Raw genomic sequence first — 144,179 nt, forward strand, 5'->3', positions numbered from 1 at the left:
AAATACTATACATCAAAAAGAAACTGGAATATTCCCTGTTTCAAGGGACCCTATGTCACTGAAAGAGACAGGGATGAGGACAGGTGCTCCTGGAGATACAATATGCTGCACCATGAATGTTCCATCTGCTTTGAGGATAGCACTGTCGAGACTTCACCATGGCCTGAGGCCCAGAGTGTTGAATTGGGAGGAGCTCATTGTAGAAGATAAGGGGTAGCCTAGTGAGAAGGGTGTTCTGGGGTCTGGAATTTCCGTATGCGTGTAATTTATGCTTGACCATGACTGGTTTATGAAAGCCCCATGGCTAAACTAACGTGAAATGTCAGCACGGTGCCTGTCATTAGTTCATGTATTACATGGCCACACAGGGTTTAACATGATCAGAGTAAATGAGCAATATTCTATTAGCCTGGTGATGCAAGTTTTATGGCATACCCATATCTTGCATTATTGCTCATTCAATTTGCTTCCTGTTCTTTGAATATGCATGTAAATACATGTTGTTTTGATTAATGACAAACTGACTAATCAGATGATAGGTACCATTAGGTGTGCAGCAACAAAGTAAATCTCAACCACTGCCTGAGTAATCCAGCGGCACCATTAGACCGCTGAGCGTCGAGGGTCATTACTAATAATTTGATCATTCAATCAAATGATTCCTAGCCCTTACTTGTAACATTTGTGTTTCAGTCAAAACAGGATAGGAATTAAAGGAAATATATTTCTAAATCCAATGGTAACCTGGGCAACCTGGGTGGTCCAGATGGTGAAGGGTTTCAGCAGTAAGCGATCCTTCATTGCAAATGAATTAAGATGAATGGGGAGACAAATCACTTTGGCTTTTTTGGCTCAGGTGCATGTGAATTGAATTGGGAAGCACTGTGCTTTGGTGTGCACTGTATTATGGTCATTTGTTTTAAAGTCATGGATCAACCAATCCCTGAGTTTGTCTCCCAGTTGTCTCCAAATAGCTGGCCATTTTACACTTAACCAGTTTCCTTAAATTTTCAGTCATCACCCTTACATTGTTTCTGCTTTTAAACCAGTCCTTATACTCACAAAATTTCCTACATGTCTCCATGTCCTACATGCCTCCCTGTGGACTGTGCTCTCCCAGATGAATATACTGTTCTTACCTAGATAACCATACTCTCCCAGATAACCATTCTATCCTGGTGGATCATACTCTTCTTGTGCACTGTGTGTATTAACCATTCTATCCAAGTTGACTATACTCCTCTTGTGGACCACACTGTACCTGTGGATCATGCTGTTGCTGTGGACCCTGATGTGAATTTTATTGTCACTGTTGAGCATACTTCCAGCGTAGACTGTGCTCGCCCTTTGAACCATCCCCTCACTGTAGTCCATACTGTCTCTGTCAGCTCCCCTCTCCCTGTGGGCAGTAAACTGACATAATGAACTGTCACTCTGGAACCCGCACCACCACCCGCTTTGGACTGTATTGTCTCTTTTTCACTGTGATGTGTTGGATTGTATAATTATTCAGATTGAATGAATTCTAATGTGTGATGATGAATGTTGTGTATTCGGATCATAATGTCGGATAAGCCTTTAGATTTAGCAGATCAGTGGATCCCAGTGTTGGGGAAACAATGTTATGTAAAAATGTGAAATAATCCTTGGAGCAAAATATTCAGTATTAATAAAGCTCTCTTCTTTAAAGACCTTATGGAATAAGTCATAAATCTGAAGCTGATGTAGAGTCCCTGCGAATATTGAAGAACTGAGTCTTTTTTCTGGAACTACTGTATATGTATTTGCATGTGTAATAATAATAATAATAATAACATCTAACATATCATAACATGATATCATCTAAATACATAAATGAGTTTGTTGTCATGAATTTCTGGATTTGAAGCAATAATATAAAATAATGTTTAACAGACCCTTGTTTTAATCCCTCCCTCAGTGTGTTGTAAAACCTGGATATTCAGTGAGATTGGTCGGTATCATTTACTGCATGTCGATTGGGTCATTCAATCCAGTATGGCCCTGTCTGCCATGTGAGTGCTGAACAGATGGTCTCTGGACTGTGTCTATGAATTATGAAAACACGGTCATCTTCAACAACAGTAAAATATTCACAAATGCAGGGCAGTGAACAATATTCCTCACTACATATACAATAGGCATCTTTGTATTCACAGTTCAGACTAAAATCCATCAATAATTGATAACAATGAGCCATTCCTAGCAGCCTGGCAGTAGGCTAAAATGAGGGAAAAAAACCCCACAAATTCAGTATTCCCCTGGAATACCAGTCCTTCATTACTTGTACTATTTAAATCAGCGCTGCTAGGAGCAGAGGGAATCTTGTACATTGTATTTGTACTCTGTTTGCCTGCAGCCTTAAATGCTGGATGTAGATTCATTCCCATTGGTTTTGAGCTGCTAAAGCTGTCAGGAACACCCTAAAACAGTCATATAACAAAAAAGAACAAAATGCAAAATTCAGCTGCTGCATTAATACTGTGGATTTTTAGTATTTCATATGGCAATGAAGTCATCAAGCGCTGTCTTTGATCGCACTCAGTGCGCTTATGAGGACAGAAAATATTCTTTTTATGTTTTTTATTGTCTTGCTGAAATGTCAGACTCTTTTACCCATCAATTTAAATGTGGACCCTAATGTGGATATTTGCGGGACCCAAATAAATGAAGAATTGAAAACTGCGCTACATTTTGCCCTCAGTAGAATGGTTCTGCTAAGAAATGTGCGGGTTAGCTTCTAATAAGTGTATGTATGTTATATTTATATTCTAATTATTTTTATTTTTTTTCAATTATATAACCATTGATAAATAAATGTCTAAGTGTGAGTATTGAAAATCAATAACTCTCGTTCCTTTCCTGCCTCCCTCCCTTTCTACAGTACCTCGTTCTACCTCCCACCCTCTCTCCCTCCCTGCTTCTCTCCCTCCTTCTCACTCTCCCTCCTTATCCTTTTCTCTGCTTTGAAACTTAAGCGCAGTCAGACAAAATAAACAGAAACAGTGGGAAAAATGACAGGCAGTGATCAGTCCATAGTAATCATGCACAATGGCTGCAATAAGTTCCAGCCATCTTTAGTGGACCTGCACAGAGAAACTGGCCACACAGACACCGGTCCAGACTACCAGCACCCACCCACACCAGCCAAAAGTGCAGTAACACAGTAACTCACAATTACAACATAGTTACTGTGTAATGGTATATAAATACATATGTAGTTTTGTAACAAGAGTGTAGCTAACTTGTTGAACCCTACTAATATCAATTGCAGTGTAATAAATATGTAATGGCATGCAGGTTCACTCTTGTTACCAACTCAGTTGCAGGGTTACCTAATATCTTAATGTAGTTATTGTGCTCATTTGTTTTATACTCTTAAACCCTATGCACGCATTCATATAAGAACTGTACAGACATTTCAGAATGTCTGTTTTTCTTGCATACAGTCTGTTTTTCCCAACGAGTAGATCGGGGGTAGTATCATCTCTCTGCTGTCTTGTTTAGATCTCTGTAGGGATTCAGAGGGAGAAATATTTTCTCATGTTTTCTCAAGAGAGCAGGGAATGAAGATTACATTTTTTAGCCAAAGCAATTAAGCTTTGACTCAAATTTGTATGATCAAAGACCATATACCAAACTGAAGGGAATGAATTTTTTACAATATGCAAACATTTATGTATTTATTTATTATAATACTTAAACTCATAATTCGCCTTAAAAGGAAATAATAATTATTCTGGGAGATTAAAAAAAGAATAGTTTATTTTTAATATATTTATACTTGTTCACAAATAAAATAAAAGGCATATCTATAATATACAGCGATTTGAGTGAATCGATAAATGGCATTCTTCAGTGAACGCTACCTGTAACCACATAGTGATGACAAAATGTAAGAATAAACACCTCTACTGTAACAGTTAAAAAAACATCATTAACAAAAAGTTGCATGAAACAAATTCATCACTTTCTGATAAAAAAGAAAACCCAAAAGTAATTCAACAGGGAAAAATACCATCACATCTTTGGGTTTGTCCACAAATAAACCCAAAACATTCTTGGTTCGATCAGCAAAAGAGGATTCTGCCCTGTTGTCATGGTTACTCTCTATTCAGCACAGGCTTAGAAATAGGTAGAGATGGTCTACCTCCAGTTCTGTTGCAGTAGCATATAAAAACCATTGATTTGGGCACAAATCCATCATATATACATTGTATTTGATGTATTCAGTAAAGGCATCCAGATTTGTTAAATTTTTAACATTTTTATTTGTTTTTCTCTTTTTTTTAATTTCTCTCTGAAATGTCGTGGAGGTTCCAGCAGGTGGCAGTAGCCACAGCAGCATTAACCTGACAGCACCCTCACCTCTCTCAGTCTCATGTCCCTAACAGAAGCCTAAAGCCAACAAGACCACGGGGATAAAGTGCAAGTCCAGCGCTCGAGTCACAGATCCGTGGCCTTTGAGACAGGGTCCTTCTGAGCATGCCTTCCTGTTCCCTGAGGGGTTGCTGGAAGGCTCCAGCTCTCCCGAGAGGCCAGGTGGCTCCATGCTGTTGGAAAGGGTGGAGAGTGCTCCAGAGGGGCTGTCGTTCAGTCTGTGCTTCCTGTGGGTGCCATTCTGCGCCCGCTCTGTCTCCACAGCCTTGGTTTTGGAGATGTTCTCCTTAGCCTTGGGCGGGTGCTGGGTGATCTGCCGGCTGTTCGGCAGGCCCTTGCTGGAGACGATGGAGGATTTGTCCATGTCCTGCAGGCAGCATCTCGGGACAGGCGCCCTCAGGGGGGGCTCTCCGGGCCGCGCCCTGCCGTAGCCCTCATCCTCAGGGAGGCGCCAGCTGTCGTAACAGCCCTCCAGCTCCTCAAGCTTTAATCTCTTTAGGTCCTTCACTCCCAGGGAGGCAGGAACGTGGCACTCCAGCGCGGAGCTGGACCCTTTGAAGTGGCGAAACCATTCCCAGAGAGTCCGAGCTCGGCAGTCGCAGACCCACTGGTTCCCATTGAGGCGCAGGTACTGCAAGGACACCAGCGGAGCCATGGTCTCCCCACTCAGCTCGGTCAGGTTGTTGTGGAACAGGAAGAGGGTGGTCAGCTTCCCTAGGTCATGGAAAGCCCTCCTCTGGACGAAGGTGACCAGGTTCTGGTGCAGCAGCAGCCGGTCGAGGCCAGTCAGACCCCGCAGCATGTGGTCAGTCACGATCTTGATCCGGTTGTTGTGGAGGAATAGGTGTGTAAGGTTGGCCTGGTCCAGGAAGGTGTCGTCATGCAGGGTCAGCAGGTGATTGTCCTGGAGGTAGAGATACTGCAGGGAGTGCAGGCCTCGGAACACGCCCACGGGTAGCTCCGAGAGCCCACATCTGTGCAGGTGCAGTGTGTGTAGGCGAGACAGCCCGCGGAAAGCTGTGGGGCTGATGACGCGAAGGTCACTGTTTTCCCCGATGTCCAGTTCCTCTAGTTTGTCCAGGCCAAAGAAGGCACCGGCCTCGATGTGGCTGATGTTGTTGGAGTACAGCCAGAGCACGGTGAGGTTGCGGCAGGAGCTGAAGCTGGTGGACCTCACTGCTGTCAGTCTGTTGCTCTGCAGGAAGATCCGCTGGCTGTGGACCGGGATCTCTGCAGGGATGGAGAGCAGGCCTTGCTGCTGACATGCTACCGAGGGGCGGGGCTCACTGTAGCACACGCACATCGCCGGGCAACCGTCCCCCCTGGGCACTGACTGCAACCACAGCACCAGGAGGAGGAGCCTGCCCCCTGTAACAGAGAGGGAGAGGGTCAGTGAAGTAACACAGAGACACAGAGAGAGAGAGAGGTAGACAGAAACAGAAGAGAAAGGAGAGTTACTGCAAGAACAGAAAGAGGTTAAATGTATCTGTAATCTTATCCACCCATGACTGACTGGAAACAAAATGCAAAATTGAGCAGCACCTCTGAGTATGTTTGGTCTGCAAACATAATTACATTTGTTGTAAAAGCCTTATTGTGTTATATGAATTTACTCCTCCTTTTAGTTTCAAAGGTTTGACCTGGGTACTGGCTAAGGAAGTTATTTTATTCTTGCAGAGATTTTCTCCTGTGGAAACTGGAGTTGAAAAAAGCCTGTGCTTTGTCTAATTCGTTCAGAGAAAGATGGGGTTTGTGAGCCAAAAAGGACTGGTTATGTGGCTGGGCATTTTACTTTGCAAGTATAATGAAACTGCAAAATCGGGGTGTAGTTTCTGCTGAGTGGGGAGAAAGTGCAATGGCACAGGATTAACTAATTCCACTTTCTCTGATCTTTTAAGAAAGACCTTAACTTCTGCTTTCTGTGAAAATATGCAGATATGGCAACCCAACAGAGAGCATTAAAAGCGTCTCCCACATCCTGACACAGACAGAGGGGTTATTGCTCAAAAGCATCTCTTAGGCATTAAATTATCATGCTGCACTGACTAATTCACTTACAGATTAAGGAGGCTTTTCACACAAAAATGTTTCTTTCTACAGTGCAGTATGGGGATTATGCACAAGTGGAGGCAGAGGTAGCAGGCCTGCCCTATTTATTAAAGACTGATGTTTGTCCACCTAATTTGGGCATTCAGGCTTTTGGAGGAACGGAGAGGGCTGGTACTAATTCTCTGGGGAGCAAGGCTGGCAAGGCAGCATGCTGAGCATTCAGAGAACAGGGGCACCCCCAAGGGTTGATGGGAACATATGTGCCAGTTAATGTGTAACCACAGCACCAATAACACTCCTGAAATAACCCCTCAAGTCCACAAAGAAAGCACTGTTCCTGTATCTAACCTGCATCCTTGTAACTCTACAGGAGTGTTATTGTATCTAACCTGGATCCTTGTAATGCTACAGGACTGTACCTGTAGCTCTATAACTCTGCAGGTCCATACCTGTAGCTTTGCAATTCTAAAGGACTGTTCCTATAACTCATCATCCTCATCCTCCTCCTCCAACTCTATACACCATCTTTAAGTTTGAAAGTAAAAACCCTGCCTCCCTTTGGATAATCCAGGGGATTAAACCACATTTTAGCCTTTCTCTCTTTTGTACAAAATGTGAGTTTTAACAAAAATAGAACATGTGAGCTCTATGAATGAGCTTGAAAAGAATCATGTAAAGGAACAGTTTATGAAGGAGCTTTGGTGCCTCCGCACAAGAAGCTATGAAGGAGGGACTGGTTCATGACATATCATCAATCACTTTAGAGAGAGCTTGTTCTGGAGCAGTGATTCATGATGCGTCTTCCACAGTCAGTGTACCATCCGTGCAAACAAACTGTCACTAAAATCTCCTTTCTGGTGTGGGAATGAGATGTGAGGAGCCATACATATACATTGCATTTGCCTATTTCAGTGTATTTTATTGAATATATTCTATATATATAGCCTGTCTTTCATCTTGTCATTGTGGCCTCAGTGAACAAAAACTTCAGACCACATTATAGTCTGTTGTCTAATTTGCATATATACTTGCCAATTTCCATGCATCACATCTAAATTTTATCATAACACTTTCTAATATTTTTATTAAATTACTAGTCAAAACAAATTTATGCTCTTTCTCTAAAATATTCGCTGGAATTGGAATTGGAGCACCAATCGTGTGGTTTGGTCCTCACTGATTTGAGTTGGAATTCGTGAAACTCATGTAATTGTATTTGCCACCGCTAATAAATAGTTTCATAACTATTTATTACTGTATGCACATGGAAACCAGCAATTTTACTACTGTGCCAAAAGGCTGCAGTGGTTTCACCTTTTTAGGAGTTACTGATACAAAAGACGAAGGAATTTTATATCTACATTGTCTAGGGAAAGTGCAATGATCATGGCAACAGAAATTCTCTACCCCACTTGTATTATTGTCCATAAGCAGACTCTTATCCAGAGTGACTTACAATTTTATTCATTTATAAATGAGCTATTGTGAGTTAAGCACTGTGCTCAAGGGTGCATCAGCAGTGCCCCAGTGACGAATAAACCCAGTGACCTTTTGCTTCTGAGCCCTATGTCCTATCACTACCCCACACTCCTGTCCACTGTGGTAACAACAGTGCCCTCCAGAAGCAATGGTCTTTCTTGTTCACTGTATCTTAACTGAGACCATCCCAGCTGAAATAAACAGATTTAAATAATATATAACAGGTTTACTTTTCAGAAGAGGATTGCTTTTATGCCTAAAACAGGTCCATCAATGCCACCTAAACTAATATACTGACAAAAAAATTCTCATGGGGCGAATTCTGTTTATTGCTTTTATAGCAATGTTTGATCTCAAAATTATTACCAGAGTAACTGTGGCAAAGTAGTTAATGCTAATCGTGACAAAACTGGAAATTAGTGATAGCACAATGGTACCAATTGTCAATGAGCAGAGTTGTGTGCTGAGAATGAATGTCTGGCACTCAGGGGGCTGCTTCATCGTGCGATGATTCATCATGTTTGAGATGCATTATAAAACAAATCCCGAAGGTTTCCACTGTTGTTCTCCCCCAAAAAATTAATTCTAAACTGTGCGAAACATACATTAATACTGATTTGTTTTTAGCCTAAATCTAATGATGCGCAATTCTGTTCACTTAGAAATGAGCCAGTTTAAAATGTGTGCGTATTATACACGGGAGTGTTTGCAGGGAGTTGAGAGGGTCTATCTGGCATCTGTCCCTACTGTGACACTGTGATCCTCAGAACCAGGACAGCAACAGAAGGTGCATGGTGTCACACCCTATAATACTGGTGTACAAACAGACAGTAACAGGACTAACTCCTGAAATTCTAGTTCAGGAAAAATTGCTGCATTTGTACCAGACACAGCGAAGAATTTTTATTTATCCTCTGGTAGTACTGGTAGGCACACAATCCTTAATTATTCTTGGCTCATCCTCTAAACTGCATTTACACCTCCAATCCATGGGGTGTTGCTCAAGTAAATTTTCCCCATCCATAATTAATTTACAAAGAATTACCCCATTTCATTCCATTGCATCATTTGTGTGTACAATTATCACCTCATTTAAAATATTTGTTGAAGTCTCTACAGAAAAGGAATTAGGAATGAAGTTTTTGTTTATCTTACCTATTAGTGCTTGTGAGAGAAAACCTGGACACATTGTGTGCAAGATGTAACTCTGGTGTACTACCTAGCTGGTCCACTCTACACACACTGCCCCCCTGTGTGTAAATACTGTGAGTTTGTGATTTTACTCAATCTCTACTCATAGTGTTCCCCTGCCTATTAGCACTGTGAGTTTCCCCTGCCTATTAGCACTGTGAGTTTGAACATGTTACCTCAAGCCCTTGCTGATCATATACATAAGGACAATGTCGGTTAAGAGGTCTGTTGTTTGCTCAAATATGCTCAGAATGTCAGTGCTTGTACTCTTTTATAGATGTTGTTCATTCATTGCAACCCTGATGAAGTCATCATAGCTCAGCAATGACATGTGACAATTTGGGCTGTACTACTGGACCAATGAAACAGAAAAGCTGTGTGCTTGCCAACACTCAGCTTAAAGATGGAATTGTGCTGGAACAGAAGTGGAGCTGCATGTATTATTAGGTTGAATTAAGCATTATTTCATTATTATTTTCACACACACATATACACACAAATATACATATTTCATGGCAAGAGCATTAAGAAGATTACCCATACTATAATCCAATACACGTGAATGAAACACAAATTATTTGTGTCTTGATAAAATACACTACACAAATATGAAACACAATACACATGAAGCAAATTGTTTTCTGCACCTGGTCAATTGTTTCTCGACTACGGTGACTGCATTTTGCTGGCAGGTATTTAGACTGGTATTTAGCTCTGAGAAGACTGTCCCCATGAGTCTGTCTCTGTTAATCACACGTCTAAGGTGGACTTGGAGGGGCCTGGTCAAATTCAGACCACATTCAGAATCAAGCTTGCAATCAAGCTAAGAATCAATCTTAGAAACAAGCTCAGAATCATGCCAGGAAACCAGTTGGAATCACACTCATAAACATGCTTGGAAACACTGATTCACATTACGAATCACACTTGGCAAGAGGATGAGAAACACACTCACTCAGAATGATAGAGACCTGAATCCTGGAACTGAGCAAGAGTCTGCTCAATCCTCTCACAGATGAAAACCCCAAATAACATTGTCGCCTAGCCGAGGAGTTCTTCACTTACCGCGTGGCTTTTGAGGGGATTAATGTGTGGCTAAGTACAGGATGCAAATGGGGATTAATGCATAGCTCTACAGGGGATCAATGTGCGGCTAAATACACAATGCAAACGGAGATTTACGCAGGACCCCAGATGGGATTAATGCATGGCTCCTCAGGGGATTAATGTGTGGCTCCTATTGGGATTAATGCGTGGCTAAGAACACAATGCAAACAGGGATTATTGCATGACTCCTATTGGGATTAATGTGTGGCTCCTATTGGGATTAATGCGTGGCTAAGAACACAATGCAAACAGGGATTATTGCATGACTCCTATTGGGATTAATGCATGACTCCTATTGGGATTAATGCAGGGCTAAACGCACAATGCAAACAGACATTAATGCGGGGCTCCTGTGTTGATTAATGTGGGGCACCTGTGGGGATTAGTGTGTGCGGTTTCTGTGGGGACTAACGTGTGGCTGGGCACACATCATAAATGAAGCATAGATTTGCACCACCGGTCACACCTGTGCTGTACCTCCAGAATACTTTAGTCTCCCATACCTGTGCAATATCTTCTTCAGTCTCATTTACTCACACAGTATCTGCTTCAGTCTCTTGTACCCATGCTGATAAGCCTCTTATTGATCTGTTCTCTTTTCATTTAATGGGCATGTCCTGGACTTCAGCCTGCTCCAACTCCTCTTAATCTGTTTCTTATCTGAGTGTGTATAATGCCAGGAGCATCCGGTGTGACATCAGTGTGTGTATCTCTGGCTCTGCAGAAAGAAGTGTTTAACAAGTGTAATCCAGGGTGTGGATCAGATAAGAGTGGAGCTGGAGGAGCAAGCAGCAGTGCGGGGCTCTCTCTCACAGCCACAGCTCATCTCAATGGCAGAACCACAGGATGATGAGAACAGGGTGATAATCAGTCAACAGTGATCGAGAACCAGATCTCTTAGCCTCTCACTCTTGTCTCTCTTTCTCCTTCTTTCTTTCATTATGTAACTGTGATGAGGCACAGAGAACACAAATGTTGTGCCAAGAAGCTGACAGATGACAGGATGTAGTACAATACCCCATCCTGCCTGACGGGCTGAAGCTAAGTGTACTTGTAAGGTAGACCTACTCAGAAAACTAGGTTGCTTCAGGAAGTGGTGCTGGTGGGCCAGTAAGGGGCAGTCTTCCCTCTAGACCAAGTAAATCCAATGCCCCAGTGCAGTGCATTTTCCTGTTCTGGCCTTAAATGACTGGTTCACTATGGTCATTAAAGATCCCATAGCGCTTATAACAAAGAGTAGGCGTTTTAACCTCAGTGTCCTTGTCAAAGAGTAGAGGCATTAACCCTGACTGTCCTTGTCAAATTCCCACTTTGGCCACCTCACCATCCCCTCTGCAGCTGGCAACACAATCCCCTGCATTTGTACCTGCCTTGTTTTCTTACAGTATTTCAGTAAAAGAGAACAGTTTCAGATGACCTCCCCCTTAAATATAGGCTAATAAATAAAGTGGTAATATAAACACACATTCTTCATTTTTTTCCTCTGAAGATTTCAGTGATCACAGGCTGGTGTTTGCAATCCACAGCCTCTGAGTCCTGACTTATCAGGACCACGTTTTGTGAACGTTTTTTCCCCTCACAGGTTTCATCATTCATTGTACAATCCCCTCTCTCTGTTTTCATGCTAGACCCGTTGAAGGTATTGATCTTGCTTTCATAAATCAATACTTCCCTGCAGTATTTTCAGCGCCTGAAGTTGTTCAGATGTTCTTGTTATTATTGGTGTCTTTGTTGTTGTTTCACATGCTAAATCAGTCACATTGAAGAGAAGATACAGGCACCAGCTGTGTCACCTAAACCAGAGGTAAGCGGACTGAGGCTCTAGTGTAATTTGATTTTAGTGCTACTGACCACAAATCCTTGGATTTCTGTTCAAACCACCAAGTCATCTTAAGGGGAGGTCCTGTTAAAAAATATATATTTTGTGCTGTGCTGCAACAAAGTGTCCTTTGCTCACAAGTAGGGCTGGGCGATTAATCGAAATTTTATTTTCAATTATTATTTTGGCTTCCCACGATTATGAAAACAAGATCATCGAGATAAAATGATTATTGTGCGGCATTAGTTATTTCAAATGTATACATATTAAATATTATTTATTTTATTTATCTATTTTTTTTACTTTTTATTTTTAAATTTGTTTTTCAGTTGAATTATATTTAACCCTTTTGCGCATATGGTCACACCGGTGTGATTAGCCGTTTAGCACGTATGCTAAAACTGGTGCGATTTGGACACTAGATTGGAAAAATTCTAGCTAATTTTAGCTTTGAGGGAACAGCGATTTAATGTTAAAAAATATAGCAAATGCTAACTGAAAACTATGGAAGCTTAATAACGCTAATGAAAACATAACAAACCATGTAATGTAACATACACACTACAGAGCATAAAAATAAGTTACATGTGAAAGGGTTAAAAAATCCACTGTTAAAAAGACAAGTTTTTTTTTAAAGTTCAATAAATGCATGATGTTTGCAAAGTCAATGAGTAATCGTGTTAAATAATCGTGATTTCAATATTGACCAAAATAATCGTGACTATGATTTTTGCCATAATCGAGCAGCCCTGCTCACAAGTCCAGGTGACAGTCTGGCACCAAGTCATCTAACAGGAAACAAGAAACTGTCAGTTTCACACCCTTGCTGCATTTCAGGCCACAACGCTGTCTTTGATATGCACATGATGTTCGCAGCATTAACAGCTGGAAACTTAACTTCCACTCCCCAATATCATCTGTGAGGCACTTTCTTGATTACTACAGAATGAATGCAGACTGTTACAGCTTTCTTACCCTGTGTACCGAATCGTCTCCATCATTTTGTACTTCAAAGATATTCTTACAGCGTGCTGCAGGGTGGGGTATGAGCTGATTTCCAGGACAGCTCCCCTGGTGGAGCACCCCATAGGGGTGTGCCACACATATTCCCCTCCTTAGACATGCACTGTTATGGGAGGAACAGGCCAAGTGTCTGCAGCTCTGGCAATCTGGGCCCATGCGGACAGTCTGAGACCCTGTTCCTGGGCAGACCCCAAGGAATGTGGCCTGCAGGGCTTGGATAAGGTGCCCCCAATGTTGTCCCATTGACCGTGACTTTATTACATATAATTCATATAGCTATAGTGTTTATGATTTGGGTCTTAGCACATAAACACCCCATCAGTGTTTATCAGAAAGATACTTATGCAGAGAGAGTGGAGACATAGATACTTTACTTTGAAATGTTGACTTCTCTCCTCCTGGTCCCCTGGTCCCCTGGAACTCTGTACTCCTGGTAGTACACTGCTAGAATTCTGCAGTCATGGTGCTCTATACCCCTGGAGGTCTGTCAGTCAGTACGTTGTTTTGCATGGTCATTCCTCCACTTCAGGTTTGACCAATCAGCATTCAGTGCAGTCTACCAATCCTCCACATCACATCTGACCTCCAATCAGGATTCAGTACAGTCCACCAATCATCCACTTTACCTTTGACCTATAATCAGCATTCAGTACAGTTCGTCATTCCTCCACTTAACCTTTGGATCAGTTCACGTAATAGGAAACCAAATTCATGTCTATTTGATAGGACTGCAAGGCATCAGATGTCACTGAGGCCTAAAGCTGTCAAGAGGTACAATTATTGTTCTCAATTTATGCTGATCATGTGACTATTTATACAGTGACCAGAGATCAGCAGTTCACACTCACACACTGGAGACAAACACTAGTATGCTTTCACACACAAGAGACAATATCCACCAGAATGTGCTGGCACACCAAAACAGAGGTCTTGGTCTATATTCATCAAGCATTTCAGAATAGGAAATAGGTCATAATTGCTCCAAAATTCCAAGAGTGATGTTAATGTGGTTCTAATCACTGATTACCACTCTAATTGAAATAATTCAACTTTTGTTTCTTTGCAACGGGGAAAGTTTTTAATCTGTAAACAATTTTGTACTGACAAGATGTTACCTACTATACTCGATGATCAGGGTTAAACCATACATGAAAAATTTATGTTGCATTTCAGTGTTTATAGCCATGTGTTGCAGTGTATGAAACCCATAAATGACTTAGACATTGTTTCACATATTAAATTATGTCATCTATATGGTTTATAGGATTATGTGTACTGTTGTGGTGATGAGAATGGGGCATATGGAAAAGGCAAATCTCCCTGAAAAAATCCAGCAACAGTCCCAAAAGAGCCAGCCACATTATAATAGTTTTCACAATTCTGAAAAATATCTGCAAGCGCCGGACTTGTGTTGGCATATGTGGAATTTCTAGCCTATCCTCAGGAGAAATTGGGAATTAAGTCTTAACTGTAATGAAAAAAAACACAAAACAAAAATGATATAGCGTTGATGTTAGTATTGTGATTATGAACAAAAACTATTTCAAATAATTATATTTGTTGCTTTGAAGTTGATTTAAAATGAAACCATCCATGCTAATTTGTTGGCATTAATTAACATTTATAAGTGCTTGATCATGTCCACCACAGTGTTATGACAACACTGCTGCTTTTTAACAATTGCATTCATTTGGATTTTTTTTAACATATGGGATGAACTGTGAAAAATATCATTGCCACCATTCATTTGTGGCATGTATCATAAAAATCAACTGAAAGCTCCTCACAGGAAATAGTCTTAGTCCCAGCTGGGAGTTCATTGCATTAAGGTCATTTAGCAGATGCTTGTATCCAGAGCAACTTATATAGATGAAAATTATATCCATTTATATAGTTGGATCTTTACTGAGGTAATAGTGGTTTGACTATCTTGCCCAAGGTACCAGCCCCTGCTCTTTAGCACTATGTCACACCACTGCCATAGTAGGAGTCGGAGTACGAAGCTTAATAAATAACTCCCATTGCCTGCTCTGAGGTAGGACTTTCTGTATTCCTAAAAGTGCTTTTAGCAGGACTTAGGAATAATTCTCAGACACTTGATAAATACAGGCCCTGGGCCTCCGTGATTTCAAGGGGACCTAAATCAAGCACAAACATTATCGGAACAGACAGGTGCAGTTAAGGCATAGCAGGGGTCTACAAATAATGTCAGTGTGCAAATATTATTTCTAGATCTGGCACATGTAGTACCTTCTCTTTGTTAACAGGATAAAACTCTTTCTCTCACACATGGTAATGTTTTCCCATCAGTGTGAACCTTATCTTCTCTTTTCATATGAAAACCTGATTTTTCAGTATTACAAAAATAACAAGTTCTGCTTTCAGATTGCAATTTGCAGAAATGGTGAATGTGTGAAAAAGCAAAGGAATTATTAATAAGAACTCATACTGGATGTGTGATAACCTTTACATGTCACAAATAACTCATTACAAAGCTTGTGGTGGAGGGCTGGCAGATAAACCTTGAGGCGACCTCTTGTTGTCAGCGAGGCACAGCTGAAGAAAACAGGCCTTTAAAACAAACCTTGTAAGTGCAATCCCAACTGTAGGTGGGGCACTGCTGTTGCATTGCATCAATATCCAGCTGTGTAAAATGTGTAGCACATAACAGAAGTTAAACATAGTGATAATTATTTCAGTGATTAAAGCATGCATCTAAACTCTCAAACTCACAAGTAAACTGTAGACAACCTCTCAAGTAACTTTAGGAAGCTGGTAACATTTCATTTTGCATTTGTCCTTTATATCAATCACATGCATTTTTGGCAAAAACAAAACATGCACACTTTACTAAGATATGGCATGTTTTCTGTTGTCCCTAAATCCGAGAGTTGACATGTGCTTGTATATGTGTGTTTTTGTTCTGTGTTGCGTGCTTGTGTGAGTTTTTGTGTGCGTCTGCTTGTGTGTGTGTGTATATGTGAATTATTATGCTAATTAATCTCTGATCCAGACGGGGCAAAGACCGGCATCTTCTGCTAAACTGAGATGATCCTCTCTCTTCGGAGCATTGCTTTAGTGTTCTAGTCTATGGCAGGCTCTGCACTGAGCCCTACCAGCTTCAATCCCACACCTCTCATTCAGCTCAACAGCAGATTTGTATTCTTATGTGTGTCCCTTGTCCTGGGTGTTATATTAAAACCAGAAGCCCCTGGAGGCTGAGGTATCTCTAGCTACTAGCAAACAAATTCAAGTGCCCCCTACAGACTCCACAGTGTCATGCCTTCTAAAAAGCAATTGCACAATGCATCTGGTAAAACATGTGATAAACAGCTGCTAGCTGTAGAATCAGGGACTGGGGCTTTGTGAGCCCTCCTTGTCACCCTGTGTCTAAATATGCTGGTCTGGACCTTGTGACCCACAGAATTCTAAAGTGTTGCAAAGTTTGAGGTAATCCTTCAGGACATTAAATGCCCAGGGGGAACAGTGGTCGGTAGCAGAAAATTGGATTGAAACAGCTGTGAAATGCTTTTGACCATCGCCGTCTCCCGTTTCCTGTCCCGCAAAGCTCCCTGCCTTTCTCAACTGGAGATTTCAGTTTAAGAAGGCGCTGAAAACAACGCTGACAAAATCTCCTGATACTTTAAACCCATTATCTGAGCAATTGTCCTTCGCTTGGCAGAACAGCTTGGTTGCCTGACTGCAGCTCAAATTGAGAATGCAGGAGAGAGAGGGGGAGAAAAGGCTTTGGACGTATCAGTTACTAAACCTGATATTTGAACCAGACACAATGTGTTCCATTAGCTGGAGAGTTTCTGAGCTTTGCTGATTTTGCTGACTCCCTGGGCTTGTCTGATGCCAGTGACCAGTCTGTTGAAGGGCTGCTGAAGCTGTGACCAACATGCAGGTCATCTCCAGCTTTCTCTAATGTGGTCACTGGGCACAGATCGGCTCATGCAGAAACATAAAGGATGCGTTTTTGCCCTTTCCAGTTTAAATAGTCTGTTATGTAATACCACTATGGAGCAATTTCAGACCACTCTCCTGTTGCCAAGACATAGTTTAGGGCAGTAAAAATCCACTGCGACATGAGGAGTTCCAATTAGATGTGTCCCTGCATCAACTCTCCAAAAAGGGACACATCTAATGAACATCCACCTGAAATCTCCTTATACTTCCCTGATACTGTTTGCTGTACTAAGTGTGGTCTATGTACTTTCAGCCAAGAAATAGGCTGAAAGTACACAGACCACATTAAAGAAATTTAAGTGTGTCTAACACAGCTTGTGTGGACAGGGTGAGGCTAGACACACATGTGCTAGCAGAGTGGGGTTAGATGCATGCATGGACACAAGGATGGGGTCCCTCTGAGCCTGGGTAACATGGGTGCTTGACAATGTGGAGCAGGAGGGTTTGAGAAGAAGAGAGGATATTAGGCATGTTCAGCCCCCCTCCATGTCTTACACTGACTGTCAGCGCTATCCTTGACTCAGCAGTGCTTATTTTACAGCATGAATTATTACATTAATCACAGCATGTATTAATACATAAAGCACAGTATGCATTTGCACACAGAATCCCAATGCAGCACCCTGCACTGCCATCAGAGGGAGCTGCATCAGCAATGACCAGTCACCCATTGACTTCCCCATACCCCCTTCAGCATTCAAAATCCATCATTCAGAAACATTTGTCATTTTGGCTAATGACAGAGTGGCTGGGGATTTCTCTTCTGCACTGAGCCCACACTCCAAGCCTTCAGCTTTATGGTACTCTTACTTTTTGTCTTTTGAATCAATCTCCAATCAGCCTCAATTCCCACCCCTGACAGCTGCTACTTGTATTATTTGCTGTTAATTTTACGTGTAGTATCATGATGTGTTTAGGATCCTGTGATCTAGCGACTAATGTATGGTACTATACCTGGCTTCCCTCATCTAGTCAGGTTGCACAAGTTAACTTGTGGCAGGACTTGAATAGTGTTATGCTCATACTCACTGGTCTGAGAGTGTTGTTACCCTGGTCTGACACTGTTGCTCATTCAACTTGAATGGATACACTTCTGTTCTTTTGTGCTGGAAGTCGCTCTGGATAAGAGTGTGCTAAATGAATGTAATGTAATATAATGTAATGGGGCAACATCCTGTGCTGCTTTAGACCTCTCTTTCTCTCTCTCTCTCTCTCTCTCTTTCTCTCTCTCTCTCTCTCTCCCCATTTCCTTCTCTTCCTGTCTTCTAGTCTCCACCTGGATATTTCCTGATAATGGGTTAAGTACTTTGCCGAAGAGAGCAACAGCAGTTCCTAACCAAGGAATCACACCAGCAGTCCTTGGGTTGCAAGCCTTGCTCCCAACCACTATGCCACACACAAATCCATCTCCTTCATCCCATGAATTTGGAACAGAGTGTTTGTAGTCATGTCTGACCAGGAGCTGAGCAAACAATCAACATTTGTCTGGCTGCATGAATTGATGGGCAGCATGAAATAAGACTACAGTAGTAAAGTGGTAGAATCAGACAGGAGCTTGTAGCCAGATGCAGATTTAACAGGGGATATGCAGCACAACGCAGTCCAGGAGGAAAACCTTTACGGAACTACAGAGACTTCTGAAGAGGGAAGGAGAAAGGATGCTGAAGGAGAAATGAATATTAATATAAATATTCTATAAAGTCTCTCCTGCTGAATTTCTCCTTCAGAGAGAGTTTTACACAACTGCCTCTGAAGTGCTTCCACCCCACCCTCCTGAGCGAGCTCTCTCTACCAGAGAAATGAAATCTCACATTCCTTTTGAGTCTCTCAGCAATGCTGCAGTATTTTTAGGAGGATTTCATAACTAGAGAAAACAAAGTATAAGGCTTTATTTATTAATATTTTGTCATAGCTGTCTGGTTGTGTTTGTCTCAGAGTTATGGTCAAAAAAAAAGACCAGAAAAAAACAGAGCTGCAAATTCTGCTTTAATGAAAAAGGCAAAACACTACAGCTATGAAATATGGATAGAGGTGCCGTGAGAGAAAGTTGGCATGGAAGCCATAGATGAGAGATGGTTGGCACCGAAGCCACAGATTTCCTGTTTTGAAGAAGGGAAGGGAAAGGGCTAATGCTTTTATTCTGTTTTCCTCTTTTTTTTCTCAGATACCAAAGCTCTTCTCCAAAGTGTAACTCTACAGCCATCTGTCTGACCTGTAGGGGGCACTAGTCCAGTGCTTCTATAGTTTTTTTCCATTTCCCCTCCCTTTACCTGACAGCTTAATCGGATGTCACCTTCTGTGCCAACCCTCTAACAATACTGAGCATTCCAAAAATATTCAGCCCAACAGTACTCAGCTCTAAAGTAGTCAGACCTATAGTACTTGGGCCTGTGGTGTCAGGGTGGACTCTCTGAGCATGAGGCCACAGAACCGTCCCTCCATCTTACAGTCAGTATGTACAGTAGAATTCTCAGCACCAATGTCAGTAAGGTAGCACTTATAACACAGGTCAAATCCTGCATGGGGCAATGCCAGGGTACCCTTTAGAGATGTCATCCAAGGTCAACACAGCTATGCCTGACCTATGTGAATGTTTATCAATGTTAGTCAATGCTTCAAATGTAGGAGGTTTATTCTAATATAATATAGGACAGTATCCCATATCCCACAGTATCCACTGTCTCAGCCATTTTCTCTTTGGTTCTGTTTTTAAACTGGATTTCTCTCACTTTTTTCTCTAAAAATCATTTATAACTCTGTTATAGGTATAGAAAGATATAAGCTGAAAGCGATTTTTCCACTTAGTTGGGGATTCTTTGTCAAATAAAGCGGAACAAAACCCATTTTCCACCAGGCTTGAAATATTTTAATATTTATAAAAGCCATTACTGATCTGATGTCATGTGATATTTCTTTAAGTATCAGAATATCCTCTTTTGGGCATGTTTTGCATGAGTCACCAGTTTTTTTTTTCCAGAAAGAGGACTGCAATGCAGCCTCTCGCTACATTTATAACATGTAATGCAGGCCAGGTAATTGGGCCTGAACCACAAAAGAAGTGCCCACTGAGCGATCGATCCTGAAACGTGGACTCACTCACCGTCTGCCACTCTTTCTCATGCTCAATGCCAAAAGAACTGAAATTTTAATGGAACCACTGATGTAACATGCTAGCAACTCTTAATGCTTACCAGGTCCTGTCTCCTCAGAAGTACAAGAGAAACAGACAATCAGTATCAATTGTGGCATAGGGCCACATACCAGGCTTCTGTTATACCCCTATTGGACAAAGCATTAAATTAATCAGGTGATCCAGAGGTCTAGTCCAGTAGTTTTAGTTGGCTAAAACAGATGGCACCCACCCATTATGGCTGCTCCATTATAATCCTGACTATTCAACATTCAGATAACTGTTCTTTTGTTGCTATATCCTATCATTGGAGACCTGGTTTAAAATGGCTTTGGCTTCTCTGGATTTCACGCAGAGTGTAGGGTGTGGTCGTTTGTGTGGTAACAGAAAGCATAGAATTGGAAATGTTGTGTTGTGAAAGGTTGCTGGATTCCCAGGTCGATGAGTTAGCGTGACCATTTTTATGGGCATACTGCATCGTTCAGTGGTCTGTTCTGTGTTCTGTACACAGCTGAGCCCATGAAGATGTCCTACAGAGCGATAAAACAGAAACACAGCAGTGAGAAACCCATTCTGGCCATGGTAAACCTCAGGGGGACCCTTCCTGGGCTACATCATTCATAGTGTTTTCTGAAGAGGGCTTTGCGATTTTGTGACATCCATCTTGTGCTCATTACAAAACATTTTTTCCCCTGCAATGACCCACTGGTGAGAATGAGTTCCCTTCTTGATAGTCTAGTGTAGCCTTTCTCACTGGAATACTATAACCAGTCTTCCTAACAAGGTGCTCAGATCAGCAGTTGTGATGAGTAGATTCAGGCCCCTACAGTTCAGCACTAAGAGAGAAAGAGCCCCAGTCTTTTGTGTAACACTAAAAGCCTATATTACTGTCACATTCTCCTCACTGCCAAGTGTGCAATATCTGCTGTGCTCTAATGCTAAACAATCCCTGTGTGCGGTGCTGTAATTACAGGCTCTTAGCTAAAGCTTTGTGCTCTTATTAAGAGTTCATGGCCCCCTTGCGATGCGCAGGTCAACACGACACCACTGTCTGACTAACCTGCAGGAAGCTTATTAGCTCGCTCTCCCTGGTGTATTTCCTTAGTCATAAACGAGGTTTATTCTCTGCAAATGCTGGCTGGACTAATTGGCCTGTGAGGTGCCATTCATTATAGCAGTTTTATTTTTTAAAATAAACTCTGTATTTGAGGATCCTTTCAACCGTGATGGTTCCAGCTATCTCCTCTGTTTTAGTGGCATTTTACATCTTCAATATCTGGGGCTATTCCGCTTCTCAGCACAGCAGACGGGTGCGTTTAGCACTGGCAGATGCTGCTAACAGGTTTAGGAAAAGTTATAATTGCTTTAGCTGTTTTTTTTTTCAAACTTACATTAAACGGATGATGTGGATTAATTGAGCTAAACATGGGATTTATTTAACAGTGTAGAATGTGTCGGTGATATTAGTAATTTAATTGTCACTAACAGTGGAAAATTCTACTGATTGAATTTATTCCCATTTGCATTTCTATGTCCGTTAAGCCTTTTGCAACACGGGCAGTATCCGCGGTGCAGTCATTCTAAAGGCAACCGCAGAACTGTGTTAATGAGAATAATGAGCCCGCAGCAGAGAGCCCAGCAGGGATTACACAGAACACACAACACGGACACGACATTAAAGAACAGACATGATATGGACGTGACATGGCCACAACATGACAAGGACACAATGTGGAAAGGAGCTCAGACATGGACATGGCAAAGGACACGATAAGGAGGCGTCACAGACACAGCTATAATGCAGTATGAGGAGAACGCTGGGAAGATGAGATATAGAGTGGATGTGTGAGTAGCCACGCACCGCCTCTCTGCTGGTGGCTCTGTGTAATATCCATGACAGAGCATGACATTGTGCACTGTGAAGCAGGGACTTTTTTATGGTTTACTTTCCATCACAGCTATCAGGCTGAGAAATAACGAACACATTAGACAATAAGGACAATAAGGGTTTCAATAAGGACAAATCAGACTTGCCTTCACTTTCACATTCTGACACAAGGCTACACAATGAAACAGAAGCACATATTCCCAAGGCTATGAATAGAATGAGCCGTAATTGTCTCTATGAAAGCTTGCAAATAAATGGAGAGACAGAAAAGAATGAAAAATGTACTCAGATCAGAATGTAGCTGAACTGTTCTTTTTCAGCCAAACAGAACCAGTCTTTCATTAATTAACTAATTAATTAATTTAACAAGGCAAGTAAGTTAAAAACATATTATTATCATATTATGTTATTATATCTTTTGTATTTATTAGAACATAAACACCAAATGGACACCCAAGTATAAACAAATTCCATTTTTCAAATCAGTGCCTTTGTCCTTCTGGCCCATGACTGTCATGACAAAAAAATAAGTGTCTCATATCTAGTCATTAGTGATAGTCTAGTAATAATTGAAACATTTTACTTGAAAGTCAATAATGGTACTGTAAACATACTTAAGTAACAGATGAGCAAATTTCACACAAATTATGAATACAATATGCACGTATTAGGTGAAAAAATAAAAGTTTGAACTGTTCATATGAAAGAATATGTAATATCATAGAAAAGTGTGACTTTTTGTTTGCATATTCTGCTACCATATAGATTCTTCCCTACAGAGTGCATAAATTTTCAACATTATTCACAGCCTCACTGCAGCCCTTTTGCATAGGGTGGCATCCCTTTGAGCTGTAATTGCAAACTGTCACTTCTTGAGATCCACCACAGCACTTTCCACATCAGTGCAGTTTCACACAAAATTCACTCACACACTCCGTCCCCATCTCGGTGCTGGTTCACTTCATAAGCCATTGGAAATGGTTCTCATGCTTTATGCAATTTGGGTGAATTTGTGCTTGTGCTACAGTGACTTCATGAAGTTTCGTAAAATTAAATATGTCAGCCGTGGACACTTCATGCAGGAAAATCCATGAGGCAGCACTGTCCCTGCAAACTGCTCTAATGGAGGCATTTTCTGTACTGAGGCTGGTGATGCCCCAGCCACAGAGGAGCAAAAGACAGCAGATGAGAGATGCACAAAATGCACATAAGTAAGACATACAACCATGGAGACATACAACTTGCTATGACATTTAAAAGGTGAATCAAACCAGTGAGCATATTTATTTATACATTCAAGGATCTAGTAGGCCTGTAGTTAATATATCAATTTTAAGATCATCTGCGCCTGATATATCCATCTGACTCTTTCTATAAATGCCCCTTAAGTATGCTTTCTAAAAATGCTGTCATTACCCCATTAGAATCCTTCATAGTGAGCAATCACATAACCTAAGTTCTACAACTGTAATCCATTGATTCATGTTACAGCATGGATATTGATGTAATCCACTGATTCATGTTTCAGCATTGATATTGGTATAATATATTCATTTGTTACTGATGTTCATCTGAACCGTTCATTCATATTACAACATTGATGCTGGTGTAAACCATTGATTCATGTTACAAAAGTGATACAGGTGTTCTGCATCGGTAACATTGCTACAGTCCCTGTGCTGTGTTGCCAGTTTATTGCCTACATATTTCTCTTTGCACCGTCTAAACAGGATCAGTTTACAGAAACGATAAAAAGGCTAACAGGATTCTGGCTTTCATAAGAGATCATATGTACACACAAACTGTTTTTTTTCTCTCATTCTTTTCAGGAAACCGTTGACTGGCCTTGCAGCAAAATTCTCTGTTTGAAACTTCAATAAGCAGCATGGTGAATGGTCTCTGTATCTCTGTTCCTTCCACAGGAAAAGCAAAACACCTCATTCATAACTGAGCCTCCATGGACACATTTATTTGATCTTTGTATCAAAGCAACTTCTGTGCTCAGAACAAAGATGAATAACTTAAAGACCAGGTGCAGGAAACAAGATCCCCTCTCCAACACACACACACACACACACTCACATACATGAATACATACACAAATACACACACACACACACATACACAAATACACACATGTCAATACACACATACACATGCTCTAGTAAAAGACAGAATGAGCCCATTTTGTGCCAATTGCCAGTACTAAAGGAATTCATATGTCCAACCGTGATCCTAGAGCCACAAAATTATCGGCCAATGAAGACATAATCCATACAAGTAAAAAACAGCTTTTCCCATCACATACAAGGACATTAGTATTGCTGTGTTCATGACCAGAGTGTATAGCAACATACAAGCCCAGAGCCACAAAATGTTCAAGCTTCCTCTGGGAGTGGGGCTTCCTTTGGAGTCCTGTACCTCCACTATGGGGTCATACAATATACTTCACCTATGTATGAGTCATGCACCTCCACTATGTAGCCCTGCACCTTCCCTACGGAGTCATACACCTTCCTGCACCCGTGGAATCAAACACTGTGGCATTAAACACATTCTATAGAGTCATTCACATCCCAGTACCAATGGAGTCATACAACTTTCTGTGCCTATGGAGCCTTGAGACAAGGTTGCCCCAGGTGATCCCCAGGTGATCCTTTAACTGTAGCCAATCCCCTCTCTCCAAAAGATTTGAGCCAGATCCACAAAGACCACAGTCGGAGGTCACCACCTCAATATCCAAAACAAAGCATTACAGGTTAAAATGCTAACAAACCTGATTTAGATGTATTTAACAACACCTAAAAAATCCTGACTTTTACTGGCTGCCTGACCTCATACAAGACTGGGTTAGTCCTCATGTGCCTCACTCTCACTTCATCATACAGTCAAATAAAAGTCCTTAAGTCAATGGCTGGGTGAGCACATGTCCTGGACAGCAACAAGAAGAACCAATGGACTTTCATCCCAACAAGGACTTCAGTCGCTTTCTTAATTATACTGACTGATTCTGAACAGTACATGGATAACAAATGACGTTCAGTGCAGGATAGATCTATAGGGGACAGTGTTCAGAGCAGGATAAATATATAGGGGACGGTATTCAGAGCAGGGTCAATCTATAGAGGACAGTGTTCAGAGCAGGCTTGGTCTATAGACGAAAGTGTTCATAGTTTTATAGGGCAGTTGCATCCATCATCTGTGAATGAGACGTACATGTGATGGATGCGATGGTGAATAAGAGATGATAGATATGATGGTGAACAAGACACACACACACATACACACAAATGATAGATATGTTCTTAATCTTTCTTCTGTTTGCTTGAGGGAGCCAGAGCAAAAGCACCAGCTTGATGGTAATCCCTCCTTCTCTAAACCAGCCATCATATCAGGGAAGCTTCAATTAGACTCTCACTCTGAGGAAAGCACGCAACACCTCTGTCAGCAGGATTTTTATCCCACTGGGAGAGTGGGTGTGTGTTGAAGTCTCTCTTTCTCTCTCACGCTCCTTCTATCTCACTCCCTTTCTTTCTTTCTCTTTTCCTTTGCACATTAGAGATCATCAGATGTATTTTTAGAGCCGCCATTTGACTTAGCGTTAATTATTCAAGGCTGTGGGAACCACCTGCTGGAACAGGAAGGGTCTCGCCTGCCTCCCTGGGGCCCTGATGAATGATGCCTGTTTCACAGGGATGTGGACCTGCGTCAAATGCAAGTAGCATGAGCCCTGCGTGACATTTCCATGAGAACATGCATGGCGCTCTGAAAAATAGAGCATTTTGCCAGATGAAGTTTTAGGGGTGGGACAGGGACTGTACTCAGGGAGGTGAATTTGGGGTGTGGTGGGTGTGTTAGGCATGGGGATTATATTAGAGGTTGGGGTGGAGGTGGGGGTGGGGGTATATTAAGGGTGTGTCGTGGGGTACATTAAGCGGGGGAAAGGGGTTTAGGCATGTTTTGGGGGGTTGTATTAGGAGGGTGTGGATGTATCGGAGGGGTATATTAAGGGTATGGGTGAAGTATGGGGAGGGGAGTGTATGGGGGAGTGTATTATGGTGGCACTCTGAGCCAATGAAGTCCTGGGCCTGTTGGAATACATATGGATGGGTTTTCCCAGCATGACATTCTGCTGTTCTCATTTGAAAGAAAAACCTGACTCCAGCAGTACAGATTTCACACGGTGATCTGGCTTTGTGCTTGTGGCCCACAACATTATCTTTACAATGTGTTTACAATTTACCCCCATTAGTCTGTTACTGGAAGGTCCTCTATATGTGTTCATGTCACGTTAAGAGAAGAATAATCACAGACAATGTAGTCTGAATAATAAAAAATGTAATATTTTCGAGTTTATGTACTTAAAATGTATTTTACATATATGAATATTTTTATGTTTTTACATATATGAATACCATATCATCAATGCTGACCAGAAATAACTATCCTGATATAAACAACATCAAAAGCTTTGGAAAAAAGCAAATACTTTTAAATTAAAATACATTTTTTTTATTATTATTATCGCATCAGTAACAGTAGTAGCACTGGTACTGGTATAAGGATAGGATATGTTACTGTTGTAGTACTCAGCCCATACTTGCTATAGTGACAGTGGAAAACCTGGTACAGTATCCTTGACATAATGTTTTCAACCTCATTATCACGTCAACATATAAATCTCAGATGAAGAGTGCCTGTACACAAAACTGGTCTAAAACTGACATGAATGTGGGTACAAGGTTTTGACTGCTCAACCATATTTTAATGTCAAGCACTGCGCTTTGTTGCAATTGAATGGGCAGGTGTCCATGATTCCGCAACACTATCGATATCTCGGGGACCTCGCTATAACTGAATTGCAGGAGGAACCTATAGCTCGACATATTCAAGGTGCTTATATATTTAGCCTACTCGTGCAGGCAAAAGTTGTACAGTGAGGTTTATTTGACGTTATGTGAATTTTTGTTTAACGTTGGTGGAATAATTATATAACAGCCTCATGCCATCCGCGTACCTGCAACCGCACCTTGAGTTTCTACCCCTGAGCCCAGCCCTCTCAGAGTCCCCAAGGACAGTGCGCGGAATTCCGGTTCAACTTTATCATAAATGGGTCGCGATTCAGGTGCTACTCGAGGCACAAGAAGCAGATACTAAATACATTTTGACGCACCTGACAAGTCCAGAAGCCAAGGGAGTCCTGAGGAGCAAGTTACAGTATACAGCAAAAACAAAGCACACAAACAAAAACAAGCTCCTGCGAGAACAAGCTAATCTTATAGGTTATAACCCCCGAAACAAACAGACACCATCGTGCACCCACCATCCACACCAATAAGGAAGAACTTTCAGCATGATCACATATGATATTTCGATGATTATGAAATTACGCCCTGCACCAGAGTATTTATGTGTTATAAATAAAAATGTCTCGACTTGCGTTTACTGGCTATGACATAAACTCGACTCGGAGTCTATATCAAGTCAGCGTCTGCCTTCCGTGAATTCATTAAGACAAGTTTAGCAGCGTGCTTGTGAAATATTTAATCGTTATGGAGATATGTGTTGTGGAAACTCTGCCTACTTAATCAGCATGAATACACCAACAGAATAACTTACCGGATCGTCTATATTAAGTTCACACATTACGCGCCAGTCAGTGGGAAACCCTTTTGAAATAACTTACAAGGCTCGACCAAAATAAAAAAAACATTTGAATGTCCTTGGAATTTCAAAAGGCTTGCTTATTCATTCTAAACACATCAGGCTTGTACACAATGTATAAGGCTTGTACACCAGGTGATCTACAATGATCGCTCACACTGCATTTTAAATGAAACATTTAGCCTTACCTACCTTCGGCTGAAATTGTCTTCATTTTATTTAAATGAATTCCAACAGACGGGTGTCTGTTCACCACTCGTTCTCAGCTCGAGCAGCAAAGACGATTTTCAAAGAAAATTTCAAATCCAGGGTACCAATGATCACCGACACCTGGCCGGAGAGAACTTTACCCCGAGGTATTCGGAGAGGATGAGGCTGATTAACCCGCGCGTAGACATTTGGGAAGTGCGGAAAGTGAAAAAAACTGCGATCAACATCCACCAAGAGGATCCTTTCAGATAGCGAGAACTGTCCCCAACAGAGGAAAACACAAAAATACAAACTTAAAGAACATCAAGAACAATCCGAGGGCAAACGCAGTCTTGCAGAAAAACTGAGTGAGGACAAAACACCAAAGCGATCCACGGCTGCTGACGATCCAGCTGTGTCGTTGAAGAGCAGAGATGAATGCAACCTATAGAAGAGAAACGGGACTGACTGGCGCTCTGCACCTCAGCATCTGGATCCCGAGTCTCTGTGTGCGTGCGCGTGCACGAACGCGCGTGCGTGTTTGTTGAGGTGTGCTTATGAATAGGAAAAAAATATTTTATGGGCCTGGGGAAGTGGCTAGTAGTTTCTTAACAAAATGGTGTTTTTTAAGGTTCGATATGATCAACTTGGATCAGATCTGCATGCAGCGAGATGGATGTGTTCACGTGTTTCGGGTGGGTGCTCAGGTGAAGCTGGTGAGGCGTTGCCTCTGCATGCTTCGTACACTCGCAGAGTGAGAGAGAGAGAGGAAACGTGACAGCGACCAGTCACACGGTACGCCTCATCAAACACCTATTTCTATGAGTTTTAATGGCCTGGAGGCTGGCACAATAACGGGATGTTGTTTTGAGTAGCCAATGCTGTTTAATACGCTCATTTGTATTTTATTAGTACATTTAGTTGTGTGAGCAGGTGTACATTAGAGTAAAGCCAAAAGACACAACCGAGGACTGAAAACAACATATTTTACAGTAATATTGTGACCGCATAAAAAAGTTTATAAAATGTAAGTGAAATATGGATTAATGATGCTGGATTACGAATTGGTCAAAGGAACAGCCCAGAAGCGTGGTAAAAACGTGGCCTCGCGCCAGCACCGATACTGCGGAGATACTTTCCATTTGTATTTATCTGTAAATTTATTTCAGAAAGCCTGGTGTGTCAACGCGCAACGCCATAAATTGGAGAGACACGCCACCTAACGGTGGAGCGGTACTATCACATTGGACTCTCTACTACCTTGGCGTTCACAAGCGGTGTTCACGAGTAAACACAAACGCAGGTACAAAAACATAGACCATGCAGCTGGTTTTCACTATGCTGGCATGGAAGGGCTGTCAAACTACATGATATTATCCAACTGACGTTGATACCCACCAGGCTATGTGCTGATTATTTTGTCATCGGATATTCAATTTTAAATATATCGTTTTTTATATACAATTTACTTATAATATTTTGTATAATGTAACACAGAAAAGGCAATTCAAGAACACTTCCTATCTCTTCACACACATTACTAACTGTCATGCTGTTGGCAACGTGGGGGTTATCAAGAAATAATGGCAAGGGATGCAGTGTCCTATTAGCTGGTCTACTGACCAACCTGTGCTGTTGAAGCTTCCATGAGTTTGGTACCATGATGAAGAGAGGGAGTGAAATTTATATTCTGGGTGACCTTCATCCACCAGTGTGATTCAGAAGAATAAAGAATGCAATCTTCTGATCAGGAATCTTTGCACCAGTACAACCAGTAACTGCATCTCACTTGCCTGTGTGGCCCTGTAAGATAATACAAGCCCTGCAACTGTATTCAAATGCTCAGATATTAACTGATTAGGCTCACGCCTGCGCGAGCTTGTTCATACTGAGCTGTAATTATACTGCTTTATTCTCTTTCATCTCATTCCCATTTGCTGTTTTAATTATAATTTCAAACTTCAATGTGAGCTGGAGTAGTGATGACTGGAGCCTATCCAGGAGCAGGGCTGGTGGGTCTAAGAGGTGGGTGTTTTCTGAAGCTATGCTCCATGATTGAATGATTGAGACACTTAGGCTCATTCTCCTTGGAAAGAGGACTATATTTCAGCTCTTATGGCAGCCTTTAAGAAACACTCTCCATCACTGCCCGGCTCTTCAATCACCAGAGGTTCCTTCAGATATCAGTCATTACAGTTAAAACATGACTCAAGAAAAAATTTGTTTCCACCCATTCGACTACAGATCTTTACATTCAGTCTTTAGAATCAACTATGACTCCTACATACAGTGACTCCTTCATCCTAACACAGTCAGGGGTGATTACATTCAAGCATAATCCTTACATTCAACCAAGACTCCTCAAATACAATCAAGAGTAGCTGTGTCAAATATAAGCCTACACATTTAACTGTGACTCATCTCCTCCTATTCTACACCAGTCATTCCCTTGGCTATTTTCTCCTTTCCACTGTTAGCTCCTCATCCTTCTGCATCAGTTCCACTTTGTGTAAAGCATTAGTAAACAACATGTTGAGGCACGTCCATTTTCCCTGGTATGAATTAATGATGTGTTCATAAATAACTCATGCTCAGTGATCTGGCAGGGGACTTGTTTCATAGATCCCCATGTGGATGAACTAGCTTTGGGAGGCATCTTTTTCTTTGTTATATTCACACATGGAAATAAACTTGCAGAATGAGTAAAATTAACATGTTTGTGTCTAATGATATACTCTACCAAAATATTCAGTATGCTGGTGACCCTCCATAAAATGACACTTCAGATAATTGTAGTGTGTCAAATGTTCCCCACAATTCTACAGCTGCACATCACCATATGCATGCCTTTGCACAGACTGTAATGAGGTACATTGCCTGCCTGAGAGAAATTAGCAGTTGGTACCAGAAACTAAATGGGTTTGATCAAGTTTTGATAGAAGTTATTTTTTACATTCATCTTTTTGCTTTAAATGTAAACTTATGTGTGGCAATATCCCCCCATGCCTAGGTTTCATTTACAAGTCACGGTGTGCAACACATACAAAAGTGGTCCTCTTAAAAACAAAACTATGAAGGTCTGCTTTCTTCTTGTATCATACACATACACACACATGCACACACACACATGTACACTGTCCCAAACACACATGCACACACATGCACATGACCGCACATAAACACACACTCACTCACACACACACACGCACACACACACACACACACACACACACACACACACACACGCACACACGCACACACACACACACGCACACACACATGCATACACGCACACACACACTTATACACATGCACATGGATTAGTGGGTGTTTTTTTCTTAAATATGAGGTCCCTTATTCAATATATCAATGCAATAAATCATTTGCTTGAACTCGTTTGGAATCATGTATTTGCATTATCTCTGCATTTGGTCACTGCTGTGTTCATTAAATTTCCATGCACAGCGCCTTCATGGTATTGAAATTAGGGTCAGCTTTATGAATGAAATGCAACTTCTCCTCTGAGCTGCAGATCTGATGGTGTCAGGTTTCATGCTGCTGGGATGGACCCTGTCACACTGAAACCCCAGGCATGACCCAGAGGGAACAGAGGTGCTGTCCTGTCCTCTCCGGCAGGTGCTGTCGTGTCTCGTTTCACACTGCGGTGAGAGCAGCTCTGGGCACGAGAGCCGCAGCCACTGCAGTTATTAATATTCCTGAGACGCACCGCTCAGTGAAAGAAGCCCAGCGCTGCTCAGCAGGGGATGAAGAGCTTGCATGAATGTGAATTCATGGATTCAGGAGCTTGGCTCAGACTCAGCTCGGGACGAATTGCCTGCATGAATGTGAATTCAGAGATTCAGGATCTTGGCCCAGAGTCAACTTGGGACAAATTGCCGGCATGAATGTGAATTCAGAGATTCAGGGGCTCAGCTCAAGCTCGGATTGGGATGAACTGTCAGCATGAATGCGAATTTAGAGATTTGGGAGCTTGCCTCAGACCCGGCTTGGGACAAACTGCCTGCATGAATGTGAATTTTGGGATTCAGGAGCTTGGCTTAAACTCATTTTGGGATGAACTCCACCATCTGCTAATGAAGAGGAAGAAGATGAAAACAAGTCGGAAGAAGATCGAACACAGGTTTCAGTTGTACATGTTTCTGTGTCAAAATTCTTCATGCTGGAACATGTTGGCTGCCACGCTGCATTATAGTTTGCCCCAGGCTGTCCCCACTAGGGTGTGTGGGTGGATGGGGGGGCGGGTTTGATTCTGTCTGCCTCCTCCTCCCTTCATGGTCGAGCCTCTTTGACTCTATGGCTGCAGGGCAGAAAGGTCAGCTGCAGCCTGCCGGACGCCTGCTGGACTCATCAGGACAGGGTAATTACTCTGAGCAATTAGAGTGTGTGGTCTCTGCATTATTAATGTGCAGGAGAAGGAGGTGGGGGATTAATGGAGATGTGATGGGGATCTTAATTACTAAGCTCTCCGCGGGCCCTCCTTCATCTGTATAGCACAACATGGGCAGACACTCCTGTCTCGCTCTGGGTCTCTCTCGCAGGCTTGGCATGACACGTGGAGTTTATGACGCAAATCCACAGATCGAGCTGCTCAGCTGGTCTTTCCAAAGAAAATAAACCGACAGATGCCATTTGATTTGAAAATTCAAAAATAAATTAATTAATTAGTAAAGACAACAAAGGCGCATATCTCTGCAACTCTAGTTTGTCCAGAAAATGCATCGCATCGTTTGATTTGTCTGCAGATAAAAGTCCACCAGATCAACAAGTCCATGAGCCACTGCTGCACTCCCTGCTCACATCCTAGTATACCTCTGATCCATCCCAGCACCACTCTAATGACACCTCAATACCACTGTACTCTGATCAGGGTTGTAGATCATTGGTTGTGTCCTCCTTGAGTAATTCTGTAAAATATTTGGGAAGGGATTACATTATTATTTATGTTGATAATTTTGATAATTTCATTGAAATAGGGCTATTATCTCTAATTACCAGCCCTCCACTGAAACTTAACACTGGTCAGCACACTGGGTCAGCATCAGTACAGCAGAGTACAGAGCTCTTCTGAAATCATCTGGACTGATCCCACTCTGTCAAGTCCACATATATATCCCTGGATAAAGCCATAAGAGTTGTGAGAGTTAAACTACAATATTCTCATTTACATTTCACTTTCTTTTATTCATCTGGCAGACTTTTTAAACCCCTTTTCTGAAGAGTGACTTACAAGAAGTGCATTCAATAAGGCTGGGTCAGTAGCTGTATGGATACTGAATCATTAATGCCATCCTTGAAATGTAGTGTCTTTGTGGGAAACACAGCCATGAAAGGAGTAAGTGCTGTCATAAGCCACACAGCCATATATTACCACTGCAAATTTCCGGCTACCAATCTTGTACTGCCAGAAAGTGTTTTTCACTGAGCTCATACCACCACCAGGCTTTTGCGTTCAATACTGAAACCACCCTTAGCTTTCAAAATTAAGCTCCAATTTACCATAGTTTTACATTCAGAAATTTGAGAAATTGTTTTCTTTGTCCAGATTTTCAGAATAAGCAATGCATGTTGGGGTGAGTGAGTTTTGGTGATGAGAGGATTCCCTGTATGTGTGTTCAGACAGGCTGCAGTCACCTTGTCAACATCTCATCACATTTCCACTGTTATCTCTCCTCGTCTGTCTCTCAGTAGTTCTCAGTTCAGTTTGCTGTAATGTCATAACCATTTATAACATAGCATTGCAAAAAAAAAAAAAAAAACATTTGACAATGATGAACATAAAGGCAAAACACGCAAATCAACCGTTTGTAACACGATTGTATATACGTTAACATGGACATCAAGATATTAATGCTTCAGTCCCTGTTTAAGGCTAATCAGTGTGTACAACATGCAGAAAAAAATTGTGCACTGCACAACTGGTCAATGCTACCATTTTTCCCTTTTTTTCCCTTTTCTGGATGAGGGTTTTTCCTGATCTGTCATTTGTAACAAATTGATGAGGATGAGTGATGAGGAATTTTCAGGTGGATATTTTATCTTATTTTCAAGTTTTTTTTTTTTCACAACATATGAGGAAATGCAGCTCTCTCTCACACATACCTGTTGTAAGGGACATCTGCACACACACACACACACACACACACACACACACACACACACCACACACATGTCTACATGTTATATAGCACTGGAATTGTATTTAATTAATTGTAATTAATTGAACTGTGTAAAACTGTTCTAAAAGTCAATACTCCTGCAGCACAGGGTACTCATGTTTGTAACTCTTACTGTGACATGTGGCCTCATACTGAGCTGCCAGCGGGTGTGTCGACCTCTCCTCGCTTGACTGACATTTTCCCTATGTCAGTCAGATTTTTGAAAACAAGGAGGACAGCTGTGGTATTTTTAACAAATCTGTACTTTGCTTGGGAGTATTTATTACATTTTAAAAGAAATTTAATCCCTCTCTTGCTCTGTGGCTGCAGTTTGTCTGAGTGTCAAGAGGAACAGAAATGTGGCTGCTATTCACACAAGATAAAGCTCTGAAAAGACCCTCCAGACGAGCCTCAAGCACAGACAGGACATCAGAGAGCAGAGGACTTGCTTTGAAATGAAGCTACAGGCATATCACATTAACCCTGCAGAGAATGGCATATCACATGAACCTGCGGAGAATGGCCTTTCGCATTAACCCTGCAGAGAATGACAATGCTCAGAGCTCATCCCCTATTGGTGGGGACCAGCACGAGGGTCAGACAAAAAGTCTGAGCCACAGTCAGAAGGTCAGACACACTTTCCTTTAGGCCCCCCTCACATGTGATCTATGGCCTTGGCATTTTCCACATTTGAGTGAAATGAACGCTGTCAGCTTTGCAGGTAGAGCTCTGGTTCAGCAGGCCTGGGGCATCCCTGGCGCACGTGCTGAGTGTTAATGTCACTCTGTCCTTTTCTGCAGGTGAATGAGAGGCAGTTGATTGCCTTCACCGTCCTATGTTATGTAAAGAGAGATTGTAATACATTGCAGAGTGGAATGAGCAGAGGCATGCAGGATGCCCACTGTAGGCCCATGTCCACGAATGCAGGAGAGGGACCTTTCACAGATGGGGGACAGACGTGCCTTGCAGGGATCAAAGGTCAAGGTTTTACCTTAGCATGAATGTTTGCTGGCGTGGGCTGTCTAATGCAGCTGAGATGCAGCTGCTGCTCAGTCACCTTCTCCTCAAGACAATGACACATGTAAGGTCATCCCATGGAAACACTGTTCCACCTAAACTTTGAGTCATAGAAAGTCTGACACTTTTTCAACATATCATCAGTGACCACCTCAATGGAACACTGTGGCAACCAAAATGAATCTAACTTTTTATTTATGATTTCTCAAAGTGGAGGACAAAGCACCATAGTGGGTATAGTGAGCCATGCTGGCCATGTGGGTGAGACTGGAATACTCTATCCTCTCATGCAGCAGCTGTGATTGTAATGCCTGTAATCCCCTGCCAGTATCAGTTTGTTAGAGATGGTAAACGCAGTGCTGTCCCTAATAAAGGGAATTATTGTCTCCACCATGCCTACACATTGTTGTGTGTCTCTGTTTAGATCTGTGTGATCTGTTCATCCAAATCCACTTCCTGCCCTTTCCCCAATCAGAGTGAGTATGCCACTATCTGTGGTTTGTGTTGATGAGGTGTCTGTCTGTTTCTTGCTGTCTCTGTCTCTCTCTTCCTCTCTCAAAGTGTTAAACAAATTTTGTGAATTCTTTCACTTCAGCACAGGGTCCCCTTTCCCCTCTGCACCCAGCCATCTGTTTTCATTCCCTTGTGCTGCCAGGGTTCTCCTGTTCCCAAATCTACTCAGCCACATTACCCAGAATGCCACAGTCTAGTGTGCACTCATTTTTTGCCTCAAGGAATGTTTTGTTTTCCAAGCAGTTTTAATTTTAAAGTAAGTCCAGTTGGAAGCAACTTCCAAAACTGTGAAACCCATCCATTCTGGGTTGTGTGAAAAGATAGTGATACTTTATGTTCTGTTGATAACTTTGTTGGAGGACTGATCATACTGGATCACATGGAGCAGGAGGTATAGTTCTTCTCGCTACTGCATACATTTGATCAAATGGCATGCTATGATGTGCAGATGTGGGAGATTATGGGTTAGGGTTAGGGTTAAGGATGCTACCCTATATTAGGGTTATAGATACTACCTCATTCAAAGAGCATGAGCTCACGCAGAGTTGTACTGTGAGCATAGCCTCAAAATGGACTGGGAAAACAGACACCTGGAGTCCCAGCATGCAGCCTACACTGTGTGGCATATCATTCTCTTATTATATCAGTTTTGAAATAGTTCCAAAATGAAATGAAGTGAATGAAATGAACACTGAAGAGAATGCTGTTCGGTTGGTCTGTGGTTCAGACCCAATATTCTGCATTGCTTGTTGGAGAAGCTGAACCACCTGACTCTCTTGCAGGGGCAGAGGCAGAGCATCATGTGACCTCCACCTGTGGGGACACATTAGTCATAAGCCCAGAGATTTGATGTCTTTGGGTTTCTTTTTCTTCTTTCCAATGTTGATTTAGCTAAGTTTCTTTTTATGTTTCCATAAGAAACCTTTTGAATCAGTTAGACCTGGCTCCAAGGTTTCATTGCTTTGTAAAGGCTGATCTGAAAGTTTGAATTGCCATACAAAGTAAGTTTGGATTTTTCTGCAATACTTTGTGTGATCTTTCCCTCACATTTCTTTCATGCCCCTGTCAGACACAGTTACCATTTGACAAGCCTTTAAATGAATCAGAACAGAGGAACTGTGAATATTTTCAGAGTTGGCACCAAGGAAAAATTCCCACTTTCATGTGTTTTATGATATTTGAATACTAACATAGGAAGTCACCCCGCTCTGCCAATGGTGGCAGACTGAAACTTTGTTAAATGCTTCATAGAAGCTTAATTGAACTTTCTCTTTCCCCGCACTCTCTGTATGATGTATCAATATTTAAGCAACAGTGTTTTTTTCCAATTTTTGAATGCATGACTTTGATGTGTTGGTGCAACAATGACATTCACAATTATGCAAAAATACAATATATATTATATTATATTTTTTCTTTAAGTTCTTCCACCACACAGTGGCATACAGTCTTCTCATTGTGGCATTGTAGTTTCAGTACAATGTAGTTTCTACCATACTAGTTTGAATGTGAGGTGTTTTTCCTAATAAATGCATTTCAAAAATGCATATCTCCCTGCATTTGCAAGGCATTTCAAATCTGCTAATGCTAAGGATACTTGGAGATTTGCAACAGTGATGCCAGTGGACATGTGTGCACTGATGTGTAGTGAGGATTCTGTGGCAAAATGGCTGCTATACATATCCCATTGGGTGCTACATACTAGTAGTGAGTCCTCCACCCATTCAGTGCTCTGAGATCTGTGGAAGGCACTCTATAAAAACAATCCATCCCCCACTCCTCCAATCTACCTTTTCCCTCTTGTCTATTTGAGCACTGTGCTGTGATTGGAAGGTTGTCATTTCAGTTTAAGCCACTATCATTGATCATGCGGCACTGACACCAGCAGTGATTAGTCACATTGTTGAAAAAGGAATCACAATCTTACATCTTATTACATCTTCCAGCCTTTCATTGAATTCAGGAGATTATTATCCTGAGAGGAACAGGCCATCCGCCCCATCTAAGCTCTTCATACACTTGTTATCTAAAGTGAAAATGTCACTGTGCGTGTATGGTTTTGTGGGATCCCAGAATCTCTGACTTGAGTGCAGATCCATGAGTTGAGCCTTGTTATTTTCTATTAAATTGAAAATCTTGCTGAGTTGCAGGGTTTTTTTGCCCATATTACTTTGGTTTTAGCACAGTGAGTCTTTCAATGAAATGGTGACTAAAACGAGAACCCAGATCTAGCTAAACAAATTGCCACTCATGGCATGTATTTGTAATCCTAATGAGTTTTATTGATAATGATCATAACTTATTTTCACATTTTGTATTATTTTGAATAAGACAGACCTATCCCAACATGCCCACAATGTTCTGGGGAATGACCTCGCATGACCCTGCAGTGTAATGTCCAGCACAAAGCTACATGTTGTCTTTCATTGATGCAGTCATGATTGCATCTCTGCCACTTTGAAGGTTGTTAATGACATCCCCAATGGCCATGATAATAAACAGATCTTTGCCACCAAATTATTACACCTAACTAAGGGTTTTGACACAGTAGACCACAAGTAACATCATGTAACATTGGCTTTACAAACAAATGTCTTGCCTGGTTTTGGGCTCCCCGAGGTTCCATATTAGGCCCCACCCACTTCTCCATTTATATTAAAAATGTGACCTGATCAGCAGGTAGGTTCCTTAATTACCTAAACTGCACTCTGATTATACTGCATTGTTGTCACGTGTGGAATACATTCTGTCAACAGTGCATGTTTAATACATTTGGAATGCATTGTCTTCTGTTGTTACAGCAAGGGGATTACCACATGTAAAAATGTGATGCTCTTGACTGTAGGATGCTGCTGTGACAGTAAAATCTGAAATGTCCTCTCATTGGTAGTTACAGATGGTTCACTGGCTCTGTATCTGCAATCCCACACAATGCACGTAATAGCATTTCCACATAATGTGACATTTACACGTAACATGACTTGTGCCAGCAGAGCTCAGTAGTGTGATCAAGCACCTGAGCATTGACCTCTTAAAGCGACAGTACCCTGGGAGCCGGACCAAGAGTGCAATTTGATTGTTGAGCTGGACAGCTAGGTCTGATGAGTTGATGATTTCACTCAGACAGCAGACAGAAGGGGTCACTCAAATTCTCACAGAAAAGATAGTACCAACATCCCATACTATGACATGACATGTGTAAGGAGTTTCTCTAATGCTATCGTAGCAGCAGTATGTGGACTTTTTTAAGGTTTTGTTGTTTTACTATACTAAATGGATCAGAAGTCGATTGGAAGTTGCTGTGGATAAGAGTGTCTGCTAAATGCATGTAATGTAAATGTAATGTAACACTGAGCTCTATTTAGCTGTGTAGATAGGACATTCTGAGGTGAGGAGGAAATTTCTGTACAATATCAGCAGCATTTGAATGCATTATACGTTTCTACATTTCCAGGCCTTAAATACAATTTTGCATCTGTTTGATGGTAAGCTTTCTCACTGCTACAACGACTGGCAGACTCAAGTAATCAAAAGCCGCAGGAACTACTCTGGGCATCAGGAAGCACTCCCTCATTATATGACTCCTCTGAGCTGCTCTCATCAGGAAACTGCGGCCTGTGGTATTTTTACTAATTAGGTACACACACAAAACCAAGCATGCATGACCACACACACACACACAACCGAGCATACACATGACTGAACACACATGCTATGACACCCCACAGGTCCACACACACGTGCACACGCAAGATAGTGGGTCACTAGAATCAGGGACCCTACCAGGAAATTTGCTTGTCAGGTGTGATTTCACTTGTCAAGGATGGACTTTGTGGGGGGGGGGGCTAGGGGTCTTTACTCATTAGAGGCATGTGCGTCTGTGTGTGTGTGTGTGGGGCGGGGGCTGAGGATTATGTTGGAATCGTTACAGGTGCGAATGGATGGATTTAGAAGGGATGTGTGTTTTGATGCATAGGTGGTGTGCTCATTCCCAAGGACAGATGGGCTCCTGGCATACGTCTCCCAGCTCCCAGATTAAAGCCGCCTCTTTTGTGGCCTGCAGCAAATCCTACCGCAGAGTTAAACTCTGTTTTCAGGGACATCTTTTCTCATCCATTTTAGCTTTCAGCCCCAGTATAATTGCAATTTCACACATTGTGAAAGCTGCTGTAAAATCTTGCAGGTTTTTGCAATAAAAAATATTCGTTTTACTATGTGTTTTCTGTATAACATTTTGAGTATCCTGCTTTGTTATAGATGTGCAGTACCAGTCAAAAGTTTGGACACTCTTGTTTCTTTATTTTTGCCATTTTGCACATTTTATAATAATAGTAAAGACATCAAAACTATGAAACAACACAAATGGAATCATGCAGTGACCAAAAAAGTGTTATAAACAAATCAAAAAATGTCTTATATTTCAGATTCTTCAAAATAGCCAAAAATATATTTTTTTAAATTAAACATTTTTGGGAAGAAGTTCATCCATCAGGCATCAACATTACAATTTATATTTGTCTAAGAATAAGAATTCAAACATTTAAGCATAAGTCTTTAGATCAAAATGTCTGAATGCATGGTTCCCATTATCTTAATCAGGTGTGTCCAGACTTTTGACTGGTACTGTATATATTGTGTATATATACTTGATAAATTGTATAATGTTTTGCGTAAACATTATTACGTTGCATAATATTGTGTATTGTACCTCTATTTGTCTATCAGTATCGATACCTCTTGGTCACATGGGAAGCAAGTAGTACAACTGATAACTTGTGCTGCTTGAAGGCCATAGTGAGGTTGAATGCATTACAAGTAGTGCAGGTTTAAACTACAGGTTTAAACTTTCTGAGGTATTCAGTGATAGTATTCTTGACCGCTTAGCAATCTTTCAGGCTTCACGCTATGCAGCTAGTGATGTATATTCTTCCTCTTCTTGATAAAATGACACCTTCTGTAGAGGCTGTAATGAATATTTGCACAAGGACAGGAGGGTTTAAGGCAAGGATTAAACTGACATATCAGGCCCTTCTCAAATCTCACCTACACTAAGAACAAAAGCAATGCATAGCCCAAAAACTGTCAACCTGCTGCCAGTGTTTATTGAATAAGATTTTCATTGACTCAGAACAGTATACTCAGTAGCTATGACATTGTGTCTCTTGCTTTTATTTTGTCTTTTTGGTTTATACACTTTTAAGGAATCTTTTTTGACAGCAGCTTCAATGCTTTTTTATGCTCTGGCATTCTAAATTGTAGCACTTTACAAGTTCTCTTTAAAATGTAAAACTTTCTGGCAAATTATTTTGGTGCTGCAGAACAGATTTTATGGCATTATGACTTTATCTTTCCTTTAGAACTAACAGGAGGCAGCTCTCTCCTCTCAATGAAGTGGTACAATTGACAGATTTGGAAATATGTGTGTAAGGTATGTCTTCTTTTTTATGATGCATAATTTCAGTGTGTTCGTCTTATAAGTGTCGAGAGAATTTCCAAATGTCTAAAATGCAAGTTAAGAAAAGGGTCTAGCTCTTTTTTGCCATAGCACAAAGATGTCATAATTGCATGCTAAAATGTTTGACAAAAAGAGTCTGTGTAAGAATTCAGAATGATTGTATTCCAAATGACCCACGTCAAGGTTGATGGAATTGGGAGCTGCAAGCTTTACCCTCAATCTAAAGGAAAATAAATTATTTTAATAGTACTTAATCATGGGGAATAACTAGTTCTTCCATTTCAGGAGCACAGTAATGTAAAGGCAATTTATCAAAGTCCTGGCTAAGCAGGAGGTGCTCTAACCTTTGGGTTTCTTGTGGAAAACTAGAGTGAAAAGTCTAGATTGCAAGAAACCAAATTAGTTTGATTACTGTCCATCTCTTTAAAATAATGTTGGAATTGCTCCACAGATTGAATTATAATACTTAACAATATACAATATCTGATTCAACACCAGGCATGATTATGAAAGCATGGGACATTTGAAGGAGATCATGTTCTTATTTGATAATATCTCCTCTTTACACAGTTCATTCATTCATTTGGCTGCAGTTAGCTGTATGTATTCAGGCCTGTTTTGAACAGCTGTGGATTCACCTTTTTCAGATTATCAGGTAGTAGCTAGTTCCATGCAGCCTTCCTTTTAAAAGGACTTTGGTCTTTAAAAAGTCTTAAAAACACTGAAGATGTATCAGGATTAATTCTTAGTAAAAAAAAAATCCTAAAATCCTTAATATTTTTATATTTGGATTAGCTGGTTTATGACTCCAGAAAGAATTTTTCTGAGGAAAATGCCAATTCTAGTGTTACAGGGTGAGTAATGGAATTTTTGTCAGCTTGGTGATGCTTTGGCATCTGTTTGCTGTGGTAGAATGATCTGGCAGTGTTCACCCATCTAATATCTGGCAAGATCAGGAATGCAGACAGCTGTGCCTGGGTAGTCTGTGTCAACATAAGCCCTTGTCTAAAATAAGATGAGCATGGTGAAACACTGCTGTTGATGCTGTCTGGAAAAAAAGCTATCATCAGCTATGAATGGCCTTACATATGAGGTGATCAATTACTGTATATAGTGCTCTGGGGTGTCTTACCCCCTGTGCTATTGCGCATATGAACTAAAAAACCTTCTGACAAGGGAGAAGGCAGAACCCTAATCTAGTTATGTAATCTCATTCATTCATTCATTCATTCATTCACACACATCATAAAAAGTGTTTGCTCATTAAATTAGCCATTCAAATGAATTCATTGCTTATCTGTATTTATTAATATTAATTTTTCTTTTCTTACTGAAAACAAAAAGAGCTGTAGTGTTTAGCTTCATTAAACATACATTATTCATACAAGACTCAGAGGAAAAGATGATTCATACATATTTCGTACCTGCACAAAGTGAATCCCAGGTTAAGACTTATTTTCCTGTGTTGTGTTTGGAGGGAAGGGGCTCCTGCAGTGGTGATGAGGAAGAGATGAGTATTATGAGAGGTGCAACTCATCTTAACCCTCTTTGGTAAAGCTCAGGAAAGCTCACCACTTCCCCCACGTGGTGAAAGGCTGAAGTGCAAGCAATATGCCAGATGGGATTCCATTGAAATTGCATTTACCCAGGCAAAGATGTGTGGAGCTTGGAGAAATGAATCATTGTACTCAGATCAGCCAGATACGGAAAGAACAGATGAACTGCCTTTCCTTGCGACAGTCCTTGAGAAGTCAAAAAGAATGGATAAATTGAGGGAGAGATTTTTAGAAATTGAACATAACACCACCAGGATAAAAATTCACTTTTTTCTGACTTATCTGATTCATTTCATCCTATAGCTTTCTTGTGTTAAATCAGAGGAATTGGGTTTGGTTAGTACTTGGCTGGGAGACCTCCCAGGAAATCCATGCTGCTGCTGGAAATGGAACTAGGAGGACTGTCTTCCCTCTAGACCAAGTAAATTCAATGCCCCAGGACAGTACGGACACCCTTCGATGAGATGTTAATAAGGTCCTTGCTCACTGTTGCCATGAAAAACCTTGAGGCGCTTATTAAAACAGCAGATGGGTTAACACACTATGTTGGACAAATTCCTTGTTTGGAGGGCCAATCCCCCTCTACAGTTGACCGGCTACACATTCTGGAGTCCTCAGCTGAACTTTGAGACTGAGAAATTCAGAACACGTGATGCCCAACCTTGAAAACAGAGCAGTTTGTGGTACTGCCTTCACCCAAAGCAATTTGTTGTATCTGGAGGGTTTTGAACAAATCCACAGAGTTTTTTTTTCAGGGAAAACAAGGTAGTGTACTGCTCTAGGTTCATGGAAGTATCTGTATGTAATCCTGAGAATGTGCTTATTCTCAACTCATGATTGTTTGTACTAGTATGGTCACTTGAATTGTAATTTAAAAACTTTGATGTTGATAACTCATTGTATGACACACCTAAACCCCATACTGCCTGGTCAGGCACATGTTACTACAGCAGACAATGTGGGTCTGTAAAGGAGGAACCTTTAATTTCATATGAGCATATATTTGAAGTTCTCATGGGTTTACCTCAGCTGACTCCCACATAAGGTGAAAAAGTGAGATGCAGAGGTGTCAGAGAGAAGCAGGTGTAATTAAAGGAAGAGGTGATGTCTGATGCCCCCTCACCATCCCTACAGCTAATGACTGTCTGTTTCAACACTGCCTCCTCCTACTGCAGCTGCTACACAGCTCTCAGGTGAGGCAATTCATCACAAGAATCCTGATCAATTTGATTTTCACTCTGTACGTCGCAAAATGTTCTGCAGCTAACATAGGAGACACAGCCAGCACTGAAAGCTCTACAGCCTCAGAAATGGAGTCTGTCTTCTGTTAGGGTGACTCTACCACCGTTAGACAATCCAGAGACATACTGTTTCACATACTGAACAGAGGCATGCTATGCTGAACATAGATACTTCTATACTGGACATTGGAGCACTGGTATACTGCTATACTGGACACTGATGCACTGGTATACTTCAGTGCTGTTTCAAAAATGCATGCCTTCCATTAGTACCGTATCTCCCAAAGCCTATGTCCCACTCGGGGGCAGATATAGTTTTGAGTAATCTCAATATGATAAAAAAACCACATCACTGACTGTTTTTATTTGATTTTGGATTTCAGAATGTTTTGAGTGTTGCTTTTCTGAGTATCAGTGAAAATTGATCTATTTTTTTTTTCAAAACTCATCCATACCTCCTAGAAAAATACTGTATGAGGGACTGTATCAGGTACCTTATGGTATGCATTGTAATTTTGTGTTTCAGTCATGTGAGACCTGGAGTTTCCCCTGTTTATTTTTGCCATGGTCAGGTGTCAAACTGGTCTAGTCTGTATCACGGAACCACACTGCACAAAAACTAACAAACACACACACACACACACACACACACACATCAAAATACAGAAGAGAGACACAGTCCTTTTCACCCATTTTTTATTGAGGTATTCTGTACATATTATTCAAGGTCTATAAAAGAAGTGAAAAAGAAAGATCCAGACATCAGCTCACAGGGGCAACCTCTAAACCATTCCTCAACTCACTCAAATGTTGAATATTGACTAATTAGGAGTGATTTCAACTAGGGAAACACTCTTTCACTCCTGTGCATTCTAAAGAAATCTCATTAACATGCTTGAAACAGTCATAAATTCAACATATTCAGCTCCTTTTCACTTTCCAGACTGAATTAAGTTAACCTCTCGATGAAAACCTAAAGCAAAACATGTTTTACATGCTTATGAAAAATGGCTTAAACATTAATGGCAACAATGGAATATACTTAAAGTCATTTATTGCTACTTACAGTTACAATTTTAGCCATATACTGTAGAATCTAGTCATTTTCCAATACACATTTTTGATAATCCTTTTGATAAGGAACATTTTGACACTTATTAATACTTTCCATATTTTCTTTTTTATATTTTATACTTTAAAAAATCAACATTTTCAATGTCAGACAAATCTGAGCAAGTACAGTAGTTTCATTCAGCCTGTAGAGAGGGTTGCTGTTTACCAGGGATGACAAGTAATCAGAACAAGACTCTATAAACACTTTATATAGATCCTTATACTCTGCAGCATAACCACTTCAATTAAGTGTCACAAAGAATATTACTGATAACTAAGTCTTTAAAGAGTGTTTGTTTTCTGAATAATAACTGTGATATTTAATAAACTGTCATTATATTACGGAAATAGCTATTGTCTGGAGAGGTAAAATGTAAATATGCTATTCACAACCAAACAACAGATTCTGTGAGGCATGCCGAGGTTTTGTGTGCATATTCCAATAAATACACAAACTGAAGTACAGCTGTAGGCACTTGCAATGAAAATGGAATATCTCACCTATTTAAGCATAAGTAGTCAGTAATCACAAAAAAATAGATTAAAAGTAAGTTAACACTGGTGTATTTACAATTTTTAACAAAAGAATCATATATGGATAACCTAGTTAGACAACACCTTAACACTTTGCCATACAGGTCCACCATATAGGTCCATAGTAATCAGTCTATATTGCAGGCTTCTGTACATCAAACACCTGCAAATAAAGAAGTCATAGAAAGAACCTCATGTTCTATCCCACAATACAGTTCACTAAACAGATCACTGTGAAATAGTTCATGTTACCAAATAAAATATGGTGTACTCACAGTGCAAACTGTATTCCCATACAATTCACTGCCATTTTTAGTTTTAGTTTATCATCTTGATTGTTGCCTACTTCACATTCACTCACTTTCCATCCACAAACCTAAGCCTCCAGCATTATTCATATTTGAAAATGGCTAAATGAAACAGATCCTTTCACCACGATGTACAGCAGCTTTGTCCTTGACCTTTTTTGAAATGTCTACAAAGGCTTTTAGTGACAAGCAGAAGATGTCAGTGTATTGAGTAAGGTTCTGGTTTGAAGATGGTGCTTAACAGAATAATTTAAAAACAGAAGTGCAGTACTAGATGACCTGACAGTTTCAGGACCTCTTTATCAGAGAAATAAGGAGGTCTCTGATGAACACATGCAGCCATGGACAGTGCTAACACACAAAGGAATGTTAAGAGACGGAGAGACAGAGAGAGACTAAGAGAGAGACATGACCCTTCCCTCAGTAGGCAGGCCTATAGAGAATCTCTCCATTCAGCAGCCTGCGTTTCAGCTCCTTCCACAGTAGGAGCCGCTCTCTCTGTGAGCCCTTCATGAAGCCGCGGTTCTCCTGGGCGCGGCGCGACAGGTACGGGATGACCTCATTAACAGGCCCATAGGGGACATATTTATACACTGGGAATCCGGCCTGGCCTGTTAAACAGATGAACAGCATTTTAACACAGCAGCAACTGAGCCTGATGAACAGATAAACATTTACAGCACTGACTAGCCTGTTAGGCATCCGAACACAGCGTTTAACACTTACTGCGCTAACAAGTCTTGAAAGACCCGGACACTACAGATTATAAATCTACACAAAAAAGATTAAGACATAAATTCTTTTTGGCCAACAACTCCTCTTCTTTGATAATGTGGAAAAATACTAACAAAACACCACATGAATTGAAGCGTCACTGGGCAGTCACAAACATTGGGAAGGTTGGAACCCCAAAAATCTCACCCCTAAACTCTTCCACCACCCCACACATGAATCTCATCATGACCCCCAAGAATCTCACCCAGAGGGAAGCTGATCTGATCGCACATGCCCAGTAGCTGGCCAAAATAAACCTTGTTCTCTGTGGGGGACAAACCCATCTCATTCATCCTGCAAGACAAGGAGAAGCCAATGTCAACATGGGTCTGACAGGAACAAAGCATTGCTGTCTCCCTATGGGGAAACCCCTCACCTCTGTCACTCTTCCAAGAACAATTGTTCTCCCTATATGTGCTTTTGCAAAGTCAGCAGTTTGTATCTCCATTTCAATACACAAGCAGGGGCAGGTATTTAAAACAGTGTAGAGTGCTTCAGGCGTTTAGATCTAAACCTGTATGCCCAGTATTTCTGAAAAAGCAACTGAAAATGTAAATGAAACAGAAATGTAACAAGCAATACAGATCTTGGGAGGTGTTTTCCCCCACATACAAACTAATCATCTCTGTCTGTCCGTGTGTGTGTGTGTGTGTGTGTGTGTGCGTGTGCATATGCGTGTGTGTTTGTGTACACGTGCTTTACGTAGTTCCAGAGTCGTACCTTTGCAGGGTGAATTTCACAGTGTCCTCGTTATGTGACGCCACCATAACATTAGCTTTTCTATTGTGTCCAATCTCCTCCAACACATAATCCAGACACCTGTAGAAAACAGCAGGAATCGCTTTCAGTCCCAATAAGAAGCACTGACAGCAACTGTGGTCATCTGACACGTCTTTGGTTGGCGCCTTTTGGACATTATTTTATGTGAGCCAAACATTCAGGCTTGAAACTTGAATACCGGGTTCATTTAACAAGAAATAAAAAGAAATTTTAAAAAGCATCATGTTAAACAGATTTCTTTGCAAACCAATATATTATGGGGATGCGTGTTCTTGACAGGGTGTGTATGTAAGATGTTGGTGCATGAACACCCATAGAGTGGCACAGCTGCAGTGCATTTACTTGTGGTACATCCTGTTGGTGGACTCATAGTCGGGGTTGATGGGGTCTTCATAGCCAATCTCTGCAGCCCTGCTCCTCTCCTGGTACATGTATGCGCCTCGCACCAGCTTGGCGCCAAAAAGCCAGCCCTCACGCCGTGACAGCTCCACATCCACAGAGACATTGTCATAGGCCTCCTGCAGGGGGTGCAAGAGTCACATTCTGCACAACTGCAACTGAGGTCTGATGCCCCTGCAATTAGAGTCCTTTCCCACAACAGGTGAATAATTTGTTAAACCAATAAGTATTCATAACAATTACACTTCTTACAGCTGCACATATTCTTAAGTACTGCAGTTGCTGCTCCTGGTGGAACAGACTCATGCCAGTGGGTACTGCACAGCTATCATATCATGTGACGTTCACGTGAGACGAGTGTGATTACACGTGTGTACATTTCCATCAATGTCAGACGCAAGTGTAAATAAAAGAGACACACATCTGACAGTAAAAGAAACTGCTCTGATGTCAGGATAAGCCAATGATCTTCGGCAATATGTGCTGCAACACACAGTCCAGACTATGGCTGACATCTTATTTGTGAAGACCACTGTTATGCCTTGACTTAATCCATAATTATTCAGTTAGTTGCCAGTGCGTAGCTTCCCAGGTGAGAACTACAAGCTACCACAGGCAAAAGTCATTCACAAAATGATATTTTTATTCATTTAACTGTTACTCATTTTCAATGTGTAAATACGCTCAGTGAAATATGCATACAAATGTTGCAATCAAAACATCATAATCAATGACAAGACCGCTGAGAGCTTATTCACAAATCAGTCTGTGAAGAACAAACTCTCCAGACCAGGACGGCTGCTGTGTCTACAATTGTAGCTAATCTCTCCTCTACTACCTAGGTAGTAAAAAGCCCAGACAGGCTATCTTCTTCATCAGAAACAATAACATTATCAATGTCCATTCAGTGTTTAGCTAAATAACATAACTGTCCAGGTAACATGAAATAAACAGCTCAGTTAGATGAACAATATTGACTTGGTTGGTCCTCAAACTCCTGCTGTGAGTTTGATGCTATTAATGTCAGTTATTCTGTCCCACAGTACGCCACTGGCCTTTCCAAACTGATCAATTTGTCCTTGTTCCTGTATTTTTAAATTGCCCTTGAAAAAGTAAATAAAAAGCTTCTTCTTAGCTCTCTTTCTCCTTGTTGCTCATTCTGTTCTCTCATGCTGATGCCCCACACACTCTGTCTCAAGGGTGTAATCTTCTCAATGACAGCTGACACCAATTCTGGTGAATCAGAACTGACAGCCATCAACTACAGGCAACCACCAACAGTGCAGAACACACAATGTTACTATGGCTGATAGTTTGCTAACAATGGTTTTTGACTGACCGTTGAGTATGTGAGCCCCCAGCTTTCGTCTCACCTTTAGGTAGCACTGGTAGGTGTTGAAAATGATGGGCTTGTCTGTGTTGAAGATTCTCTGCATCTCCAGGGTCAGGCGGCTGATGGCTGGCTGGAAGTACGTCTGTTCTGCATCCACCATAAGCCGGACACCATGCTTCATTGCATGCTGCAAAAAGAGATTCTCCACTCAGTCACAGTGCCCCTCTGACTACACCAATACTCACGTCACAAAGACGCCCTGGTCACCCTGTCCCTCTGACCATATCTACACTTCAATAACTCTGCATCATTGATCACATTCACATTTCCATAACCCCACCTTTCTAAGCAGTTCCCAGGTATCCTCGACTGTCTGATGGCATCATTCCGACTCACCTCACCTGTGCCATCCTCTCTTTCTGTAAACACGCACATCTCCATAACCCACCTCTCTGACTATGACCTTCTGTTTTGCCTTTCTGGGTCACAGCAATCAAAGAAAGCATTTGATTTTACAATGACATGCCAGTTAAACACAGAAATGCCCACAATGGGCAACAATGTTATTCTCTGCCCCTGCCAGAACAAACATGCTTCTAAAACACACCTGCTGAGAGGAACTAAATGCCTACAATGCTCTCTGAATGGCCTGTCTTTATAACATTCTTTTCCATCTACACCATCTTTACACCATCTCATTCTCCACATCCTTTCCCTCTTTCACACTTATGGGGTGGCTTCTCCACACACTGGTCTGTTAGGCATGAGTTTCCAGTGCTACACTTTTAAATGAAATTATCTCTAAAAGGAGATAAGATCAGTTTTCCTTTATATGAGAGGAAATGCCACTTTTCATTTCAAAGAGTCATGAATCCCTGATTCTTGCAGTGTAACATCTGATCCAAAGACCAGTGAACTAACTGTCAACAAGCCACTGTGAGAACAGCAAATAAGTCAATGAGCTGCGCAAGCAAATGCAATCTTGCACAACCAAGGACACGTGGAGGATAGATCTCTTAACGCAGCTCATTATTCTGTCTACACAAGCAGACAAACATGACAGTCAGTGAAGTAAGAATAGAATAGAGTAGAATAGAATACATCTTTATTTTCCACCAGGGTGGAAATTTGTCTTTGGCTCACCAAAACACAAGAACAACAACATAAAAAACAGACATGCAGTTAATAAAACAAACACATAGACAAGGACAGATTGCACATAAAATGAATGAATAAATAAATAAATGAATAAAAACAGTTCTTGTCAGTGTCTGTGGCTTGAATCTTATCAGTCACGTGTAGAGTTAAGAATGTTAATGGCACTTCGGATGAAGGACTTCTTAAATACATTTTTACTAGCCAGAGGGACTCTATAGCACCTCCCGGTTTTCAAAGGCTCGAACTGGCTGAAGAGAGGATGGGAGCTATCTGTCAGGACACTCCTCGCCTTCTTTCTCACCCTCAAGGGTGAGAAGTTCACATTAAAGTCACTAATGTAAGGTAAGAAAGGCACATGATTGACATACCTTTGCCAGGATGTCCATCCTCTGCAGCATCCTCTTCATCTGTCGCTCCTCTTCCTCAGTGAACTTGCTGAGCAGTGGTTCCAGCTGGCCTGTCTGCAGCACAGACAGACAGATAGGCAGACACAGACAGACAGGAAGAAAGACAAAAAAGTACAGACATACAAAGAGACACACAGTTATTGAGTGCATTACCTCCAAATGTCCTATTCCCTGATACATGACCTTAATGCTTTGCTATTTTGCTGTTTTCACTTAGACCAGCATAACGTGCACTGTGCACCTATACAGACATGTAAGATTATAGGCCCTCACCTCAAGACTTGGAACAACCAGCAGGTTGGAGATCTTTGTCCGATCGTTTATCAGGCTGTTCCAGTCCAGCAGGTCTATAGTTCTGAAAGCAAGAAACGAGAGTCAGCTTTAGCTGTGGGCAAACTTCTCCTCATAACAGGTTCACACTGAAAAAAGCATCAGTGTCGCTGCGTTAGTCTTGCGCCAGACAGACTGAAACTGGGCGTTTCCTGTCCTGTAAAGAATGCTTTGTCTGCACATGACTTTAGCTAAATCCCCTTACCCTGACGATCCCAGCTTCTCTCCAGTAAACCAGTTCTCAATGTCATCTCTGTCACCCACACCCAGTTTAGTCAGACTCTCCTGTGGAGGGAAGGAAGGCCAAACAAGAACACTCAGAAATCAGGAGGTAGGGGGTCTCCACAGAACACAGTGGTATTATGGGGTCTTATGGGGAAAGGAGTCTTCCTGAATATGCAGCGCTAATGTCATGCAAAGGTAGAACACCTTAATTTTGTGTAGAGCTGTTTTTTATTGAGAACAAAATGTGACTGCTACCAAAACTTACATTACATTTTTATCAGGGTTTTGCTGGAGGGTATGGTTCACTGGAGGACAGGGGTTTTGGCATGGTTCATTGGGGGGGGGGGGGGGGGTTTGTTAGATTCGGTTTCTAGATAACACACCTGCAGCTGCTCTAGCTCCAGCTTCTGCTCCAGCGCCTCCATCCCCGCTTTCCCCTGCTGAGCCGCCAGGAAGCTGAAGAAACGCCTCCACTTCACCAGAACCTCAGAGAACTGGAGCTGTGAGCAGACAACCAGAACCAGAACTCCGTCAACACTGAGACACACGCAGCTGCAGACCATCTTGCACTGACATTGCCCATACACTAAATGGCGAGCGTCTAAAGCCAGCTTACCCCTGCTCTGTGCACCAGTGTGTGCAGCAGCTAAAACTGATCCAGGTTCTGTGCACTCACTCACCAGGAACTGAGGCCGTCCCAGAGCTGTCATCTTAATGGCAGAGAAGCCGTCCTCAGAACTTCCCCCTACATCCCAGGAAATTGCATCAGATGACAATATAATAGCGGGGAGCTCTTTCAGTCATACAAAGAGCTCTTTCAGCCATACCAATATAAAATAACAACAGCAGGGAGCTCTTTCAAACTGATCAATATAATACAGCAAATACAAAGACATCTTTCAGACTGCACTATACAATATAACACTAACAAAGAACTCAATAATGACAGTCTGATGCAACACCGCACTCAGGGTTTCAATGATCCAAACTTTCAATTCACAAAGAAATCAATGATTTCCAAAAAATAAAAAATAGATGTAGTAAAACATTTACTCTTGAAGGAAGAGTTTCAGATCAGACACAAAGCAGTAGTTGGTTCGCGCAATTGATTGGCAGTGGATCAATGGTGCAGTCACCTGTGATAGCACTGCTTGATAAGATCGTGTTGTAAAAGCTGGTAAAAGCATGCAAGGGTATGATTTAGGGGTAATGGTTTATGTAAGTGGCTGTCTGGTGAGACCATTCAGGGTTAGGGTTTAGAGTTTAGAGTAAGTGGTAAGTTTGTGGCACATTTGACCCCCCCACCTGAAGCTTGGATGCAGTTGAGGAAGGTCTCCATGTGGTGATCACACTTCGCCTCGTCAGCATAGAAATAGGTCCGTGCACTAATCACACCCCCACGCCGGTCACCAAACTGCCGGTGTGCTTTGTACTTCTTCTCACGGTGGTCCAAGCCTACAGCCAGAGAGCAGTGTAATCAGAGAGTGACCACACGATCAGCTTGTACATGCTCCCAGCACCGACAGAGGAAAGCTGGGGTGACACAGAGGGGTGACCCCACACTCTACAGCACCCCAATACTCTAATTGGTGACACATTCCTAGAAAACAAGCCTATCTGAGACCCACGCTATTGTAGAGCCCTTTCATATAAGCCATTTGATTTCTAGACTACTGCCATCTGCTGTATCACCTATGTGTAAAACAAGCGGGGAGGAAATTATTTAGTTTCACATTGCTTAAATGTCTATTTGCTACCGCATAGATCTGTGATTGAGTTACAATATTAAATACTAGTTCCCAGCATTCAAATACCCTGCCCTTATCCACGTAAATCCAGCTCAAATCCAGCAGGCAGCAGTGAGGGAAGATTTCCCTCTGTTAGAAAATAGGACCACCAAAAGCAGACCCCCCAGAACAGAGGAATTACTGCCAAAATGCTTCTTTTTGCAATGTGTGGGGGCCTAAATGCAGGGCCATGATTTAACTCTGCACAGCCAGTGCCAAATGGCTAGCACAGCAGTGCTAAATGGTAATGCTTATGTAAAAGGGCTCCTAGTCTGGCACAGATTCCTGTGCACCCCTTCATAACCCCCTCTGGGGAATCTGCCAAGCCATTCTGCCTCTGCCAGTTTCATCTGGGCTGAACCAGTTGAAGGCTTATACTACTGCCCTCTGACTCAGCACGGCAGTGACAGGAACAGCTCCACAGATACCTACCGCCACCATTACATACAGAGCAGGAGATCAAGGGGAGACATAGAGGAGAGGTTGACCGGAGAGATGGCGCCAGTCCACCAGCCCCAGTCACACTAAGGCAACCTCACAGAAACCCAGGCCTGTTTTACTTTGATGCCAAAAGTCATCCCATTAGTCAGTTACCATTTGATAGCCAGGTAACAAACTCCCCACTTCAACCACATGGACACATTAAAAAAGACAGGTTTTAAACCTCATTTAACACGTTATAAAGCCAACATGTTGGTAATTTGAATGAGTGTTACTGTACAGTCATGCTCCTGGTCTGTGTGGCATTCTTTGGCTATCTCTGAAACACAGAAAGTCATTGCAGCATCCATACATGAGATTCAAATCACACAGTTACACAACAATAACCACCTGTGAGAACCAAACAGATACATATCCATAGCCACTTGTGAGATAAGAACCACAGGTAAATAGCATTAACCACCTGTGAGTTCATAACCAGGTAGATACTGTATATCTAACCATGTGTGAGATTAGAACCACAAAGGATACATATCCATAACCACCACTGGAACCAGACAGATACATATGTATAAAAAATAAATATTCTTACCAGGGCTTTCCTTCTCTGCTTCAGACACACAGGAGCTGAAAGGAAAAAAAGGCCTCATTATTTTGGCAGCTATATTTACAATGTGATCTGGGGAGAGTGGGAACAGTGACTATAATTATCACAGTAAGTTAGAGGGTCAGGTGACACAGGAGAATATGCCTTGTAATATGCAGTGGAAGGAGGCAGTCATATTTAATATCTGCAGGTGTATTAGTTATGGCACTTCAAGGTCAGGAACTTCAGAGAGTCATGTTATCTAGCAGCATTTCCCGGGTCATTAACACCTTAGCCCCTACAGACAAATCCAACTCATGACTGAAGTTGTGCCCTAATCTATATTTTTGCTCACTTGCCCTAAGCACTTCCCCACAAAATAGAACCCATTCACATAGTTGAGGGTATCCCAACCCTCAAAAGGAACTTTCACTTGCTCTCGGTTGCTTCCTTTGAGCAAATGTGTATGCATGTAATACCTGGCTGTATGATATACCAGGATGCCTCTTCGTAAAATTTTTTTAAATGGACATTTTCATACAATTTACCACAGATGGTATTTTACCACATATAGAATTTTACTGTATGAATGAATGTTTCTTACATACAGTCAGTGGTAACATTGGGTGGAACAATTCCAGTGTGATTTAATCAGAAGTGAACAGACATTGTTACAAACATCATTTAATTTATTCACTTTGCAAACACTCTTATTCAAGCTGACTTACATAAAGTTTGTTGCTGGATTTCAAGGCTGAAACGAATCTGAATCATCACAATATTAATCTAGTTATCAAGCAGCATGTGTCAAGAGTTAAAAATAAGAAACCCTTTATATCAATCATTAGCCTTTTTGGCAATAAATCCCTGGATTTGTATTCTTAAGACCCGAGTAATTCTTTTTGTCTGCATAATTAATTTAGCAGGTGCTTTCTCAGAGTTTCAGAAGATAGATGTGCAGAATCTTTCTAACAGCAAATTAATAAGAATCATATAGCCAGTGTTAATGCATTCAGTTGCCATAAAAGGACAGACTGTCTAAAGAAACACATACACACACTGCCTAAAGAAACCAGCGAACTCTGCACTAGCCTCTCCAACAGACTCTTTAAGGGAAAAGACCCCCCATCTCCAGTCCCCCATGTGACAGCATCACATGACAGCTGTCCCAGCTCTGTAAGCTGATACTGGGGGGCTGGGGGGTGACTCAGCTCTAGTACATGCTGGGCTAAGGATGCACTGATGCATCTAACATTTAATGGAGCTATTTTAATTTTTCATGGGCATCTATTCAGGGCTTTGAATAGCAACCAGAAGGCAGCATTGCTGTTGTAGCCCTGAGCACACTGCTTAATGTTGATCAGTCCAGAAAACTACCTAGTTACATAAACATATATTATGTAACTTGCTTCAATAAAAGACCCAGCTGTATAAACAATAACATGATGAGGACATCTACTGATCAAATAATGAAACAAATAATAAAACACGCATCAACATGATGGTTTTGATATTACAGTAATGTAATATTTGACGAGACAGTGAAACATAGTCTTACTGAAAGACTCTAGGGTTCGCCGTCATTTCTGCATGAATATACAGCTTGATAAATGCCATCACACACCTTACTGACTAACTCGTTTGTACAGATGGCATTGATCTTTCAGCTCAGAAGCTACTTCACTCATAGCACTGAGCAGCTTGGACTCTGACTTGCTGAAGGCACTGATTTCTCAGCTTGGAAGCTGGTTTACTGATAGTATTGATCTCCCAGCTCGGACACTGCATTGCTGATAGCACTGATCTTCCTGCTTGGAGGCTGGTTTGCTCATAGCACTAATCTTCCAGCTCAGAAGCTTCTTCGCTGATAAAACAGATTTTTTTATGATGCTCATCCAGTAGTTAGCTTATAATCAAGTATATTTACTCCTGAGCAGTTATGTATTTATCAAAGTTAATCTGTTCCTCTTATTATTAAGTCGACTAGAAAAAGCCAACTTATTGTTCTTACCATTCTTCTTTTTCCACCCAATTTTCTGTACATATCTCTTCCTACAGCTTTTCTGCCACACTTGCCCAGTGCCTCCAGTTAGAATGGGATTGTGTTGTTTGTGATTTTGATTTGATTTCCCATTCGCTGACATTGATAGAACATTCAGAATCTGAACATGTGCACCTGCAGTCACAATCATCCTGCTACAGCGGCCACAGATACAGACCATCTCCCTAGCAAAGCTTGTAACTGTCAGTTACTACCACTGTAGGCTTCTTCAAACTAACTTAAAGTTTAAAAAAACTTAAAACTTAAAGTTTCCTTTGTAGCTTAAATTTGGCACCAAAGCCATTAACACTTGACTTTGGATTCGAAATGTAACAGATAAAAATGTTCCTTTACCTGCTCAATACGAGGTGAGCAGCAACCATGCAAAGACAAGGGGAATTATGCACTTTTGTAGGTTTAAAAAGTAATTTGCAGACATATCTTTTGCAACAGTTCTTCATTGTGACTGGTTGTCTAAAAATTATGAAAAATTCTACTCTCTTCTAATTCTTCTGCTACTGATTTAAGCTGCACCACACATATATGGCCTTTGAGGAGTGATGATGCAGCTAATGTTGCATACTAAAATAGAGTATGCTTATAGAATGGAAACAGACAATGTACACACAATGAGCACTGAAACCATCCCACTGAGCTGCAAATTTCCAGGGCATGCTGGTTCCCACAGAGGAGCTGCTTGTTATGCTCCCTGCTACAGAGCTCAGTTTTGTATGCAGATACTGTCACCCCATGAACCAGCAGCCAGGCAGCTTCTCCAAAACACGTTGCATAACATCCCTCTCAGCCTCTCAATGGGGGCTTCAGATTACTCAACAAACCTCCCAGCGTTCCCAGCAGGAGTGGCTGCAACCTGACACCTTCGCATCGGCCAGTCAAACAAGGTGGGGGGCTCGACCCAAATGACCAATGAGGATTGGTCGCTGTGTTTCGTGTCAGAGGGTTTGTTTACTGTTCCTTCGTTCGGTGGGAGCCGATTAGAGATGAAAGAGGGTATTTCTGGTATGTGGAAACTTAAATCAAGAGACGTCTTTCAAAATGATTCCTGCGTGAACCAGGCACAGCAGCACAAGTAACAACAAGTCGTTCTCGATAACAGTGTCTGCTAAATGACAAAACACAAACTCAAATGTAAATTCCAATGCAACGGTTCACTTTACTCACTGAGTTTATCCAGAAAAAATTGTTGTTTCTAATTTTTGTTTTAATGCACACAGAATACATAAACAACTTCACTTTAAATATGGCTTTTTCCTTTGTTTGGAAAATGACTTGTAAAACACATTTACATAACTAAAGCGTCAGTTCTCAGAAAAACATTTGCAGGAGTTGCAAGTAGAAAGGCATCCACGTGGATGTCCTGAGGACTACACAGGACATCACTTTAAATAGAACTGAGCAATGCTGAACAGCATGTAACACACTGCACCAGGCAGTCTGTATACCTTGTAGAATTTTAAACAGCCAATCATATTCCATGCAATACGCCCTCCGCAGAATGCTACCCATTTTTGGTGCTGTGCCTCACTAAGAGCAAAACATGTGATGCATATTCCTGATATCACAACACCACAAAACATTCTGGTGCTAAGTGGTCAATATAACATCACAGAATGAGCTGAGAGTATGGGGCATGTTATGGCAGGTTAAACACATACAGTGCAGCAGTTGTATGTGTTTAAGACACAGCTATGAAAGTTAGAGGTGCATTAACAGTGAACTTGAAGAACTAATATATAGCAATAACTGTCTTTGTCCAGTTATAATGTATCCAGAACTTGTGCTTCAAAGTTATATATTTGCAATGTGAGGAGACTCTGAAGTCCTGCTTGCATCAGTGCTCGTTAACTATGTTAACCACATTGATGTGGCAGTCAACCCCTTTACAGGTTGAACATAATTACTGTATACAGGGTTCACAGCTGCGTTTGATAGGTGGTCAGTGAACCTTGATTCACAGCCAGCCTAAATGTCAGTTGCAGTAGGGTTTTGTAACAGGGACATGGGTGTTTTGACTGTGTTGAATGTGTCTCAGCGGGGTTTGAAACAGGGACACAGTTATTGTGATTAGGCCGAAAGTGTTCCAGGGTGGTTTAGGAATGGGATATGGTCCATGGTCAACATGTTCCTATGGGCTTTTAGAATATGTAAGTAATTTCTATGACCTGGTACACGCATGGACTTACTCCATCTCCTTCTTCTCTGCCTCCTCCTGAGTCAGGTCCTCTTCCACGCTGTAGTCCAGAACCGAGCCCACCCCAAAGGCCCGGTTCTTCTGGATCAGGGGCTTGATGGCCTCATGGTCCTCCCCAGCCACAAACTGCCCGTAGAAGGTCATCTTCATCAGGCGCTCGAAAAACCTCTGACCCAACAGCTTCTTACTCAGGTCCATAAGCTGAGTGAAAACACACAAAACATATAAAACACACAAACAGCACACAAAACAAACAGCACACACATGAAACGCACAAGCACAAGACACATAAAACAGACAATAAACAGTGCACACAAAATGCAAAAAAAGCACACAACACAGACTTTAATACTATCTAACCTAAGTAATATCTGATACGGAATTCATCAAAATTTATTAACTACAGGTACTGGGGTTGAGAGATGAAGGCTAAACACGGTAAATGTGCCACTATAGCAAGTTACATTTTACGCAATATGTGTTCACCACCGTATTCTTCCCACAACGTTGCACTCCCTTCCACACAGACATGCTAGAATGTAGAGTTGCTCTGCCGCCACACCAACAACAACCCTTCATGGCATTCGCTAGTTAGTGTTTCTTTAAACAATTTCCTCCCACAAATATCACTAAAAATATTCAACTAAATCAAACATGATTTTCAAGATTTATTCCCCACATTCCCTTTCAAAATCTTTCACTTATCATAGATTTTCAGACACTTCCCACTGGGCAGATTTTTCAACCTGTCACCCTGTCTGTCTATACTCAAGAAATTACAGAGTTTGCTGTCAGTGACAGACTGTCAGAACAGAGCAAGCAAATGAGGCTCTGAAACAGGATATGAGAGCAGATGGCAGGCCATTGAAAAAATCACCATTAAGGAACCCAAAGCAAAATCTGAGACCATGTGACGCGGATAGGGTTAAACTTGAACAAGTAACACATTACAAATATTTAATAACGTTACAACTGTTTTACTTGTGAAGTTAAACGGTTTAAAACAGAGTTGTGGGTTTAAGACGCACATCAGCTTATATGTTAAGTAACGCCCCGTAAGAGTTGCTTGTTGCATAACACTTGGAGGGCGCGTTCTGTGAAGTGCTGCGCGTATTGAATAAGTGGAACCCGCGTTCGGGGAATACGTTCTGTGTACCCACACATTCCTTATCAAATGGCGGTGCACGTAGAGCTACAGAACTTTCTGTAGATTAGCGGCTCCGTACTCGCTTAAACGCAAGGTCCCTGTGTAATACTATCAATGATGGCTATCTGGGGATTTTCATTTTTTGGAAATTTGTTTCGTCCTCACGTGTCATAAGAAGTCTTAAACTTTTAGTTAACGATTTAGCTACTGTAGATTTTAAATTTCTATTTTTTTTCGTCCTTTAAAAAAAAAATCCAAACTTACTGAATACAAACTGAGCAAGTTTTTTTTTTCACTCCTACGATAACATTAATAGCTACCATATTGGTATTCTGCTAGCTATTGAGCTTATTATCGTAGCCATACCTCCTTGTTCTTGTCAACCAGGAAGTCATACGTGCAAAGTTTGAAAACCAACAAACTTCTGAGCAGCTCGAGTGTGTCTTTGCTCTTGTAGGCTTCTTGCGTATTTTCGAAGTCTATTGAGATTTTGGCGCTCTGGGTGGCCGTGCCTTTGCTGCTTTGGCTGATGAGGTCCCCTTGGTCGGCTGTCTTTACCACCGTGCATGTCGACTCTATAGGCTGCTCCTCCGCAGCTGGGTCTCTCTGCGTGGATGCGACCGTAGACCTGGGTCTGCGAATGGAGAATACAGCGCATCTTCTGAAATTGGCTGAACCTGCCCTGGTTAAGACTGGAACGATTTTAGCGTAAGGCATTTGATCAGAGTTGTTGCGATCTAAGGCACTGGACACAACTCGAAACAAGGATGTTCGGATGCGGCTCTCCGCTGTTCCTCCTCGTATGCTTCGAGAAGGCACGCCCACATGCAAATAAAACTAGGTTATGAACAACTGATTGGTGTAATTTCATTGACGTGGGCACTCCGGATTGCCTTGTCCGTGTTTTATGCAATGAACTCAATGTTATTGTGGTAATGCGTTCGGCATTTCAGGTCTTATCTCACTGCAAACACAAAACCATGGTGTTTTGAGTCTTCATCCAGAAAGCTTTGTATATGTACACTCCAGTATCGCTCTGCCTGATACGGAGGCTTCAAAATAACGTGTTACACGTCATCCATTAATGCAACGGAGTGCGTAATGGAGCCAGTTATCTTAAGTATCCAACCCAGAGATAAAATGATAGAACGACATCACATCTGAACCTAAATCCTTCTGATTATAAGATCAGTTCTCCAACGTTGTTATGTACACTGCAGCTCTCAGGTCATACACGTGTTGAATATAACCATTCACAGCCAGAGAAACAGGCAAAATATACTGTATTACCTTTAACATGAACCTGTTTTTAATTGCCAATGACTGACAAAGTCATCCACCAGCAGCTTGTTCTTTTTGGATACATTGTGTCTGATGCTGTAGAATTAACCTTATACACCTCATATTAACAACATTTTTAAAAAGATATCAGATGACATTCAACTGTATTTTATAACAAAGGAACTGGAGTCCACTTATGAAGTAAAAGCAGTTGCTTTTTTGGTCTAAAATGATTAACAAATGTGATCACAGATGCAATGAAGTTAAAAAAGGACACAGTTCTAGATAGGATTTGTGCAATGCAAGCAAAAACATGTTCATGAGACAAGCATATCTGAAATGAAGGTGAAATCTTCTCCCCTATTTCTGGTGCAGTGGCGCCACCTCTGTGATCAGACCTAAGAGCAAAGTCTGTAACCTCTCTTCACAGTAAGAAGTAAAAGACAACAGTATATATGTAAAAGACCCCACACTGAGTGTTGACACATGGGGGTTTTCATAAGGACCAGTTATAAGCCTTTGTCCTTGTGGTAGTTCAACATTAACTGAAGAGTAATTCCTTATGACAGAGGTTTAATTCACATTTTATGAAGAAAGCCTGAAATAATATCTTCTGCTGACCTAAATATAACATTGTAAACTTCACCTCCATAATGGATAACATACAAATGATACACTGAAGTTTAAACAATCCAATTTAAAATCACAAAATATGGCATTTCATGGATAAGTATTGCTTTCATATCACCAATGTTTTCACATCACATCATTTTTATCATAGGTCCATACTAACCAGAGTCTTATAGGGTATTTGTTTCCTTACAAACCCCAACCTCTAGTAGCAATGGTTGGAGTTGCACTTTTTTAGGAATAGCTGAGATTATTAATAATAATATAATTTATAACCAATATCAGATATTTTAATAATAATTTTACTGTTATTAAATCTGTACTCTTATTCTGAATCAGACAATGATACAGATGATTATCTTTCAGAAATAAATATCTTCATATTTGTTGTGTAGGTCCTTTAAATGAAAACTTGAGAGACTATAACAGATGCATAGAGGTTGGTAATTGTCTACATTAACATTCCTGTCTGTGTGACTAAACAACTCTGTTCAGTCTGACCATTCACCTGTCATTTGTCTTTCAAAACATTTTCTCTCTGTTTTTTTTTTTTTTTTCAACATTCAACCGCTTTTAATATCTACAAATCTGAGCATGTTTGTGATTTGCCTGAGCATGAGCTGTGATCAGCATAGTGAAATAAGTGCTGCTGCATCTATCCCCCGGAATGTATTGAAAATATGACTGTCTACAGATGTCTAAGACTGTGATCAGAGGACAACGCCCCTCTGGGAGCCATGGAGACCCACACAGTGGTCCGTGTGATCACCAGATCAGGTGACATCTCCAACAGCTGCAACCACCGCGATGTCACCGAGTTCACACATTCTTTCAAAATAAATCAGTAAACACAGGTCTGAAATCACCGAGACGCCCTTGAAACAATTTTGGGAATGAGTCTCGCTATCACGGTTTTCTGTTGTCACGTGACCTCCTCGGACATGATCTTGCGCTCACGGCGTGAGCCCGGGGCAAACATGGGGACAGGCTGACACTCCGTCAAAGGTCATAGCAATAATCTCTCAGCGCAACATCATTACATGGTTGGCAGGAACAACGCCATTAGCGCACCAACGCTACTAGGGGACACAACCAGTGCAATGGAAAGATGCACTAAACAGCCTGCCTGTCAGGTTGATTTTAGAGTCTTTTAAAACTATCAGGGACCCGGTGCCAACAGCAGCAGCTGACAGAATAGATCAGCAGTAACTGCTAATGACATTGAATAAAGACGCACTGACTGTACAGCCATTACGATGGAGATGAGTACATTTTAATGCAACTCACAAAGTAGCAAAAGGTTCTATTCAGCAAACTAATAGGAACCTGGGAGAAAATAGATATTTAAATATCCTAACAATGGAAGGAATATGTGAAGCAGAACTAAAATCTCCTTTAAATCCAGTACACTGCGCAATTGTGCCCGAATCCAATGCATGTGTCCTCTGTCTCCCTCTACAGGCCATGTGAAGACAAACAGTGTGCTCAAGCACAGTGATGGAAAAAAAACACACCAGAAGGCCTTAAGGTACACAACCTGAATGTTTGACTTATACAGTATGAGGAAGCACATTGATGCAGCTGCTTCCTCAAAAGGTCAAGGGAGAAGATGTTTCATGTTTGTCTCACTCCTTGAATATAATTCATGTTCAGTGTGAAATCTGAAGTTAAATTCAAGTGCAGCATATATTGGATCAGTTGTGTCAGCCATGCCAGCACTGGTGAGACAGAATGCCACTTACAGTGCTACCACTCCCTCAATACCACACTCCAAGGGTTCAAAATGATTCTCTCTGAACTGCTTTACTTCCTCCTGATTAGAGTTGGTATCAGCCACAGCTCCTTCAATGTTACGTTTATTGTGAACACAGGGGTTTCTGAAAATCCTCCATCACACTGAAATCTTCTTTACCCTGACTGATGTTAGTTGCAACACTGATGTACATAATGAGGAGGTGTGCTTTGTTTTTTACGCCTCTTGCATATGCAGTGGTAAATGTGCCACTTAGCTACTCTGATTATTAAGATATTTTGCATAAAATCAATTGTACAACAAAAATATATTCCTTCACCAAAGTGATGAGCAATACAGGCAATGTTTCTCCATGCGATCATAATGAACCAGGGCATTTCTTTATTCACCTTAGTAAGGTTCCAGTGAGGGAGTATTATTCCTCTCACAACAGCAAAGAGCCAGAGCCAGGGAGTAATGAGGCAGAGAGGGAATATCTGTCCATTCACCATAGTAATAAGCCAGGTGGGAGAGTTTCTCCATTCACCAAAGTATTGGTTCAAACAGGGAGCGGTCCTCCATCACCACAGTAATGAGCCAGAGAGGGAGTGTTTCTTCGCTCACTATAGTAATGAACCATTGAGGCAGTGTCTCGGGAGAGGTGCAAGTCACACCAGGGACATGCTTCTAAAACTAAAATGTTGGATTTGTCACATGAAAGAAAAGCAAAAGGCACAAACTATTTAAAAGTTTAGAAATTTGTGGGTCAAAGTCAGATTTACTGTTGGTGTTCATGTTTCATTGTTGCTTCCGAAATTTAGGATACCAGGAACATCATCCACATTTCGTCCCAGCTGTGATGCTGTTACAGTTCTGTATGTCTGATATTGCTATCTGGTGCTCTTCCCCAGAGGGCACTGAGAGTGTCTTTGACTCTTCTACTGATACTTATTAAAATGAAACAAAACTGAACCAAAAAAACAGGGCTATGTGAAGGACATGAGTTTTCACTCACTCCCCCAGGGGCACTGCATAAACAGGATTAAGTTTTTATTTTCTGTTTTCTGTTTTCCATTTGGGAATATACACAATATATTATGCATGATTTTTTGTTAATATTTTAAAAAAGAGAGACAGAAAATGTTAGATCACAATCCATGAAAGCAGGCTCGTATTTTTCTTTACTTTTACAGCAAAAATGGATTTTAAAACAATGTTTTTGTTGTGGTCAGACTCAGCATCAATTGTTTCCTTTGTTTGAATCAGTTATGGAGTATGATGCCAGTATGACTTACCATGATCTGAAGCAGCACAAGCAGTTAATTTTTACTCTTAGTAGTCTTCGAGGCCATGGCAGATTTTTTTCAGCTTCTGAAAAGCACCGAATGCACCAGCTGTGCATTTATGAACAGAAACAGACCATGAAACTGAAGCCTGGAAATAAACTTGTGACACATTTCCCAGCACAATTCCAAGCATTTATATGCTTGCGAGTGTGAACAGCAAACTGATATTTTTGTTGGAAAAACATTGAACAAAGACATTTAAAACAACACTAATGTGAAAAGTCAATTGGGATGTAGACATATTGCCCATGTAAAGACTGAGCACTTCTCTCTTGTGGAGTTTGTTTTGAATATTCATTACACACTCTAAATCATGAATTCATCACTGCATACTGTATAGGACGGGCTGGCCATCTTTAACTACTTGTCGACTGATCCACTTGAATCTTTTCATCTACAAAACTATCTTGGAACCACTGCCTTCTTCAGTTTTCACTCTAAAGAACAGTACCAATTAGTTATTTTGCACCGTCATTATGGAATGAGTTACAGAAACCTTTTAAATTTTTCTTCCTGCCACCCCAGATGAATTCAGGTGAAAACTCGTATACTAAGAGCAGAACTCAATATCTTGTACATCTTGTACTGCAACTTGTCATCTTTGTGTATCCTATGACCTATGTCTTACTGCCATCTTGACCAGGTCTCACTTGGAAAAGAGAGCTAAATAAAAGCCAAATAAAAAATAAGTACAGTTCACCCGTCTGCTTTTCTTACAGACTGAACTTTGTCGCCCTCTAATGGTACGTTCTGTATTTACAACATGCGGTGGACTGCCACAGCACAGTGCTTCAGTCTCTGGTTTGCATTCAATAAAGATTTATTATAACTTCATCCGATATCATATTAAAGGTGATTTATACAACTTAACAGCATATGTAGATACTCAGTTATGATGAAATAATCTGTATTTCATCTGTATATAAAAACTTGTCTAACTTTTTCTGCTGTTGTGCTTTCAGAGTTAATCATCTGAAGTCGATATCTGAAAATTATATACATTCAAATTCACCAAATTCCTACTTCATCGTGTTGTGCTAGAATAAAAAAGGTAAGACTTGCTTAAATGTGACGGAGAACACAGCATTGTGACTAATTTGAATCTGAGCCCTTTGTCCATTTGCAGGGACAAAATGTTTGAGTAACAGTAAACTGCATTTATATATCAGCTTTCACGGTTGTCAAAGCGCTTGGGGTAAATGGGGTGGAAAGAGGAGGGATCTAAGAAGCCAATGAACGTTCGTGGATTAAACTCTTGTTTTAGGTGACAGTTCAGCCTGATTAACGACTACTTCTATTCTTCCCGCCGGAGATCCCACACCTTTTTCCTGCCCATCGTCACAAAGCTGCACTCTTATGAACCACCTCTTCCTTTTCCCCTAGAAGGAAACTACCATGCCCCCATCCCAGCACACCTTGTCCTTGCTTGACCCACCCTAATGGGAGGAGCCGACTAGCATCGCCCTCCAATCAACGACGACTCTAAATTCTGTGTCCTTCTGCGACATTGATGATGCTTCCGTTTTCGACAGCGACTGTACACTGGTTAATTAATCTCGCAAATGTAATATAAATAAGGTGCATGTTGCTACGCTTTGACTGCCTGACAAAGTACGTACCTTCCGCGGCAAACAAATACATTTACTGCGCGGATTAAATTATAACTAAGGCAGGCTAAACAGGCCTCAATTGACAATATGCCCAGATGAGAAGGAAGCAAAACCAAGGAAGCAAACACTGACCTATAATCAGTGTAGACATACACAAAACCAATCAATTAACAAAACATCCACCTGATTTTATTTTTATTCCAAAAAAATGCTTACCCCCTAGTTAAGCAGAATATCATGGGGCTTTCATATCATGTCAATGTACATCTGAGATTAAAGAAGAAAGACGTGTAGTTCATATTGGAATACGTAATTAGCCAGTTCATAGCTAAGAGAAACGCATGCTTAGGTTTTCATGTAATTTATTATCATTATTTTATTTAACATATTCACAAAAATCACGGGCGACTGACAGACAGGGTATCGCGTGCTGTTATTGCAGATAAGTGAAAGATGACAGGTCATCGATCCGAGATATCTGGTCCAGTCTAATTATCGGTACTCGGGAAGCTTCGACAGAACAAGTCCATTAGTAATGATGATGATGATGATGTCTTCACCAGGACCAGCACACGCACAGGAGTAAAGTCACAGACGAGATAATCGCGCCATCGACGCAGGCTTCATTCCTCGTCCTTTTCCTCGTAATTATGCTTGATGTGCTTCCACAGTTTCTGTGAAAACAAAGAAAACTGAGCTCAAAACGAAATAATACAACATTTACGTAGTGTGATTAACTGTCTACGTTGCCCATTTGGTATAGTTACATAGCTTCATTGCCAAAGTCTAGTTAGCTGACCGGCGAGAGGACGAAGACAGCTAACAGAAGGTCAGGTCTTTTGAGTCCCTGATCTGACCACAGACTCACCCCACGATTTAGTTGATCGAAAAGTGCGTCTCCTCCCTGGTCGAATATCCGTTCGAAGAAGACTGCTCCCACCATTATGGTGATAGCGAAGGTGGACGTTCTTCTAAAGAGCAGATTGTAGACTGACTTCGCCAGCGCCATGTTGTCGGATGGTAATTTCTGGAGTGCGGAAAGGGATATACGTCATAGACGTGATCACCATAGAGTGCAATCCTGAACTTTAGTATAGGTTTGGGCCAATGGAAGTCTACTGCCGGGACGCGTTCAGTAGAGTCGTGCGTGAATTGGCGTGTTTGGTAGCCTACATCTGGAAGTTTAGGTTTGTATCACTGTTAGTTTGCTATGTGTTGCAGTTTCCTCAGAGTCTGCGTACATAAAAAGTGATGCATATAACGCTGAAGATAGCTAGCTTGTTGAAGGACGAGTGTTGTGTTTACGTTGTTTTTGGCTGAAGGCTTTTCGATGAAGTTATGTGTGTGCCAGCTAGCTCCCTTTGTTTATCGAGGTATGACAACTAGCGTGTTTGTATAGGTGCATATTTTTATTTTGAAATATCTCATTCAGGATTGTATGACATTTCTAGTCTGCGTATTTTTTATGCATCCTTAATCTTTGGCGACGCGGAACTGAACAAATTGTGGATGCAAGTGCTAATCAGCTAGCCAATGGTAGAAGCACTAGGCAGCCATGGTCATAGTCCGTTGAAGATTTGGTCCTAAAGATATTGATAGATATTGGTTCCATCTAAATTTGATCATTGGTGTCACTGCCACATATGGCCGTTCCAAAGCAATTGGCGATGTCAGCAAAGTCTGTGGAAATTGTTTTAAACCAGTTCCACAGTATTACACTATGTAAACATTTCGTTTGGAAGCATGCTAGCTTGCAACGCAGGACAAGCAATGCATAGTTCGGCAGCTCATTTAGTGCAATAAAATCGATGCAGTTGTTACGGGAAACAAATTTGTGAGTGGTCTTGCTACATTTACTGTATACTGTGTATGTGCTAATGAACTACCAGGAAAAGATATGCACGAATTTAAACAATAGCGAACGGGTAACTAATGCCCGCACATTTTTCGGTGGCTATTTACTATGGCAAGATCTATTCTTTGTTTTCCTTGACATGATGTAAGTGTACTGTGTTAATAATTTACCCAGCAAGGAAATTTTGGTGTTTTATGGCATCCACTTGTATTTGTTTGGGGAAAAAAAAAAATATATATATTCATATTCTCTGTTCTGTCTTATCAGACTTGGAAATTAAATGCAACTATTTACCCACCAAAGCAGAATGAAACAGCATGGCTCATCATTTCAGGCTGCTTTCTAGTGTTATAGGTTACCGTGTGTGTTTGTGTGTCTTAGCAGTTTTCAGGAAAGAACAGGCCGTGACCCCTTCTGGAAAGTAGGACCTGGGCCGTAACGATCACAGGGCAAACATGGGGAAGAGGTACTACTGTGATTATTGTGACCGGTCCTTCCAGGACAACATGCACAACCGCAAGAAGCACCTGAATGGTGTCCAGCATCACAGGGCCAAAAAGGCCTGGTTCCACAACTTCAGAGGCAAGTTCCTCCTCATGTCTTTGCCTGCTTTGTTCTGCTGGAGTTTTCATTTCAGGGTTTGTGCTGATGTAGGTAGCTTCTTTGCTATGGTAGACTCTTTTACAGTTGCTCATCCTTGAGACTGAAAGTGACAACAGGCTGGAGTGTGACTAGAGTGTGTCCTTCCTATTATACCTATTACAACAAATGTCTCATGTGATACTTGCTGCGCCGGCCAGGATGCCAGCTCTGAGAAACCATACTGCCAGCCACTTGCATTTACCAGTGCATTTGTCTTAGCTGGCAAATGTACTGCTACCACCTATAAGCAGTTGTTCAGTTTAGATTCAGAGATATTGAAACCCTGACTTCCTTATCTTTTACAGATGCTGCAGCAATATTGGTTGAGGAGCAAACCAAGAAACCCTGCAGGAAGTTTATTCAGACAGGTGAAAGACCATAAGTAGTCTGCTTTATTAACAAGTGTTTGGAAATGTTGGATCTGAAATCATGAAGCAGGTTGCCTCAATTTAAATGTTTTAGAGCAGTGTGTCTTTGGTGGGTAGGGGCAATCTGTATTTGGATGTTTCAGGACAGTGTGTGTTTGGTTGTTTCAGGACAATGTGGGTTCGGCACAAGCTGCATTTTTTCTCACATGACTGAAAAGGACATGGCAAGCCTCAGACAACAGATTGAGGGTGAGTAGGGCTGGTTTCCACTAGGTGGTGCTATGAAACCACAGCAGGGGATATTGATGACACCCCCCGCCTCCCCACACATGTGTTGACCTTCTGTATCTCTGTTCCTGGATTTTAAGTGATGGTGTTGTGTACAGAGTGGATCTGGAGCAAATGGAGGTCACAGTCTGTATGTGTCAGAGACTGTACACTCATGAACATTCACACTTCTCTGTGTTTTCCAGTATTTAAGGTATTAAAGGTTTTTAAATTCTTTGTTTGTAAAACTGTATGGAAAAGGAGATGTTTTTAAGGACTTAACAATGAAAATTATACACCTGGAGATGGTGGTAGCAGACAGACTGGCTATGTGGTCAGTACAGGGTGTAGTGTTCTCGTCATGGATTCAACTGACACTCATTGTGAGAGGGTGCACATACTGATTCTTCCTTTTCCCTGGCAGTGCTGATAGGAGGGGCACAGCATTGATGATACAATTCACAACTGAGTGTAGGCTTTGTATATGTGTGCTGAGGCAACTCTTTAGAACCTCTCTCTAAACTCTCCTTAACTCTGTACATAATATGAAACAGGTGCCCTCTGAATTGGGTTAGGTGGGGTTTCAGATCAGGTGTGTTGCTCCAGCCTTACTTTTGAATTTATCCCCTGGGTGAACTTTGGCAATAATGGTCTGTTAGTTTCGAGAGGAACAGCAAAATGAATGAATGAATGAATGACAGACATCTGTCTGGGCTTTAGCTCTTTTCCCTGGCCTCTATAGAGACACCAGCTAGTGGGGATGCGCTGAAGGTCAGTTTTGAAATCAGTGCTTTAGATTAAATCTGGCAGGCCAGCACGAGCATGCCGGTCCCAAGATGGCTGTCTGTATCTCATTACAGTAAATGTTCTCCGATTAAACTGCCAAATGCTGCACAGAAAGAATGACTGCATAGTGACTAAACAAAAGATAACTGAATCATAGCAAAGATGTTTTATTCTATCTTATTGTACATAGAACATAGTGGAGGCAAGTGATAGTCATATGCAATAGAAGTGAGGTGAGGGATTATCGCTAACCCTGGAGATTACGTGAGTGACTGTAACACGCAAAAGAAGTGAAAGTGAGAGATTATCAAACTGTGGAGGTAAGGTGAGTTGTTGTCGCAGGCAACAGAGTTAAGGTGAAGGATTATCACACAGTGGAGATAAGGTGACTGAGTGTCATGCGCAGTGGAGCTCTGAGTGGCGTCTGTTCATTTCCAGATGAAAAGCGACGGAAGGAGGATCCTGAGGAGGGGGCGCCGTGCCCTGAGCGGAGCGTGGAGGAGTGGCTGGCCAGGAGGGAGAAGAGGAAGGAGGCTCTCCGCACGGGCAGGTAAGGAGCAGTCTGAACCTGACCTCCACGCTTTGCACAGGAAATCGAGAGAGGGTCTGGGCCAGGCTGACCTCTGCTACCTAAAGAAGAAAATGTGTCTATGCTTTTGAAGATTTTATTTGATTGTGATAAGCCTATGGATCACAGGGTCTGTGATAATGAGATGGTAGAACTGGAGAATGGAAAGATTTGAATGTAGTCATGGTTCACGCTTTGTACAATCCTCTGTTTCCAGCTTGATGGAAGAGGAAGAGGAAGAGGATCCCTCTATCGACTTGCCCCCACATTTTATCTCGATCCCGGACCTTCCCCCTTCCCTGCTGCCCCCACCACCTGGAGGGTGGAAGGGTGTGCCCCGTACAGAGTGGGGTTAAAGGTCATATCCCACACAGAACAGAACTAAAAGTCATGTATACATTTGGGATGGAAGGCTGTGTCGTCTCATCTGTCTTGGGGACAACTTCTGCTGCCTGGATGGACAAAGTGCACTTTTCTCCACGCCCGCCAGCTTGTTTGGGAGGGCGGTAGATTTTGGGACTGAGGTTGAACAGCCAGTCACTGTGGGACTGCATACAGAAGCACAACCTGTTCCAGTTCTAACTTCAGAGAGGCACATCACTTTGGTGCAGACAAAAGAAATTAAGTTGGGTACACAATGATTAATTGATCTGTTTTTTGAGGTCTAAAGATACATGATGTAATTATTGTATTGAAGTACACTAAACATTGAAGTACCTAACAGTCACAGAAAGTGCTCACAGTCACACAATGTCTACATGCAGTGAATTCACTGAAGATCCATCTTTGTGATGCCTTTGGGTCAGAGTGGTATGAGTTGGGTTAGAATGGTATGAAGCCAGCTGAAATTGTCAGCTATTCTACAACTGTAAGCTAGTTCAGTAGTGAGTTATTGCAGTACCTCTTTATAAGTCATTGAATAGCATCAAACATAAGCCACATTATGCTGGCAGATTTTTTGTATTTTTAACTGTAATATATTTGTAATTTTCCCAGTTGATTTATTGGAGGATCTCAAATGCTAATCTTTGTCCACCATGAGCTGTGTGGACTACAGTACTCCCTGCTTTGAAAGCAATTGCTACAGAATTTGCTTACTAGCCAGCTACTGTGTGGGAAGGGTAGAATTCAAAGTGCTCTCAAAATGAATGAGAAGGGGTTGATACAGGGTGAAATTTGAATGCTTTTTAGAGTCTGAAGAGGAATGTATGCAACCACAAACTCTGACCCCCAGAAGCCAGTTGGTGGGTTATAACCACTGAGCGTTATGGGGTGTTAGATGAGACTTTTAACAGAAACAATGTGAACATTTGTCCATTTTAGCCTAATAGTAGAACACTGCTCTGTTGTATGTACCCTTAGGAATTCCTTTGAAATCTTCTTAAATTTCTTCATGTCTGTATTACTTTACATTAGACTTTGTAATAATTACAATTGAAGTTTTGTGTTTGAAATTTGTGTACCTTCTACCTCCCCTTCTCATTTTTGAGTATGTGTGCTTTCAAAGGTGATGGGGTGGAGCTCTGATCCCTGGATTCCACTTTAGGTACTGGTAAGCTAGGAATAAAGTGTCTGAGTAATCTGCCAGTTGTAGTTAAGCGTAGTTTAAATGTTAGGAAGAGTTTCAAGTTTGAAGTTTATTGTCTTATACGTGATAACAATGCAACATCATTACCGGGAATGAAATCCTTAGCCTCAGAGCCAACTCTGCTTTATATAATAAATAAATAAAATAAGTAAAATAAAATAAGATAAAAAATAAATAAGATAGTAAACAATGTAACAATGTAGCAGTGTAAACAACAGTGCAGTGCAATATTAATATAGTTAAAGTGTCTAGAGGTAAAAAACAATGTAAACTGTGTAAACATTAGTCTCTTTAAAGTGGCCAGTTGTGTGAGGTAAAGGTCCATTCACTAGTGGTGAGTGTATGCTATGTGTATGGTGTGTGTGCGCAAGTGTTAGTATCAGCAGTTCAGAAGCCTGATGGCTTGCGGGTAAAAACTGTCTCTGAACCTGCTGGTTCGGGCCCAGATGCTCCTGTACTGCCCTGCCAGATGGCAGGAGCGTGAAAAGTCTGTGGCTGGGATGACTGGGGTCAGACAGGATCCGCTGTGCCTTCCTCCTGCAGGGCTGGCTGTAGAGGACCTGGATGGCTGGCAGCTCAGTCCTAGTGATGTGTTGTGCTGATCTGACCACCCTCTGCAGAGCTTTGCAGTCAAGGGCGGTGCAGCTGCCGTACCAGGCCGTGATGCTGCCGGTCAGGATACTCTCGATGGTACACCCGTAGAAGTTGGTGAGTGTACTGGAGTCCATGCTGAACCTCCTTGACCATTTGTATTGCCTTGGGACAATACAGGGATAAGGTGGAGGCATGTTACAGTGGCTCCAACACCAGGCACATGTGGAGTGGGCTAAGGACCATCTGGTTTGGGCTGCCATCTGTAGTGCTTGCATTTACTGCATTCCAGATCACTGTGTTGCTCTCTGCTCCCCAGTAAACGCAAGGTTTGATGCTGAGTACTGATCTGAGATCAGCCCTACTGAGGTGGTTAAGGATTAGTGAAGCAGAGAAAGTACACCTTTTCATGAGCTCGATACAGCCAAACAGACACTTTCCCAGGGTTGATTATAAAATACTTCACTTTTGCCAGAGACCCATAAACTGGTTCAAATTCTAGTCAGAGATACGGGCTAAAAGATAATGTTAAAGTAGTGATACTTAGTGATGCACAAGCCTTGGGTGCCCTTTGAATAAAGAGATGAATGATTTACAGAAGTAGGGAACTCTGGAGGAACCCAAATCTCATTTTCAGATGGATTCTCTAAGGTACCGTTCTTTCTCACCTGCCCTGAAAAGAGTCGTCACTGGGACTCGGGCCTTTTGTGGCTGTCTTCCATTTACTTTTAATAAGTTTGAACTTCAGTGGTAAAGAACAGGAATAAAAGGTGTAAAAATGTCCCCTCCTGAGACTCCGGTACATTATGAGCTCCCAGAGGGGCCCTGCCTGAAAATTGCCATTTGCTGGTGCAGTGCAGTGAATAATGGTATTCAGCAGGCCAGGAGCAGAACGCCAGCTATCTCACAAAACATATCGTTTCCCTTCTGCTTTTGCCTTTCTTTGAAAATGCAGCCCATTCAGTTCATTTCTTACCTCATGGGCTTTGTCTTGCGCTTGGTGGTGGCAGATCTTTAGTGTGCTCCGTCTTCTGGATTAAAACTGCCTCTAGCCTTGATGGCATCAGACTGTCCTTGCTGAGGTTGCAGGAACAACTAGAATTAATTTCCAGAATGGCATTGTGCTCTGATGAATGGTGCACCTTTCTTTTCCACACAAAGGTTGTTGGCGTGTACAGTGCACAAGCTGGTTCTCTGGTCAGTTTGACATGTGGAGAGACACCCAACTTTTTGCCTCTGCAGAGACTTCAGATGTTGCATGACAGTCAACAAGTCAGTGGGCACTTAGTAATACATGAACGGCACGGGAGATTTAATGCCTCTGTTTCTGTTGTTGACCCAGATTTTAGCAAATGAATTTGTACAGGAAGCTGTGGAAGGGTTTTTTTTTCAGTTGATACTCTGAAGCTCATTTCAGGCTAATTGTACCAGTGGCATTGAAAGCATGCCATAAACGTTGCAGGGCCCTCCTTTGAGGATTGTTTTCCTGGGTCCAATTACAGTGGAACACAGCAGGGGAGACGCAGCCATGCACAAGCGTGATTCACTGGCAGAAGAGCATTATGTCCTGCTGGACGTGACTGTCTCTTCCGCGCGTCCTCGGATTTCACTGAGGTGGTAGAACTGCGACATTGTGGCAGCGCTTGAGTATGTCGCGGTGATTATGTGTTGTTGGTGGATGCATTGGACCACCCGTGCAAAGTTGCATTGGCACAGAAAAGTGGCTCTGGGTTTTAAGGATTTCATTAAAACAAACATTTTGTGTGCAGAGACACCAAGCCGCAAACCTGGTGCTTTGTTTGGTTGTAGAATTTATTAAAAAGTAAATTTGTTTGTGGAAGCAAAATTAAGAATTTGTATTTGCCAGCATCACGTGTGATTTGTAAAAGTTCTAAAAAAAAAACCCCTCATCTTGTGATGAATTGGACTAATTCTGTAAGTGCATATTCTGTGGTCAGACTGAAGGTAGTCTTATGAGGTGAAGGCATAACATTCAGCTTAATCTGTTAGTGTGATAATGCTGATGTGAAACGCATGGCCCTTGCAGACAACATAAAAGAAAAGAAGAATGTGTCTGAATAGAGTCTGAGGGTGAATGCTGAACGTGCACTGAAAATCTGTGAGTCTGCCAGTTTCTGTGAAATACCAGAGATGTGTTCCTTTCTGTATTTTAAGAGGAAAAGGGTCTTCCTCCTCCTCCCTTCCTCTGTCCCTTCCAGGGCAGCAGCTGTGAAGAACGTTTTGGGTACAGATGGTACACGATGCAGTTTATACTTTCTTTCACTGATGAAAGCTTGCAGAGGACTTGGCCCCAGGAAGAGACAGACACAGACTGATGCCCATTATTCCATGGGCCCTAACAGGATGCTAGGTTTGGGGGGGGCTGGGCCTGTCAGCGGGAATTTGGGGACCACAGCAGAGCCTGAATGTCACTCGGTGGAATCGACTCGTCGACCACGGCTGTGCCAGGGCCTGGGATTGAAATTTGGAGGCGGAATGCCCAGGGAGAGCACACTCAGTCTGGCTCTGATTGCTTCTGTGAGGGAGACTGAAAAACAATTAGCCTCTCAGGCTGTGTGAATTTCCCCTCCTAGCGTGGGTGAGTATTACAAGTGCTTGCCCTGTGTCGCAGTGAATGGCTTTTCTGTAAGCTCTAATGCCTCCCAGCCATTCCCCCCCCCCCCCCCACAGACACACACACACCTTCCCCTACAGCACGGTGAAGGGTTCCAGCTGTCGCACAACAGTCTCTTACCATCAATGTGAGGCTGTAGAAATGTTCAAGGCTGTGAGAATGTCAAGATGGCAGAGTGTCAGAAATCATTAGTACATCAGTAAACATTTAATTCAGAAACAACAGAACAAATTGCACACACTGGATGAATATTGAGGACCTACAGCCTGTGCAAAGGAAAGTGTTGATTGGGAATGCAAACAGATACTTGTTTCTACCCCACAGTGATTCACTCACCTCATATCATGAAAACTGTTCAGAAAGTATTTCAATCAAGCAAAAGCCACTATTCTTCAGTGTGGCGTAGTGATTAGAGGAAGGTTACCAGAAGGTTGGAAACCTGGGAGGACCCCTGCCATTGCAGTGGGGTACTTATGTTGAACTGCTCCAGTAAATATACTTCTGTATAAATGGAAGTATGTTTAAAACATGAGCTTGGGATGCACAGAAGGACATTGCCAAGCAAATAAGGAAGAAGGCTTTCTTCTACGGCACATTTTGTTACTTTACCAAGCCATTATGGCTCTGCACAAAACGCTGGTGCTACATGTGTAACAGCTTATGTGGTGGCACACAAGCTTTTAGTTTTTTTTTTTTTTTTTTTAAGCTGAGTGGAAGCTGCACGCTTGACTGAAAAGGTGAATAGATGTTGCAACAGACAGTTCCAGGCCTTGCTTTGTGTTAGAGAGGGACATGGTCTTCCTGAGCGACTCTTATTTTAACAAACAACCTTGGAGCCAGAGGGAAATCAGAGGATTAAACACTCCTTTTAAAATATTCCATGTTCTTTTAAAACTTAAAGGGGAGGGGTGCAGGGGTGTTTGGTCTAATAAAAATGAATTTTCATTAATATCTGTGCAGTCTTGCTTGATTTGAACAGCTCCCACAATTATTTTAGGTCCTGTAACAATTAATTGAAAAACAAATGAATTTGAGGCTGATTACTGAACTCACTAATCGATGAAAATAGATGGAAATATTTTCCACACCTCCAACAGCACATTTGTTAGACAAAGGACATTGATCAGGTACATAACAACTAGATTTCAAATTCAGGAAAGCGTTTGGTTAACAGCTCAATCAAACCTGAGTCAGTCACAGCAAAACCCAGCATCACAGTAGGTTATTGATTCAGTGTTCGAAGTGGAGCATCCCAAAATGATTAAAATTTTTTAAATTTTTGAGTTATGTACTGTGACAAGTGACTTTCTTAAATTGTCAATGAGTTGTCCTGTGATTAGATCTCTTCAGCTGAATTTCTGTAGTGGTTTGTGCTTTGATGGAATGGTTCATGTGAGGCTGTAAGAAGTGCAAGGTCCAGTGTGGTCAGTTAGCATACAGCAGAGTTGGCTTGGACTGATATTCCTACACTGTCCAGTGAGCATCTATATGTTCACCAGACACAGTTGGAGACCCACAGACAAGAATGCCTCCTGTGTTATCTTAGGTCCCGATTTATTAAGAACACTGTTAAGGGTAGCTATTTTGCCCACTCAATTAAAGACATTGTGCATGCAGTGTCATTTTTGCAGGTAATCTCCTGAGCGTACATCTGCAAATGATGACAGCAGCAAGCAGCCAGATTTAAATATGGGGCGTTCTTTGGAAAAAAAATATGTGTGTTGTGAAGTGATTTGATTTTGAACATGCTGGAATTACATCTGCAAGCACCAGCTCAGAGAAATATGTAAGCTAAAAATGAAACCTGCTTCACAAGAGCTTGAACTGTTGGCACAAGAGGCAAATCAAGACATTGCAGAGCTACAGCTATGAAATACTACTATCAAAAGAATAAATGTGATGTGGAAAAGTATATGGGGTAAATGCAGTTGGAAAAATAAAAAAAAATGGTATATGAAATAGAAAAGATGGCAAGATCTGAGGTGCCATACAAAGTATGCTTTCCACTCAGCCATACTCTTTGATTATGTCCATGTATCCTCACAACAATGTCAGCAACCACTAAAATAATCTACAGTAGAGCAACAGTTAACACCTGCCATCCCCACATATTAATGTAAATGTCCAGCTACCATTCCTGTAATTGCAGGAATCGCTGGATTTACCATTGAGCCTTGTTAAAGCACACTAGTTGTTATACAATGATTAGCATTTTCTTCTCCCACTATTTTGCACTTTCCCTTAGGAGCGCCTACAATGACCTATTCATTCACATGAACTGGCAAAAAAGCCACATTGTAATTTTAAACATATTTATTGGATGGACATCTAATATATCCTACTTATGTGCTTGTGGATTGCTTATCTTGTAAATAAAACAGATGCTGAATGAGATGAGCTGCAGTTTATATGTTTGTATTCTCATGGTAAAATACACCCGAGCATCATCATGCAGGCAATGGAGCTTCTCTCAGGCAAAAGGGCATCTTTCTCCATATTGCGCCCCAGTTGTGTTTGGCACTGAAGCACTCCCCCATTAGAAGCAGATATCTGGAACTCTGACCCAGCCTTTATTCTCACTCGATTCCCACACTAGCTTTGGGCCTGTCACTAATACTGAGCCTTAGGGCTAGTCCTGACAGGGCAGAGCCAATTTATGCACTGCAATATGCAGGCACCATTTTGTGTCCAATTTTATATTAGAAAACCACTAAAGGTCTGCGGAGGCTTAATCCTATTTTGAACTGGACTGAACTGGGATGGGTATAATGGCAGCCTCACTGATGTCAGTTTATTTCTATGCCTCATACAGAAAACTGCAGTTGTGTGGGCAGGTGGTTCCGTGGTTCTGTGGTTTTCCATTTCTATTGTTCTGTAGTTCTGTTCATGAAGGTTAATATGCTATACAAATGTAAGTTGCGAGGAAGTGCAAGGGAAGGAACAGATCACAATCATTGGGGCTTTAATTGGTTTCTGCACCACATCAGAGACATAGCAAACAATACTCCATCTGTCATTTTCTGGAGACGGTTTTTTCCTCTGCTATTTTATAGTGCTTTCATTCTCACTTAATTAGGGGAAATTATATTTTTAAAGGCAGACTTTTTTACTTTTACTACTATTTGCAGAACTGTCTGGATTGGAAAGATTTGCTCTGATTAGTAGACTCAATGGGATTTGCAGACAATTTGCTAAATTGTTTGGGGTCACAGACTCATGTGGACCTCAGAACCTTTTAGACTTGCAGGCTCGCTTGGGTTTCGCAGACTCTTTTGGACCCACAGAGTTGTTTGGCAGTGTATAGGAGCTGTGTCACAGCCTGTGTCTGCAGTGATGGGAGCTTGTTACAGGTCAGGCCGCCTCCTGAAATCAATCACAGCCCTTAGAGGGTATTTGACGGACAGGCGATGGCCACCAGAGGCTCTCAGATCGCCAAGGGGACTCTGGAGACGGTCATATACACCCTGCCAGTCCCCCTGTCTGATGAAATGTCTCTCTCTCAGCCCTGAGGGCTCAGCGCAGCTGCCAAGAGTGATAGATCTGTCACTAGCGCTCCATCTCAATCCTGTGATTGAGTTATGAAGCAATCTGCCCCATTACAGCCAGGTTAGAAGGCTGTAAGGAGTCCTCCTTCAGCACAGAGGGAGCCACTGCTGCTTGAGTGCTGAACTTAGAAACAGGCTTGTTCCAATTATCCAGAAAACCTCAAATCCCTGTTTTTGTGACAGTCTGTATTTAGTGTTCTGATAGCAATGGGCTTTAGATCAAAATCCTACCAGAGCATTGGGAAATAAAACTAACAGCTAACAAGGAAACTTTCAAAGATTTGTGAGCCCCTTCAGGAATAGAAACAGCATAATAGAAAAAAGCTTGACCCTCTGGTGAAAAAAGCCACCAGAACAGAATGAAAAGTGCCTAGTGTTTGCAAGGCCAGGGCCTTTCCAGACAGTGGCATCATTCTACTCATATGACATTGAAAATTTTGTTTGCTGTCTGCACATAAAAACATAATGATATTTGCACAGGGTGACATCTCACGTGGGGACATCAAATCCCTGCCGTGGCGGAGGGCTGTACCAAAGGAGGGGATGATGAAGGAGTTGAATAAACCTATTCCCAGAGGTCTGAGTAATACCTTGTGGTTCAAATGACATTACTTACTGTTAGATGGGCGAGGCATGTAGAGTTTCTCTTATGTTTCCCCAGCAGAAAAAAGGAGCATACAATATCTAAGAATTCTAATATTCAGATAACACTTACATGTAAACCAGGCTATCCCCACACTGACAATATATAAAGAAACTTTATTTTTGCCCTTTTGGCCTTCAGTTTCAAGAGAATATTAATCTCAAGACTATTTAGAAGACTATTTAGAGGATCAGACCATCTTTAGAGGTATGTATTGGATTATTTCTCCTGGGTTTTCTTGACTGGGATTCATGGTTCAGAAATGCCTTGTTTCAAGTGCACTGATCTGTAGCCTGTGTGTCTTTGTTTCAGTGTACATAAAAGTGAAGATGAAAGAACGAATGTTTCTGAGGGATTGTATCTGAAGAAGAGAGCCCACTGTACTAACTACGCTGTGCAATACTGTACCAGTATCCTCCATTCCATTGACTCCATTGGCAAAAATGGTAAATTAAGTCCACTAATCTCTGAGATTTTTATTTTATTTTTTTTTTTTTTTTGGGGGGGGGGGGGGGGGGGGGTTCTCATGTGAAATGTATTCATCCTTACTTGCTCTACCAAGCTGCTCATTTGCAGGTACAAATCTCCACAGCTCCAGACTATGAATAAGGCTTGGATCCATTGAGGAGCGTAATATCTATGTATGGTCAGTCTGGCAGAGCAGACTGAACCCAGCCTATACAGTTTATACCTTTTATTTATAACTGAATTCTATTAGAAACTGAGTTTTTTTGATGTGCTTCCAAAGAGTGTAGGTCAGTAGTTGTCTGAATGAAGTGAAAAGTGTGAATCTATTACAGGAAGGCATCTTCCACTGATAAGGGTTTGGATATCTTGAAAGCATATAGTTGTGTATTGATATCTGCAAAGGACAAACAGACCATGCACGCACACACACAGACACACACACACTCTCAAAGGACACAAACACAGTGCACATCTACACATGCACACATCAGTAAAATTGGCAATCGATTGCCTCAGATTGCAAGACACCTCATTATCAGATTTTATATGAACTGGGGCAGTGGAATTTTGTGGAATTCAGTTCTGAGGTGATTTTCTTGTTTGTTAAAATGGCTTTGTTAACGGTTGTGTGTAGGGAGGGAGAAGGGCTGCTCACTCAGGGAGAGATCCAGACGGAAGTTCAGATGGAAAGCTTTCTTTGGGGAAATATCTGACACTTTTCCTCACCGCCTCAGATTTTTCTAGACGCGTTTGACATGTTGGCCAAATACTATAATTACCATTTCTGGGTACATATAGGACTTAAAACACCTAAAAATACTACTCCAGGAGTACAGTTTGGTTGTAAGTTACTCCCTTGATGCTGTGCAGCAGCCAGATCAGTAAAAATATTAAGTGAAATGTTGTTGAACACATTTCAGCAGAAGAACTTATCAGCTATCAGATGCTATACACAGGTTTTCTGGTTCTTGCTCAGACTCTAAAAGGCTTATCAAATATTGCAGCACCAGGAGTTTGCTCCATTAGGAGTATTTTTTTGTGCAGAGTTGACCTTGGCCTTCACTCATATCAGACTACTCCCAGTGGAATGTGGTGTCTGGATTAGGGGAGAAGCTGGTGAGGTTCATGGTAATGAGTTGGTAGGTTCAAGTGGATGGGGCCAGTGGGGAGGGGGGGTGACCTCATCATTTTGCCCTTTTATCATGGCAGTTGAGTAGGCACAAACACAGATTATTATCTTATGGAAGCGGCACTCCTCTCAGTCAAGAACAATCATCATTGTTTCCTTTGAGCCTCTCAGCTCTTGCAGCCAGTGATGGTCATTACAATATGATCAACATAAAATCTCCCCCGCCCCCCCCACCTTGGTCCCCAGTGAATGGAAGTCCACAGGTCAGAGTTCAGCCACCTCTAAAATGTATCGAGACCCAGACTGCCATCAGCTTCCTGTGACCATGTGTCACTGTCAACACTCAGGGACAGCTGTCCGTCAATCAAGCAATTAGACAAATCAGCTCTCCTACTGCTCTTAACCTTACAGAGACACAGGGCAAATAACAGCAGCATAAATTTAATTTAAAAAATTAAAAACCTGCAATGAATTTTAATGGGGGGCTAAGGACGTGGCATAAATAATACTAAATTGATTATCATACATGGACGAAGAAAGGTATAAATATTTATTATATGGACATGTTAAGATGAACTTTGGTTTAATGTGAAAAATGCATGTGATAAATGTGGCTTGAACTTTTTACTTGTCCTCAGTGCCACATGCATTGTTTTTCCTGTGCCACACAGTTATCTCCTTATGGAACTTTGTATGTTAATGTCAAATTTGTTTGGACAAAAAAGTTGCATGTTGGTTGCATGTTACTTTTATTAACGTCAAGAATCACCTTACAAACATTTTCAGCTTATAGACAAGTGCATTTCCAGTTTCCCATCACAGTTTGTTTGAAATACAGTGACTTCAGAACAGGCTGAGTTCACACGCGTCTTATCGTGTAACAGTTGGTTTTAAGCTGCAGACACACAGACAGTACAAAGACAGACAGCTTTGACTGGTACACTTAGATTACTTTATCAACATTCCCAAATCATGTTTCACACACAAAAGAAAATTACACTCTATAATCATTTTGGTTTGAATAATGCAACATATGATGTAATATTGTACACATTATATTTGCTCTATATTTATTGGCTCAATGTAGTCATACACTGTATGTATTTTACTTTTTACACAAGTTATACTCCATGAAAAAAACACTTCATGAAAAAATTAATTATTTGAATGAAAATGAGAATGCACTAAAGTTACAGCACAAACACTGACAACCTCCTGCTTCATGTGGTATTCATTAACAACCTTTATTGAGCCAGGAGAGTTGACATCACACCTACTCTTTATACAGTTTTCTCGAATATCATTTGTGATAAAAAGTGAACAAGACAAAAAATATACTTTATTGTGTTACCATAATTTTCTAGTACTATATCTCATACTATAAAATTAATCTTTATGGAGGATTTTTTCTAACTAAATCAAAGTAGGAATAGAACTATGTCTTTTAGTGCAAAAACAAAATCAAAGCTATTGGTCTCTAATATAATGAGCAATGACTTCACCATAGTTCACATGAGACACCTGATAATTTTCATAGATTATTACATTCTGAACATTATCATTAATTACACATACCCCCATGCCCTGTTTAAAAAAATAGACTCGTGTCAAAACAAAACTTTGTCCATCATGATATGTTAAACTGACATTAAAATTATATTGTATTTTTGATGCTTTGGAAAGTGGGTCTATGATATGTTGCTTATTATCTAGCATCCACAGAACAATGATATTCACTGTACAAAGTACCATGAACTAGAAGATTTTTTTGCTATAATAACTTTAAATTGCATAATAAATATAAATGGAAAAAGAGACCTTTAAAGTTTCCACTATGCCTGATCTCTATACAAGACTGCAGTTCTTTTGGGGTTGTTCACACTGGAATGTTGTGAAATATATAAATTACCAAACATGTACCAGATGAAGACTGGAGGTGAATAAAAACTTTGAACCATAGTGATGTATTAGTCCTTATGTTACATGACAGGCAGCTAAATGCTTGCACAGAGTCCGATCTGTTATTGGCTTTGCATTGATCATTCTAATTAGTGCCAAAGTTTTGGATTAATGAGCTGTTACACAGGCAAAGCATGGCACATTGAGGCGATTATGTTAATGTCATGTTAATGTGGTTACATCATTGGAAGAGAAAAATATAAAGCACAACAAATGAATTTAATTTAAAAGACCCAGATTCAGATCTAACCACAAGGTGCTTTCATATTTGATTCCTTAAATTTTTTTCATCAATTGCCAAACACATTATATTGTGAAAGAAATGAACACTTAAGATTTGTATATAGCAGGTTTACTGAATCTGGACAGTTATTTCGAGAATTATTACATTCAGTTACACATTACCCAATGTCTTACTGTTGATTATATTGCTTTTTTTTTCAACTCAACAATAAAATATGTGTTATACATTTTCTAATTTATATTCTTATTTTTTGTAATTATTTCATAACAAATATGTGTTTAATGTAATTATTATAAAATTTAAATATAAAATTGGAATTATTATCACTTATCATCACAGGCAGTAACTTTTAACAATGATCCTGTATGACATTTACAAAAATGACATGACACACAGTTCCAACACAGAATCCTGATTTGTGACATGAGAGAGGATGGGTAGTGAAAGGAAGAGAAAAAAAAACAAGGAGAAAAAAACACAAGAAAAAAGGAGTGTGTTGAGGAAAAAATGTTTGGCAACAAAGATCTCAATCAGGGCTAATGATTGAGTTTATTGTGTTGTCTTTCTTATTTTTGTTTGTTTTTTCAGTTAGTAAAGTGGTGAGGTTAACATAAAGGAAATACATTTATTTTATCCTTTGAGACAGTCTGCGGTCTGAGTCCTGCTGTGGTACAGAAAGGCCAATCTTTCTCAATAGTATCCATATCCTGTTATACCCAAACTATGGGGCAGAGTCTGATGCAATATTGAATATTTATACTTAACTTTCTATTTGTAAATTTACAAATATTTACACAGTATCAATATTTTATGGATATTTGACATAATTCCATATTTGTCTAGAGGTAAATTATAGCCCATGTTCAGAAACGTAATCCACATTTGTAACATTGTGTCTACGGGAAAACAGGACTAAATTCCAGATTATCATTTATAGTATGGTTTCCAGGAAAGAACACTGTCATTAAGTTGGGACTGCCTGTATTTTTGATGTGACAATTGATAGTATCAACACTTCATTTTCCTTCAGTCCAGCCTGTATACTTTGGGTTGTGCTAATCTGTTTGAGATTTTTCTCGTTTTCAGTGCAGTGGATGTGTCTGTGTTTCTCGTGTGTTGTTTCCATGTAGCTGGTGAAGTGATGGGCTCTGATATGTGCATCTGAAAAGGCAGTTTTTTGGTGATGGGCTCTGATTGGTGCATCTGTACAGGCTGATGTTTGGTGATGGGTTCTGATAGGTGCATCTGTGCTGTGGTCATGGGCTTTTACAGGTGTGTCTGTAATGGCTGTTTTGAGGCAATTGGATCTTACAGGTGCATTTGTTATAGCTGTTGTTTGGTAATGGGCTCTGACAGCTGCATCTGTAATGGCTGTGTTGTGGCCATGAGATCTGATGTGATGGTTGTCTACTGACCCTACCTTTATGTTCTCATGGTCTCACTCTCTGTGGTGAGGGACCCACATCTGTCAGGAGTCTGTAATCCCACAACACAGTGGAAGCACAGAGGGCTTCATTCCCCTTACAAATTCACTTCTGTTTCTGTTGAACTGACTCATCATGCATATAATAAACTGATTATTTGCTGATAATCAGACGGTCATTTTTAATGCTCAGTTTTTATATATTGGCAGAGTGGAATTATGGGACATAAGAAATGGCAACACAGATGAGAAGTCATGTGACATTGCTCCATAGCACCCCCCATTTCCTGCTTCCTGTGTGATAGCGTGTGTAGATAAGGGGATCCCAGTTGATTTGTCCTGGTTAGTGTGGTTTATGGCCCATTTCTGCATTAGGATGATATACACCAGCTTGTCTAAGGACACCTGATCTCATTTTTCATGTAGATGTATCGTAAACAGCCCTTAGACAAAATCCCTTTTCTTCTTCCTTCCTTCTCTTCATTTCTGTCATTCTTTCTGTCATTCTTTTCTGTCATCCCCCCATTCATTCTTTCTTTCTTTCTTTCTTTCTTTCTTCACTCTTGTCATCCTGCTTTACCTTTCTGTCCGTGTCCTCTGTAGAGTCTGGATGGCAGTTTAAGGACATGCAAGCAGGTGTTTCCCCATGCCACTGTCTGTGTCTTCTTTCCATCTTACTGGGTCAGACAGAGAAGGGTGGCAGTGTGTGTGTGTTGGGGGGGTGATCTGTGCTCTGTGCTGATTGGTCTGCTTCTCTGTTAGGGGAGGAGATCTGTGTGTCTGTGATGACAGATGGCGGCGACAGCCATTTTAACACCGTGCCCCATGAAAGGCCTTGTTTCAGTTCCATTGTCGTTATTTGTGTTTTGTTTTGTTTTTTTGCTGTGTCACTGGTTGCTGAGTCTCTAGTTTGAGGAGGCTGTCGCAGAAGGAGAACTGGTCTGTGTGTTTCTCGTGTGAAGGGAGGAGGGGTTTTTACTTCATGCCTCTACGCAGCATCTGATTGGCAGCGATGAGCATGACGCTGATGATGAAAGCGATAGCAAAGGCACAAATCAGGCTCTTCCGCACACACGTGTGCTTCCCTTGCTGTGTGGGGCTAGCTGTGGATATGGAGAGAAAAAGAAAGAGAGAGAGAGATAGGGAAGAGAGGGAGAGACATCTCAGACAGAAAGCAACAAGGATATATGAACAAAACATATGAACAAAGGATATATTTGCATTATATTTTGTGTGCTTCAGATGTTTGTGAGCGGAAAGGTCTGAGCTGCTTACTGTCGATGTCGACCTGGCACTCAGTACTCTCCATGTGACTCTCCTCTGTCATGATGATGTTCTCGATGTCTTTCATAGTCAGGTGATCACAGAAGGTGTCGTAGAGCAGCCGTTTCAGTTCGTCCACCGTCAGCTTCTGCATGTCACACTGAGGGCACGCAGGAAATGGGTGAACTGCCTGCTAGTGTCAGCACTGCAGAGTCTCATACGAACTTCTGTTGCAGTGTTATATGGGTGTATTTAGATATTCTATATGGACTGCTGGCTGTGGGAAGAGGACGATTGCCACAGACGGGGCTAGGTCACTTTTGTTCCCTGTCATATACAGCAGGTAATTTGTTAACTTGTTATAAATTAGCTCTTCTGATGTGGCTTTAATTTCTTTTTGTTTTTTTTGGACATGGACTTTTTGATTTTTTTCGACTTTTGTTGGTTGGCAGTGTAGCATAGTGATTAAGGAGCAGGACTTGTAACCAAAAGGTTGCAAGTTTGATTCCCTGCTAGGGCACTGTTGTTGTACTCTTGGGTAAGGTACTTAACCCACATTGCCTCAATAACTATCCAGCTCTATAAATGGATAACATTGTGAAACAAAAGAAAAATGTATGTAAGTTGCTCTGGGTAAGAGCATCTGCTAAATGATGTAGTGATTTCCTTTGTACTTTGCCATGTGTATGTGCATGGTGCATATTTATTTATTTATTTTTTGCTATTTGTCCAGTTGTCAGTAGAAGTGAATTTGAGCTCTTTGGAAGGAAGGAAAGTTTATTTCATAATGTTTATTATTTTATTATATGGAAAGAAAAGTATTATATCTTATTATAAACATAGCATAATAATAATTTAATATCTATAAACTATAATCAGAAGAAGGTGCATAATCTGGCACTTTTTTCTATATTATTAATGCTGCCTGTTGAGTTAACTTCTTTCAGAAACTCATTTGATTTTCACTCCTTTGGAAACGATTAAGAAATTACTGTGACAACAGAGGCATGCTGGAATTCCTCACCTTTTAATGGGTATTTTGCCTCTGTCTTGTGGTAATTTTAATTAGTGTGATTGGTATATTATCTCAAAATGTGATTATGAAGCCCCAGGAATATCATTTTTTCCCTACTGAGGGCATATCTGATGGTGGCTCTAATTACCTCTGCTAAAAGTGAGAGAGTAGACTGTCACAGGTATTGTGATAATGCTTACCTTCCAGAACACTGAGTCGAAGTCTGTTCCATGAAACTTGTCGGGCATTCCGGCTGCTGACAACTTAGGGCCCAGCAGAGTGACGAACTCTTCAAAATCAACCTGACCATCACCTGCCAATCAACAGAAGGAAACAGGAGACAGACAATCAGCAATAGTTTATAGGAACACACTTGCACATAAATCAGCAAGGATGACGTTTTATCATTAATTTATCATTGATGAGTTTTATCATTAACAAAGAGGAAACTATTAGTATATTCTTCTGCACAATTTTGAAAATGTGTCTGATATACTGAAGGTATCAGACACATTTTCTGATATATTTATGATTTATTTATGATTTCTGATTTATTTATTTATTCAATTTATTTATATCAGGGACCATGTACAAAATACATTAATCTCAAAAAAGAGGAAAGATGCTTTGTACAATTTAGAAACATGTATGCATTTGCACAAAATGTATTTGCTTTAAAATTATTACACAGTATTGCAGCAATCTGGCATGAAGTTAGAAATTCTTGGGTTTTTTTTTCCCCACGAACCCTCAAGAATCATAATAAATTCATGGCATGATTATATAAATTGCAAGTGGATGAAAAAGGATCTTAATTGTTTTTAGATTGCCTCTTCATTATCTCACAGACAATGCCCTGAGTCTTGAGAGATAAGTGCAGAGGCCATTTGCTGAAATCTAACATGCCACTTTAACAGTGTTCTTATTGTCAATACTTCACCTAACTCTTCAACTGTCATCAAATGACCGTGGATTGCCTGAGGACATCTAATAGGTATTTGAAAATTAGACCCACGGAGAGTGTTTGTTAGCTACACTGAATGGCTGCACATGCACAGAGCAGCATGTACACGGCATTAGCATGCCCAAGAACATATTTTCATACAGGGTTTCACAGAGGACAGATGTAGGTGCCATCGAGATTCCAGTGAGAGTACATATATGCCCCCCCAGCCCCCAGGACTAAACTAACATAGCAGTGTCCTAAACCCTCCCCCACCCTACACCATGACAGTGAGATGGTAGTGCCCAGTGTCTGACCGTCCATGTCCAGTCTTTGGATGATGACCTCAAGCTCCACCTCATTGGGCATGTACCCGAGCGAGCGCATGGCCGTGCCCAGCTCCTGTTTGGAGATGAAGCCATTCCCATCGCGGTCGAACACTTTGAAGGCCTCGCGGATCTCTGCGGGAGGGAGAACTGCATTCAGAGAGGCAGAACCAGCAGCGCTGCATATGGCACGGTAAGGCGGCCTTCAAAGCAAAGGAGCCTTTCATACGGCAATCTGCTCTCTTCTCCTGCGAGAGGCACCTGGCACAGCACCAGCATCTGGTAGCATTTCTGTGGAGGATTCGGTTTCGCCTCCAAAATCTGTTTTCCTTTAAAAAAAAGAATAATGATGCAGACGAAATGAACTAGTGGCTGTAAATATGTCAAATCAGAAATAGTTTGGGAGACTTACAATATTTGCTTACTATATAGCAAGAAATATGTTTCCAAGATTTAATCAATATGCCTGCAATGTAAACCAAAATCTGCTGCATCCATTAGAGCATATAACAATACCAGTTATTACAACATCATATAAATGTTCATACAGCATAGTAAAAAGTTGGAATTACATCTCCTTGTTTTCCCCCTTTTTTATGCAACCCTGTTTTTTTAAATTGTTAATTGTGCATTAGGCTTGTCTCACTGCAACAACCTCTGCACTTGTGCAGGAGCAGTGGTGCGAAATGCAATCCTCTGACATACTCACATGCAGCCAACAGCTACTCTTCACATTACAAGACACAGCGTTCTACTCTGAAGTGGAGGACAGGCCCTACTCAACTGACATCATCCAAGCAACTCCCATGTCAAATCATAAGGCTCTTGAAAGTGGTGAGATGAGGTAACGTTGGCCAGCCTTCCCACTGCTATCCCTACTGTGGAATCCCACTCGTTGTCGAACAAATGACATGGCCAGTTTCAAACCCCGGCCATAGGGAGTGCAGCCTGTACATTTTTACATATATACTAACATATGGCACATATTTTGGATTTCAGATTATACCTTATTAAGTTAAGAGTTGTGTTAATTGAGGCTAGTTTTTTCTCTTTGAATGCATATACTATACTGATTTACAAAAAGATCCATGAAGCTGAGCTCATGAGAAGACTTTCTGTTCAGAAGATTTACTGAAAGTTCTGTCCCTCATGGGGGATGTATGGCCCTGAACATAAACTCTCAGGCATGGGTCATTTTTCACCTGCTGTAATGCCATAATGTCATATTTCCAATAACGAGATGTGCAGCACTCTGGATATGGGATAGAACATATGTAGTGGCATGATTATATGAAGACTTGTGCCATATGACACCTATTCTGGTCATAATTAAATCAGTTTTAAAGGCATCTTTTAAAAAATACAGGCTTGTATTCATCCAAGGTTATTTGTCACTTTCTCTGTTAATTGCTTAAGGCAGGATGTGAATTGCACAGCTGTTGTGAGCACATAAATCTGTCTTTCTCCCACAGTGATATGTGCACCATTGTAAGGATAAAAGACTGAGTGTAGGTGGGCTTAACAAGAAATATGACACCACATATACTGTCAAGGTTTCACAGGCAAGGCTACATTTCTAAACTCTGGTTGTTCTGCAGTGAGATGGCATTGCTGCCCCTGCAAACTTGCAAACCGGTATCTCATAAATGCTGGCTGTCATGTGATATTAGCAAAGTGAAAGGCCAGACAGAGCAGAGGCTAAGGAGGGAAAAGGCTATTGATCACTGCTTGCTGAGAGTGTGAAACTTGTTGAAAACAAAGCCATGGTTCTATGAACAATCTCTCCACAGGTGCTCATAAAAACTGAAATTGAGCAATGCATTCAAATATCACTAATGGGTTGTACGTTTTCTCATAGGAGAGCTTCAGAAGAGTGCAAAAATGCATTTAAAAGCCACTCAAAATCTCTCTGTTGGTTAAAAAGCCAACATTTGCTCTAGTTACATAGCATCCAACACGTGTAATTTGAAAGCACAGAACTCCTATTCAAATGCTCTGGACTGCTAAGTGAAAAAGAGGGACCTCAATCCATTTCTGAACAAGGGATGTATCTTGAAATTAAACACACATATGCATATAATACAGACAGACAGACAGACAGACAGACATACACACACACACACACACACACACACACACACACACACATACATGTAAACATATGTGGTTGCAACAGGCCAGTTATTATGTGCAAGACCAGACTAAGCTCCCAACCAATAAGGAGACTCTCCATCTTGCCCCCACCTGCTCCATTCCCCCAGTGGCAGCAGAGCAACAGGACAGCACAATAAGCTGACACCAGCACAGACTTTAATGTGTTTTTAAGCTGCTTGAAGGGGATGTTAAATGAATCTGAGTTGCCTCCAGGCTATATAAATGCTGATAGAATAATGAATAATGAGTAGTGATACCAGCGGTTCATTTAAGAGCTACTCCCACACCACTCCTACTCTACCTTTTCTTCTGATATTTCCTGACTTACAAATAAATAAACACAAGTTAAGGTTTAAAAGACATGAGAGCTGGTGGACAGCTATTAATCCACACAACAGAAAGAAGATAAACTAATGGTTTCTGCCCCTACTAAAATAAGCATGGGAATGTTAAAATTGATTTGTCAATAATGGCCAATGACAGTTGTTAAGTATAGCCAATGACACACAGCGGCAGCTGACAAATAGCCAACAATAGCATTTATTACGTAATAATAGGCAGGTATAGGCAATGATAGCTGATGACATGTGATGAAAGGTAATCATGGCACCAGTGGCGGAACTAGAGTTTTATACATGGGGTGGCCAGGGGGTGGCCAAGGCTACTTCAGGGGGTCCATAGACCATGACAGAAAATTAGTGTGTAACCCTAACCTGGCATCTAAGGAGAGTGAATGAATCCCATGATTGCTGATTAGAGGTAGAAGTGATAATTCACTTAACCCGGAGTTTTTCAATGTGGCAGATATGTGGTCCACTAGGGTTACTTCACTAGAATTCTTTAACATACTATGAATAGCCAGTGTCTCTACCTTGAAACTGCAGCTCAATTTCTTTCTCTCTCACACACACACTACACTGTACTCACATACTGGAGAGACTTGGGTCACTGTTTTCATGAATATATAATCTGGATCTATAAGTGTTGAACATCCAAAATATTTTCAAAAAATAAAGCTCAAGCAGCAAGATGATAAGATAGCATTTGTGTGTGACATAATTTGCATAGCATATTTATGGAAGTAAATTTACAAATAAAACACACTGAAATTTGACATACCAGGTATGACCAACTTGTACAGACCTCTCTGATCCATCCAAGTCAAGCAATATGTTTTTTTCTGTCTGACTGAAAACACAAGATACGTCTGCACAAAATATTATCAAGCAGAAATGGACTTGAAAAAGAAAAATAATTTTGGTGCCCACCAATATTACAAACTTAAACTATGTTCCCTGCAATTATTGCAAAGTTGTTTTATTCAAAAACTTAAACTTTCTCAACAACAACCCCTATTTAACATATAGTAAGTGCATTTTTGTTTGTTACTCAAGCTTACATGCATTTTACAGGCTTTGTTGCATATGTAACTTATTTGTTGTCCTGTTAGTTACATATGCAACAAAATGGTAATGTTACTTTAACCCCCATTACTTTTCAACCTCCATTTCTCCGCCAATTTACACTGTACCTTAAAATCAACTACCAGTCACAAGTTACTAGTTAGATCATGACAAGCCCTACTCTGCAGTAAGTAGCTAAAATTTCTTACACCTTAGCAAGATAGCAAACAGGCTATCTGCAAATTGTGGTAATCTTTTGAGTAACGTTAACAGATTGCTAATAATTGTTCAGTTGTAAAGTACAAAAATCTAACTGAGTTAATGGAATTCAAATTGCTAAATGTAAACTTGCTGAACACTGACAGCTATAGTAGTCCACACATACCCCACATTAGCTAAACACTCGTATACTGTAACTTACGACACTGCACTGTATATACGTGGCGTGTATTACTAGCACAGATGTAAACACAATGTTAGGCTAAATTGGCAACCGATCTCTCTTATCTGATTGACTGACTGTTATGGAGCCCAATTGCCAATATGCATCTACACAGCGACTCAACTTTCGTGAAAGTTGTTCAGGGAACCTAAACCCAATGCAAAACCTTAAAACTTACTTCAAAATGGTGCTTTTGCCACAGGTCTGCCATAGTTGTGTCAGTCGCTCGTATGACTCTTGAGCTATGGAAATATTCTCTTTTCCTCATCCTTGATTTGAAAAAGGCGCTGCCGGATGTCAAAATAAAAGCTTCCTTCAACAAGAGGTGAAATGACATGCCAATCAGCATCAAACTGCCAGTGATAGCAAATGAAATTTTAGGGTGGCACCGGGGGTGGCCAATCAGATATCAGGGATGTCCAGTGCCACCCCAGACACCCCTCTGGCTCCACCACTGCATGGCACATGACCTCATAACCTGTGATATTCAATGATAGTTGAGGATATCCAATGACAACAGGTAAAAACTGATGATATCAGATCATAGAGACAATGATAACTAGTGATACCTCCTCCCTTCTTCTGATAGAGGTATCAGATGACAGCTGCTGAAAGTTCATAACAACAGTGAAAGAAGATCATAGCTTATGAGTCAGAGATAGCCAATGATAGCAGATATCTGATGATATACAGTGATTACAAATACTAACTATTAGCAGATGGTAATTGAGAGACAGTCATCAGAAATGATTTTCATTAGAAAAGAGGGACTTATCTCAGGCAGACATGTGGGATTGTTGTCAGGGTGGAAGATCAGGCTGAGAACCAGCTGCTTCCTGTTAATATCCCTGTCCATGGCTATCTTTCCCTTCCCTCAGAAACGGGGTGTGGAACGTGTCCTCAGCAGGCTTTGATTGGATCAGTGTGAGAGGACTAGACGCATAGCAAGTGCGGATAATTTCACCTAATAACCTAATCCATCTCATTGGGAACTAGAGGAAATAATAGATGCATCAAAAGTAATTCCATTGTTGTTCTTTAAGTATTTCCACAGTGTTATGGTTGAACACTGATATGAGGGGAAAACCATGCATTGAAAGATGCAACCATGCAACTGAAAGAACCATGTAAAAAGTGCATAGTAATTACACAATATTTATTTTGTTGCTGAAGGCTGCATGAATAACAAAAACATAATTCAAATGTATTATCCAACATTTAGGACAAAATACAAAATAGAAACAATCAATCAGACCTGCAGTTATTTGATATGTGATATTTATTGGTTTGATTTTTATTATATGCCCTGCATGTTGTTTATTGTTTTTGTCATGTTCAGTATTCTTCAGTTAAATAAAACTTTACAAATGAGATAAAAAAATATTTTATTATTATTATTATTAGTAGTAGTAGTAGTAGTAGTAGTCACCATTGGATTCAGTCTCAAATTCTCTTATTCTCTCAGTCTCTATTCACTATCTTTTAGTTTTTAGCTTTTGAGTTCCTAAACTAGTTTATTTACTTTTCTTTAGTTCTAATGGGAGTTGGGTCAGCATCTCTCACTTCCTGCTCCTACATTAGCTCTGTTTTCCCACTCTATGACGTGCTCTTTGCTCTTTGATGTGGAAAAGAAACAGCTGGACTTCAAAGATGCTTTCGGTATCCCTGAGGTCTGAAAGTGTGTAAGAAACTCTCAAGCGCTCGGAGATCCGGAGATTTTAAAAGCTTCTCCTATTTCACTTATATTGTACAACCAGCTAATCTGCAGAAATACATTAACTAAATCAAGGACAAATCATTATCTTTTGGATACCATCATCACCAGATCCAGGGGGTTTTGGTAAAAGCAATGAGACATGGGTACATCAAATAAGGGTTTGGAACCCAGCCATGTTATGACATTGCATAAATGTTAAGGTGAATGTTGTAAAAACGTGTTTTATTGCCCTCAAGCCATCTGTTCTCTTTAAATGTTTCAGGTTAAGTGCAACATGTGTTAAATGGTTCTTCAGACTGAGATATTCTGTTTTTAATATGAACCTTTGAAAATACAAACATTTGAGAACTTATTCAAAATAAAGAAAAAAAAGAGACTTTGTGTTGGAAGATGACTGAGCTGGTTTGGGTTTGTGTTGGGAGGTGAACAAACTGGTTTGGATTTGTGTTGGAGGGGGACTAGACTGGTTTGGCTTTGTGTTGGGAGGTGACTAGGCTGGTTTGGCTTTGTGTTGGGACGTGACTAGGCTGGTTTGGCTTTGTCCACTGCTATAGATTTGTTGACCGTCTCTGTGCATCAGTGACAAAAGTCTTCCTGCTTCTGACACCGCATGTGCAGCCTGGTGTTTTTACTGGTAGTAGTGATGTACGACGCTATTAGCTTGAAAAATGCTCCATCTCTCTCAGTGCTGCAGCTGCCAAACCCGTCATCTGTGAGTGAGCATTACTTGTCCTGCAGTAAATTACCCCCCGTCTCCAAGTGCCGCCGTTCCTTCCCCTCATTAGCTTCATGTCAGTTTATTTGTTTACTTGGGTTTTTTTTTTAACTATAGAAAGTGCTTAGAGTCATTCCTCATGCCCATAGCCTGCGAGACAGCAGTATAAATAGGACAACAAGAAGTTTCTGAAGGCATGCTCAATCTCAAACAAATACACGCACAAATGTTTTCGCCTTGTAATTATACACACTCATTTACCCATTTCTGTTTTCTGTTCTGTCTTTGCGACTTGAATTGAAGATTTTAAAATACTTGTAAGCTTGGTAGAGGATGACTACGTTGGCAAAATATCTATGTTACAAATGTGCAGACAGTTGTGCTGTAGGAGCTAAAATCTGTGAGTTTCATACTAGATGGGCTAAAAGCTGACAGCTTCAGGCTAACAGGGTTAAAACATGTGCGTATAAGACTGTAGGGACTAAAAGCTGTGAGTTTCAGTAAGCGCAAAGAGAAATGGGATGCACCTGCAAGAGGTTAAAGTGAAATGTCTCATAGATGGATCTCAATGCCTCTCTGTCAAGTTGGGCTTTCTCATTGCGCAGCATGAAAATGAATTGCAAGGCTGATATTTCAGCCGTGAGCATTCAAGTGAAATGCACGGACCAATGTTAGGAGAGCTGAACAGGGCAGGTTGTCTGTGTTGTGTGAGATTAAGGATTCACTTCAGAGTAATTGCATAGCGATGGAACTTTGACTGGGAGGCTCGTGGCGGCTGTCGGCTGTGGATGCACACAAAGAGGACTGATTTAGAGTTGTGGAAAGTGCACAAGCCCTGCATTCCCAATGACTTCAGCACTATAAACCCCTTGTGTTAAGCGCACAAATATCTCAGCGACTTCAGACTGTACAGCACCATTCAGAATAAAGGCTTCAAGCCTCTTTGTCAGTGTCATCTCTACTCTGTATGAGACAATATTTGTTCCAAAGCAGATCCCTTCACTGTCAGCATATACACCATCTACTGACTCAGTACAGACCAACCTATAAACCCACTTATTTAGTAGAGACCAACATATATACCAATTGTTTCTTTACATATCAATATAAATCCCTACTGACTCTATACATAGACATATACAGTATAAGCACATTCTGAACACAGACTAACATATAGATCCCTACAGAATGACATATACACAATAAAATACACACAACACACACATTGAAGTGCTCATTAAATGCAGGAACTTTCAATCTCAATCTGTCTTTCTCTCTGTTATATTCAGTATCCATTGACCCATATATCAATTGATTGGATGTACTCAATGGAACACAGCTTTTTTTTCTGCGAAGATGATGATACAAGCAATCTAACAAATCTAACAGAGAGAAGCAGCACCTTAAATAATTCTGTTTGAATGAGGGTGTTTTTATTTTATGACTTTGGACAGGAAGAATGATTTTGTTTTTGTTTCCGTTCCTCAGAGATAAAAGCGTTGCTTTTTCTCACACTGCTGTGTCGCTGAGCAGGCGCTCCAGTTTTAGTCACAAATTTGCGTCCAAATCTGAAGTGTTCTCCAGCACCAGGAACAGCTCTACACTCTCACAAACATCAATTATGCATTTCCAGTGACAGTTTCTGAAAAGGGACAGCACAGAAATCACCACTTAAGTGAAGACTACTCTCGGAGTTCCACAGAACTGCTGGTGAATATTGTGAAGTGTTTTGGTTATTATCTGATTTCTCTCATCATAAATTCTATCGCTATTGTTTTCCCCCACGTAGCTTTTGTGGAGTGCTGTCAGCTGCTGCATTTTAATCACAGCTCTCCTGTCCCATAAACCAGGCAGACAGACGTCCTGCTGTCTGCAGCATCTCACACCGGAGAGAACACTCTTCATCTTCCTTATTTTTCTTTTGTTTATTTGAAGAAATATGTGAACAACGCAGTCTGGGTGCTTTCTCCCAAAAAAGATAATTCCATAAATTTCACAAGTGATTTACTTTGAAAAATAATGTATAGGATTCATTTTCTTCAACTTATTTTTTCTCAAAGCTTTGACTATTTTTCTTTCTTCCTTTTTTATAAAAATATTATTATTATTATTATTATTATTACAACTACTTTCTTTTTTTGGCAGATTTATAGTTATAATTTCCAGGAAGGGGTGTTAAACCTAGACGGCAGTGCAGTGATGCTGAGCTCTCTCTCATAATGCCTTCTTTATGGAGGACGGCATGACATTATCACTCTGCTGCCATTAATACCTGATACATCATTTCTCCCAGTGTCCTGGAGCACCCCCTTCCCCCAAGCCATGAACAAGTGCCATATCTGAGCCTGAGGGTTCTGCTGGAAGTCTGCTATAGAAAGCCTCTCTCCTACTGGACATGGGTGCTTTAAAATGGGTGGGCTGGGGTTCTGGTGTATGGCTGTTCACTTTAGAAACTCTCCCAAAGAGGATTATTTTCCTGAGATTACCCTTTGCAGCCTGTTGCTTGTAGGAATTAAGGTATTAGTATTAATTATGGGTTCATCTTATCATTTATACTGATTGCTGTACTCACTTTTGAATCCTTCATCTGCTTGTTGAGTACAGTAACTGCTTGTTTTTTCTTTGGGAAAATGATGTTACTATATATCATTGATGATCTAATTATAATTACATCTAATTCTAATTACATTTGGAATTACACCTCTGTTACTCTAAGTCTGGTTTAAATGTGCCTTGTCTCCACTGGGCTGTCCATCACTTGTCTAAACCAGATAGGACAGACACATTTGGTTAGACAGGTCAGGTAACCATCTACATTGGAAATTGCAGTTGATCTGAGAAGGGTTGTATTGTCAAGGTGAGGTTTCAGTGCAGTGGAGGTGACTCTTCACTTGAATTTTCTCCTACCTATTTACTGTTCAAATATTGGTTGCTTAATTTACTTGCAACAGAACATTCTCCCTTTTGCTCACTCCCTTTCTCTCTTCTTCTCCTCTGTCTCTCCTTCCCTCCCTTCCTCCCAAGCGGGACAACCTGCAGCACACTTCCATTTGTATCCACAGAAGAAAGCAGCCTTCTGCAAAAGTGTTAAAATGATCTGCACTCCACCAGAGCACAGAGCGTTGGAGAAGTGACCTGGAAGGCTGTATATCTATAGACCCTGTGGGACACCTGCTGAGAAAAAGAGAGCGATATCTACAGACACTGTAGGACACCTGCTGAGACTCAGAGAGAGAGGAACTTCTGAGATCCCATCTATCGTCAGGAACATCTCTACCTGCAGCTGCCAGATCACTCACATCACTCTCTCACTCGTGTGGAGTCACAATAAAGCAACTTTTTTTTTTTTTTTACAGCTCAGTTATTGATAAACCTGACACTTGTTTGAAAGCTGCCTCTTTTCATTCTTACACTCAATTACAGGTTTTGCAGTTGCAGTATAATCATCACCTTCACCCTCACCACCATGACAGTCATCACAATGGCAATCATCATCACCATCACCACTGCTATCACTGCCAACATCATCACCATCACCAAACTTCACAATCATCAAGATCGTCATCTAGAATATCATCATCATCATCATCATCATGATCACCATCGTTATTATTATTAGATACTGTGTGTCTGTCATATAGCTGAGGGGAAAGAGCTTCATAAGGCATGACGGTAGAGCCTGGAGAGGTGCTGAAATACAGCTCAAGCTGTTTTTGCAACAAACCTCCAACCTAAAAAAAAAAAAAAGCACAAACACCAAAAAATGGTATTTTCCTCTGTGTTCAGTTTCCTTGATATTTGTATTCCATTACAAGTCAGCCCAGATTCAGCAAGCAATTTTGGGACAATCTGTTTCACTGAGCTTTTCAAACTGTTCAGAAACCTGTATATCTTTTGAAGTGTAAAATTCCATCTTCCACTGACCACCCAGAGATGTAATCTGCAGTTGTAAAGTCTCTGTGACTTCATTACAATTGGGTTAAAATTTGAGATACAGCCCTGCTTGTGTGCCTTTGAACAGGACACCAGACTATCTATAGCAATGTGCAGTAGCCATATATAGTACGACACAGTGCATACTCACTTGTACTGTTACATAGTAACATGCTTTTTTTCCCTAGAAATAACATGTCAGTGGAATTTTTACTTGCTTTACTCATTACTCACCAGCAGTGCTATGACAAAAGAACCTTAAATCGGTTAATTCCCACCCATTTTTCCTGTCGGTCGGTTTGCGTTCCAGTATTTTCATTATCTCAAGATATTACCCAAATATATCTATAAATCTAGATATATATCTAAAATATATCTATAAATATATACAGTGTGTATATCACAATATATTCTATTTCTGCTTGCTTTGCATTAATATAATTTAAATGTATTTGTGATATATTCTTGGGCTGACTAACATATTTTTCAATATATTATGATATATATCATTTTCATATGGGTTTATATATGAACAAAGTGAAGAAAAGAAACCTTGTTAAATGGTGTTATATTTTTTACTATCAGCATTATTTTGGGGGGAAATATTATTTCATGATTATATATCAATAACTCCTTTTCATGAACTATGTGTCATTTCGTGAACTGCATGTGACATGTTTTGCTGAATTAATATCTAATTGTATACATGTGTGGTATGTCATCTGACACAATGAACATCCAGATGTACAGTATACATGTGTAGTATTTAAGCTGACACAGTGAATATCCTGTTGTATATGGACAGGTTGTAAAAAGTGAGTTCTGTAGGTCATCACATGTAAGAAACTTGTAAGAGTAGATGAATAATATTCTCTGGCGTTGGTCTGCATTCTTTGATGCTTGTTATTATGCATCAAATTATATTACCGTATTAATGTGTATCTGTGTAGACAATTGCCTATCCCCATTGAATGCACTTTGTTTAAGTCACTCTGGATCTTTGCTTCTCTGAAGTTGCTTCTGCCAAGTGAACAAATAGAAATTAATGAGCATTTTCCAGCAACTCCCATCTCCATCACACTTCACTTTTAAAGCTGAAATGAATCTGCAATGCAATTAGTGTGGTGGTTAGTATTTACTGGATAAAATATAGTGATAATATTCATTGGATGAAAGAGGAGGGAAATTGAAATCCACTTGAATTCATCCCACTACATTGCTGCAGATTGGAATGTTAGTAACTGGGATCACCTCAAAGCTATGGGCAAAATGAAACAGATGTCATTAATGCAGGAGCTCATCTGACCTCCGCTGCTCCTACCGTATGATTACTAGTGTCTATGGTGCTGCAGTGCTGGACAGAGGGTGAAGGGGGCTGCTGCTCCTTTCACAGTCAGGTCCTTCTCACAGGCTCTGACATGATCAGACCCCTCCCATAGCCATAACCTTCTAATGACAATGGCAGTCCCTCCCCTCATATAACCACGCCCTCCCTGTAGTCATACCCTTTCACAGTTTCATTCCTCTCACAGATATACCACTCTTAGAGTCTTGTCTTCCACTCTTACAGTTTCTCCTGTTACATGCGTATTTTACCAGTGATTGCACTGAAAACCCCCAGGCTCTCTGCAGTGATTTCTGGACTTAACTATGGCTAGGAAATCTGACAAGCCTGGCATCTCTGCCTTAAGCAACACATGCCATCCCTGGCACTGCAAACACATTTTTTAATCCAATGGAATGAGTGAATCTTATTTTGACTTGGTCATTTAATCCAGTTCACAGTGGCAATATTGGCTGGCAGTCTCTCTGATGCCAAGCCCATTTTTCACTGATGAGTTAGAATCTCAGTATAGAACAGCTGTGCCAGTTATGGTGCCAGGAAAACCCACTGACCAAATTCCATTACGAATGCATTGGGGTACTGAGATTTTAGGATCAAGTCATCTCCAATTGTTTGGACTCCCACAACACAAGGTTCCTGATGCTGATTCCATTTAAAATGATGACAAATGGATTTTTAGCTCTGGGATTGGCTGTTTAGTAAAAGAAAAGCATCCTCTCCACCTGCCTCTGGAACATTAGTCTGGCGTTTCAGTAGATAGAATGCTGGGATTTCCACAACAGCAGCTGAAATACAGCAGCAATGTATTTAGATTGCAGGGCTATCAGTGATGTTAATCTGTCAGGGCTAGATTCTGCTTCATTGTTTTAACTCCCTGGGAATGTTGCCAGCTAACTGCATTGCTGTGGATTTTGCACAAAGTGTCATCCATCCAAAAAATTTTTACATGCAAACCGCTGCCAGGATTCGGAGATTCCTGCTCATTCACACAGAGACATATCATATCTTCTTTGTGATGCATTAATTGAGCCCACACTGGATAAAGCAATCACTGTTTACATCCTGTGATGATCAAGATCCCTGTGAGATTTACTGAACTGGGGTCAGAGGTCAGAGTGTATTGTTCTTTCTAATGTATTGTGTAAATCATAAAACAGAGTGCCAATATTACAAAGGCTTATCTTTGTATTCTGCATATTTTGTTGCTTATCTGTGAGTCTCAAATTTATACTTACAACTTCCTCAGTGCCTTTGTGAGGTCCAATAGTTAACTGTGCTTACCATTTTGGTTGCATAAAGCTTTTGGTTTACAGAAAAATCAGTTTACTGTTTTATTAGTTTTGACTGTGTATGGAGTATAAATGTGGCTACTTTAGAAATGTGACTGCTTTATATATCTCAAATTATTCATGAAATCCATTTTCTTCGTAGCTGGACATTTACACACCTTCCTGGTTCTAGGGCACAAGAGCAATGTCCCATCAGGATCTGAATCTTTAAACATCTACACTGGTGTAATAATCCCCATTCCTGCTGGTGTTTGAGTGTTTGCTATCCTTATGCACTAAACAGTATCAAACTAGCTAAGCAGCATTCATTTAAATATAAATTTCTGTCCAATATTTAATGTTCAATTAGTTTTTTTTTTACATCATGTATTGGTGGAATTACCTAAGGCATAGATCATTGAATTGATTGAATTTTTGCTCCTTGTAGGACTGGAATGCTTCTGAGCTAATATACTTGTGTATATTAGTGCTCAACCAAGCATGTGAGATTTAAAAAACATGACATGTTAATCATTAAAAGTTGATCTTCCATTTTAAAAAGAATTAGATACTATTGTGTGAAATGGATTATGGGATATTTTTGTCAGCAGTACAGATATACAAATTCATCCTATCATGACAATACTGTGTAATTTCCACAAGCAGCATTTTTACTTTATCAGCTACTACATCTTCAACAAAAATTACAAGTGATGTAGGGTGTAAGGGGTAGGGGCAAGAACACTCCCTTCATTGTGTATGGTGTACAGTGTAGTAAGGAGGGGTAAGAGAGCTCCTTTCAGTGTGTGTCATGTAAGGTGTACAGCACATTTCAGGGGAGACATCCTTGGGAAGAGCGTCTGTACCCTTGAACAAAAATGCATGATCAAATTTCAAGAGGAGCATAAGTGTTAGATGTGTATTGTCAGGGTACATTGGAGGTGTCATTTTTTTGTATGTATTGTGACTTGTAAATGTGATTCATACATGTGTGTTGTTTGTGTTTGAATATGTACTGTATGTGCATATATTGTGGTGTATTGTATGTGCATGAGTGCTTGTTGTATACATCTTGTGTGGTGAACTGCATATGCGTAAGCGTATATCCTGTGGTGTGTTGAATGTGCGTGAGCACTTATTATAGTTTTGTAGTGTGTGATGTACTGTATGGGTGTGAATGTGTATTGGATGTGCATATTGTTTGATGTACTGCATGTGTGTGAATGTATATCATATGTGTATTGTGTGGTATTGTATGCATGTGAGTGTTTATCATGTGGCCTATTTCTTTATTGTGAGTACATATTGTAAGTATGTATCTGTATATACATACATACAGTATGTACTCACATTATGTATCTGTGTAAGTATGTATTGTAAGTGTGGTGCACTGTAAAACTGTATAATGACCTGCATACACATCACTGTGGGTCTGGTCAGACAGAGAAGAGAGATGAATGGGTGAAAGTACATTAAACATTGCTGGGAGTTAAACATAGGAAATAAAACACTTGTTAACAATCTCTCAGAAAGAGAGATTTACTCCAGTATAATTTTTCCTCAAAACTATAATGGCTAACCTTCTCTGGAGCTCCAGTCTTAAGATATAGCCTCCCAATAATCAGACAACTACAGCACAAGACCATGTAACATGTCAGTCCTTACACACACACACACACACACACACACACACACATACAAACATACATATGCACACACACTCACAAACACACACACACAAAGACTTATCTTTCAAGACACCTCAATGACTAAACAAAAAGTCTGTTAAATGAATTGGGTTAATCAGTTAATTTTGACGTGGTGGTTTCTTGGCGTGGAAACTGATATTCAGAAACAGAAGCAGAGCACTCCCTCACTGTAATGTATTTTTACAAAACTTCTAATTTAAAATGAATAACACATATTTTATACACGCAGAGAACTTGAGATACTTTTTATAAATATCATCCCGCAAATTGCTGTCCTTACTGCTGAAGAGCAACATACCATCAGTAGTGTTTCTAAATGAGTTCTTGAATTAAAGGCCGGGTGGACCCTCACGGCACTTACGACACCTCATTCAATTTGTTGCTCTTAACAGGTGTCAGCGTCTTGCAGTATACAGCAGCGTTTCCCCCTTAATATTAGGCTACTGTTCTACTCTGAGTTTCCTACAGAAATACAATACACAGCCTCGTTACTACACAACATATGCACACAGTTTACTGCGACCTGAAACAGACAGATAGACAGACAGACAGACAGATAGATAGATAGATAGATAGATAGATAGATAGATAGATAAATAGATAGATAGATAGATAGATAGATAGATACATAGATGAACAATAATACATATAAATAAAGTGAAATATGTTACAGGGGTGGGGGAGGGGGGTTGGGTAGGGAGAAACAGATTGACAGATCGATTTTTATGAAGTCACACTCACCCTCCAGCTCGTCCTCTGGGAGGTTAATAGGAGTCCGGTAGGAAAGGATGTCTGGAATAGTGCAGAGCCCCCTGTACATGAAGGTGGATGTGACTGCACGCACTGGCATTGCTGCGAGCGAACCCCAACACCTGTGTCGCGATCTTCATATAGTTTCAGTTTACTGACCGGAACTTTGCTGTACCCCACTTGTTGTTCAGGACAGGTTTTCAAAGCTCAGGTTCTTAAACAAGCTGAAATCTGATTTCAGCTCTTCGGTTTAAATTTCCAAATTTTTGGCGTTGAGGTAAAAGGAAAAAACAGCTTCATCCAAGGACAGAAAAGCTGGAAAACCGGAGCAGGTGTCCCTGTCGTTAGTGCAACACAAACAAAAACGGAATTCCCCCAGCAATAGCCATTCAAACTTCAAAATAATAATAAATACATATTGCATACCAAGATTGCATCAGATTTGTCAGATTTGTCAAAGGCTACTTAAGAATATTGCTCCAAGTTTTATATATGTTTCACATTTATATTTATTTTACATTATTGCACAATTAATTAAACGATTCTCCTTCTTGCTAGCTTCCTTTTACCGTTCAAAACCCTCTTCCCATAAATCTACCCAGCTAATTTCACGGTGGTTCCATATGTAGCGACTGTCAAGCCTTAATCGTTCTGCATAACAAACACAGACAGAAAGAACGCCAGACTGTGAATTAGAGCTCCTCGAGGCGTCGGACTACGTTTGTTTTCTACGGCTTAATTTGGGTTTCATTGCACTTGAAATAAATCGTTTCTACTTCGATGCGCATCACCAAACCTATTATGCGTTTAAATCCTACAGGTTGTAAAGCAGCCAGTTAAATTTTTCTGGATCTAGACTTCATATGCTTCGTATAGGTCTATTGTCCATGCTTCTTTTTTCCATTTTCGTGTAAACATATTTTCCAGTCAAAAACAGAGGTGTGAAATGGTCGTGGAGCGCGATCAAAGCAACCCTTTAACTTTCTTTTTTTCCACAAAAAAATAAATACATCTTCTCAAATTGACGTGGCTGAATCCTGACAGCAAGTACTGAATTGATTTAAGATCAAGCCGGTCTCGCCATTGTGTTTTCACCGAGGGGCTTTTCTGCTGCGGTCCCCTGCGTTTCTCTCCAGGTGAAGGAACGCCCTGCCTTTCTCACGCTCGTGTCGCCTCTCACCACGCTGCCGTCTCGGTCCCTGCTCCGCGCTATCCTTGCTCAATTCGCCAGCCTTTACTCACCGCCCGCAGCGACACACGTGGTCCCCTCAGTGCCACACAAATGAATAAAAAATGATCTTACAGTACATCTATGGATGAACTTCACCCTCGCGTTTCTTCGGTAGAAATTAATTAATTTTAGTGAAACGTTATGCAAAAAATAATTCTGAGATGTTCCTGCCTTCAGTGATTATACGCCCGCTGCAGTCACATGGGAAATTAAAATGCGAGACATTATGTCTACGCAAAGTTAAGTGATGTAAACGCTTAGTAATAATCGTCAAAACACGGCTATCGATCTTAATTGTAAGAAACGCGAATCTACTTTTTTATCTTTCACAGTTACGTTTTATGTGGACCATGCATATGAGTTATATTCCATTATGTCTGTGTTCTGTATAATATATATATGTGAGCATAGAGTATACTACCTGTTAGAGAGATAGGTAGAAAGAAAGAAAGAATTGGCCTCATTCATGTGTTCAAAATAAACTGTGCAGCACTGTGACTGTGGGCCAGAAAGGTGTATACTTCCTACCCTCTTTCATTGGTACATATAATGCAGAAACTTCAAATTATGAATGCATTGGGAAGTTCTGAGGGAATATTCTGCCGTGTTAAGACAGAATGACTGAATTTTCATTGCACAAATAATCTGTAGCAAGAGACAGGTGATGTTGCCTTGAGAAGCATTTGATTGATGTCATTCTCCCATTTGAAATTTGGGTTAAAGAATATCACACTGTTAATTCAGGCTGATAAAATTCATTAAATATTAATTTAAGGAATGGCAGCTTCCTTCACTGCCTCCACTCCCTGGTGAAGTGAAAGTACTGACTTGAGGCTTCATGTTAATATACCTGCTACTGTATAATAGACACTGAAGTTTTTCTGAGAAATGACGAATACAAATTCTGGATTCTCGATAATCTCCAGTGTGCTCAAAGACTGACCAGCAGAACATTTTCATAATTCATCCATATGAGTACCGAAGCTTTAGACAAGAGAGATTTCAGTCTTTCAGACTTTCAGACTTTGAGACTTTCACCCTTTCTTGATAAATTTGGGGAATAGACATAAAATATTTAGAATATGTTTGGCTAGTGAGGGTTTTATGTGTTGAACAAACTGCTCACTATTGCACACAAACAGGATGCAGGAGCACCAGAAGGAAACGTATTTCACAATTTGAGCCAAATGTGTAATTGTACCTGAGCTTATGATACACTTCCAACAGGTGCCCTTTCTTTCTGTGTGTGCAGGTTGGTGAGTTTCTGTGTGTGTGGGGGATGTGTCTATCTATTTGAATCTATTTGAATGAGTGTAATGTTTGTGTGTAAATGCATATGCATTTATATGAGTGTGTGTGTGTGTGTGTGTTTGTGTGTGTGTGTGTGTGTGTGTGTGTGAGTGGTTTCAGGAGCAGCTCTCTCTGTAGCAGAAGGATTCATGCAGCCGAGTAGATAGCAGTCCAGTGAAAGGCCTGATTCAGTTGCATTCTCCTCACGCTCAGCAAGCAGGGAGCACCATGGCTGATACCATCTGCATCTCTCCTTTCTCCTCTCTCAGGGAAGCCAGCCTGTATCCTCATTCACAATCAGTGCTGCAGTTAGTTTATCCGAGCATTTCACACGCTGTCCCACACGTACACACACTGTCCCACAACAGAGTGCCCCCCGCCACTCTCTCTCTCTCTCTCTCTCTCTCTCACACACACACACACACACACACACACACACACACACACACACACACACACAGTCCCACACCATAGTATATGGTCAAAGTTTACTGCATGTCTTGAATGCAGAGTGTTCTCTCTAATGCACAGAATAACTTACTATACCCAAATACCCAAAAGGATAATGCAAGATATCCATTTGGACTGTATCAGATATTTCATAGTTTGACCTCATGTGGTAAGACCTGTTGGATTTCAGTCAGTGTCTGTATCTATTGGTTCCAGCTAGGGAACTACATGGCATTTACTCTCATACTATTCAAAATGTCACGGTCTGGAAAAATCAAAGCATTGAGAGATTAATTGATATTCAAAAAGGCTATTCCATGCTTCATAAATAATGTGAACCACAAATGTGATGAAAATTAAAATCTGAATAATAAATTCATCAATAAATGATTGTTTCACAGAGCCACAAAGCTAAAAAAGGCTTATGTCTTCCATGTGGTTTACTTAGTTCACACGGTTTCGTGTGTTGGCGTCACACAAACGTCTCAGTAGGGCCTACTTTGCTGTTGTTACGGCTGTTGTTCAGACTGTCCTTCTGTGCTGATACTAGATAATAATTAAGTCTGAAGGTCGTTGGCTGAGGAAGAAAAAGGAAACGCCGTCTGGATAGTGTCCCAACAGGTCACCGCTGAAATTCTGTTTTGCATTTCACCTCAGCAGGACATGGGTGGAGCTGCCTGAGCAGACCATGGGGGACAAACTCTTCTCCTTTAAGTTCATCATTCTCACAGAAGCTGTGCAGATCGCTCCCCCCTCCGCACAGATCGCACCTCAGGCTGAGTGGATCACATCTCCAGCTGTTCACATCACTCTTCCAGCTGTGTAGATTACACCTCCAAATATGCACATCACTCCCCCAGCTGCGCAGATTGCACCCCAAACTACGCGGATCTCTCCCCCAGCTGCGCAGATTGCACCTCCAGCTGCGCAGATCCCTCCTCCAGGCACACGGATCGTTTCCCCAGCTGCATAGCTAATTGTTGAAGAAAATTAATGTGCATGCTCGTGTTCATAGCTCGGGTACAAGAGAGTCAAATAACTTGCTACATTGTGTACATAATTAGAAGGAGGTGAAGTTATGAATAATACAATTTAATAAAGTTTTTACTATTATTTGTGCATGATTGTTGTAACTGTTGGTAATTATGACATTTGAGTCAGGATTTGCATTTGCGGCATGCATTGTGTCTGTGTCAGGTTCTGCACTTGTAGCAGGTGTTTGCATTTGTGGTAAGTATTTGCGTTCTGCATCACAGATGATTCAGGCCAGTCAGAGGTGGAAGAGACCCAAACCTACAGAGAAAAGTGGGATTTGTGCTGCTGCATTCCTGACAAACAGACCCAGGTCCCCAGGGGCGTGGACTCCATCTCATTAATCAAAATAATGCAAATGAGCTGACGAGCCTTTGAAGATATTCAGGGCAGCTTTCAGGAAGCTTTTTTCTATCTTTATTCACTGGATTTTGCAATGTGTTTATCTGCCAGCTTTTTCAGAGAAATAATAGAAGCAAGCTAAATATAAATCACCCATGTACAGGCTAGCAATCAGCTCTACCCTGGCCATTAGGGGGCATAACTGATCCCAGATCATACCTTTACCCTGTCTGATCTTTAATGCTCACTCGTGAGGGATTAATACTTGTTCTCTGCTTGCAAGAAGCATTTAGACTGATTGTGGATAAAAGAAAGAGGAGTGTGACCTGCACTTTCTTTGGCTCAAAGGTCATTCAATCAATAGACTGTTTATTTTCACCATTCCTCAGTAATGAAGAGAGTCATCAGTGGCTGATAGTGGCTGTTTATCATTGCTTTTACATTACATCCAGTCATTTAACAGATGCCCACATCCAAAGCAATCTACAAAGTAACAGTACAGAATGCATCTAACAAAGTTCATTGAATGATGGAACATACGGAACACAACCAAACATGTCCAAACTTCGGTCCATCCCTCACACAGCTGTCATTACTTACACGCTGTCATATACGACATTATGTGTGCTGTAGGTGAAAATTCAATCCACATCATATCAGGAACTAATTATAAACACATTTAGAGGAACTTTTGTGCACAAATTTAGGAAATAACTAGCACAAGACTGGTGCAGCTATGTCCAGCACAATTAATGCCCACTATCATACTTTCCAAGGTAGGGGTAGTAGGTGACATTCTAAATCTAAACTGATGATATCTGTTCTTGGAATGAGCATGAATTTTGCAGGTTTAGAGTTAAAAGTAGATCACATTCCCTTGGTGGACAGAGGCATTTTAAGTTTTTATGTTAAAATCTAAATTTCTGTCAAGTGCAGGAAAAAAACGGGAGACTAATTTGAAGCGCTGAGGACACAGTAGGTACTTGAAGGCACTGCCATCGTGCATATCAACATGTCTAATCACGGCTGCTACTGTAATTGCACAGGGAAAATGACACTGTCATTTTCAGGTCAGATCTTCTGTCAATGATCTGAAAAGGAAAGACCAATCACAGAACAGCGGGAGAGAAATGTCTAATTCTACACCAGAACATTAACTGGCAGTTTTTTGTTGTTGTTGAAGGGGTCTGGCAGTGTTTAATCTGTTTACAGCTGTGTGAGATTCACAAGCTGCAGGCAATGTGCAGAGGGGACCTGCGACAGGTGGACATTGACCAGCTGGACATTGGAGCACTGAGTAAGGTGTGGTGGGGGGGGGGCTTGGTTGGAGCCACATTGCTTCCAGATTGAGGAAAACTGGCACACCAGTAATGGGTCACGCACAAATCCTGCTGTGCTGTGATTCACATTTATGTAACCTTCCTTTCAATTTTAGGCAAATCATTTCTACCAGCACACAGCATTCAGCTTAGATATACAAACATCAGTCAGTTGGTGTTGAATGTTTGTGAAATGGGAGTGGTTATCTGTGGACCACATCACATCAGCAAGGAGAATGTGGACTTTCTCTTGGGCCAGTCTGGTTGGACTGGAACTGGGTTTTGTTTCGCATGGGCAAACAAATACTCAAAAAACTATCCAAACCTGAAAGCCCATGGGCTTCAGCTCAAGTCAAAAACTTCCTATGAAAGTCCGCCTATTCCTCCCTTCCACAAGGTGCTGTCTGTTTACAAATCATTTACAGCAAGTGGTTTGGACTCATAAAAATTCTCAACCACGGGCGACATCCTTGACGATGAGACAGGTCTGTTGGCCAGCGTCGTGTGCTCTGTATGGGAGAGAGGAAGATTTTTTTTGTTTTGTCTATTTTTTCAGAGAGCAATGATGTGAGGACTTGACTTTATGTTCTTATGACTAATTCTTCTCCTTGGGTCAGGAGCTGCTTGTCACGTTCGGTCTGTCTATCCTTTTAATCCTAGTAAACTCAGTATAATGGTGAGCAAGTGTACTGTGCCCTATTTGCAGCCTAAAGCTTGGTGCTGTGCCAAGTAAACGAAATAGGCAGATTTCACTTGATTGCATGTGCTGAGTGTTTGCATTTTCCTCACTCTTTTATCAGTTAATGAATATAATTAAACACACAGTGTCTAATTGAACAGGTTCTAATGAAACACACGAGCATGCTGTGTGTTTAAGCTTGTTGAACTAAAAGCCCCTATGATCAATTCATATTAGACTATGGAAGACCAACACCATTGTTTACTAATATTACTAATACTGACAAACTGGAGCATTTGTGCTATTTTAAGGGATAATATGCCCACATGGGACATTCTGAGTTATTATTGTTTGTAGTAATGGTAGTATCAGTATTTTAGTGAATGTGGTTATAATAAAGCTCATCTGTGTAGCTTTATTATGAAGTAGTAATCATTAATATTTTGTCATTTTGCCCTTGTCAATACATGTCAGTCTTACTGCAGCATATATCTTGAACACATGTATAAGAATAACTACAGATGAATAATCAGTAATCTGATATGTAGTTTACAAATAAGAGTAATGTAGAAAAATAAAAAGATTAGGAGTGTGTGAATAAATGTGAATGTGATTGAGTGAACATGTTTAAGAATGGATATGATCATGAAAGTGTGAATAAGAGTCAAGGTGTGACCATGTAATTGAGAGCAAACGTGGCTAAAGAAGGGAATTTACCATTAAGAGTGCACGCAGAGAGTTGCTCTCCAGATCAGATGTTCAGGGCACGTTCACTGTGCTTTAACATGCTGCCTGCATCTCCAGACCCACAGACAGAGATTTATTTCAGAGGCACAAAATGACCGAGACGTGAATAAGAATAGTTTATTAAAAAACAACAACAAAAAATCAATGTGCAGTTTAATAGAATTTTTACCACTTTTGCTGCTCTGGCAAATGGCCCACAGGAGCAACGTCATCTTATCTCTTTACAGCCTGTATTGTCATGAGATTTTATTTGAAATGACCAAAAAAAAAAAAAAAAACAACAACAAAACAGAAAGACGTTGCATGCATCTGATCTGAGATCAGCTCCACTACAGCTGAGCACTCTGGACTCCATCAGGCACTGTTTCGGTCCCAAGGACAGTATAATTGGCACGTCCTGTGCCGGTGGTTTTCTAACCATTATTTGCATGTTGTCTGTACAGTGAAAGTCAAACCACAGGGTATCCAGAACACAAATACTCATTTTCTGACAACAGAAACACTGGCTGTCATCCCCCTCAATCCAACTCTTTCTCTGGCTCAATTCCAATACAGCTAGCCCTTCGCCAAATGCAAACCTAACCCCAATCCACTGAAAATAAAACATCACACTCATTCTGAGGAAGAGCGTCTGAGAAAAAACTAAAAAAAAAAAAAAAACTGAAGTATGAATACTTCCACAGTCCCTACACAGATAATGATCCTGTAAACGCAGGCTCACATTCTGACAGATTTACAGTGTCCTCCATATTTATTAATATCATTGATTAAAAAGGAACAAAAATGGCATAACAGAAAAAAATACATATTGAATATTGATTCCACTTAAATTAAGAAAAGTTATTCCAGATAATATGAGGGTCAATTTTTTTAATAAACATGGAGGACTCTGTCTATGACAGAATATACAAGGACTCTTATTCTGATAGAGGTGCAATGGACAGATTCTTTCTACCCAATCTAAACCACCCTTTCTAATCTATATGGAGAGCAGCACAAACTAAAAATCCTACTGGTGTTAAAGCCTATAAAGTAGCTTTAGTGGTTAGAAATTTGATTTAGAATAATCCTGATTTTAGCAATGGGATTAAATTCTGTTTAGTCTTTAATGGCTTTGTTTGTTAGTAATTCCACTGCCATGGCTTTCTGAGAGCAGAATGTCTTCAATTATTCCCCCAATTTGATTTCCTGCTCGTAAAAAGTAATCATGATGCAACACACGTTTGCGTATTTATGGGGTGATAATCTTGATATGGAGACTCTAATGAATTTCAGTCTGAAGATGATCAGTTTGTTTTAAAGTAATGCTTCAAAGATTTATGGATCCATTAAGGGACAATATTAGCAATCTGTAAACATTAAAAAAGTTCAAACGATACAGATATAATAAGAGTTATAATTTTCATAATCAATTTTCTCTTCTCAGCTAAAGGAATGCAAACTAAAAGCATGTGTTCTTTGTCTGTGTTTCTATTAAAATGCTTGCTATCATTGTAGATATATATATATTGTATATTGTAGCTTGGAGTATAAACATATTAACCATTGCATTCACCAACTTCCCCTGATCTTGACCTACTGTATGCTCAATGTAACATGAAAAACTGGTTATTTGGATCTTAAGAAATGGATCTCTGAGGCATTTGTGAAATTAAACAGTCGACATAAAAGCAGCAGTATTTTTTATGTCTATGCTGTGACCATTTCCAGTGGGTCAAACATATGAATCACAATCCACCTAATCAAAACATACAAACTGAACCCACAGTCAGAAATGAATGACTACCATTTACCTCAAAATGCCTGCTAAGGAACAGATATCATTTTTATCTTCAGTGTTATAATCGAGTGGAGTAGAGAGTGGAGGTATATTCTGTTGTAGCTAAAGCCCTGGAATGTTACGCTATTATTAAGAAGAATTCAATTTCCTGCAACCATGCAAGAATGTATCTGGTCACTATAGCATCCTTTAGAGACAAATTGTGGCGTTTTCTTCTGTTCTATTGTACAATATCCTTGCAAGGTCATGGTGGCGGTATGTGTTAATGTTGATGTTATAGTTAAACTATGTCTGAACTGTGTGTTAAATGGTAGAATTTAATTACAGAGCCAATGTCTGTATTACACCTGATATCAATGAATAAATCATGTTTTAATTTCTCTCACACTTTTGTATCAACCAGTCAGATACAGGGGTACAACACAGCCCCATTGAATTTCCCCTAAATTTTACTAAAGCTCACTACCATTGCCTTGCTTTCAACAGTGTATCCTCGGTCAGCCTTGATAAGACTATAATTACTGTGTACGGTAATAATCTCGCCCTCATTAATTATTGAAACCCTGGGAGCATGATAAGATCCCAAAACAGGAACTGATGATCATCACAATGTAGGAGAGTCAGGCATGGTTTTGGTTGAGGGCGCTGCACACCCTAAGCTCTGTGAATGAAGGGCTGGTGGGAAGAAGCTGAGAAGGAAAGGTTCATTAGTTTTGTTTCACAGATTCTCTAAAGCTGCTCTCTTCCGATGATTCTACTGTCATCCGTACCTGTGATGAAAAAAACATATTCACTCCACAGTAAATTTCTCCGCAGTTCCTGAGAAGTACTGAAATGAGACCACATGCTTTAACAAAGGTGTAACCAGACTGCTTCCTTTACTTCCTGCCCTTGAACATGTGCATGATGGGTATTCAGTTCATTTGCCATGTGAAACTTGCGCTGGTACTTCCCTGTGGAACAAGGTACCTGTCCACAAGGTGAACAGACATCTCAGAGCAACATAATACCTGGCCAATTAAAATTAGAAAGATGCCACACTCTGCCAATGAAATATGATCAAATTATGGGCTAACGCCTCGTGCTGAGACAGACTCTTTTTTTTTCTTGTACAAATGATTGACATGCTGGCTATCAAACTTTTATTAAAGCCATAATTTGGTTTTGATGTGCCTGCCTGAGAGAGGTGTGTGTTGACTGGAATATTTATGTACACTCATTCATGCTGTTTAAATTCTTTTATACAATCCATAGGGGCTCTAATCATGTCATAATACTTCCTGCAGAGAAATGTTCACATCTTCTGCCTTCCTGTCAACTACAGAACTGTAACTGAATATTCACAGAATGCTTAAAACTTAAGGTCATCAAGGCTGGCCATCTGTTACAGGCTCTTCACGTCAAACTGAAATTCTCTTCCATTCAAACTTCATTACCACAGGAGAACAATACAGAAAACCACATGGGACTCCAGTGTGAACATCATGTGCTGTGGAAATGGAAGAAAACTCATGTCAGGATGATGCTTTCCTCTGAGCAATGTCACAAAGTTGGGGCCCTCTGAAGAAAGAACCTGCTATTGCTCTTCAATCCAAACTCAGAATCAATCTGACATCTGTAAAATGAACCTGTCCGTTTTAGATATTTTATTCATGCTCCTGAGTTGCTTGCACGGCTTGAGGGAAAGCTTGTATTAGTGTTTGTCATGTCATTTACATCGACCCTCTCTGGAGAAGGCCATCAGAACAACATGTCTTTGATTGAGTTGTTTGTCTGTCTGAAGTGTGTAGCGAAAAGCTGCATTCAGTTTTTCAGTAATTGGCTGAAATTATTGTGATTTATTAATTATCATTTATATTCAAGGGCCTTGAGTGGTGTTATGTTTAGAGCTTCATACTCTGTGCCTTGAATTTGAATGTTGTTTGCAACATATTGGTTTGTTCTAATAACATGATGACATGTGCTAAAAACATGCTGGTATGTACAAAAATGTGTTCATACGTGTTTGTTGAGAGCAATGTGCAATTACGTTTTTATTGGAACAGAAACTAAAATATGATAAAAAAGTCAATCAATCAAAAAAGGCATAGGTGGTCAAATTAAACATACAAAATGAAATCTTCAGAGCATGATAACTGGTTTCTTCACACACACACACACACACACACACACACACACACACACACACACACACACACACACACCACTTATTTTATGAATTTACTCCAGAATGCCTAGAATTTTATTTACACTATAAAATTTCTTATATGCCAAGGTGAATGTTCAATGAGATTGAGTTTCCACCTCTTTTATAGCTGTTCAAAGGAAATAACATTATGTGAATCTTGTAAATATTCTTGGATATTTTATGAGACCCTGTGACATTTTTACCATGATGAGACACCTCATAATCAAGGTTGCAGTTCTTGCATTGTTATTATAATTTCACATAAGAGACATATGACCTACATGAATGCAAATTATACTTCAATATCAAATGTTTTTGAAACAGCTCAATAATAAAACAGCTCCTATAGGCAACATGTTCAATAAAATGTGCCCAATTAAACTTGACCGAGTCAATCAAAGTCAGCCTGTGAATCACTGTAAATTCAATGAGGAGGTGTGTGGACCAGAAATCAAAAATGTATTGCAATATAACACAATGACAATTTACATATTTGAAATATATCAATTAAGCTAAAAATATATTCTCTGAAATAAAACATTCTCAACATATACATTTTTTGCATGGGCTTAAACATTGTCCATTTATTTCAGTGCTGCTCTATTGCACCTCCATCATTTGAGTTCTGAGGGTGATTGAAGTCTTGCCCTGGGATGTTGGAACAATGCTATTGCAGGACACTCTGAGCCTACCATCACCCTCTGGCTTTGGAACCTTCTTTGATCAGGAAGAACTGCCCTGCTGGAGGGAACTGAGGGTCTGTCTTTATGCGCAAAGAGGGCTGTACTTTATCAGAGTGAAGAGTTTTCTGACAAAGACACCAAAAGGTCTTTTTTTTTTACATCACTTTCGTGAAGGTCTGAAGACTGTAGCTGTGCATCTGAGGATGCTTTATGCACTGCATTTACAGTATTTCTTGCTTCTTCCCCATCTGCAGTAAAAATCTGCTCAAGTTCATGTGTTTCTTCGAATTTTATGGCACTGGCATCCCAAGGAAGACAACAACCCTCTACAGACCTTGTGACTGTTTCTTACTTCCTTCAAGATAAAATCATTTAGAGGCCTGATGAATCCTGCTGGATGCTGAGGACAGTCCTGAAATGCCCTTTTTTCCAGTAATGTTACCTGTCCTCTGGGATTGTAAGAGCAGCTCCCCTGCACTCTAACATGGCACCTTTAAAATTACCCAGTATGCCCCTGCCTCAGACAGCTCTCTTTCTCTAAGTGTCTCTCCCTGGGGGTTGTGGCTGATACGCAGGATCCTGGAGTCTGATAAATTTGATTGGCTTGATCAATACAGAAGTGTGGGGAACTGCAAACAGCCAATCACTCTCTCTCTGACCTCCACCCTGCATGCATGCACAACCCGCCCCCCCCAACACACACACACACGCACTCACGCACATACACACACACACACACACACACACACACACACACACACAAACGCACACACACACACACACGCACACACACACACACAAACATCTGACCACCCTCTCTAACCTCAACCAACCTCCAGACAGCTGGCCATAAAAAAAGACTCAGTCCAGAGGATCATGGGAGGTTTGGAGAAGTAATGGAGTCACAGCTCCTCCATGTGTGAGCAGTACAGCATGTAGACCAGCGGGGTGACCTCATTAACCTGAATGTGTGTCCATCTGGACACACAGTGTACCCCCGTTAGACTTGCATTTGAGCCAAAAACATGTTTATACTGAAAGTATGCTACCATTTCTCTGGACATCTGCCAAACCATATGCCATAGAAGCCTGTCTATGTCTCAAGTCTGTGTGGAGATTCCTTTGGATCAACCACAAGCTTCTGTATGTTTTCCTCAGCTTCACATATTCAGCCAGAATACCCTCTAGCCACAAACTTTCACATGCCCAAACACACACAGACTTATGCACAAACATACACAAACACACACACATGCACACACAAACACGCACAAACACACACACATGCACACAAACATGCACAAATGCACACAACCACGAATACACATCATGCATACACACACATTCACTCACACACATCTACATAATTACATTGTGTTGATTCTGGAGTTTCTGTCACCACCTTGATGCTCAGGTGTAAGAGCAACTCCCCTTCGTGCATCACTTCCTGTGCCATTTCTTGTTAACCCAACTGCAGCATACTGTGGCAACAGCATCTGATGGTGAAAGATAAGGAAAACACTGAGGTTTTTGGTGTTTTCACAGAAAACTCCCTGCCATATTTCCAACATGGCTCAGGCTTACACATTGCTATTATCTTGCAATGAAGTTCCATAATAATAAGTAACTACATTGTTGCCTGTCACACAACATTACAGGTATTATTACAGAGTTAAGCCATGCAAACCTTTGGCTGTAGGAGAGGTTACATATCTGATTAACAGTTTTGCAACAGGCAATGTCACAAGTATCACCATTTTGGAAATTAAGCTACTCTCAAAATGCCACATTAGAGCTAGTGTGTGTGTGTGCGTGTGTGTGTGTGTGTGTGTGTGTGTGTGTGTCTGTGTGTGTAACATGGAAATCAGAATTCTTTTGGGGGGTGACTCACTCTCAGACACTGGCAGTTAACTCAGGTTTGCACTGTGAAGTGAATTTACTGTTTTTGGACTTTATTCACAAACTTCTTCTGATCTAAAATATTCTCACCACTTGCTTGCAGTTGTGATCAATATTTCTGTGGCATTGTGAAGCCTCCTGGGTAGAGAAAACTGCTCAGCATTGGATATTTCTTCTTGATTTCAGTAAATCTTCCAGTGTTGAATTATGGGATGTGAATGCACTTGGATTATAACTGAGTGTGCTCAGATGATGGGCTAAGTTAGCCGCCTCAGAGGTTCCCTCCTGTGCACGCGTGCAGAACCATTTAAAATGAGCCTAACAGCAGGTGAAGTGCGATGAGATATTAGCATTTGTACCTCCTGCAGCCCTTGGCTTCCTATGGCCATTTTGAAGTGTGTACGTATTCACTGTGTGTGACAGCAGGTAGCCATGTGCTCGTGCTCACAGGTAAGCAGTCATGAACTCACAGTGAACGCTTCTGCTGGATGGTGTGTCTGTGTGCTTTCTTTTTGTATGTAGATGTAAATGTATGTATCTGTGGGCTATATTAATGTGAATGTATATGTATTTAAATGAAAGCCCATGTCACAGGGAACCTTGAGCACCGAAGCCACTGCGGTGGTCCAGGATCATGTAAGTAACCCCTGGATCTAATCAATGTCTGAATATTTGTTTAACTTGCAAACAAATGCATATGTTAATGTCTCTCCTCTTATACAAACAGAATTTTTAAAATGAATGTTGCTGATATCTGAACCCATTAAACTGTTTATGCAGAGGAAAACCTTGTACCTTTCAATGTGAGTCAAGTTAAGGACACATGATTGAATCTAGAACTAAGCATTCCACAGACTAAAACAAACCACAAATCACAGTTTGACCAGGGGATGTTCCTGTCTCCCTTTGCTACTATCATTTGGTTTACTCTTGGCACAATTGATTAAATTGTCATTTACATAAATAAGAGTGATATTATTATTATTATTATTATTATTATTATTATTATTATTAGTAGTAGTAGTAGTAGTAGTAGTATCATTATTAGTATTATTATTAGTAGTAGTAGAAGTAGTAGTAGTAGTATCATTATTAGTATTATTATTAGTGGTAGTAGAAGTGGTATTATCATTATCCTGTTTCATATCTCGTGCACCCATACCACTGGTGCCCCTCGTTTTCTATTGCTGAGACAGGAGTATACCTCCCCATTGTCTTCCAGCCCTGCTAATGAGAATCAGGTGTTAGTCACCACCTTATCCGCAAGATAGGGCAGGGGGTGCCTCCGTCACAATTAACCAGCACAGAGGCTGGGATCTGTGCGTTTATCTGTGTACCTGGCTCTGTGTGCATTTCCATTCGCGCTGCTCTCCCATATCTGTGGTCATTCTAAGAAGTGCTGCTAACTGAAGCCCTATGTGGCTCCTCCCAAGCACTGTTCCAATGATCAGATTCTTACAAAGCACTACCTTCCACAAGTCATGATGTCGAAGCCGGCCGTTCACCGCCAAAACCTCTCTGTGGACCCATTCATCTCAGAGATGAAGTCACAGCAGAGCCACCTGGGCAGGGAAATTAAAGCCAGTTATGGTTTCCCATTCTCGGTCCTCAGTGTCCAGCAAGATTGGATAGTACAGCTGAATCTGTCAGTGAGGCTGGGGGGGGGTTGGAAGGAATTCATGCAAGAGCACTGAGGAAGATGAGGCAGAGGAAGACTGATACACCCAGGAAAAGGATAGGCTTACATAAGAACAGTCAAGGGTAGGGGCGGTACATCTAAGAAGTCCTTTGCCTGGGTCAACCTCCCATAATGCAATACAGGTTACATGGTCACCTCAGTGACTTCCTCTAAGAGCAGCCACCTAACTTAGCATATATGTAGGAGAAAGGGATGGGGGTATATATACTTAAATTTACTTGCAACATTACCTTATTTAGAAGTCATGTAAATACAACAATTATAAATAAAGGACAATTTACATTTACATTTCACAGGTTGCCCCATTGTAAATGTTTTACTGTAAGCTGTACTGCATTTTACTGTAATTAGGATCTTACTCCAGAAGGCTGCAGCAGTGCTTTACTCAGGAGTCAAACTTGCAAACCTGAAGGCCTGCCTGTAATTACTGCTCCAACTACAGCGTTTTGGGCTTTATCACCTTAATCATTTGCAAGTAATCATTTAAATTCCTAATCAAAAACTATGAAAATTGCGGCCAAGTCACATGATCCTCTATTTACATATCAGAGCTACTGACCTCTTCATTTGTTTTTGAGGCACCTCCATGCCACTGTTCTTCACAATAATCTGACTGACCTCACTATTCACTACAGTGGTCTCATTGTTCTCTGACCTTGCTGCTACCTACAGTGATCACATTCTTCTCCATAGTAGCTTCACTGTTCTCTGTAGTCACTTGAATGCCAGTGTAGCTCTGGGATTGTCCCTGCCACTCCACCACTTTCCGCAGTCCTCTGCGCAAGGTAGGCATCACAGGACCCACTTTGATGACAGGCACACCAATACAGTGACAGGGAGCGTTCGCTCACTCTCCTGGCTCCTTGGGGAAGATTGTCTCTGACTTTAATGGCTGCAGTGCATTATGGGAAATCCTACTGCCTTATTGCACATCTGGAGAGCCAGATCTCACAGCAGGGCCAAATGTTAATTTCCTGTCACTTCAATGCATTACTTCTAAACCACACTGAATGCCCAGGCTCTAAAATAGCACTTTAATTAATGCAAAGACAAGCCCAACATTTTATTAAAATGTTTCCTCGCATGTGGATTATTACATCTATAAGGCATGTCCCTTGATGTGTAGAATTATTGAAATAAACCACAAAGTTTTGGTGATGAAACAGGGATGAGTGTGTACACTAGGTCATTCAGGATCCAAAGCAGTATTAGGACTTTGTTTTAATTATACGAGACCAGATAATCTTTCTAGTTTTGAGTTTCAGCTCAGCTCAGGCCTTGGATGTTCTCAGCTTCTCCCACAGCAGCATATCCAGGGTGACCGATGCTTCCCGAAACGCCACACCTCCCCTCCAACTCCAGCCCTATTTGATTTTTATCTTTTGCTGAATTTTGTATCCACTTATGCAAAATAGAATATATTTTCAGCATTTTGTGCATACTTCCATAAATATACCATCCAAAAACACCAATGAATACTACATAAAAGATCTGCTTGAATTTCATTTGATTTATCCTCATGAGGTCTTTAACTACAAGCCAGACATTATCAATAATGCTACCATTTGAAGCACGCTGTTTAGCATAGTGATAAGGAGCAGGACCTGTAACCGAAAGGTTGCCCGTTTGATTCCCTGCTGGGGCACTGCTGTATAAATGGATAACATAAAAAAAAAGTATGTAAGTTGGTTAAGAGCATCTGCTAAATGCCAATAATGGAGTGTAATGTACCCTGCATTTAAGAAAATAACACTAGGAAAATGCTTCATTTACTGATGAACATGGAAACTGAAATCTCTGCAACTGGTAAAATCTAAGCTTTCAGAATACCAATTATGTGAGGCTGACAGAGACCCGGTCCTTGTTCAGTGACAGGAGAGTCCAGCACATGTCTCACTTCAGCAGTTCCAAGTGCCTGGAATTGCTTAAGAGGAAGGGAATAAATATTAATTATTACTGTCAGCTGGAGAAGGTACATTCAGTCTGGGCTGTTGTGAGAGAGAATTCAGTGTGGCAATGACAATAACACCCTGAAGACTTAAAATCTTAAAATAAAATGTATTTTCCAAACTTTTAAATGTCTGTGGGCCCCCTTCAGAAGTGCACCACAATGAATAAGGTTAAGGATGGAATCATGGATATTCAGCCATAAACCAGCTCCCAGTTACCAGCTCCTCTCCTCTTAGTCATGAAGAATTTAGCACCCAGTCACACCTCTCTCCAGACCCTGTGCTCTGCTCATCAAAAGCTAAAAACGATTAGCTGCAAGGCTTGGCTGGCAGGGGAAACACAACTAATTAGTTTAATTACTTGTTCATTTGCAATGGGCCCTATAGCTGTGTGTGGAGACAGATGCCGAGATGAGGGCTTTGGTGTCTTCATCAGACAGGCAGCGAGCCCACCTTGTCCTGGCACTTACAACAATGTTCTGATCCAAGCAGCAAATAACTGTTTGTGTGTGTATGTGTGTGTGCATGTGTTTGAGAGAGAGGGAGAGAGATTGTATGTGTGTTCATGTGTGTATGTGTCTGTGTTAATATATATTTCCAATTGCATCACTGTACTGTCATATCTTCTAGTCTTAATCTTTGATCCTTCATTCCACAGCACTAGAGTCCTTTTCTTCTTTATAAGAGATGTGCACATTGTCCATGAACCCTGCCCCATGTCACCCAAAGACCCACTCCTGCACTCTCTACAGCCCCGCCCCCACATCCTTGCCAGTCCCACCACAACCCCACCCACATCTTCCACAGCCCCACCCACACACCATCAATAGCCCTACCCTACAACCTACATAGCCCCCCACCCCACATTTGACCTCTGCTTTCACTATCCCCTTTCTATCTGGTCTCACTCTCATGTTCTCCCCCTTCCTCTCTCTCCTCTTCTCACTCCTTCATCCCCATTCTCTCCCCCCCCCTCCTATCTGCCCACTATGTCATTCACTCCCCCTCTCTCTCTTTCTGATCCCCCTCTCCCTCCTGTCTTTGTTCACCCTCTCTCTCTCTCTCTATCCCCCCTCCCTCTCTCTCTCTTTCTCTCTCCACAGTAAAAGCCCCTCCTTCCTCCACATGAAATACGCACACCCCGGTTCTCCCACTGCGGCAGCCTTCCTCAAACAGTGAGTCAGAGTGAAACGGCTAAAAAACAAGGTTGGCCCATGGACTTCCGTGCATATGGGTGTAAAGCATTTGCATTTTAAAAATGGGTAGGCGATCAATTGATCTGTCCATGTTCCTCTGGCCGAGACGCTCTCCGCATAAATATAACAAAAGGATTACTCTTAACCCCACCGCTCCATTCCTTGAGAAACACTGAATCATAATTTAAAATAATTAAGGTGAATTTCAAGGTCATGATTCTGTAGCGTATAACCTTATCTCCTTATCATAATCATGATGCAGGGACACTCCCGTGAATCCACACACTGAAAATATGACAAATTTGTGTTATTCTGTAAGAGCTCTCATGTAACAAGTTAATATGAATGTTGAAAATGAATGTGCTTTGGAATTCCTTTAGGCTCACACAGAGGTGGACACATTAACAATGGTACAGTGAAATTTATGATCACTGTTAGTATTTTTCATCACCACATCCCAATTAACCATATGTGCAAGATAGAGATGTATAGATAGATAGATAGATAGATTGCGGATTTTTATTTTTACCTTAGTGGACATTGCAAATATAATTCTCTGTGTGGGTGGTGCCGGAGACAGGACATTTGATCTTTAGTTGTTGTGACAGCCGGAGAGACTCCCGCAATGCCCCCATAGACATTGTCTCTGTCCCAGGAATACATCAGCCCATCTGATCACAATGTCTGATCTGACCTGGCAGGGCATCAACTCAAGACAAGGGAGAGGACGCCACCCACAGTACTGAGTGGGGGTTGGGCAAGGTCATCTGTAGATGGACACGTCTAAGGCCCCCCAGGAGACAGAATTAGATTAAACAGGGCTAAAGCATGCTCTTTGGAGAAACCTGTCCATGTGTGCTCACAGCCTCAGTAACAGCTGGGATTCGCATGCAGAAAGTGTTCAGAGTTTCTGGAGTTTGGTGCCATTATTCAAACAGAAGGTGGTCTGTGTGTTTACAGGCAACACTCCCTGCAGCACACAGCCAGTGCGCCCTGCCTCATCCCCCCCTTTGGTGACCCTGTGTGGAATAACACATTTGACACATTAGCATGTTGTGGCATGGAAGCACATTCCTCAGCGACTGAGGTGCTGTGACGGTGGTCTTTAATCAGGCTGATTTAGGGCCACTTGCCCTGTTCACGGGTCACCCCGCGATTGCAATTGATAATCGGGCGTCTGTCGTGTGATGGAGACAGCATCTGAGAGTGAAACACTTTCATTACTGCGGTGACCTTGATGAAGGTAAGCAGTCCTCTAATGCGGGCTTCCCTGTGCAACGCGCAGCTCCACTGCCAGTGTGATCCATTACACACAATGCGCTGAACTGTCTGACACTGTCTTTCCCTCTCAGCAGGAGAGTGGAATCAATAAACACAATCTTAAATGTGACCTTCTTGCTTACTGTTTCTGCTGTGAATTATGGGACGTTTGGCGCAAGATGTAAAGCACTCTGACACCCTATCTACTTTTTGAGTGAAAAGAATTCCCCAGTTTTCACACCTTATTTTCTTCTAAAACATCTGCAGCTTCTATGCTTTTTGAGTTTGTTACGGTTTTTCAATACAACAGAAAGCAATTCACAAAATAATTGACCTGAACAGTCTTCGTCAGGCAACCCAAGGCTGTTTTCTACAATAATGAGTTTTCAGACACAGCTTTCAGCTCAGCGACTGAGTGTGATAATCTTAGGATAGGATTCTCTACACTGCTTCATTCTGCTTCTGGGAGAAATAAAGGTCAGATCAATGAGATGACATTAGTGCTACTTTGCTTGGGGGTCGTTCCTACATCTGTATAATCCAAGGCACATTCACATTTGTGATTAGAAATATCAGCCTAAAGTGCACTTTTAACGTCATTCAAGAAAATGTAAGGTGGATATATTCTTGTAGCCAACATGATCACATCAAGGAAACAGGAATAATTGAATTGTTTTGACATGACTTGGGGCTAATTTCCATATGCATTTCTCCACTAAACACCGCTCAGCTCAGACTGGTGGCACGACAAAGACCAACATCAAACAGCTCCTTCCCTTTCATTTGGGAAGTGTTGGAGTGAGCACTACACAAGAGACAAAACCGGGGCATAAAAACACATCTTTGTTTTTCTGAAAATAAAATGAATGACATGTAAAATTACTGCATTTGAACATTAATTAATGAAGGACACATCAGGATGAAAAATTCACTTTATAATTTACAATATAAAAATTCAGTAGGGGCAGCATATTTCCATTCATCTGGGGGGGGGGGTGGCATGGATATGGTTGGGGGTGGGCGCGGATACTGTTTGTAACGGCAGTCTTACCCTGCGGTCACACCAGCAGCGACAGCAAGGGACAAAGCAGCCGGAAGGCATTCATTTCCAATGGTCGCTGGGCGACACTTAGCAACATGGCACGTTGCATCGACAACATTGCCGCAACTTGGCGACTAAAAAAAGTTAAGCAAAGTTCAACTTTATGCAAATGAGCAGTGACAGAGTCGAATGACAGCCAATCAGGGCAGATGTGTTCCTCTTATATTCTTTCGCTATGAACCAGCTTCTTAAATGTTTCCTATATTAACATTTTAGTTCCCATAGCGGCGATTGCAAATGATACCTTGTGGTCCATGGTGAAACGGTAGTGTTTGAAGCAATATCACAATATCACATTTGTAGGAAAATAAATTCCCTCCAAAACATATTTTTCAGTGGGAATGCACCTGATTTGTGGGTTCACGCATATGTGGGGCGATATATTAATAGGCCTGTCTTTAAGAAAATACAAACATACAGCCCCACGATAAATATAGCAAAGGCAATGTAAATATAACATATGAATAAATATAAAATATGTATATTTAAAATATTTATTAGTATACACATCTTTTTTTTAGAAAATTGATGCATCTCCTGTCAATACATTTGTAGCCCACTTCCTCAAAACTACGTTAGCAACACCCACAAGCTGGCTGCAGCAAGCGACAGCGACACAGTGACTAGCTGCAGCTAGGCGACAGTGACACAGCGACTTGGCGGCATACAGTGACAAAGTCGCTGCCGGTGTGAGCGCAGGGTTATGCTGTTGTCTTTATCCTGAATCAACTGTGAATGAAATCCTGCGGAAGGCAGAGATGGATGAGCTGAATGTGGAGGAGTTCATGCCACCCTGTGGCCTTATGAGAGGGCTGCTGTGGATGTGGGGGGATTATAGCTATGTTTGATTTGGAGGTAGAACATAAATTAAATATTGATTTCCATTCTTCACGTCCCTTGTCTTGCTGACTAAAAGACGTCAGAGGGATGTATTCTTTGCCAAAGAAGATTATCCTGTTAAGACTTGCAGGACCATAATAAGCCTACTACAGTCCAGGTGTAATAGACCTAGTTAATTCTACAGTCCAGTTGTATGAGACCTGGTTCATTTTACAGTCCAGGTGTACCAGGCCCAGTTCATTCTATGGTCCACGTGTATCAGACCCAGTTCATTCCATGGTCCAGGTGTACAAGACCTGGTTCATGATGAGCTCCCTTTATGGTGCCTGAATACAGCCTCTGTCACTCATGCGGAGCCTATCAGAACAGACAGATACCTGTTTACTCATTTCTTTATTAGTTTAGCAGAAGCTCTCATGCAGGGTGCTTTTCACAGCTTACATTTTACATCATACTCATTTAACAGCCACAGCAGCTATTTAATGAATCAATCCTGTTTCAAGGGCATTAGAGCAGTGCCACATATAAGAGAGAAACCAGCAACTGTTCGATTACAAGCCCAGCTCCTTCACCTTTCTGCCATGTAATATGCACAGTGCTGTCCGTTCTTTCATTTCACCTTTCCTCTGCTTCCCTGTGGTGAATTTTGTGAATAGCTTTTTGATATTATGGCATGGCACCATTCTGCTCCTGGCATTTTTAATTATCAATAGGCCGGACACCCTGCCTGACATATGAATCAGCCTTAAACACGGGTGCTCATTTAGCTCATTTATTCATCTAATTTCACAGAGCCCAGGAGGTGAGCTGCGGTCGGTGACTTCTGAATCGATAAGCACTCAGGGCTAAACTAGAGCACTAAAGCAAGCGTATATGGAGTGAAAATGAAATTATGGGTTTGATCCTGTCAAAGATTTCATCCCTTTGTGTTGCATGTGTGACCTGCATTAAGGCTGTAAAGATCAAGCATTACTAGCCTCTTGCTTCCAGGTGCTCCTGAATTGTCAGTTGTGTCACGCATGATCTCTAAAACTGTAGGAGGGCAGACTCCAGCATGCTCAAAAAAAAAAAAACACCTTATCAGCATGTTGACTTTGTCGTGGTAGTCCTCTTTGTGTGGATCCCCCACAAATCCAGACAGATAGCACTTTTGACAGGAGCTAAAAGCCTTTATTTTGAAAGGGCCATCTTTCCTGTTCAAAAATCTCCTGCTGAACTCATGTCCTTCAGACTATCGTCCGTAAAGCATGTTAACGCCCCTCAATAAGAATGATGGGGTCAGTGTCTCCCTCTCTGCATGCGACTGATTACCCCCACCCCCTCGCGCTGAGGCGTGCCGCCTGATGCTTCTTTCCCTCCTCTCCAGGAAGGGTGATTCAATTAGCACCCATCTAGAACTGCTCAGGCACTCAGCGTGGACCTGAGCGGTTTAGAGCAGTGTTCAAATACCTACTCTCCTTTAAAAGTGTCCTCTGAGTAGGAGAGCTTGGACTGCCAAACTGCCCCCCCCCCAGGCCAGATCTTTCACCCATTCCCCAAAAGGAGTAAAATGTTTTAGTGATGTGTAATGGAGGATCCAACTCAATTTACCAATACGTGGTCTGAACTGAACATCAGCTTCAGCCTGGCTCATTATGGATGTCTTTAATTGTAATTGTGTGTGAATTGTCTAAGCCTGCAACCAGTCAATGAGCCCCACCTGCCAAATCAGAAGCTTTCAAATATGGGTGTGTGGCTGGAACACAAGAGTCACGCCATTTTCCGCAGTTAGTCTGACTGTGACTGCACTCTGGCTGCACTTTGAATGGATTTGTGAGTTCTGCTTTAAACAAATTATTTGATTTTTTTGTAAAATGTTACTCCTGTGTTATTTTTATGGTCAGTTTTTTCACACCTAACCCAAGGTCAGTTCTGGTCATGTTGGAGACCTGCATGCTTCTATGGTTGCATGTTCTTGATGCAGGTTTAGTTCCTCTGAATTGTCCAGTACATATTACGGTTACAGTCCAGGTCCGTATTATCACGTTTTAATTAATTTTAAAATTAATTTTAGTTTAGTTGCTGCTTATCCCACCCACAGCACCATGGTCCCCTCTTTTGGGCTTCTGTTAAAAACTAAAATCATCGGCTGCGGTAACAGATGCCATTTTGGAGCAATTAAAAAGAATGCACTTCTTAGCATCTTATATTATGCATTAAATGCTCATATTCAAATTAAATATTCATCTCACACGCACACGACTAATGGCTCCATAATTTATCTCTCTTCCAGGGCCCGTTAGGGGAGGAGCAAAGGGAAAGGGAGACTTACATCTGTCTATGATTCACCACTAGCATCCTGAATATTTCTGTCACAGTGTGTTACACTGATGTATTACAACATAAGTATTGCATCAGCAGATAGGGCTATAGACTGAACATTATTAATACGGGATATATCATCTTGCTAATGGTAGCTCATTAATAAGGTGAGCACAAGAGGCTGTTATGAAAAACACTCCAAGAGTTAATGTTCTCTACCTTATCATACAGAATTTGGCTACATATTTCCTTAATCCAAACTAATTTCTCTTAAATGAAGCTAAACTTACTGAATTACATACATGACAGCTCTCCAAACAGTCGACTTCTGGCCAAAAGCACTGAAGTGTCTGAAACAACCTTATCATTCTGTGGCTAAAATTTGAATCTGACATTTTGAAGTTTTAGTCTGACACAGGGTTTCAACACATCTCCAAATATCCACTGTTTATTCAACAAGAAGTACAGGTTCAGTTATAGATCTGATCAAACGTTACTGTGAGAATGTCCAAAAGAGATTCCAGCTATCTATTTCAAGCTTCTCCTTTGCATTTTGTGTTTTTACTTGTTTGCTTCTTCTTACTTCTGTTTTTACATGAACTTTAAATTTCAGCTTGTGTGTGGGAATGAAGAAGCTGCAATTATAGTAATCTGTTTAACATTCCATGTGAATATTGCAGGGTCCTCATTAAATTGTCATTAAAAGTGCTGTTTTATAATGGGTTCATTGTCATTTTCAGTTGATTGTGTCGTTTAAGTTTTAATTGTTTGATTTCAGTGTGAAATGTAAAAGACTGATTGAGCCCAAATTTACCAGCTAGTCATGCTGCTGTGTGTTTGAAGTGATCTTTAGAGAGCCTAAGAGCTCTCTCTCTCTCTCTCTTAAGACCTGTCTGCTTAAACCTAAATATTCTAGCATGTACTTTTCAAAGTATGTTCCATTCAAATACATAAACATTTAAGAAAAAATGTCCTAACTATACCTTGGTTCCACAAAAGATTTTTTTACTCTAAATCCAGTAAGGAGAAAAGGCATTTGCAGTCACTGTCCCTGTGTCCTAGTGAGTGGTAAAATTAACATCAAGACTTTTTTATGGCATTCTGCCTGTAATTTATCAACATGTGATCAAATCTTTCCGGGAATGTGACCCCCATTGATTGCCAAGGTGACACATAACCAGAGAGGACATGCATTGTTCCTGCAGGCCTGCCGCCACTCCTGCAACAGGGAGTGGAGTGCAGAGAGGCCTCCCAGATCCGAACACAACCTGACAGATGGAAAACTGCGCTAAGGGGCTCTTCATGTTCAATAGCTGAGCTCCGAACAATGGCTGGTCTCCAGGAGTGATTTGTCGTCTCTGCTGAGAGTTAAAGTATTCCTGATGTCCCTCACTACCACTGCCTGCTCCGTCTGCTCTGTCTCTCTCAGGTGTGACTCATCTCCTGTGATGCACTGGAACAGCATGGCTTTCTGCAACACTGCCACACAGCATAATGGCTTTCAGGAATACTGCCCCACAACAGCATGGCTTTCTGCAACACTGCCACACTGGAGCATAGCTTTCAGTAACACTGCCACATAGCAATGGCTTTCAGTAACACTGCCACACAATATAATGGCTTTCAGTAACACTGAGATACAGCAGCATGACACAGAGTAACAAAGAAGTCTGCAGATACCTATAAATGAAAAAATGTCCACCTATGTGGGCATATGGCATCAGAAAGCTTCCGTGTGCGCATCCTAATTTGCTGAATATGGCCATATTCGGCAATTGGCGTCCTCTCCATGGAAGCCAGGGACTGACAGCTGAAAAGAGAAATCCTTTAATAACAACATGCACACATTCCAGAGGGACTTGAATCAGCACTGAGACTCGGTCAGCACTGGAATCCTCTCAGCGCTGAGACTCGGTCAGCACTGGAATCCTCTCAGTGCTGAGACTCTGTCGGCGATGAAACACTGTTAGCTCAGGCCGAGCCACATGTGTGCACAGGCATCTCATCTGTGGGAGCGGTCACAGACAGTTCCTAACACAGAGTCCTCATTCTGCTTCCCAGGAGCAGCGGTCTGTTTTCTCCTGCTGCAGACGCCTGCCTTGAGTAAGAGCCAGCAGTTCTGCTAATTCCCTGCTCATCTGTGTGTGTGTAAATGTTTGATTAGCACATTAGAGAAGATTGTTTGCAGGGGAAACGTGAGCAGAGCATATTTGTGCTGATTTTTTCCTGTGCAGAGTCTCATATATGGATACCATCTGGAGCAGCAATAATGCAGTTCTGCTGCTAGCACTTCTCCTGCTGCTTATGTCAGAGCAATGATTGCTCAGAATCCTTTCTGACCGCTCAAAGGTGTTTGTCCAGTTAATCAGCTGCTATACAGAGGAAGGGATTACCAAACAAGTGAAGTGCATTTTTTGCTGAAAAATATGAATAGCAAGGAAATGATTATGTTGAATTTATTTTGGTTTCTTTATGTACTGTGGATGTGTGTTGACGAGAGTGAGAGAGCAAGTAGTGAATGCGTAGCACATAGAAAACTAATGGAGTAGGATAACAGGTCCCCCCCCCCCCCCCCCCCGTGTAACAATGTTTATATGGTTTTGTTCAGCAAAACCGTCATTGAGCTGTAATGCTGACATCCCACCTGCTGGTGGTGCCAAATGGATCGAGTAGCATTAAATTTCACATTAACACCAAATTGGCTAAGTAATCTGGCAGTTATGCCAGAAAAATTTGTAGCATTGTGAGTAGAGAACCTGTTACTCTCATTTTACAGGTGAGTTGTCAAATTATACATATAAATCTACAGTGACAGTATGAGTGGATATTAGAAATAGCAAATTTAATCAATATACGTGTTGTTGAGATGTGGAAATTAATGGAAATTACCCTAGATAAGGGGATGCCTATTTGCAATGTTTGGTAAATATGTCAATTAAAATTTATTCTGTCACTGATTTATGAAAATAATAGAACAACATAATAATAAGATTCTTGATTTCTCTATGGTCACCTGTGGAAGAGAAACCAACAATAAATATGTTGTGCTGGGAATGAACAAGCTCTCATGCCTTTCTGTGAAATATATTTTGATGAGCCAGCCAGGTCAATTCATTTGTGGAAAAACAAATTAATCAAACCCAGGATTCTAACCCAAAATTTTGATTCACTGTTATTGTCTATATTTGTTGTTAGTAAACAAGTTCTGAGGAATGTAATGAGTGCAGAACTTCTTGACTTACAGAAAGAACAATTGATTAAAATTTGTCAATATGCAAAATGCCTTGGCTTTAATGAAAATACAATGAAACTAAGCTTGTGGGTTGCAAAGTTGCAAACAGTGAAGACAATGAAGATGCATATCAGTTCATGAAGACCTTGCTCACTTTTATTGCAGAGATCACCACAGGGGATTTGTTACAACATTATACAGCAATGCTTTAGCTCAAGAATTAATACAGGCACAGATGAAGGATTTTGATAAAGTGAAAAATGATGGGGATATTTCAGTACAGGACTGTGTTTCAGTACATGAAGTGATGATTAAGAGGGTGTTAAGATTTGGGGACACATTGAAAAGGGAGGAAAATGGGAGAATTGTCCTGTACTAATCTATTACATCAGATTAATTGAGGATTGAAAAAGGGCTATTGTGAACTTGAGATTGTAGAAGCTGTTATTGGATCAATAAGTCTTGGCTTAGCCATGAGGAGTATGCTTGAGAGCAAAAGTGACCTGATGTTTGCCAAATTGGAAACTATATTAAAGGAGCATTATAAAGAAGAAAGTACATCAGATTTCTACTATGAACAGCTGAACATAACACACAACTCTAGGGAGCCAGCTCAAAATTTTCTCTTCAGAGAGACAGAGTTGAAAGAGTGAATATTGCTGGCATCAATAGATTATGAAGCAGTTATGAACAGTATAGTGTTGGTTTAATCCAGTGGAACTTCTTGTGATCAGTAGGCACAGGGTTGTTGGACGACTCGTTGAAGATTTACACGGGGACTGTTTTAGAGGATCAAACTGTCACTGATGAGACACTGATTGAAAAGCTGAAATGCTGCAATCTATCTTCAGGAGCTACAGCTGAAAAAAAATTTGGAAACAGAGCTTAGAGCCAACACCAGTGAGGCAATGCAGGAGGAAACTGAAAAGCATAACAGCAGCAGTAATGTAGCCATAACTTCAGAAGCAAAGAACAGAATTGTGAAGGAAAAAAAGCACAAAAGTTGTTGTCCAAGAATTAAAGATTGACAAAATAAGGAAAATGCTTGTGGCATTCATGGACAATAGTTGCTTTGGCAACACCCTGGAAGGAGATGGTCCAGAAGTTGTAGAGTTTGTTCAGAGCTGGTATTACACGCAACTACTGTTACAAATGTGGACAAGTAGGACACCCTGCAGTATGTCCCTTTTCAAGGATGAGCTGAGGTAGAATTCAGCTTAGGCCAAGAGAACATGGAGAACTCCCTGCAAGTCCTACTCTTAGTCTGCCTGGATCCTGCACTTGCAGAAGAGTGTATCATAGGGTACAGTGTGCTTGAGGAAATAATCAGGCAGTGCTCTGGGACAGGTGGTATAACCATGACCACAGAACAAGCAGAAATGTAGACCCTTGTTTTCTCTGTGAAACTCAGCAAGCTGAAACACTTGTAAATGCTCTAAGGAATGTGTGAATAATTCACACAGACAAGTTGGTAAAATCAATGTGAAACTTCTGCCAGGTCAAATCACATTAGTGCAAGGGCACATTCATTCAGGGTGACTTAAAGAAGACCTGGTGGTGCTCTTTGTCCCTGAGGAGAAGCACTATTAGCTAGAAGATTTAAGCATTTCCAAAACTTTAGTCACCTTACCAAAAGGAAATTCATCATGGACACCCTACTGTAAACAACAGCAAACATGATACCATTTTGATCAAATGAATATTGATTTGATATTTAGAACTGGTGAAAAGATTCTGTCCTGCAACAGTTACTGCTGTATAAGTTGAGTATTCCCCACAGGATGGAGGACAGTTGATGTTACAGTTTGAATGCAGAACCTTGTTAAAAAGGCAGGTGGATCAGGCACTAAGACTTAGAGACATAGCAAAAGATGGCAATAGGACCCACCCATCTATCTTGACCATCTAAATAAGGTACAGCAAACAATAGTTAGCTGCATCTTAAGAGAGGAATGCCATGCATTTACTTGGAATAATAATGGTATAGCAACATGGTATAACCACATATAAAAGTCCATTGCTAAGCCACTCCACTGAGAAATAAAGGAGTATCTTCAGGACCTGTTGTATCAGGGCTGCATCATGATGTCAAGGTCTCCATGCTCTTCACTTGCTGTTGTTGTCAGGTAAATGGGGGTTTTTGTTGAATCAGAAGTCCATACCAGATGAGCATCCAATACCAAGGATCCAAAACTTAGTGAATAGCTTATGTGGGAGCTCATGATTCTCTGCATTGGATCAAGGGAAAACATATCATCAGGGGTTTGTATATGATGACAGCAGACCATTGATTGTCTTCATTACTTCAACTGGCCTCTACAAATGGACACATATCCATTTGACCAACACAATAAGTTACTGACCCCAAGGAAGAACTCCTTAACAGCTCAGGCTGCCTGGGTTTACAGCTGCCAGAAAGGAAGACTTGAAAGAGGAAAGCAGAAATATTGTCTTTGTTAAAAAAGTAGCATCAGTCTTAGGTGTACCTGAAAGGGAGGATACACAGGAGTACAGCAGCAATGCAGACACTATGTGAGACAATATGTAAATCCATGATCTCACCACTGAAACACAAGTGAGACCAGAACAAGATGGGGATGATCAGTAACAAAGCGACTCAGAGCTATAAGATGAACAACACCAAAGGATCAAAAGACAGGACAGCACCAAGGACCTGATGCTCTTGGGCAGCCTTTGGTTGTCTGGAGAGATCCTGCAACAATGGCAACTGAGACAACTGAGACTCATAGTCTAAAATCAGCGGCAATTTGGCAATAGTTTGGTACCAGGGATAGAGGACTATGATGTCAGAGCCTGTAAGGACAGTGATGGACAATTGTCATTTTGAGAAGAGACTGTCAATTAGAAAGAGAACTGTAATATTTTTTTAAAAAATGAAAGATGTATACATGTGTTACTTTGAAAGCAGAAGGTAGGTGATGAATGTCCAGCCAACATTCTTTAAAGTTGGGGAGAATGTGGCACATCTGGGGGAATCTGGTATATGGCTCCATTGAGCCTTATACAGTTATTGAGCTGTAATGTGGACATGCAACAATCTCTAAATTGGCTCAGTAGTGTGGTGGTTATGTTATCACACCGCAGTAGTATGGTAAATCGAGAATCTGTTTCTGTCATTTTGCAAGTGAGTTGTCTAAATACACATAAAAAACGCAGTATGAGACATTATGAGTGGATGTTAGAAATTGCAGTTTTAAAGATTAGTTGTTGAGATGGGAAACTGATGGAAAGTACCAAAGATAATGGGAGGCTTATTTGTGATGATGGGTAAACAAATGTCAAATAATGTTAATATTGTTACTGATTTCTGAAAATAATACAATAATTTAATACTGTTGAGACTTTTAGTTCCTTTGTGTTTATTAGTATAGGCTGTGTTCGTCCCCTTGGTAAGTACAATGGAAAATCCCCACTTGCACGTTCTGGATCCATTAAAATTCTGCGCCTGACCTTCTCTGAGATTTCTCTCAAATCCAAGGGGAGATTCTCTCCGCTTTACAAGCCTGGAGAGAGAGAGAGAGAGAGAGAGAGAGAGAGAGGGAGAGAGAGAGAGAGAGAGAGAGAGAGAGAGAGAGCTGTGTGTTTGCATGTGTGTGTGTGTGTGTGTGTGTGTGTGTGTGTGCATGCAATCACAGAGTCTAGACAGACTGGGACATGATCTCGATCAGTGAGACCCACAGTGTCTTCCCCCTGTCCCTGCTCAGACGTGCTGGTTCTGCCCCTCATACTGGCTCATGTTTTTCTCTTGTGCAATATATTTAGTTTTACTGTGTCTTCATTAACATAATCATATCATGCCAGTATTCTAAATGCACCACTGCTTCCTCAACGTGGCGGCAAAAGCTGTCTCATCAGAAGCTGTCCTCTCTCCTGTCTACCCTGGTGTCCTTTATCATGTAGTCCCTCTGCATCCATTAGCAGGCAGAGGTGGAAAACCCCGGCTTCAGAAAGTAAAAGTCCTGCCACGTAGAATGGCTAGAACAAATACATGGTAGGACTTTTACTTTCTGAAGCTGGGGTTTTCCACCTCTGTTAGCAGGTCACACACACACACACACACACACACACAAATGAGCAAATGTTGAAAGGGTCTGTAGCCTTTGATGGACCAAGGAGCCAAGTTCCTGCATCTACAGATCTTGGATCTTGAAACAGGAACACAGACTGAAGGAGGAACTTGTCACAACAGGGCATCTTTAGATGCAGGAACATGTTAGAGAGAGCCACCTCCTCAGCATTGCAGAAGTGATTTCTCATCTACTTTTTTCTAAGTGATCACAGCTAGACAGTGTAATGCAGTGGGAAAAGGGCCTGATGAAGGAGGGCACCGCTGGCTTCCACCATTTTAATACTGTCCACAGTTAAGTGGACCTTCACCATTGCAATGCACACTTAAATGGACCTCAATCATTACAATGCACATTTATGATAACCTTTCCTCAGCCTCCAGTGAGGAGCTGGTGTGTATTGAATAAATGATTCAGCTCCTTCTGTTTCCTTGAACCCAAGGTGGGAAAAATATGCAGACAATAATGATAACAGTGCAAAAAGGCCCAGATTTAAAATGTATAATTTATATACAGGTCTCTATCCTTTACACTTTAGAAATGCTGGCAACGTTAGCTGTCTGAGCTCTGTTATCTCAAGGGCAGGCCAGTGCTCCACTTCCTGATTCACACATCAGACAGGACAAGTGAAGAGCTCAGCTGACAACCCAGTCTCCACACTCTTCATTTCCTCCAATAATTTCATGGGAATTTTGTTTATAATTACCGTTGTGATTGGCGGCAGTCACAACTGGCCTATGGCCAGGGCCACTAGAAATTAAATTGAATGGACTGTGTAGAATCCCAGCCCAAAGTGTTTAACACATTGGAATGTTAGTTTAGAAGCTCCAGATCAATTTAATGAGTTCACCTGCCACCTTTGCTCCAGTCTGTCATTCCCTGAGGACAGACATTACCGGAATCTCATTTCCAGGATAGAAGCGGGTTACTGAGGAGAGCACAGAGGAGAGAAGAGATAGACAGTCCTAGCTCCCCTGTATTTGTGCTTAGAAGCTTCCTTGTACCCGTCTCTCATGGTAAATGGCATAACCAGCAGATGAGTGTTCAGCGTGCATAGGCACTAAATCTGCTGCTAACAGGCCATGAACAAAAGCCAGGATCAATTACCGAGCCTCTCCTCAGAGGTGAGGTGCTGTCTGCTTCTGTTCAGTCTCTTTATTTCCTACCTGTGTTCTATCAATTTGTATATTATTTAGTAAGTACAAAGATAAAGTTGCGCCCTATCACCTAATCATCAGTCTTCACAGTACTGTCAGTGAACACTTTAAAAAAAGTACAACAGGCCTACCAAATAATAATAAAAATAACAACAACAACACAACAATAATAATAATAATAATAATAATAATAATAATAATTGTATGTTTCCCCAGACTCATAATGCTAAACAAGGTTGTTCAACAAGAGAAAATGATTTCAAGAAAAATAGACATGACAAGCAATCGTTTTAAAAAATCAGCTTAAAGGCAGCCAAACAGCTCATAAAACAGTAATATTCATCACAATTAAATAATTTAATATAGAAGGAACAAAAGATATTTTCAATGAAAAGGAATGATACAATCAAATGAAGTAATGGAGGAACAATACAATCAAGTCATAAAAAGTGAGTTCTTAAAAATATTTGAAACAAGAGACCCAGAATTTCTGATGTCCCAAGAAAGGACATTTTTCTTTGAAAAGGTTCACATTCAAATCAGTCAACAGGTTATTTAATTTCTTTAATGCGTTCATCCATTTTCTGAGTAGCATTTTTTTTCTTTTTTCACTTACAAAGATAAAGGTGTGCAAATGCACACTAAAGTAAGCTACTATATAGAGCCAAAACATATTTGTTTGCCATGAATCTGTGGACCTTTTCTCAAATGTATTGAGGTCAACACAAAAATACAGATTGAATGAGAAAGAATAGAGCCACCATTAAACCACTAGGCTATCAGAATAAGTAAATTAGCATTGTTATTGTTACTAATTTAGCAGATGCCCTTTTTGAGAGCTCTCAGAGCATTTGATGTTGTAGTGCAGAGGACAAACTGCAAATAAGAAGATGCGACATGCTCTGAGCAGTCTGACAGGTCAGAGAGAATTCAAATGCTTAAAATGTAAACCTATGTTTGTGGAGTGCTATATCTAATGCTTTCAGATGGCACACAATATCATATCGACCATATTAAATTATTGTCCTTTGATGACTGTGGAATTACTTTGTGTCACAGACTAAAATCTTCTGGTTTTGATAGTACAGTAATTCCTTGCTAGTATTATATCTGTTTGACCCTTTTCATGGCTGTTTACAGTGTTCTCTTGCAGTCTTTGATGCTCATTGGCTATTAAATCTTGAAATAATCACAGTGACCTCATTTTATGCGACTGGGACAGATCAGGTGAACTTACATCGCCGTTTATTCACAGGGTCAAACATGCAGAGAACTGTTTATACAGCATGTTTGTGGATTGAGGTTTTGATATCTTTATTGATACAGCAGAGTCGGACATCTCCTTCACAATCCTTGACCTTGTAGATAAACCCATTTGCCCAGGAGGATCACGTCTCCCGCCAAAGCGAATTACCCCCTAGTAATGCATTATGTAGGTTTGTATTCCCCAGGTAATCAGTCATGGTCCGTGCAGGAGCGCTTCCGTGTCCCGGCTCCTATTCATTTCCCTATCCTATTTGATGGCGCTGGGCGCGTATGCATGGCAGGCACTCCTCTTCCATCAAGGTGACCTTTGGGAAACATCCCAAGCTCCCGCTAATCCACCGCACATCCATGACAGTGACAGGAACAACAGCAACAGCCTGCATCACACCAGACCTCTGTACCACAAAGACATCCCTAAATGTCTCGCAGAGCTGACATGTAGACAGAAGCTCACATGCCACTTTAAGTAAGAGGTGCACTCCCTTGAGTGATATTTCTGTTGTTCATTGTTGGCGCTTATTCTGTTCAACTGCTAACAGGTTTGCTATTGTTTACAATAGGTTTTACATATATCTTATTAAAACTCCCAGATCGTGACTAACTCATATGTTGTATGTAAATAAACGCACTGTGGCAATTTGTTAGAGGTAAACAATAATCCAGCACATCTCCTATATGCATGCAGGGCACATTTCAAAATATCCCAGTTATCCTATTAGCATATGTTAACATATTTCAGTTTGTTGTCAGTTTGTACACAGACAATGTAGCTCAGCAAAGCTTCATATCCTTTCAATTTCTTTATGTTGAGAGACAACATTTTCATTGCAGATTAGAGTAACAAGAGTAACCATAATGTAATTTTAAAGCAATGGGATAGAGTAAAAGATTACAGAAACTGCAGTTACACCTTTTGGATCTGAGCAGCTGTACCATGACAGCACGCATATAAAAGCGTAAACGGTGCTGAGCTGTGCTTCGGCGTCCTGCTTTAATTACTGCGAGAGTCCGGAGCCTTCACTGGCAGTCACTGGCAGCCCAGACGCTGCTTTCTGTGGTTCACAAGGTCAGCCGCAACATATTGAGAAGAGAGACACTTCACCACAACAGCCTCCAGAATGACTTTGCCTCTCAGTTACTTGCATTGTTTTAAGGAGACTCCTAAAAAAGTGATTATCTCAGTGCTCCAGATGGCAAATATGTGAAAATGGCACCTGTTTCCTGACGGTGCGAGAGGAGGTGTGGTGGGGGAGGGACTGTGCTAATAACCTCATTCACAGGCCTCTCACAACATTCGCTCCTGTGGTGAAAACTGTCATCTGGGCCTTCCTCCGCTCATAAACCCAAACACACCCAAATGATCTGTGACTGAGGAATCTGTCATCTGAAGAATAACTGTGACTCCCTGTTACACATACACTAATGTCTTTGTCATTGAAAGTACTGTTCATTTCCACTGACATATGCAATTTCAGGTAAAATTTGTATTTTCACAGCCTCACTGTTACTGTTCCATTGAAGCTGGCGACTGTTAATGTTAACGAGTTCAGTCTCATCATCTTTAATAGCCTGTACAATATTGCCAGAATATATCATGTCTGTCCTAAAAATATTTGCTAAAGAATTTATTAATAGATTTTTTTCAAAACATGCAGGACAAGAGAAGGTAGGTTTGGATCTGCTGGACCCGAGGTGGTAAGTTTGGTTCTGCTGTGACCAGGAGCAAGATGCTTGATCTCATTCATTTCATGAATGGGACCCATAGTGTGGAAGCTGTGAAATGGTGACTAGGGAGGTAAGTGTCACAGGAACATAATGCTGGTGCTTTTTGGTCTGCGTCACACAGACCACTTGTCATATCACAGTTCTGTCTCCAGCTGCAGGATTGATGCCGTCCCTGCTTCTCCTCCCCATAAAGAAGCTGTGTGCATCTGAAAGGCAATCAGCGAGAGCTGCATGCATCATGTGGGAAACAGATACTTCACAAGTGGGCTGCTGCTGCGCTCCACATAACCGCTCATTAAATCTCATACACAATGCAGGGACATTGGAGATATGCATGGACATGCAATTCATCATTCTTGCACCAGAAGCATGGTATTTGCAAGGTGTTCACAGGGTTTTGCAATATTTTTACTGTATGTTTTCAAGGGGTTTACAGGGTGTTTCCAGGCTATTTGTAAGGTGTTTGAAGAACACTTGCAGGGAATTCATATGGTGTTTAGAGGGTGTTTGCATAGTTTTATGGTGTGGCATCAGGGTGTTTGCAGGTGTGTTTTCAGTCTTCTGCACTTCAGTATTATTAGTAGAGAGTGAATTGCTACTGCATGAAAAAAGACTGATGCTAATGGCTTGTTTCCTTACAGGATTTATTTATGTAGTCTTTATTTAATGGGGCTAGAGGATAATTGAAACAGCGGCCAGTTGCAGACAATGCGGATTAGTTTGGTCTCCAGAACATGGCAGTTTGGTGTAGAGGCTGACAGGAATAGGTCAGAAAGAAACGACTGCCGTATTAAACCAACTCAGGCATGAAAAATAAATGGCTGTCGCATCCGTCCATTTAGCAGCCATCCCAGAGGTAATGAATGATAATTATATCAGCATTGCAGGTGATGTTTAAATCTGCTGCACAGATCTTACTCTCCCATCCCTTCCCTCAGGCCTCAGTATGTGTGGAATTTTAATGCCTCTTTAACATTACTTGAGAACCTACATCTTCATAATGTCATACAATTACTTAAACACAAAGTTCAAGAGTTATGATACAGGGAGGCACTGATTAAGAAAACATAATGGACGTAATTCATGACATGTTATGCACACTTACTGTCACAAGCACAAATACATATGCTTAGGTAAAATAGTGTGAAATTCTTTGAAGAAATATGACAGACTAATTAATGGATCTGTGGTGCTTTAGGTTAATATCCTCCAGGTAAAGAGAGCTTTGATATTATGAGCAGGTTCATGTCTCTGCTCTAAACAGCACATCCACAAACTAAACAACAAAAAAAAATTCTACCAGTAAAGAAAAGAAGCAGGAGAGGAGGAACACAAACTGGAACACAAATCAGTATTTGACAATGAGGCTTTTCACACTAATTTCATCAGAGATAATCTAGTGCTATAGGTAATGGGCTGCTCGCTACGAGATTGTGTTTTGCCTTAAAGAGAGAACCCCCGCAGGAGACCCTGTGTCTGCCTGTCATGGCAATATAAAAGAATGAGACTATCGTGCAGCAGCTCGTAGCCATCTCATTGTGCTTCAGAAGCACGTTTCCTAATCAAAACAGCCCAATTCACCATCACCTCCAGGCTAAAACCAACAGAAAACACAGCCTCAGATAATTATCCCAGTGCTTCTAATTATGATCATCATTATGTAAAGAAATATCATGAGCCTTCAATTAGGGTTCTTGCTTTCTTTTATTACTTGCTAATTGAAGAAACAATTTAGATAAACGGCTTTATGGAACTCACTCAGAACCAGTGTGTGAAGTTGGAGAGACCATAGGAAAAGCTGAACAGGGTGTCAGGTAGGATGTGACATAAACAAGGGAAGTAAGGTTTTGGGGTAAATTAAGCTCTCCAAACATACATAAATATTTGGAAGGAAATTTGACTATAAATTGAATTTCAAAGGCACCACGTCATTGACAGTGAGGGAGAGTGAGCTGGAGAAACATGGGATCACGCAGAAGTAGGTGACACTCCTATCGACCCTGTTGCACAAAGACCACATGCCTCTGAACTTACTATAAAAGTCATTTTGGCAAAAGTTGTGATTCACATAGTGCATATGCAAGCTTATTTAGGCTGGTTACATACACGTCAAATGTAAACGTGTTACATGTATGAATAGACAATGGGCTCAGAGGTGAAGCAGAGTTATTTGTTGCATGAACTTGAACAGTAGGTGATGGAGGTAACTCATCAAAGCATGACCATAACAATAAATGTGATTTATTGGAGACAGTGAGCAACAAACCCCCTTACCCACCTCCATCCCACCAACCTGATTTATCATGCACTGGTGTTGGAATTTGATGAGGGTTTTAAAGCTTTTGTATAGTAACTCTATGCCTACAACATGCCATTTATCACACACTGGTGTAGAGATTTTATGAGGGTTTTAAAGCTGTTGTGTAGAAACTCCACACATGATACATGACTACCCACGTCTGTGGATCACACCGAAATGTATTTCAGAACATTAATAAATTTGTACCCTCTTGTCTGCGTAAATACGTCACTGTTAGCAAGTAGTAGTAGTTTGTATGAATAACGACCAGTCCAGCCAGACTGTGATAGATTTTCCTCTAGAGCATCTAAATTCTATTTACATTAAAGGCAGAGACTGGAAGGACCACATTCAGTCAGTATCTTATAGCATATCCCAAATGCAGTCCATTTTGAGTTCTGCTAAACAGGTTGGGTGTGTGGCATTGCCTAAGAGCTGTTTCATGAAACAAATAGCTTTCTGATGTCAGCTTAGATTCCTTTTGATTCTATTAGACCAGTGGCACAGGTAAGTTGGAAGATCATGAGATATTTTATGCATATTTTGGCTCTGAACAGTTAAGGTTCAGTAGACCCACGCTGACAAGATCCCATTCTGGAATCAGAGGACTGGAATCTGAACTCAGTGAGGACTAGAAACTGGAATCAGTCAGGAGTGTAATATAAAGTATAGGAACCAAAATTAAGCAGGTGGAATGTTGTTTTAGACAGTCTAAAACACAGAATCTCTGAATTTAAATCTGTCTTTTATTACATTGCATTCCAGACTGAGTTTGTAAGTATATTATGGTGGTCTAGGTTATTAACTAATTTTCATCTGTATAATTCAGTTAAAAGGTGCAGACACAGGTGTCAGATCAGCAGTATGTGGTGTAGCTCAGGTTGGAGATGTTCCACAGGGATGTGCCAGCAGCAGCTCTGATGTGCACACAGACGAGGACGTTTTTACGGTTCCGAGAGAACCCGTGGGACATGCTGCCAGCCCACTGCTCATACAGGCACTGATATGAGGCATGACCACTGTTACAGACAGCTATAGTGGCCCAGAGGGGACAGTCAGAAAGAAGAGTAGAAGTATAAATCCCAAAACTGTGAAACTAAATAATAATTGGTAAGACGACAGGTTGTGTTTTATTTTTTATTACATTAACTTTTTCAACCTTCTGTTTCAGTGATAAACATTCTAATGTTTGGAAAATAATTTATAATATTCATTTGCAATGTTCTTAAAATATTTTTCCACTTTTTGCCCTGTTTTTGACTTTATGGTATCTTTATGCATGTATTTTTAAAGGTGTAGCTAAAGGTGTAGATAGAGGTGTAGCTATATAAAGTATATTCTGCCACTGAGTATCTCATGGATACTTGTGCAAATCACAGACTCAAGTCCTCCCTCTACTATTTATTCTGACCTCTGACCTCTGTCCTCTGAGTGTGAGGAGGAATGCTGAATATGGTACTGCATCAAACCCACTGTGCAGACTCGCCGATCTCCTTCCAGAACTGCCTCTTTTACACAAAAACACACAAAAACAAGGTCAATGACCCTCTTACACAGCAACACACAAACACAAGGTCAACCTCCTGACACTTACCTCTCTGCAAAAAAGCGCAATCAAGCTCAGCTTAATGCAATCACTTTTATTCTTATCTTGTGCTTAGTGAATTTAAAATGGCTAAAAGGTTTTTCAATGAATAGTCCTGTGATTAATTAAGCAGGGTCTCTATTCAGCGGCAGACACAGGGAGCGCTGCTGGAAGTGGGTTTAATATTCCACTCACAGCGATCTGTTCATATGACTGGCACCAGTGAGACCTGAAGGGACATGCTGCCGGAGGACTGATCATTCCTCTAAAGCCATCTGGGGAGGACGGGGACCAGAGAGGGTGATTCCTGCAGGGAGACATTAATGTGACACCGAAAGTTTAAACTCGGGAAAAGAGACTTTTTAATGAATGTATTGCCACTTGAATTAAGGGCATAATGGTTTGACTCAAATACAGCTTCAGTAAGTCATGTCTTCTTTTTTGCAGGAGTGTAAAATGCATAAGGCACAATACATTTCAAACAAAACCATGCCATATAGCATAAAACATACATATACACATGGATGTTCTGTAGATGAATGCATGTGACCATTCTCTGATTTCCATATGGTTTATGGTGTATCTATACGGGTTTGAATCCCGTGAGGTAAGAGCAAGCCATTGAAGGGGTCTCTAAGAAGACTCTCAAGTAGCAAAGCTTTCAATCATTAACATTAACCACCTTACATCTTGCTGTATAGAAGGAGGGGATGTTCCTAGTGAGATAACCAGAATAAAATAACTTCCAATCTAGAACACCTTCTAGAACACCAAAACCTAGCTAGCAAGCACAGTTGCCATCAGACTATGGTTTTATGTAGTTTTGCTTTTTCTAGCTAGCGAGCTGTAACTTGAGTCTGTTTGTCCTTCAGTTACAACTTAAATAAATGGCTAACACTTTATAAATTATAAATTTAACTCCTTATATGGGTAGCGCACTGCATTGGGAGCATTCAGGCCACCCTGAGGCATAACTAAAAGAGTCGGTGCCTCTTCCTCTTCAGATAAAGCATTATTCTGTTGCTATGTGAAGAATTCTCTGGTTCACACTGAAAAATTCAGCACCTTCAGGGGAAAGCGTTCAACCTCTGCAAGCATAGCTTTGGGT

The 144,179-nt window shown here is 40.9% G+C and overlaps 5 protein-coding genes across 6 annotated transcripts; 1 reads left to right on the plus strand and 4 right to left on the minus strand.

Moving 5' to 3' along the window:
- Positions 1-4,405: 4,405 nt before the first annotated feature.
- LOC118777707 (reticulon-4 receptor-like) lies at positions 4,406-27,970 on the minus strand. The gene is made up of 2 exons (XM_036528818.1): positions 27,910-27,970; positions 4,406-5,766 (listed from the first exon to the last, which is right to left on the minus strand). Exons 1-2 carry the CDS (start codon positions 27,929-27,931, stop codon positions 4,406-4,408), a joined length of 1,383 nt encoding a protein of 460 aa, XP_036384711.1. The 5' UTR covers positions 27,932-27,970.
- Positions 27,971-46,043: 18,073 nt separating this feature from the next.
- Positions 46,044-60,233, minus strand: prodha (proline dehydrogenase (oxidase) 1a). The gene is made up of 14 exons (XM_036529387.1): positions 59,806-60,233; positions 58,285-58,493; positions 54,046-54,080; positions 52,531-52,680; positions 51,906-51,970; positions 51,609-51,725; positions 51,206-51,285; positions 50,944-51,025; positions 50,632-50,724; positions 49,146-49,292; positions 47,716-47,891; positions 47,314-47,412; positions 46,799-46,887; positions 46,044-46,430 (listed from the first exon to the last, which is right to left on the minus strand). The coding sequence occupies exons 1-14, from the start codon at positions 60,154-60,156 to the stop codon at positions 46,240-46,242; spliced, it is 1,884 nt and encodes a 627-aa protein (XP_036385280.1). The 5' UTR covers positions 60,157-60,233; the 3' UTR covers positions 46,044-46,239.
- Positions 60,234-66,223: 5,990 nt separating this feature from the next.
- Positions 66,224-67,079, minus strand: LOC118778491 (cytochrome b-c1 complex subunit 9). The gene is made up of 2 exons (XM_036530024.1): positions 66,907-67,079; positions 66,224-66,712 (listed from the first exon to the last, which is right to left on the minus strand). Exons 1-2 carry the CDS (start codon positions 67,045-67,047, stop codon positions 66,662-66,664), a joined length of 192 nt encoding a protein of 63 aa, XP_036385917.1. The 5' UTR covers positions 67,048-67,079; the 3' UTR covers positions 66,224-66,661.
- Positions 67,080-67,130: 51 nt separating this feature from the next.
- On the plus strand, positions 67,131-71,811 carry zmat5 (zinc finger, matrin-type 5). Of its 2 annotated transcripts, none has more exons than XM_036529817.1 (6): positions 67,131-67,225; positions 68,275-68,475; positions 68,841-68,903; positions 69,072-69,152; positions 70,395-70,506; positions 70,742-71,811. In XM_036529817.1, exons 2-6 carry the CDS (start codon positions 68,349-68,351, stop codon positions 70,878-70,880), a joined length of 522 nt encoding a protein of 173 aa, XP_036385710.1. In that variant the 5' UTR covers positions 67,131-67,225; positions 68,275-68,348; the 3' UTR covers positions 70,881-71,811. The 2 variants fall into 2 exon arrangements, with proteins under 2 accessions (XP_036385710.1, XP_036385709.1); XM_036529816.1 differs by having other exon boundaries at positions 68,278-68,475.
- An 11,967-nt stretch (positions 71,812-83,778) lies between these two features.
- On the minus strand, positions 83,779-104,757 carry cabp7b (calcium binding protein 7b). The gene is made up of 5 exons (XM_036529183.1): positions 103,724-104,757; positions 88,288-88,431; positions 87,228-87,340; positions 86,025-86,172; positions 83,779-85,852 (listed from the first exon to the last, which is right to left on the minus strand). Exons 1-5 carry the CDS (start codon positions 103,830-103,832, stop codon positions 85,725-85,727), a joined length of 642 nt encoding a protein of 213 aa, XP_036385076.1. The 5' UTR covers positions 103,833-104,757; the 3' UTR covers positions 83,779-85,724.
- Positions 104,758-144,179: the final 39,422 nt, after the last annotated feature.

This window comes from Megalops cyprinoides, chromosome 5 (genome assembly GCF_013368585.1).
Source record: "Megalops cyprinoides isolate fMegCyp1 chromosome 5, fMegCyp1.pri, whole genome shotgun sequence".
NCBI classification, from domain to species: Eukaryota; Metazoa; Chordata; class Actinopteri; order Elopiformes; family Megalopidae; genus Megalops; species Megalops cyprinoides.

Coding starts and splice junctions, on each gene's coding strand:
- cabp7b (XM_036529183.1), bottom strand. CDS start 103,832: ATGCCAGTGCGTGCAGTCACATCCACCTTCATGTACAGGGGGCTCTGC. Junction 88,432..103,723: donor CCCAGAGGACGAGCTGGAGG/GTGAGTGTGACT, acceptor TCCCTCCCGCAG/AGATCCGCGAGGCCTTCAAA. Junction 85,853..86,024: donor GTGCCAGGTCGACATCGACA/GTAAGCAGCTCA, acceptor CCATATCCACAG/CTAGCCCCACACAGCAAGGG.
- LOC118778491 (XM_036530024.1), bottom strand. CDS start 67,047: ATGGCGCTGGCGAAGTCAGTCTACAATCTGCTCTTTAGAAGAACGTCC. Junction 66,713..66,906: donor TCGATCAACTAAATCGTGGG/GTGAGTCTGTGG, acceptor TTGTTTTCACAG/AAACTGTGGAAGCACATCAA.
- prodha (XM_036529387.1), bottom strand. CDS start 60,156: ATGCCTTACGCTAAAATCGTTCCAGTCTTAACCAGGGCAGGTTCAGCC. Junction 47,892..49,145: donor CCTACCAGTGCTACCTAAAG/GTGAGACGAAAG, acceptor CACCCCCTGCAG/GAGGCCTATGACAATGTCTC. Junction 46,888..47,313: donor GTGAAATTCACCCTGCAAAG/GTACGACTCTGG, acceptor CTTGTCTTGCAG/GATGAATGAGATGGGTTTGT.
- zmat5 (XM_036529817.1), top strand. CDS start 68,349: ATGGGGAAGAGGTACTACTGTGATTATTGTGACCGGTCCTTCCAGGAC. Junction 68,904..69,071: donor CAGGAAGTTTATTCAGACAG/GTGAAAGACCAT, acceptor TGGTTGTTTCAG/GACAATGTGGGTTCGGCACA. Junction 69,153..70,394: donor CCTCAGACAACAGATTGAGG/GTGAGTAGGGCT, acceptor GTTCATTTCCAG/ATGAAAAGCGACGGAAGGAG.
- LOC118777707 (XM_036528818.1), bottom strand. CDS start 27,931: ATGAAGACAATTTCAGCCGAAG. Junction 5,767..27,909: donor GAAGACAATTTCAGCCGAAG/GTAGGTAAGGCT, acceptor TCTCTGTTACAG/GGGGCAGGCTCCTCCTCCTG.